Source organism: Neopelma chrysocephalum, unplaced genomic scaffold (genome assembly GCF_003984885.1).
Source record: "Neopelma chrysocephalum unplaced genomic scaffold, ASM398488v2 Primary Assembly neopelma1_127, whole genome shotgun sequence".
NCBI lineage: Eukaryota > Metazoa > Chordata > Aves > Passeriformes > Pipridae > Neopelma > Neopelma chrysocephalum.
Window position 1 is genome coordinate 743,620 of NW_020897789.1, and position 144,179 is coordinate 887,798.

The window sequence follows — 144,179 nt, forward strand, 5'->3', positions numbered from 1 at the left end:
ACCTTGTAAAACATCCTCGGGGAGAGAGGACTTGGCATTCTCCTTCAGGAGGAGAACAGGATTTCAATGCTGTATATTTTGTATAGCCAGACAGGACATAAGAAAAATATTTAATGTTTACACTTAATGTGAAAAAGTAGAAATGTGAATCTTGCCTCTGGTAAACGGAAGCTCTTAACAGAATAAATTTCCCAGGCACAGGCAGAGTTCATATTTGCCTTTTGAGTTTTGTTGGGGAGTGAGGTAGATTGAAATAATCACTGAAGAATGACTACATGTTTGCAGAAAAGAGGATTTCCCTTCAGCCACTTCAAGAAGAGCAGCAGGTCTATGCCTACTGTAGCTGGAATTTGTGCTATATAAGCCAAAGACACCCTTAGTAACACCTCTGCTCACACAGGGCTTTGCAGTGAGATTTTTCTGCTCATACCTACACAGCCCAGCCACAAGTACTGCACTTACATGGTTCTGTTCATACACAACATAGTGGATATTAAATTCATTTTTTTTAATTCCCACAAACCCATTAGAAATATCTGACAGAAAATGCCTGTGTGAAAAAGGGCTGTGACATTCCAGGGATATGAGGAAACCGGCCCTGACCTTTCCCTTCGCGTTGGTCGATCAAGGTGAAAAGCAGCTCCATTTATATCAGATCAGATATAAATAGATATAAACAGATACCAGCTGTATGTTACCCTATGGAGCTTCTATGCTAAAAGACCAGTTAACTTGGCCAAATTTCTGAAGTTGGCCTGACACCAGCTTCTGTTCACCTTTGGATTTATTTATCTGTCTTGGAGGAGAGAATAAAGGTCCCTCACAACATGATGACTACTATCATGGCTTGGTGGTGGATCTTTAGCTTCTAATCACTGGAGGGGGCTCTATCTATCTCTGTGGTAGATATATGGATCTGACAAAAAGGGTTTTTTCTTTTTAGTGTATATTTTTTTTCCAGATCAGCAAGTAGAACTGGCAAAATGTTTATGTCAGAGTTCGTATTTGTAGAAAACTGCATGTGTGGGCTGACCAGAGCTGTTCATGAAATTACAGCCATTTCATACATCCATTTCTGAAAATATTTAAAAAAATTCACTTATGCCCTCTTCTTTATGTTTGAAACATCTATCACTTACTTCATCATGGAAACCCTTCTAAATTAAACTGTCCTCATTTCTGCTCTTAGGAATTGCTGTTGTGGATATTTTGCTGACATCCAGCAGAGCTACACTTAGGAGTGACTGCAGAGCTGTGTGTAATTTTGTCTCTAGTAGCTCGGCACTATCATGTTCTCTCCTGCCTCTGTCCCTCTGCTCTTTCCAAACCTGTAATCACATTCTCTTGATTTTCAGCTCTGTGTGCCTGGAACTATCCTTCTGATCTCGTATGCAGGCACCCTCTCTCTTCCTTTGAGTTCCTTGCTGAAACATTTTTTCAGACAATTATTTCTACCCTTTATTTATAATCAGTGATCTCTCCTGAACTGTTGCCTCTTGTCTTGTCTTGTTTTTATCTCACATCAGATTATAAGATCTTTGAGTAAGGGAATATGTCTTGCTATATCTTTGTAAAACACTTTATAAACTTACAGTGACAGCCACGATAATTCATGGTGTATTTCCACTCACATCAAGGAATCCCTGCTTACTGATTCTGGGCAGCACACGCTCCCATGGGCTAGTGAATTCAGGTTTATCCAGGCACTAGACTATCCAGATAATTAGAATTTGCTATTGTGATGATCAGGAGTGGTGTGACTCCTCCTTGCATTAATTCACCGACGTTCCTCCTGACCTGAATCCGTCTGTCAGCGGCACTGATTCAGCAGGGCGGTGCTGGGGGAAGAAGACAAGAGGAAAGAGAGGAGGCTACTGCCTCTGCATGGTTGTTAAACTTGCCTTTTCTTTCCTTTTTTTTTTCCTGCTTTTTCATTGTGCTTGAAAAATAATTCCTGTCAGATGTTAAGAAAGGCAGGGTTGAGGAGCTCTTGCCTTCCACCTCCAGCTCCGTGGCGAGAGAGCTGCATGGGAGCAACCAAAACTTCCTCCTAAGGCATCATTTCCTTTAGGAAAATGCAGAAAGGCCAATTGTTCTCTGGGAATGAAAAGTTGAAGAGATATCCTGCTGTACAATTTTAATGGCTGTATATGCTGCTTGTTTTATGCTATTTATCAGAAATTCCAGCCTCATGTAAAGACATTTCAGTGCCTTGCCAGAGTGTATTCAAGTCACAGTTGCACTACAGTTCCAAAGAGGGAGGCTAATAAATTACAATAAAACATTATATTGTACCTCCAAGTTGTCAGTGACTGAATGTTTAAATTGTACTAACTAGCAAGTGATATTTTTCTTGGTGGAAAACAATGGAATTTTTCTTCCCAGTATTGCAGTTAGAGGTTTATAGCAAATCATGGGATACATTCAGTACTATAAATATAATCTGCTAGTAATACATATTACAGTCCTCATTAAACTTTTAAGAATAGCTGCAATATTTGCTGGGGAAACAGCTCTCTCCCCTCTACCAGTTTCATCTTATATCCATCAGCAGAAAACGGAGCTGACTCTCTTCATAAAATGAATTTACTCCTTCCCCTCTCCCTCCCTTGTCACCATTCTTTTTTTGCTATTCAGAAATGGAGATGGGTCACTAATTTAAGAAACTCTGCATGTATTACTGATTTCCAAAAGGCTTTCTAAAGTGCAATAGAGACAAGGGTACCTTCTGAGCCACATTTGGCCCAATAGAAACTCATATTAAGTATTTCCTTGCAAACCCATTAGTAGTGATTTGCAATAGTCCAATTTAGAGGTCACTTAAGCATGAAAACAGTGTACAAGAAAATGTATAATGAAACAATATCAGTAATAGCATATTTAAATGAACAATATCAGTAATAGCATTTTTTAAATGTTTCATTAAGTCTGAATTGTTATATTGTAGTACTGCTGTGAAATAGCTGCTACTTTCTCTAAGATTTCTTTTATATCCATATTACTGAGGCACAGAAACCAAAAGATGATAAAAGTCAAAATATTTTTATTAATCATGTGGTTTTGAACATTTGTATACTGGATGAGTTGTTTTATATGTCTTTATATAGTCCATAATCCTAGATTAGATCCAATTAATATAAATTCAGTGTCTTTTTTATGGAGGCAGTGTGAGACTGAACATTTTGTAGTCTTGCATATTAAACTAAAACAATTAAAATACTTCTTTATTGCTTTCAGAAAACTATTATCCCAGCAACATAGATTTTCAGTGTCCTGATTTGAAGGCATGAAATAAACAAAAATATCCCATTATAATGTATCTATTAATTTTTTTTCTTGCTAAGCAAAGCTGTCCAATTTACTGGGGCTGTGCTTTCAATGTTGCTTGTTGCAATGTTGATCATCTCCAGGTCAGTCACTCCCTGGAGAAAACTTGGCAGTGGGACATGGTGAAGACACATGTGGTGGTTAAAGTGAGTATTGATTTGGGACAGTTCTTCCAAACTCATTACATGGAGGCTTCAGTTTTTTCCAACCTCTCTTTAGCTGAAGTAAGCTAGTAAGACAACACTTAAGCCCACAGTTAAAACCAAAATATGGCCTAGGTGGCACTCCCTCTTTTACAGCAATACCCAAGTTAGCAATTAGCTGGATTTAATAGTTGAACAGCATAAATTGATCTAATTCCATTTATACAATATAGCTAGGGATGATTCTACCAGTTGAGAATCTGGTCTAGTATGTTTTTCATTCTGCAAATACAATCATAGGGTTATTCAAGAACACTATAGCACTGAGACCTGGTTTAAAACTATGAGGGTGGTTGGTTTTGTTTTTTGGGTTTTTTCCCTTTTCTCCAGCAAAATGCAGTGCAACAAAACCCCTGAAAACCGATTTGGCTTTTGGAAGCAGCAGTTTTTAATCTGGGAGCTTCTGAAAACTGGAGTGGTTTTGGCTGAAAGCTGCTTCAAAGGAAGAAAACTGTCCAAAGCTCTGGACTACATATGTTTCCATTTTTATCTTATAAGTAATAAATGCAGGGTAGCTGGGAAGATGTGCACTCTCAGAACGAATAGAGAGGCTGAACCTTGTCCTGGCTACCTGGACTGGCTCCAGCCCCACAACAATGTTTGTGTGGGTCCTCACCAGCTGAGTTCCCAGCTGAGGTCAGCGCTGGCTCCTGCAGTTCTGTCCTCACTCCATCATGAGGTGACACAGCTTTATAAAGAGAACAGAAACCTACACGAAGTAATGGAGATTTTACTATCTCACCTAATAAAAATACGTGTCACAGCATTGTCAGTTTACCCTTTGCTGGCTCCAGATTCCACATCATCAGATCAATTTTGCTTTCAGCTTCCAGGACAGAGTAATCTCATAAGCACTGTCTCGACTGCACGGCAAGTGCATGCTGAGCTTTCTTGTCTTCTGATCATCTATTGCAGGCAATCAATCAATTCAATCTGCCTGAATTGCTCTGATTTTGTTTAGGTCTGGAGCTCTGCCTTTCCTTCCCGAGGGAACCATGGGGATGAAATGCCAGGAGGTTTGTGTGTGAAGTCACAATGTTCCTGCTCAGGCTTTAGTCTCACCAGTTAGAGATAACTGTAGTGGATCTTTGCTTCTTATGTAGTCAATTAAGCTATAAAATACTAGCATGAAAAAGAAATAATTAAATCAACTGATGCCTATCAATATACATTTCAACAGTCATTTCAGATTGTAAGACTCATTTTGCCCTTTTATCAATATTTGTGTGAAATATGAGCTCTTTAGAGGGTCTAAATCAAACAAAAGGATCACCCACCCAGTGCCTTCGATTTTTAAAGAATTAACTTTTATGATTATGTGGCTGAAATGTAAAGATAAAAAACATTCATATGGATATTTCTTGTGGTTTTTAGCCCACAAAATTGTCTGGCATGGGAGAAAAAAAAGTATCAAACAATATAGCTTTTTGGAGCTGTTTGCTTCATCTTTTATCGTGCACCTCTGACAAGCAAGGTTAAAAAAAGCAATACTGAAACTGTAAAACATCTCTGCTCTTATTCACACCTAATTATACTATCTGTTCATTGTACTCAGTACCTCAAAGGACCATGGATATTATTGGTCATTTTTCATCACCTCATTGACAGTGCCGTGGCATTGCTGCAGAAAATTCAACCTTCAGGTTATACCTCCTGAAATTGTGTGCTGGTTAGAATCAGTCTAATGGACCTGTTTATGACACAATAATTCCTTTCCATTTGGGCTACATCTGCTCGACTTATCAAATATTTTTTGAGGACTTAGTGCTTTATGTGGTTTAGTCCCCAGGAGCAGAAGCACAGAACAGCACTGCCAACTGAAGATTACTGTAGGGAGATACTAAAAAAATAGGATGTTTTTCTCTTCTGAGGGTGAAAGGAAATAATGTCAGTGACAGGCTGGAAGAGGATGGATATATTTGTAAACTGTGACAATAAAAGTTAACACTGTGGCAGGAATAAATCAAGCATTCAAGCAGCAACTCTGGCAAATACACACTCTAGCAGTGCTGCACCAGAAGAGTGCACTTCATATGGCAATATCCAGCACCAAATCTAGAGAGAGGCTAAAGATCCTTTTGTTCCACCTGTCTGTGTAAGACTAAGGCATAATATTTATTGCTTGTATTGAACTGCTTCTACACACCTCCAGTAGGAAACTTCCCAATCCCCTTTTTTAAATAATAGATTGTCTAAAGAGGCACAACAGAGGTCGAAGGCACGATATGAATTCGGATACTTCAGAAAGGGATAAATCAAGTTAATATTTTAAGGGAAGCTGGCACAAAATAAGTGCCACAGGCTGTAACTAAAATAAACCTTGGGGGTTTTCTAGATTATTTGGGGTTTTGTATCCAGAAATTTTGTCTGGGCGAAGTTTGCAGATTTTGTGCAATTTTCTAAGATTTCAGAGCACCTGGCCCGGCCGCTCCCAGGGCAGAAATCCCAGACGTGTTTCCAGGGACTCCGTGCGGCACAGCTCTGTGGCAAGTCTGCAAGTTCAGCGAGCAAGCATCATATTTTTGTGTACATGCTGCACAGATGGTTCTGCCTCTCTCTGCTCAGCCTGACGGAGCCTGAGAGCTCCAGGCCGGGCGCGCATGCCCAGCCCATCTGTGCCGAGCATCCCGAGCGCAGCCGACGCTTTCCAGGAACATTGGGCTCAATATTCCTACACGTGCACAGCACAAGGGCACGTCTCTGTTAGGAAAATCCTGTACAGAAAGATGCTTTGAGTATATCTGAGTGAGGTAATGAGTTTTACTAGAAGTTGGAGGCAGAGGAATGAAGTGCAAGTCTTGGTCCACCATGATCACCACACAAACACACAGTTTTCTAACACAACTTCTGACAGGCTGATTCCCTAGGTCAGAATGGATTTAATCTTTTCCTCCCTTACATCAGACCTTTCCCTAATCATTTTTATGGCTCCCGCTCTGCTACTGCACAGTTACGAAATCCTATTTGTTTCTTTCTTCTTCTTTGGCACCTGCCATGCTTCGATCTGGTTCCTCCTGAGAGGCCTCCATGGGTGTCCTTACAAAGGACCTTACAAAGCCTTTGTAGCTTGGCTGAGACTTCACACTCAAGGCCCTTCACCTCAAAATGCTTGATCGGACCAAACAGCAATGAGGCAACACTTGCTAGATATGTATGTCCTGCCACTAATGATGGGGGGTAGCTATTATGTGGAGGGTCCTCTGTCTGATGCCCTTGATACATATATGGCAGGAGTCATTTTCACTGCCAGCTTATCTTTACAGTGTCAGACTTTCAGCTTTAATAGGCTCATTAATCATCTGTGTCACTCACTTTCCCTTCCTTCCCTGAAGCTGCTCAGCAAAAGTTCTGCTGCTGTATTTTGCCAGTGCCTCTGTGTTTTGACAAGGGAATGCAAATGCCACTGTCTGGCGGCCGCTGAACCAGGGAAAGGTTTAATTGGGTTCAATAAGCATCGCAGTCTTGGGATGCTTATGAGGAGCAGTAACGTGTTTGCCTCAAAGATGGACCCAGGGGAGAGCAGGGTCTGTTTATCATCTGAACTCCCCCGTTCTGAACATGCAGTGCTGGATCAGGCCTTGTCTTGGCCTGTCTGCTGGGGATATTTCACCCTGAGCACCTTTCATTTCCCTCTGAGTCAGCTGCCTGCACTATTTCATCCCACTTTGACTAGACTCATATATGGTAGGGTCTGACTCTCTCAAGATTGATGTTCATAGATTTCTACCTTTAATTTTCATTCCTGTCTTCACATTTGACCTAATAAAAATATATTTACTGGTTCTCAGTTTTCTTTTCACATTTGTAATCAATCATACTTGATGTATTACTTAATCCTGAGTTTAGTATTACTGACTCATTTTGTGGTGGAGCCATATACTAATAGTCTTATGTTAGAGCAGAAATCGAATCAGCAATGTTAACATTTCCAGTTTACCTCAATCAACATTTTTAGGAGATTTTAAGAATACCAATACTTTTACCCCCCTGTTGAACTATTTTAATCTCATTTATCTTGTTTTATACTCTAGCTATTTAAAGTTCCCCTCTTTGATTTTTTGTTGGTTAATATTCTACTGCATCTTTATTTTTTAATGTGTGTCTTAAACAACTGATGAAGAATAAAAACTACCTTTTAAGCTTCACATTCACCTTCTTAGTTCTCCTCCTAATCCTTCTTCCTAATTCTTAAGGATAAAGCCTCAAAATAAAGAGAATATTACATTGAAAAATACTCCACTAGAAATAATTGATCAATTTTACAGCATCAGGTCTCTTGAATTAGTGCCCACAGTTACTGAAATCTGAGTGAGGACTGAAGATCCTTAAAGTTAGGTCTTGCAGTATTTTTTTGTTATCATTTGAATTTTCGTTACTGATCCCAAGACTGGAGTACAGATTTAAATACCTCAGTTCACAACCATATCTTCACATAGGACACAGGGTGACAGAAAACTTTGGGTGCTATCCAAGACAGCCAGAACAAACTTCAGATACCCACAGGAACCTACAGGATAACTCCGAACACAGAGAGTCTGTTAAAGGCTTTAGGGAGGCGCCTAATCTATGTAGGATCCGGAGCCCAGAAACTGCTCCTGAACAAAAATGCCTGTATCTCTTTCCTTCCCTGTATTCCTCCTCCCTTCCCAGAGATATAATAGCAGGAGGAACCTTCCCACACACTTAGTTGCAAAGGCAGCCAGATAAACATAGTGCTTCCCCAAGAGAGGTCACTCGGGGTCCTGCTCTTAGAAGAGTGTCCCAGCTACCAACTAAGGCTGCTCAGGGTAGTGACAGCCTGTAAAAATACATATCTGAATAGTAAATACTTCAAAATGCAGCAGCTTAAGGACAAAGGAAACGAATATTTGAGTGTATATCACAGCTTTTAGGGCATTTCTTTAGAAAACAGAAATCCCCGTTAAATTTCTAGTTAGGGCTAAAGGCTCAAATGAACTGGTGAAGAGAACCAGAGCAACCAAAATCAATCCCAAGTAGCTCTTCGATCCTTGTACCAAACAAAGATCTGGGTCTTGCAAGTTCTGAGTTTAAGCTCTGATTGCAGTAAGATCAGCAGGAAAAAAAACCCAAACCCTATCTTAGCTAATTGATCTGTTCTAACCAGACAACCAGGTAATAAGCCTTTGGAAAACAACACCAATCTACTCCACTTGGTCTTGAGAGAAGAGCTGAGTTCTGTGCTATATCAGCTCATTCATCTTCCACAGGATTTTTAATTCATACCTTCTAAAGATGTCATTTGGTTCTGTCAAAAACATCCTAAACTCACTGCATTTTGAGTGGGTTGAAGTTTCTGCTGAAGCTGATGAATTTTTAAGCAATGCTCACTGTCTCTACATGCATTCAAATAAGTGTTAGTAGCAGTGTAAAACTGAAGTGTCAAACACTTCTAAGCAGTGAATGCTTCATTTCAGCCATAAATATATGTTTTCAAAGGTCATTAACTTTCCTATTGTAATAGATTAGGCAGTTTTTCCCATACTCTGTCAGCTGGCAGCATCTTTTTAATCTCTGTGGGGCACCGAAGTCCTCATAGGGATTTAAGGAACTACTGAAGGACCAGGGTGGTCCACAGGCACCTCAATCTTTAGTCCAGGATTTCCATGCTTATTTTAAAACAAGAGCTTTGCCACCATGACATGGAAGAGCTGTGAACTGCTCTTTCTTGGTGTTCTCCAATTTTCAAACACTTAAAAACTTCCTTCCCATTCATCTTTCTTTTCATGACTGTTGACAGGTTTGAGAACTATCACTTTTCGTAAAAGTTGAAAGATAAGTGAGTTTGTTCAGTGCCCAGAAGTCATCTCACTGTGGATGTGGGTTTGATGAGGAAACGTGTGACAACAGAGGCCCAGGGATAAACAAGACCCCCAAACAAGAATGATAAATTTCCACAGATCTGTTAAAGAAAACAGAATAACACACAAACAACACCATGTTGATAATGGGCATTTGTAATAAACATGAGTTATAATGGCCTTGGTTCCACGCACAAGAAAGCAAATATAAAGTAAAAGTTAATTAAAAAAAAAAAATAGAAAAGGATAATTAAAAACAAACCAGTCAGATCCAGTTTGTTCTCATCAGCCTTCAGTCTTTTCCCAAACCACCAATAATTCAAGGATTCCTTGGGAAGAGCTGGGAGAATTCAAGACAAATTCCCTCTCCTAATGCCTTCCACTGTGTTCAGAAAGAATTGGGACCCTTAAAATGTACAGTTCACAGAATGTATTTTTCACTACTGAGAAAATTTAGAGGCATGAGAGAAAGACACAGTGACTGTCCAATGCACAGCTAAGAAAGGAAAAAACTAGACAGGGGAAAAAATTCCAGATTGGGTCACGTTTTGAATCATTGTTAAAGAGCTGGCAAAAGAGCAGCAGGAAGAATAAGATGAATATCTACTAGAACGTGTTCTAATAAATATTCTTTTGATTTATTTTTTAATTCAAGCTCAGTCTTTTACAGCTGCATGAACTATTTTGTTTGACTGAGCTTGACATGGCCTCTGTGGTTAATGATGCATATTTTCATCAAAGGTGTGTCTTAATGTGTGCTGTGATCGAAAGAATTGAGAAAGTTGCTTTATGTTTTCTCAAATTCTTAAGCAGGAGGGATGTGAGCTTCCCCTAAGTGACTCCAAATTCATTCCAAAAGTTTTACAAGCCATTGACAGTAGCTAATAAATATCTGCCATGGTGGGAATGTAACACCTGGCCAGCTTTTTACTCCAAAAGGCCCTATACCATATAAATATCTTCAGGGAGGGGTGGTAAGATTGTGCAGCATCAAGATGGAATAATTCACCTTATTTAGTTACACTGACAGTAGAAAGTTAAGTTGAAATGAAAGCTGGTGTCTGAACATTGTCAGGACAAACTTAAAAGACCCAGCAGATGTTGGTGTCAGGGTAAATTTCTGGTAAATTAAGACCAAGAGTAGCTGGAACTTGGTATAGCAAAAAAAAAACCCTCCCTTTTTTTATGGTAATTTGAATTCCAAATGAAATGGCTAGTAAGGCAAGTAGCATACCAGTTTCCCATTCTGAAATGGCAAATATTTAGTTTTCCGTTAAAGGCAGTGTTTAAATTATTTTTTTAAAAAGAAAATAGAGGTATTCTTTCAACTGCCCATTCCTGTTAAGCTCCTCCCCTGAAAAGCAGAGCTGTGGTGCTAATCAGATAATCCTGAGGAATAACTGGAGCAATGTGTCAGCCATGAGAGGAAATAAAATGAACAGCTGCAATTGGATTATGCATTCTTCTCATTATCCAGATTCAAATGCCTGATGAACACTGTGTGTGCAATGAAAGGAATGTCAATGTTGCATATAAAGTAGCAAATCAAAGTGTCTGCAATTCAGATAATGCTAGACTGTGCCTCGAGGCACAGCCCCGAGCAAGGGGTGCTCAGGAAGTTGCCTCGTTCCTCCAGAAGCCCGGGGAGCCCTCCTGCCTCCAAGCCACGCTCCCCCCAGGCCGGCACTGCTCCTCTCCTGCTCCGGGGAAGGGAATAAATGATTGCAGCTGACATCCCTCTTCATGCCTGGCCAGCTCTTCTGATCATTAGTAAGCAGTGGTGTGGAGCCAATTCTATGCCCATTCTCTGCCAATTCCTTCGCAGGGGGAAATATCTGGGAAGCGGAGCCGGAGTGTTGCACCACTGCTGAATCCAAGCTCGGGCAGGCATTAGCCAGTGGAGGAGAAACTCTGCCTGACTGGATAAGGGAATAATATCTAGAGTAGCTGATAGTAGAGGGCATGTCATTGCCATCTGAATTGCCATTTGTATCTCAGAGCTACAGATCTCCGTGAGGTGAGGCAGTAACAGGATAGCGCTTCTGCCTGGGATTTGTATGAGAATATTCTAATTTATGTCCCCAGATTATCATCTGTGTGTCAATGTGGCTAATCCAGACATCTGAGAAGGATTTTACCCAATGTGCCTTCCCTTAGGGTGCAGCTCTGAACTTGGATCTCTTGGTGCTTGACAGAGAGATATCATTACAATATTCTTATCATTGAGAAGATTATTGATGAGTATTTACTAGGACTCAAAACCACTCCTGAGAAAGGAACAAATTCTGTTCTTACATTAGGAGTAAAGGCAAGCTGCTGTTGTTGCAAAACTCAATTTTATTTCTGTTAAAAAATTAATTCAAAAAACCTCAGCAATGACAATGGATAAGGATTAAACCCTCTTTGCTCTGCTTTATTAGTTTAATATAGAGAAAGAATGCATGTGCCATAAAGCAACTTTCTGCTATGGTAGCATGTAGCTTCTATCACTGCTTCTATCTACCTGAATATACTGTCACATATAGAAACAAATAGCTGTTTTCTCTCTTTTAATCTGCAGGTGAGTGCTGAAGCTTCAGAAGTGTTTTGAAACTGGAAGTAGTACACACTAATATACTGCAGCCAACAGAAGTCTTTTATATTAGAAGACACAAGGTGAGAGTCTAACAATGTGTGCACAGAGAAAAACAAATGCCCTAAATATTAAGACATAAAAATTAAGTAACATTAACTGGCCTTACCACAACAGCATCTCAGACTTTTGCACATGCACATGGTGCACAAGCTCATTAGGTCTCATGAAAAATGTCATCTAGTTAGCAAAAATCTCCTTCTCCTTCAGGACAAGTCAGGAAAGTGACCTCACATTGTGAGCAAGGAATAAATAGATATTTCCTAATAAATGCAGCTGTTTTCTATTGTGAGATAATAAGAGAATTTGGGGTAATTACCAACCCTTACTGGCACATATTTATGAAATTGAAGGCTACACCCCCATCAGTTTGCTTATTGTTAATTTCTATTGGTCATCTTTCGAGAAATAGTAAATTCATGCATTTTCTTTATATATTTCAGTGGAAGAACTGCCAGATTTTCTGGAATTGAGACTATAACATGTGCTCCCACGCCCCATGGAAGCCAGCTGAAGCGGAGCTCTTTTTATGAAACACTGTACTTCTGCTCAACCTTGTTTACTATTTTCTGACACTCAGTAGAAAAAGGCAGCCAGCCTGGAAATACCTCTTTGTTGTTTGTCTGTAAAATGGTGCCATTGGATCTTTTATATTCTTCTCAATATGCAGATCAATATACAGATAATGCTGTCTGGTTTGGGCTGGGTTTTAGATCCAACATAAACAGCTTAAAACTTTGCTGCCAAGTGGCTCGTTACTGTAGAGAAACAACATGCAGGAGCAGGAAACCACTCTGAGAATGGTGTAGTCTGACTAATAAGTGAATGTTTAAGAATACATCTTTTACAGAGTTTGCTCTTGCTAAAATGTACAGTACTTCTTTGGTTTAATTCTTTTCCTTATTGAATGATGCCCAAATCTTCCAGCTACAGACATAAATCACTGCAGTCAGCAGTCTTGAGCCTGTCTCGATTTTTTGGACTGATTAAATATTTGGCAGCTTAAGTTAACAGTGAAGAACCTGTGCTGGATTAGAGCTTAGTATCAGACACGTGGACATGGTCAGGGAGAAGTTTCTCCACAGGATGAAAGGAGAAAAACCTTTGTGTACTGGTGCTGGTTGTAATCCTGATGTACTTAGGAAGCAACAGAAGTGAATAAACTTTCAAAACTTGCAGAGAAATATCCACATGCAAAAAGAATTCTCTTTATGAGGCCCAAGAGACTTGCTTTTATGGGTAAGCATTCGCTAAGCAAATTGCCAGCTACTTTATACAGGTGCACAGAGCAGCCACATAAAGGAAGGGAATTGTTTTATGGAAGCCAAAGAGAGATGCTGAAATCATGCCAAACAAGGAAGGGGCAACCCCATCCAGCAGACTAAGCAAGTGATGCTATGGATCCATAAGCAAGTAACTAAGCCACCCACACTGCAGCAGTCTGCCAAGAAGACAGATGGTGCTGCTTGTGAAATATCTTCAGACGTTCCTCATAGTTTACAGCATATATTTTATGGTGGAAATAAATGGGAAAAAAAAAGTAGTCTTTTATTCCTTACACTTTATTGGCTACAAATGTTACGTTATGTCCTTTTAAATCAGCCTACAGAAGGATCTGCTCTTAATTAAAGTCTTTAAATAATTGGTAGATTTTAGCTTGCCTGTGGAGGTTTGATCTCCATACTCGCAATTCAATCACAAAGGCTCAATCCACATTCAGTTTAGTTCATTGTTTGTGTAGGCAAATGCCCAATTAGGAACCCTCCATACCTTTTGGGCCTGCTTAGGCTGAAAATAGCTGTGCTAAATAAAAACACTTTTACAAAAACTGGGGGGTTTTAAACTGCATTAATGGTGTTTGACATCCTGCCTCTAAAAGGTGATATTCTGGCATTTATATTATAGATTTCACTGGAACCTGTGTTTGCCTTCACAGTTTGGGGATAATAGTAAGTAGGGCAGTGGGTTCTGCAGATCACTTTGAAGATTTAGAATATTATCTCAACTGTAATGAACTGAGTTTCTCTACTACCAATTGCTTGTGCTGTGCATTTATTTTTAAAATAATTTAGTTTAAATATCAGGTCACTGGCATCCATGTGGCTAAGTTTTATAAGCACAAAAGAAAATATGTGACTCTTTTATATTATCTGGTTGGGTTTTTTTCCAAGAAAATGTAATACTTGTCAAGTATACAATTACCAAGTGTTCAATACAAAAGAGGATTTCACGCAGACAGGCTCTCAGCTTCAACAGAAGTGCTCGCTTTGTTTACAAGACAATCAGTAGAAACTTAAAGGAACCCCCAACCCAACAAGCACCAAAAGGCAGGTGAAACATTGCTCATGTCCTGCCTCCCAGCCTGGATGCAAGGGATGTCCACACTTCTGTGCACGGAGGGCAGGCACTGGGCTGGGATCAGGATGCAGGGCAGCAGCTGGGTCAATCCCGTGGGAATACAGGGTAACCCACAGCTCAGTTGAGGACTCCACCACCGGGACACACAAAGGGCTGTGCTGGAGCTCTCTCAGCACAGCCCAGTTTCTGTAGGTGATGTGAAGGACTGGTCAGACCTGACGATAAATCATTACTGATCCAAAATGCTTTCAAATTGTTTTCCTTGTTTTCATTCACATTTTTTCACATTATAATCTCTTCCCATCTCTCCTTTTGTCAGCACTGAATTCAAGTCATTAGTAGCATTCAGCAGAGGAAAAAAGGGCATGTGGCTCATCACTTAACTTCATCTTGGCACTATCATTATATACGAGTTATTTTGTTTTAGGAACCCATATCATCACAATCACACTCATTTTTCCACCAAAGTGAGGTATGCAGGTAGCTACTATTTTTCAACCTCTGTGCACTAAACCTTTGTGTACTGTGTACTAAAGTAATAGGTTTTAATCTCATAATCACTGATGAACAGTCTGAAAGCTTTATATCAATAGACTTTGATGAAAAAATATGTATATAGAGAAAGATACTCTTATTTCAGGGCTTTTTGTTCCTATTAGTTTTTAGATCAGCTCAGAATCTCCCACATCCCCCATACTGAACAGTTATGGATATATTTAAGTGTTGAAAACTGACATTTGAAAGTTCAGCTTAGTCAGTTTTTAAGCCATCCAAGGAACATCATTTGCTCTGGTTCCCATTTTGGGGAGGCTGTAGTTTTTTCTAAACAATCCTTTTTCTTTTTCCTTTTTTTTTAAGGCATTGTAATTTAAAAACCAACAGTACCATATTATTCTACTGTATGTTTATGGGAAGATTGACATGAGATGAGCTCTGTGACACAATCTCCTTTTGTGTTTCCATCCCTCTGGAGCCCACTGAAGTCCTGTCCCAGGGAGCCTCCAGCGACCAGCCACCACAGCCCCTGTCCAGCACAAGGGTGTCCTGGCCTTCCTCCCCAGACATTCTTTACTCCCACTTCGTCTGAGCAATCAGAGTTCAAAAATAAGATAAATCAAATGAATTAAAATACAGTCATCCAGCAAGTATTTTTAAAGGACAAGTCCCCAGGCCCAATTTCTATTTAATGGTTCTTTAGCCTGTCTCCCCAGAGCTCACGGAACCATCCAGCTGTTTCCAGTCCCCAGCTACCACGGGAACCTTTTTCTTTGTCCTCTTTTCCAGCAGGCAGCTGAGCTAAACTCTCACCAGGCTTGATGCCTGTAGCAAGACAGGGTTAATTGGTCCTCGTTAACCTGCTCTGAGCCCACGTGGCATTTGGAGGACTCTGTCTCCATGGGCCTTTATCTGCCTCACCACCAAAAAGTCTGGGAAAGTTTCACCTTTACAAATCTCCTGGCAGTGCCTGCATCTCCCCTGCCACAGTCAGCCAGCCATAAAAGTGCTAATCAGGTGTTACAACATGACTCATTAGAATATTGGGCGCTGGTTTTATCTAATTCCAAGGGGTGGAGATGCTGGAGGCTCAGGAATCATATCGAGCCCCTGCTTAATAATTTCTTTTCGTGGAAGACATGTATTAGGAAGCACTTCCTCTGCTGGGATATAAATCCACTGTCCTGAGCACTTGTGGGCATCCACTCTGTTATTTCACTTTCAGAAGAGAAAGTATTCAAACCACAAGGCAGATTTCAACTTACTTTCACTCTCTCCCCTCCCACTGAGATTCAGTCAGTTATATCTTCTATATCCTTGTATATCTTCTTTTCTAAAGAGCATATGGAACTTTATCCACCAGCATGTGCATGATCCTACTTTGTTTGCCATGTGCTTCAGTTTAAACTAGCCTTGAAAAATCCCTTACTTTAGGTGCAGTGATTAGGACTGTGTATAAGCCCTGCCAAATAGTGTAACACAAAGGCAGGGTCCCTCTCTCCCTGTGCAGGGTCACAAATGTGCACCCAGGGACTGATACAATTTGCCCCCGGGAATTCTTCAAGATGTTAACTAACATTTAAGCTAATTAATTCAGACATTATAGCTTGGAAAAAATCAAATATTCCTTATTGCAGAAGAGTGGATCTTGGAGCTGTAGAGGTTGGGAAACCCAAATAATGTTGTATCTTTAAATGGTACTGGAAAGAGCAAATTGACAGCCTGAACTTGTCCCTTCATCTGCAGAAAGAGATATGAAAGATTCCCTGTGATCTGACTGACACCAGAGCCAGCATAAAAGGACACCAAGTCATTTTTCAAGGTAGGAACAAATCAGCTGTGTTCTGCTTATATTTATTACCTCCCTGCCCATATCCAGGCCTTCTCAGAACTGGCCTTGCTTTTGCTCTCTATTGCCAGGGCCATTTGCTCACAGATGTTCTCCCTCACATTTTAGGTCCTTTCTCCCACTTCCTTAGAAAAATTATTGGTTAATTACTGCCCAAATTACTGTATTGATTTCAGCAACTGTCTAAACAAAAACCCAACAAGCAGCCTCAGGAACACGGAATCTCCTCAATGCCCTGATTGTCCAGACAGTATTTCCTCAGCCTTTTGTCTTCTGACAGTCTTGATGAAATTGTTCCCTCTGATTTATTTGGAGGTATGAGTGATATCACCTGTTTTCAGGGCAGCTTCTACAAGGTAAGATACAGGAAGCTTCTCCCAGTAATAATCACTCTGATGTCACATCCCTTTATTCAAATTCAAAACAATAAATTCAGGAAAAGGCTGTTAAATGTAGACCCTACCAAGGGCTGCATTCTCATGTCTGCTGTGCCTTCATAAATCCATGGCAGAACTGGCAGGAAGAATAGACAGTGAACCTTCTTCTCAGAGCAGTGAGAACCACACAAAAATCTGCAAAAGAAATGAGGCTTATTAAAGATTTAAAGAAGTAAAAAATACTCTTTATATCCTAAAAGGCCAAATGCTGTTTCCATGAAGAATCTTAGTTAATTTTCACATAAACCAGCCCCAAATCTTTAAAAGTAGGGAAGGAATATCTGTTTCAGCAGACACACACTTTCAGTAGACTACTTCTCTCTGTCTCAGAGATATAACTTTTATTTTGCCAAAGTCTCGTAGCACATGGTGAGAAAAAATAATTTTACCTTTCAATTTCAGTCACAGAGCATTATAACTGTGTCTTGAGATAATTTTGAAACATCATGTCTTTTTTTCAGGCCTTTGGTAACACAAGTTGCAAAGATTCGGATTTGGAATTTATTTTATTATATTTTGTAATTATGCAAATGAGGTGGCACATCAGCATTAATCACACTAAATGAAGCTATCTGTTTCAGTTTGAAATACTGAATAATTATTCATTAACAATGACGGGCGAAGAAGCTTAAATCAAATAAACTTGCACTTTAGAGAAGCAGCTTGCGAAAATATTCTTTGGGAGGGCTGATTTTATTTATTTTGGGGAAGTGTGTAGGCACAAATATTTAAAAGCAGATATTATTGGTGAGAAGTAATAATGTCTTTCAAATGCGTTCATATTTAAAAATCCAGTGTCTGGAGTTATGAAGAGGAAGCTAAAGTGTAAATATCACTTATTTTCTTTATATTTTAAAAAAGCAGATGAATTGGCATCTGTCTCCTTTCCTAGTAAATGAGTTACTTCTAATTAATTCATCTGTGAAGGAAATCTCCAAACAAGCATTCTGCAAAGCAGACATGCCACAAAAGGAGGTTGCTCCTGCGAGTGCAGCTCTCAGTGTATGGCAGGCTCAGAGCTGCACTCTCTCAGCACACAGCTCATCAGGTCACTGGGATCTGAGGCACTCGCTGTGCCAGCTTTGGTTTGTGTGTCTTTCTCAAAATGAACTCTGTGGCTCAGTTCAAATGGTTCAGCAGCAAATTGATCCCTCCAAGTTCACACGAACCCAAACTCCTGGAAGAATTTCCTTCTTTCCTTAGACCCTGTGCCTTCTTCATTAACTTTGATATAGGCTCCCTGCCTCACTTCTGCTGTTTCTTGTGCTTATCTTTTTACAGGGTAGTCAGCAGCTTCACCCTTTTAGCAGGCTTATCCAAGCTTACACTGTAAAAGCTGTTCTCATCCCCAACTAGGAAGAATCGCTCTGGATCAAAGGTGAGGAACGATGCAGTCAACTTCCACTGGCCAGTCAAGCTCAGGGAGCTGGGAACTACTGCTGCTATGGGGATGTGGACCTGGTCTGGGCTAAAAATCCTTGCAAGTCTCCTCCAGTCAACATGTATTTTACGCTGACAAATGAAGGGGGGTTTGGCACTAAGGCTCCTAAACGCTCTCTTGTTCCCTGAATAAGGAACATTTTCATTTCCCTATTCCCTGAATAGGGAAATTAAAGGGTGGATACAAGGAAAAGGAACTTCCCCCAGAGGGTGGTTGGGCACTGACCAGGCTCCCCAGGGCAGTGGGCACAGCCCCAAGGCTGCCAGAGCTCCAGGAGGGTTTGGACAATGTTCTCAGGGACAGGGTGGGATTGTTGGGGTGTCTGTACAGGTCCAGGAGTTGGACTGGATGATCCTTGGGGGTCCCTTCCAACTCAGGATATTCTACTATTCTATGAATAAAACAAGCTGCATCAGCAGTGGGATGGGGTTCCTTTGCCTTTATAGGTAATTTTCTTCAGGGAGTAGTTCCCTGTTTTGCCAGGTTGGGAAGCACTTTCCATAAGAGTTACAGGTCCAACAAAAGGAACCTTTTGTAGTCACTAAAAAAAGATAAGACCATCCCAAATCAGGTTCATCTCATTCAAACACCGATGTCTAGTTCTGGAGTGAGTGAATTCCTCTCTGGAATGCCACTGCCTCTCCCCAGACAGAAGGGCACAGACGTCTAATTTTGGATAGACATGTTAAGTCAGCTCAGCCAATTACTCTTCAGGTACTGTGAGAGGCACAGCCATGCTCACACCCTTCTGAGTGTGCCACCCTCCCTGGACAAACCTCAGCAGGCTGCTCCACGTGCCCCTCAGCACTGCAGACACAGAGCTCCGACATGAGCCGGGTTTAGACCCAGATCAAAAGCCCTCTGAGATTTAAGCAGCTGCTTTGACTTGCCACTCAAATGGAGAAGAGGAGATGGGCTTAAACTGCTCTGAACAGGGAAGCAGCAAGAAGCACCACGGGCTTTGTGCTGTGCACCAGAGCAGCTCTTCTCTGGCACATTGTTCCTCTGGCGTTTTCCAGGCGCAGTTGGAGCAGCCGGAGGAAACTTTCACACCCTGTTATTCCACACCTGTGTCACAAACTGTGGGTCAGGGCCAAGTTCTCCCACATGCTGTACAGACAGCCACAAAAGGTATCACTAACCAGCCTGGAGCCTGGGGATCCTGCCAGGGAAATGAGGGAATGTCAGTGGCTGAGAAACAATGGAGGATGAAAGCTGCGGGCCAAAGGAAGCACCAGAGCTGAGAAATGATCAGAGTCCGAGATACAAACATCCTGTGAACTCTGTTTCTCTTCTAATCATCTGGCTTGTTTTTTTCTCTTCTCCCTCAGCCCACATTAATGTTTCCTTGTGGACAGGACTCTTTCTGGTTTATTTTTCTGGGTTTGTTTTTGTTTGGGGTTTCTTTTATTATTTGCAACTCTGTTTCCTGCTTGCAGACTTTGGGAACTCAACCCATTTATCTTTGCTAAATGATTCAAGACCCTACAGGATCCAACTTCAGTTATTTGACTTCTATTTTAATACTGGAAATAAATGTTATTAAATAATAAATTTGATTGTCTTCTTAGAAGTGTTTGTCTCCTCGAGTCTAATGTTAATTTCTTGTTTTCTTAAATCTTTCTTGCTAATAATATGACATGTATCATGGGAAATTGCTCACTAAACCAGAAGCAGATTTAATAAAAATGTTTCCACACTCTCAACACCAACTGCTTTAAATCTATGCAAGCAAAAATTAAGAGCCATCATTCAGACTTGTGTTTTCAAACACATAAGGGAGTTTTCTTCAAAAAGTTTCCTGATTTTAAACATACACAGACTGTATTTTTCTGTTTCACTACTTGGGTTTCAGAAGTAATAGAATTTTGATACAGCTAAGTTAGTACAAGGATTACAAAAACATTTTCAGTGGTAAGACAAGGGGTTTACTTCTGGTGTGTTGTGAAAAAAATGGGATCAATAAAAGCCTTTACAATGCATTACTGGGAAGAAAAAATAATTTGTGTAGAAGTTACAGTGAGCTTAAGACTAATGGTCATAACTGTAAATTATATTGAAAAACAGATAAAATTAAATAAAGACTTGCAAAGTATAAATTTGCTGCTGGCAATCTGAAAAGGATTTTCTTGTTACTCACCCATGGGATTTGGGGTTCTATCAAGGAAGCTTTCCTACTTGTCATACATCATTTCAAAGAGACATATATAGCCTGGAAACTGCTTTAAGGCAGCTGCAAGCAAGTGTCACTTTGAGTTAAATGCATTATTAAACTGTTGGGAAATTTCACATCATGGGTCATTTATCTATGCTAAATGGGTCAAAAGCCTCTACACATGCCTAGATAAATGAGAGAGAAGAGCAAAATTCTCCCTTGGGAAGTAATACGTTGACAAGCTCTTAGAGTTCATGTTGTTATTTTTAGTAGATAAGAGGAAAAACTACTTGCTAAGTATATACCAATTCATAAAACCGGGTGCCAAACGCTCACAAGGAAAGGTTACCAGACATCCCCATATTTTGGTGCTGCTTTGTGCAAGACGTCAGAAAAATGAAGTGTAATATGCTTGGGGTCTCTGCCTTTGATAGCTGGTTATAAGGTCTCTAAAGGTGCCCACTGAATAATGTTTATATATCAAAGGATCCCAGAAAGGTTTGTTTTGGGAGGGACCTTATAAAGGCCATCCAGTTCCACCCCCTCCCATGGGCAGGGACACCTTGCACTAGCCCAGGTTGCTCAGAGCTCCATGGAAGCTCCCTGGTTTGGGTGCTTGGAGTGTTCACTTTGATCAGGGCTTGCAGGTACTGAAAAGAGAGCGAGGCAAACTTTCTAAAACTTCAGTGTGTTGCTAATATGTGATTTAATTTAGTCACAGAAAGGCCTTTGGTTTAGCAAACCCTGCCCCTGGCATCTTGCTGGGCGTTCCCAGACACCGTGATATGCATCATCAAACAAATTGGAAGCCAACCTGGTAGTCAGTTTTAGGAAATTAGCAGCAATGTAAATCCACATGAGAGGAGAAGTGAGCTAGAAGCAGTTCTTCACAGTGCATTGGCATTCTTTCATGTTGAAAGATTATATTTTCCATTTCCTTGCACATTTGCCCATCAAGCAGACCAGTCAGAAAAATAGTTGAGCAAACAATTGCAAAGGGAGGGTCGTGCTTTTGATTGGAAGCAATTCCACTTTCTCGGTAGCTGATAGAGGGGAAAAAAATATTTGGTGTTGGTATCAGTTGATAGCTCTGAGCCAGCTGGGTTTACATGGAGCTCAGCATGTGCTCCTGGCTCAGAGATGGAGAGCACAGCCCCCTCTTCTGCCAGGAGACCTCTGCAGATGGAGGTGTCAGAAAAGTCTCCTTCTCAGCCAGATTATGGGATCATTTATTAAACACATTCTAGATGTTGGGGAAGGATTCTTCATTTTAACACATGAAGCTGATTTTGACAACTGCTGATGTTGATGACTAGATCTTTAAGTAGCCAATACAGGAATTTTTTAAAAAAGCTTTCATTTTCCGTGAAGAAAAGTTTTCTTGTTTCGAAGTTTAGTTGATTTATGGGTTAAAACCATTGAAAAAATTAAAAGGCTGACAAACATAAAGGACTTGTGTGTAGCCAAAATTGTTACTTCTTTTAGTTGATGCAACATGTAAAAAGGGATCTTAGCCTCCCAAAAGGCACTGAGAATTTCAGCTTTTACTGATCAATATTGACTCAGAACAAAGATGAACTTATGTTACTGCACTGCTCACCTAGAAAATGTTCAGTCCATAGCATATATTGTAACTGTAAAAATCAAGTGCAATTTAAAGTTACATCAGTGTAAGTTTTCTCTTTAACTATTTTTCGTATTTAGAATTTTTAAAATTCTTTTCATACAAGACAGAATTATTAAAATTTCAGTACATTAAAAAACTGATGAATCAAAGAAAGCAAAATGTAGTAAGATGTTTGGCTGATGAACCAAGCAAGGCAATGCTGATCTGCTGAAGCCAGCTGACACTGCTGGCATTATCCCAAAATGTACAAACACATAGCCTGACCTATCAGTGCTTTTTATTAAGATGTCACCGAGAACAAAATTAAAACATCTCATTAAAAATTTTCTCAGACACAAAATTAATGTATATATCAAAGTCATGACACAGGTTCTCAATTAATTAATTAACCTACTTTAAAGTACAAAATCTCTGTGCTCAGGTATTCTGTCTATTGAAAGTTTCTCACGTGGTCCCCAGCTATCCTGATAGCTTTTAAGCTAAATTGTCTTAATACTTTAAGGATAACTTATATCACCATTAATTCCTTACTTTACTCCTCTTTATAAATTTACCATGATGAGATTAGAAACAGATATCATAAAACAGCTTCATATATCAGAAAATATTCCTGATGGTGTTCATCATGCAATGTGAATACGGTTTCTTTGCAGAGAATTTAGCCATTTTTGTTTGTGTATGATGTTTGTTGTCATAACCTACATCAGGCCATTTGCAGTATCAACAGTGGCTCTAAATTAAATAAGCCACATTTACTTAATTTGCTCCATAATAACAATATTACATTGTTTTAGCCAAACGTCGATGTCAAACTGAACAGAAATAAGAGGAAAGCAGTAATTAGTCTAGGTTAAAATATATCCTCAAAGGATATTAAATATGCAAGAGCTCATCCATGAAAATTAGACTGCAAGAGGTTACACCATGTATTGGCTTATTTTGTTACATATCAAATTATCTCTCATGAATAAATATATCTAATAATGTTTAACTCTATAATTTAATAGTGCCCTATTAAAAATACTTTCTGAATCAACCAAGCTGTGTATTTGATTTTCTATGATTATCAGATTTTAAGTACACAATAATTAAATGTGCAATTTGTACTGACTTCTGCAAGCACATTTAGAAAGACTGCCCTTCTATCCCTTTAGTGGTTAACTTCAATAAATATGAATACCAGGACAAGATACTTCAGCTGGAAAATATTATATGTTAAAAATCACGACAAGATGTGAATTTTCCTAACAGAAGAGAATAAAAATTTTTGTGTATTTAAAGCAAAAGAAACAATCCCTCGACTATGAAAGGTGTGTTTGATGTGCTTTACAACATGAGCACTGCTGTGTTGCCTTTCCCACACATTCCACAGGTTTCCTAAAGGACTTGAAACCACCTCTCACGTGGTGTAAAATCCTCACCTTGCTCGTCATTAGGCAGTGACACAATTTCCCTGTCAAACAGCTCTGACCTTGACTGACCCTCCAAACCCTCTCAGAGTCCCCTGCAGCTGAAGCTGAGGTAACCCCAGTGCCATTTGCTGCCACAGAACACCCAGGGATGCTCTGAAAAATGAACCTGGTTAACACGTGTTGAGGAGAACAAGTGAGTTACAAGTGCCCCTGTGCAGCATTAACCCAGAACCATCCCTGTTTCCTTAGAGGAGCAAGGATTGCAAGGACTGTTCAAGTTGCCATGGTGAACTCTACTCAAACACCGGATCTCTTGCTCCCCTTTTTTCCCCAAGAGGATGAAGATTTCACAGAGTTCCCTTTTTCAGTGGTCCCTGCCCAGCACCAAGCCCAAACCACTGAATGATGCTGGGCTGAACAGAGATTTGGTGCTATTTGCTAATTCTAAAAACTCATGAAGATAAATTAATCTCCTTCCTACCATGTTCCCTCCACCTCAAGAAATGAAGATGAAGAGTGGAGCAATCAGCTAATTAACCCTCTTCTCCAGGCACAAAGAGCTGCATTACAATGTGACATTGCTCTGCCCTTTTCTTTTCGAGATGTTTTCATGGCCTATCAGAGTCTGCTCTATGAAAAGACCCTCTGCATCTGCTCTTGCAACCTGCTAATTACAATACTGTAATTAAACGCACACAGAAGCAATTACCTTCATATATCACTGTGTCTGACAAGCAGAGAGCAACTTCCAGTTGCAACACGCTCAGCCTTCCCCTCAGAAAGGTGATGATTTGGGTTTGGCTCACCTGGTTTGACTCATGCCTGAGGATACTGAAAATACTAAATGTTGTCTGACCTGCAGTTCCATGAAAAACCTGAGCACACATCCATGCACACAGACAGGCCCAGGGCTCCAGGAGCAGGTGGTGAAGCCCAAGTGAAGTTACTGGATTTGAATGGTTCATAGAGGCCAAAGAGACTCCAGTGTTGTGGTTGCCCCATTTTGTCTTTGAAACAACTTGGTTGTTTCCCAACTGCTGTTGCTGGTTCCTGAGTCTCTGAAAAGATTCGAAGTTACAACAATATCCTGGGTTTTCCCTGATGTTGTTTGGTTCTTCATCCCTTTTGTGGTTTCGGCATTACCAACATCCTTTTCTCTATAACAACAACAGAGCTTAGTTGTGGGGGTTTTTTTTCTAGTAGCACTTCAGCCTCAAGGAGAGCAGAGTTTAAGATTTTATTTTGCTTGGTAAGGAACAAATAAATAGATTTTTTGAATGATTCAGACTTTGCTGTTTGCTCTACAGTACACTTTGAGCCTGCGGCTGAGCTACACTTGGTTGAGCTCCACACCCAGGGTACTCAAACCTGTGCTCAGCTGTGGGATACAGAGAAAGTTCTGCAAATCACGGGCTGGCACAGTAAGAAACCACACAGAAAAAGGCCAGACAGTGAGGGGAAAAGCACCTGACCATTGCCAGCAGGTCTCTGTAGGAAAGCAAGGGGCACTGAAGAAAAAGCAAAGGACTTGACAGTCCCTCCAGACACTATCCCACTCTGCTTCTCTATTCTGCCCTGATGGTGTCACATCATTATCCAAGGGGAGAAGAAGAAAAAGAGCTGCTGTAAAATGTCAGTGCTTTTGAATTATAGACAAAATGCAGACACATCAAAATGTATTTTCCTTTTCTATACCTTTTCTTAAATGAAATATAATGGTCAGCTCTAGGCTAGGTGCTGCCACGGGTTGCCAATGGGAAGTGAGAAACAACAGCAACAAATCCATCTTTCTTCCTGAAGTACTGCTTGCAGCATGAGGCAGCACTAATCAAAGACAAATCACAAAGGTTTGGAATTCTTCTGTTCAGGACTAATACCTAGGGGCAAGGTGGAGAACAGAACTGTTTGATACTGAGCAGCCATACTCCCTACACACTTTACCACCCAATTTAATGAAAGCTCAGAAGGTTTATTCTGAGAGAAATTAGAACTAGTATTAAATCATAGCAAACCCTGTTATTTGATGGCAATTCTGTAGCTGCATAGAAGAGCTGGGAGAGTTTATACCCAGTACTACCCATTTGCATAAAAAGGTGATTTTTTTCCCCATTGCTGAAACAAAGAGTTACACCTGTGAGTAAGTGTCTACAGGACCCATGAGGCTAAGAACAAAATAAGAGGAAACAAACAGCAGGGATACCCTAAGAATGGAACAGCCTGTGCACAGCCTTTCTTTGAAGTATAATTACAGCCCCACTGAAGCATGACTGGAGCCTCACGTATTTGCAACCACTGTAATCAGTGTAATCATGCTGCCATTTCATTTCCCCTCACACATTCTGTTAAGGCATTAGGACTGCTGTGGAGACTGCTGGAATGATACAGTTAATACTGTCCATTTATTTCACTCATGCTGATAAATTGTGTTGTTATTCTGCTGTATTCATACTTCTTTTCTATGACTTTAAGGCTAAATCAGCCCATTTCGTAGCAGCACAAGAATGTTGTTTGTAAAATAAGAATAGAAGGTGAAACTGGATTTTGTTAGATTTTTTAAAGTCTTTTCACAGGACCTTTCATAGCTGATGTTAATTAGCAGTATTGGGACCAAATAATAATAACAGATAACTCCTCCTTGTAAAATTATTCCTTCCAGTTGTTATTATTTAGTCACAGTGAAGGGAATGGAGAAAAGGAAACAGAAAAAGACACCATGAAGCATAATCTCACTGCCATTTTACCCTTTCCTGAGTTCCCTGCTTACAGTTTTCTTTCTTTAAGCAGATGCATTAGCAAAATAAAATAATAAATGGGAATTGCCTTGAAGGTATAGAAGGTAATTAAAATAATATACATAGCTAGGTGAAGCGAGAGTAGGTGAAAGTAATGGGCAAGGTGTAACATCTGCTCCAGCACACAAAGCCCTTGGAAAGAAGACACAAACTGACTTAGAATAGATTATGTTGCTTATTTTTCTAACTAATTATAACCCTCCTTTCTTTCAGATGGTCCTTCAATACAGTTTGCACAAACAATGGCCTGAAGTAAAATCACACTGGAGAAAAGGCAGCGCCTGCTGTCAAAGGTTCTGGTGTCATTGTTGCTTTTCATTTACTTATCTTAACTATTTTTGAATGTTGTATTTGCCTAATTTTCAAGGAAATATTTTCTGTGGTTCCTCCTGTATCAGATCATTTAAAAAAGGTCATGGAGAATGGTAGAGTGAATGTTTAATGACAATTCTGCACCTTGACATCTATCTAGGAATTTAAACAACTATTTAATAATCAGACTCATAAGAATGAAATCTATATAACAATTAAAATAATAATGCTTTTCTAATCACTTAAGCACCTGGAGTATGTATCAAGGTAATCACAGTCATTTTGAATTTATATGCTATGCATATCCTTGTAAGCATTTTAAAAGAAAGTGGTGCAGAAGACACAGGTGCCTAAATTAATAAACATTAGAAAATCAGCAAGAGATTTAACTACACTGGTTATTGGTTTCAATTATTAAATAATTAGTTTGAACATCTATGTACACCTGGTCCCAAATCCTGGGATTCAATTACCTCGAATGGCTCTGGGCTGCTATTTGATCACTTAATACTAAATCTGCAAAGTGCTGGGCATTAGGAAGAATAGCTGGTGGAAGACATGGAGATTTCCCAGAAGTTTTGTGAAAAAGTTCACTATTCAGAACATTTTAGTTTGCAGAGTCAAGTCTATAATTAATAATGGAAAAAGCTTTATTAAGGTTTTTTTTTTTTAAAGTTAACTAAGGAAACAGGTGGCAGACAAAAGACTGAACCAGAGCATTTCAGTGTTCTCACAAAGAACTGTGTATTTTACCAGGATGGGTACATTTAATAGAATAATTTAAGAAATGTCACGTGCTCCTCCGACTTTCCCACCCTTTTTACTCTATATTCTGAGCAGCCCAAGTGCCCTGTCTTGTTCAGCTTCAAGAGCACTGAATTTATCTTTTACTCCAGCTCCAATAGCTGCCTTCTGAGAATTTCTATGCAATAGAAAATTCAGAAAAGCTTTATTGGAATTAAAGTCCTCCAAGAGGCTCTTAAGCAATGCACCCAGCCTCTAGTTATGTATCTTGAATTCTCTTACTCATTTAAGCAACACACTGAAACGGTTTGATATAAAATTTCAGATTAAAGAAAGCATTTCATTAAAAGTTTTAGGAAAAGTTTCTCATTAAATGTCAATGTGTTTTGCCTGATGTTCATAACGTGTAACCATTTTCCTGTAGAAATTGAGGATTGAAAAAAATACTCCTATAAGACCCTCTTTTAATGGCTCCAGTAGGATAAATAGGAAGTAAATAAATCTAGTCTTAGGAGGAATACAGTATATCACTTATTTTTTCAGAAAGACATTAAATAGCCAAATGCCATTTCTGCATACATCCCTAAATAATGAATATAATTCCAACAGAAGTTGTAACAGGTCAGAGCATGTTTTTCCTTTCCAGTTTTTGAGCATTCATTGATTGCAAAACCCTGTAATTTCACTAGCAAAATACAGAGCAAGCAAGAGCTGCCTAAAAGCTCACTCAAATACTCTACAGAACTGTAAATTTTATCTGCAGCACTAAATGATTTCAGCTAGGAGAGTCTACAAGCATGGCTGAGCCTCTTTGTCACAATAAATATGGCACTGAAAAACTCATCAGAGACTGTCATTGGTACTTACTGCGAGTTTTCAGCTTTCCACAGATCTCCAGCCCTTGGCCTTGGGATGTCCCAGGTCAGTCACCCAAGCACAGCCAACCTACTTTGTAACCTGCTGATTTATACAAACACCCAAGGAATTACTGGGGTCATTTTATACCAAAATAACATTACTCCTACTTCCCAGCATCACTGCTCATTTAATGCAGAATAATTGTCCAGGCAGCCATCCTCTACAGGCACATATTGGGATCACAGTGCCCATAAAAGTGAGATTTCTCGGATCTGTCTGGGAATTAATTAGGACAATGAAGGTGATGGGGTATTTTCTGCAGGCAGTAGACACTGGTTTTGCTAAACCCCAGACTTGTCCTTTACAAGTAGAATTAAGGTGTTGGGGTTTTTAAAATGCATTCTTTGGAATGTCCTTTGGGACAACCTTTTTTGTTGGAGGTCACCCATGTGCAGAGATAGGCCTTGGTGAGGAGGTGTTTGCTGCCAGACTGAGAATCACACAGTGGCATGAAACGTCCATTAAAATTAGGTCAGACTCCATTCAAGTTGTATTTTCTTCCTCTGAAGTTTATTCCAAGTTCTCAAAAGCCACTTGTTGTTTTGATAAGAATGGAAGAGGAAGGGGTAAGGACTGGTTAACCCCAATGTCTTCACGGGGTTAATCTGATGCTGTAGCAACCCCCCTCCTTTGAGGCTGACACCAGAAACCCCAAGCTGATCTGGTTTTATACAGAACTCTACACCAATCTAATTAAAATGTGTATGAGGAGATGCCAGAGAAAACCCAAGACTTAATATTTTAATGTGGAAAATGTGATATAAAGATTAAATGTTGTTAAGGTCAAGATGAAATACAACTACAATCTAGTGCTGAACCTTTTTTATTCATGACATTTTCATTTCGCAGGTTATTTCTTTTATTCCTGTTCTTTTTGATCCTTTGAATTTAGGATACAACATCATCTTATGAGATATCCCACTTAAAGGGCTTCTTCTGTAGTTATAATCATCCCAAAGATACTTGGATAAATGACTCCATCTCTTAAAATGCTTTGAGATACAATAACTCTCTCAGAATAGGCGACCATAACTAAATATCTGTCAGCTACGCTGACTACATGCCATAAATTTCGTATCAAACCTTGATTATCTGCAAAGACTTAAGGGAACAAACTGGAATCCTGTCTGTTTTCATGTGGAAATCCTATAAGGGAATCTGAACACCATGAAAGTTTACAGTATGTGCAAATTCAGATGGCCAGAGTCAAATACCAAGATAAGGGTGTAAGAAGTAAATTGATTCATTCTTGGGGGTTACAGGTTTGGTTAATGTAGTCCTGTCTCTGCTGGGATTAATAAGCGAGGTCACTTCTTTTTTTTCCCATCTTCTATCACAAATTGACTTGCTGTTTTGGTTTGCTACATCAGCAGAATCAAATACAAACCAATTTTCTCAGTACAAGGGGGGGTGTACTAGCCAGAGAGTGGGGGTGGTATATTAGCATTCTCCCCTATCACCTCTCTCCAGTACTTTCCTGAATGAGATTTTGCCTCCTCCATTTCCAGAGCACCCTTCTCATGCCAGGTTAGCACTGAGAGTGAGGAAAAGCGAGGAGCTTCAGGATTTCCCCGTGTTGATTTTGCTCCACCTGCCTCGAGCTGCACCTTAGGTATAAGAAAGGCAGATGTGACATGAGAGCTGTTATGGTAAATGCTGGACACTGCTGGAGGAGTGGGTGATGTCTGTGTGTCACAACGTGCCCTAGAGGTAACAGGCTGGGAAAGCTGCATCTAAAGCCAGCCATGACTCCTTCAGTAGTAGGTTGCTGGCAGCATCCGCTGGCAGAAAGTGAAAGATGCAGAAAGGGAACAGCAGTCCCTCTTCTTTATATACAGTCCTGTTGGATGTTTGAGGTTTCTGATAGATTCAGGGGAAGAGTAAAAGTGTGGGAATCTGTGGTGCTTCCTATGACTAAAATAAACTCTCTGTGTGTCTCTGCACTTGTGAAATGAGGGTAGTGGCCCCGACACTTTGAACTTTCACGTCAAAGAAACAGCGAGCATTGGCCAGAAAAGCAGGGAATCTGCGAGTAACTAGAATAAAACAAAAGGATCAGGGATGGCTCGTCACCCCATCATGGGGAAAGTCACCTCACCAGGACAAAAATTCTTTTTGGTGGGAGAGAGCAGTAACAGTGGGCATTTATATCACTGGGAGCTCTTGTGTAGCTGCTGACAACAACGTCCTCAGAAGGATTCCCTGCCTTTGAAGTGCCTGCCTCTCCTGCACAGCAGACAGCTTGCTTTCTGACTGCTGTCTTGCCTGTCTGCTCCCCTACGTGCTGCTCTGCTCAAACACCCTGTGTCATTGCAGTCACTCTCAGCACCTGGCTGCAGGACTGAATCAAAGTGTTGTGAAGGCAGCACATCAATTTGGGTTTGTGCCATGGTAATAGTTACCTGACGCTTGAGTGGGATAGTTTCAAAGGCACTTTTTCTTCCTTTTCCCTATTTCTCTGTGCCCAGATCACTGCTGGAGCTGCCTTCCCCTTAAACACTGCGTGCTCACCTTTTGTCACTGTCTAAAAGAGGAAAACCTCTGCTCTTGTCAAAAGGGTAAACTGAAACAGTCACTTGTGTGGCTGAGGAATTGCATCAGTGCTCCATCAGCACTTCCCAGCTGCCCACAGCCCCTCTCCCAGCCGGGCCAGGCACAGCCAGCGGTGACACCCTGCACACCCACCCGGGCCATCACCCTGCAGAGGGCAAGCTCACCTCCCAGCTGTCACAATCCAGAAGAAACAAATAAAGGCGAACACAAATAATCAAAAAATCCATTTTTGAATAGGTTTTGAGCCATTAGTACTTACAGAATCACCCTAAATAAAGAAAAAAAATGGATTATATGACGGTCGATTTCATGCTGCTGCACAGAGAGTTGTTTTCATAGAATAGAATGGTTAGGGTTGGAAGGGACCTTGAGGATCATGTAGTTCTTTCTCCCTTTCTCTTTCCAGTAGCTAGTTACAGGGGTGCACACCTGAGAATGGAAATCTGCACGTTCTCACAGTCCGTGATATCTGCATGGAGAATACACAGAACTCACAAGTGCAGCTGTGCAGGTTTGCCCGCAAGTTAATAAGATTTTAGTAAATTCAGAAGGCTGGAATGTCCCCAAATACAAGCCAAATTAATTCATATTTAAAAAGATTTCTGGCTACAATAACAGGAGTAAATGCCACATAAACCCCAGTCCTGCTCCCATCAGAGACAACGGGAATTAAGCCACTAACTTCAAAGAGCAGGGCTCTCCCTGTAGAGTGTATTTCATGCTTCTGCAGTCTTGGCTAGATTAGTGCAAATTAAACATTGGGTTAAGTTGCCAGAACCCATAAGCACTCCATTAGGCTCTGGAGGATTTGGCTAATTTTAGTCAAATACTTACCTATTTCACAGAACACATGCAAAATCCATCCATGGGCTAAGCCCTCTGAGCTCCAGAGAATGCCACTAATGAATTTGGCCTTCCAGCTCTGCTGTCTCTGCATTTATGCAGCTCTTGAAATGCATTGCAGGCTTATGCACCTTATCAAATCTTAAGAAACAACTCTTTTATACCAGAGCACACACAATAATTTAATAAGAGTTGTAAACAAGTGGCTTTCACGAGCGCTAAAGGATCTAATCATCAAATCACATTCTGAGTGCACACAAGGCTTTCCCTGCCTGCAGGGCCATCATGGATAGGGCTGCTGCAGCCTCCTTCCAGAGCTGCTCACTGTCCTATATCTTGTGAGCGGCAAACTGCCCCAGGGAGCTACAAGCTACATTTTTCAATCATCTCTGCTTTATGTTAAATATACTTACAAGCAGCCAAGTAGCCTCCCCAGAGGATCTTACTACGACAGAGGGATGTTAACAATATACTTCTGACTTTTTTCTTTCTTTTTTTTTTTCAAATATGCTTCAGTTATAGCCATCCCTGAATAATCTCCTAATTAGTGAGGAGGCCTTGAGTTTAGACTCATGGACTGCAGAGATAAAGACCTGAGGTGTCTTTTCCAAGCTCCATGCTGTAGGATTTTAGGGCCAGCATGGACAAAGCCTTGCCTGATTTTCAAGCCTCATTTCTTCCCTGGCTGAGCCCAGGGAATCCCATCACTGCTGCGTGCCTCGGTTCCCATCTATCCAAGATGGACCTGTACCTGCAGTAAAATGTTCTGACATCTGATGAGAAGCACTAGAGGAGCTCATTGCCATGTGTTTGTACCGTGGCTGGAACCACTGCCTTTGTAATCCCTGTCAGGGGTTTTGGGCGTTAACACAAACATCATACTAATTAGTCATTTTTTAACTTATGAATCAGGCATTTACTAGAAGGATATGGGTAATAAGTGCAAAAAATAACACAACAACACCCTCTGGGAAGGTAGAAAAGGTCAGGTACAGTGCTGCTCTTTGCTGGAGTAACACACAGAATTTGTATGTGGGAACTTGACCACTCAAGCAGCTAATTGCCAGTGGGAAGCCTTGCTGTACACATCTTCTGAGGTACTTTAATTATGCAAACACACCTTGTTGTCACACAGATATAAATAATGTTTCAGGCTCATGTTTGTTTGAAGTAAGTGCTGTGGGGATTATGTGGGGTATTTTTCATTACAATTCCCCTTTGGGGAGAATACCATGTAATAAACAACACAGCACATCAGCATAGGGGTTTTTTTGCAGTTGGGTTCCCCCCCCTCTCGCTGATATTATTTAAAAAAGCTTCTGGCTCTGTTTCTGACTCTTCTTGCAGAATTGGGTACTTCAGCAAATTGCTCAGTTGACAAAAGGGAAAAAAATTGTTGCTTCAAAACAAACAATTATGATGACTTTGAAGCATAACATGGAATGTCTCATTGATTTTGTCCCAGAGGACTGGTGTAAAGAATGAATAACCAAAGATGCAATGAAGCATGTAATATTAGTGCATGCACCATTACTTGTGCAGCATTGTTTTAAATCCATTTGCCCACCTTTGCCCTCTGTGATCACCTGCTATCAACTGGGGAAACACACACGAGTAATCTAAATACTTGATTGCTTGTAAGAGAAGAAATTTCTTCCTATTCAAAGATAAAGTGGCTGAGCAGTGGCAGGAAAATGTACTATTCCTTTCCCACAGTCTTTAAGTGGAGCATTAGAGACAGAGATTGTAATTTCAACCTGTGGTGCTTGGATTCCTGGCCACTAGAATTCAGCATTTGTTTTCTCCTGGAGAATAAACTTTACATTTAAACTCTGATTACACCGTAGAACTGGTGTAATCAGAAGAAGCATTTTTCCCTTTTCTGCTCTCTATATTCATGATGTTAAGTGCACTCTGATGGGACATTGTGCAAAAGGCACTGGCAAAGCCCAGTTCTGGAGACAGCCACACACTCGGGAGCTTTTTTTTCACACAACCCAGCACTCAAGAACCAAGATTTTTGAGTGTTAAAGCCAGAAAAGGGAGCAGTAAATGATCAATTGTAGCAAATGTTCTGCAGTCATTTCTTCAAACACAAGTGATGCAGTATTTTGTCTCTGGGCTGAAATATCAATTCCCTATTAGGCGAGAAAAACCTCAGTACAGCTGTTCTGCTACCTTTGGATACGGCTCTTCTCTAGCAGATCAACTTATCTTCAGCCAAGGTATTTGCTTTTCTGGTGCAGAATCTGTGTCCTCTAAGCTTCCTTTCAGCTAGGCAAATTTAAATTGCTTTAAAAATGACATTAGTCAGATGGTTAAAAATAGCTGAAAAAAATCAAACAGGTGCTGTCAGTCTGAAAGTTTGATTCCTAACAGATTCGGAGCTGAAATTCTGTTAATCATATTTATCTCTCTAGATACGTCTGAAATCAGTTTCCACCACTGAAGTGGAACAGATAATTTATTGTCATGGGTTTCTTAGCATCTTTTCAGTGCTCAAATAATTCTACACGTATTTCCACTCAGCTTCACTGGTTTGGGATTATCTCCCCACTGTGAGACAAACCTCAGTCTTTTGGATGTAGTGATCAGATCCATTTTTAAAGAAAGATTCTGTTGAGAAACTGCAGCTATTCCTTTACTCCAAAGATTCAGCCACGCTGTGCCATCACCCCTGCCAGACACTGTGGGAAACAGTATTTTTGTATTACAACACATACAAATGTAACAGAGCCAAGACCATCCTATTAGGGAATCCACCTTCTATGGGATTTCATTGCCCAAATACTTTGGAAGATTTCAGCTTCTGCGTTTTTATGTTTCTGGATTCCTAGTTGCTCTCTACAACTACATTAACTGTGCAGGGAAAATAACCATTTACTGGGGGAGTGACTTGACAATTCTGTTTTCAGGGTTGCAGACTGACAGCAGATGGATCTATCCAGCTCTGCTGGGCAGCAGGGCTCAGCAGTGAGCTAAATTAGCCCACAACATGTTATTCTACCCAGACTATCCAACAATCAAAGCAGCTTGTGTAAGGCTAACACACACAGTTACATAGAGCACTCAAAGGAGAAAGATAAAATATCAGCATGTTTTCCTTCTTGGGTTGATTATTCCTCCAATATTCCAGGTTCTGCTCTATGGAAATTAAAATACAGCACCTCATTCCATGCCCAAATCTACCTGTCCTCACCTCCACAGGTTTACTTTAGCTTCTATAATGAATAAGAATGAAAAAGAAGTAATAAATAAGACCGTGGAGCTCGGGAATATGCAAGAGTGATATTCAAAATAACTGTAATAAGTATTTGTAAAAATGTAATAAGTCAAGTGTATAAATGGAGGGAATTAAATGCCATGGTAAATTTACATAAAACAATGTTTAAAGCAGAAAGTGGAATAAATATAATATAGATAAGTAGTAATCCTCTCCCTACTTAACTAGGCCATTAATAACAATTTTCAAGGACAGACTGCAAAATACCTTTAAAAATGGAAGGTCATATTCAAGACTAGAAGGGACTGATCTGGGAAAAGCAAAGAGCTGGGCCTGTTCTTGCCTCCAGCTCTTCATTCTACATGCAATGGTTCCTTCTGGAAGCCTACTTTTCCTAGCAGTCACTATATCCTGAGACATAATGGTGATACTCATTTACTCTGGTCTTTTTTTCTTACAGCATTTTCAAGTTGTTTTTTTTTTTAAACATTCACTGTGGAACAGCATAAAATATTTGACCGTTGTTTTTTTTTCTAGGAATGGAGCAGAAAAGGCTTTAGAAATAGAAAGAAAATAAGCTATTCAGTTTGGTCCTTTGAAATTAAGCCACTTGCAATTCATAAAGAAGCTATTGGAGATGACATTCCTGACATTTTTTTCCTTGTATAAAGCTGCAAAGATAGCTGCTTTACAAAGACAATCATTCCTAAGAGTGTGAGCATTATTAGGTTTTCTCTGCTGATCTTCAAGGTGTAAATGACAGGTAACTTAAATACCCTGCCAAGTGCAAAATTTCTTTGCAAAACATCTCAAAAATACGTTTTCCTGTTTAACATAAGACTTCACAATCCATATTATGTCTAATCCTCTAATGTGTATTCTTCTGTTTTCTCTATACCTGCAGGATTTCTTGTGAGCAGTGCACATGGCTTTAAGTATTAAAAAAAGTAAATGGTGTCTTGAATAGCAGAATTAAATTCAGAAGCATCCTGCACTGATAGGAAATCACCTCTAAAATATATTCCTGCAGGCAGTTGTTCTGCTAATTCCCAGGTACAGGCAAATATCAATCTAATCCCAAAAGTAACAACTGTCAGTAGAGAGAGTTGTCTGTGACCCATATCGTGTCTCTGTAACTCTGACAAGATAGGAGAAGAGTTCTCCAGCAGGGAACAGAATCATGCTCCTGTTTTCTGACATTCTCTTTGATTTTTTTCCTGCCAGCCTCGTTGATCAGTAGGTGAGTATTAACATAAACCACCCAGCAGAAGCAGGTTCAGAATCTGAACTCTGTGAAGAGAGATGGGGGAGAGGGAGTGGGTCAGGTCAACTTTAATGTGTTTTTTTTTTCTCATGGGAAATCTCTTCAGGCATAAAGGATGACTCCATGTTCTCTCCTTGTATAACACTGGCCCCAGTGACAGATTGCAGGCAACACCAAACACGCATTTACCAAACAAGCCCTTTGCCACTGCTCTAATCTGGGGTGGATTGCAGTGCTCTGATAGGGGTAGGGCAAACAGTAAGAACAACCACCTGGTACTTCCATCTTGGCTAAGCAGCCTTTGGATCAGCTTCCCAGAGCAAACAACACAAGGCTGGAGGGTCCTAAGATGCCGTCACAAGGATATAATCTGAATATATGATTTTTTTTAGGCAGCTGAGGTATCCCAAATCGGAAGAATTAGCCATTTTGAGCCTCTGAAAGCAGAGAATTCCAGATAAAATCTGTCTGAATCTGAATTTCAGATCTGAATCTGTCTGAAAGGAAAAAATCTTCCCAGATGAAAACAAGATGAAGCAGAAGGGAATTCCACACCCTCTAACTTCATGCACCTCACACTGCAGCCAGCAAAGACTCCAGAAGAAGCTGTGTTGGAAGCTCAGCTACATCAGTCAGGCAACCTCAGAAACCTACCTGGCACCTGCAGCCCAAGCTGAGCTGTGTAAACCTGCCTCTTGTCCCCACTGTGCCTACAGAACAGAGCCCAGGCATCCGCTTTGGGAGCAAATCCCTGAAAGTTTCCTGAGCTCTTTGAAGTTCCCCAGCCAGATGCGAGTTCAAACAGAGTCAAGCACTGAATGATATCGTCTCATTTTGGATGTAAGTATGAGGTGAGATTGAATCTTGCACGTGGTGACACCTTTAATCAGGGCAGGAGCTGTGCCTGTGGGCTGCAGCACTGATGGCACAGCGGGTCAGCAGCACTGGGCCCTGGGCAGGGGTCTGGGGTGTTTTTAGAGAAACTGCTCGATCCAGGATTTCTTATTATTTTCCAGTGCTTCACTCGATGAAATGTACTGATTTACAAGGAGGTTTAGGACTTGAGGGAGAGAAATCAATAGCTTTTTAGTGAATGCTAAGTGCTGTGTGTGACAATTCCGAATACAAAAGAGCCCCATGCTGTCCAGCTCTCACAGCCAGGGCGAGAGGAGCAGGGCTCAGTGCCTGGAAGGGGGAGGAATGGATGGCAGATTTCCACTTCCCCAGTCCTTCGACCTAGTGGTTGGACTGGGTGATTGTGACCTCTGGAGCACAGAGAGGCTGGAGAAGTCACAGCTTTATTTAGGTCTGACATGTATGTTCTTAGGACTACCCAGGCAGGCTCAGTGAGCATTACTGAGCCACACACAGTACATCAGGACACACACAATCAGCCTGAAGCTTCTGGGAAGGAGTTTATTGCACAGCACAGCCAGGTTGTGTGCAAAGTGGGATTTTTGAGATGCATCAGATTTAGTGCGTGCACATGAATAGGCTGTTGCAGCCTGGCTGCACAGTTGTACAGTTTCTAGACAAAAATGAGGGTTTCTGCAGCCATACTGCATATTTCAATTTGCACTGGGTCGGTCTGATGCTCTTCTGAAGTATATGACCTGCTTTGCAAGTACTTCATGCTATATATATACAAAATTCTTAGTAGTCCAACACACTTTGGACTAAGTGAATCAGACCGTAGATTAGATTTATGAATGAGTTGTAGAAATGCTCTACCAAATGCCTGCTATGAATACAATGCAGGTCTGTATAAAAACAGTTTTGTTTGGTTCAAAAGGGCTAAATCCTCCTTATATACACAGAATTCACAGTCCCAGAGGAATAAAGGAAGGAAACAAACTCTGGTTTTCACTACCTGGGTGCAGAGATATTAATTAAAATAGATCAATTTAATTAACAAGAGCCACATCTTTCTTAGGAGAATTTGAGAAGCATTCCCAAGCAGTTTGCAATTCACTGAAAACATGCTCAGCAAATAAAAAAAATTATATTGCAGTGATAGATATTAAAAAGGGAAAAATAGCTTGTTATAAAAAAGAGAATTATTTGCACTTAAGACCATCTGTTTCTTGTGCTCGTGTAATTTAGATTAAAGTAATTTATTTCTGTCTACTAATTAGGACTATTTATTACTGACTTCATACAATTTGGAATTACAATTCTTACAATACTTATTTTAATACGGTATCAGCACAAATAAAGGATGACTCTTGAGAATCTCTGGAAAACAGTGAAAAGCATCAAATTCTAATGAAAGTGGTGGCAGATATCATGCTTGGGAGAAACTCTCTGCAAGCTGTGGAATCAGACTGTGTCAGCTGAATTCTTGTTTCTCAGAAAGTTGCCAAGCACAGTGCACTGGGGAGAGCTAATCCAGCAATCCCAACTGGGAGATCAGCTGAACAGGAAACCTGAAAAGTCTTGTAAAGTTTGTTCTAAAAGTAATAATGAGTATAGAAATATTTATCCCTAAAATCTACATAGAAATTAGTAATTCAGCTAAAAATTGTGTCAAAGTGAAAAAGATGCTCAAATATTCACCAAGTTTCAGGACAGAGCAATAATAGACAAGGGTTTCTTTGTGGTTGCTTTCAGACCCACAACATCTTAAGTGTGGAAAGCAGAGAGGAAGACAAATACTTAACTGCCATAAATCTTTTTAGCAGCATTAGAGGTGTTTGAGCTCTGTTTGTGCTGGGGTGCTTCCCATAGTTGTCACATGCTAATGGATGGATAAAAGTCACGTGAGGAGTCTTGATACAGGGTGGAAGTGATATCAGCAGATGGAGGTACACAAACAGAACAGTTATAAAATATTCTTTGGCCTTTAAAGTAATTTTTCCCAACTCCTTCTGATTCCTGATGCCCAACAAAAAAGGTATCCAGGCTCACTGAGGAATGCACACCAAGGGAAACCAAGAATTAAGACACAGTTTTCAAAGTAGAGCATGAACCCTGGTCTGAGGAAAATAGAGAACTTAATAATAACATTAATTGAGCTGAGATAAAGAAAAGTATCACAAAAAATACATTTAAACAAAATATTTATGAACCTAAGTGTTACTATATTACTATGCATTACATCCTGTGACCAGTACTAACTGTCTGGTCTTCAAAGGAGGATCAATTTTCCTAATATCTGTTAGGTTTTAGGTGAAGAAAAATCTTTAAGCTTTTAAAAAAATAAGTAAAGGAGCAGTAAGTAATGCAGATTAGAATATTTTTTGTCAATACATGTGTTTCGAAAAATTCTAGTTCTGTTAATTGGGCTTATTTCCATATGGGACTTAAATGAGCCATTTACTATTGGCAATATGTCATTAACATCATCCTAATCATTCTCATCTAATTCCCTAAGAACTTTTTCCTCCGGAGTAATTGCAAGTCTCATTCCACCAAGTGGAAATACTGAATCAGGATAGACTGTTACCCTACAGCCCTTCAAATAACTCTTGCATCGTTTCTTTTTTAATTAGGCTTAACTTGAACAAATATCCCTGTTTATAGAAATGCATGTACACAACCTCTGCAAATTACTAAACAAGATGCTTATTAGAAGCACAATTACCATTATTAAAATAAACAGCTATTTTCTGTGGTGTCCTTCAAAGAGAGAGCTGAGGGCATTTGCCACCAATTCTTTTAGATAGTTAAAAGAATTTTTAACTAGTTTTTTATCTCAAATATAACTTGCAATCTTCAGCTATTAATCCCAGTGCTGAAGAGCATCACTCTGCAAGGTAAGCAGTGAACAGAAAAATGCATTTTGGTCGGATGGCAAGTGTGTGAAAGCTCTGTGGTGGCTGTTACCCAGTGTTCTTTATCACTGGGAGAGTAAAGATCCATAACTGGCCATGCAGAGTGGACATCAGCATTTACAAATGCATGATAATACCACAGGAATTCAGGGAGTAAGGAGCAGAGTGGGTTAGATTAGGATCTGGAGAAAATCTCAGAGAAGCCCCAAGGAAAATTTAGATCTGAAAGCTGTCTTGGTGAGGGACCCTTCAGAAAGTGTAACAACATCAGGCAGGGGAAGCAGAGCACTCAGATTTCACACATTAGCACTTCATATGCATCTTATTTACCTTGTGCTGAGCGTGGTTTCAGGATCCCTGAAGAAACCAAGGCATTTCAGATTTGTGGCTGTAGCAATCCCCAGAACAGGTGTCATGAAACACTCACCAAAAATGATCTTCCTAATACAAAACTTGTATTGTATTAGGAATAATGCACATGTTGATTCACACTAACTCCAAACGTGCCCCCACTGAGCAGTGCAGGCATGGTGGGGGGCTGGCAGTGCAGGGCTTCCTGCAGAACTGGGGTCTTCTGCTGCAAAGCATGAGCCAGGTGCTCCCTGTTAGCAAATTAGTAGGGAAAAGTGTAAGATTTTATGGCAAAAACCCCATTCCTAACCATAGGTAAGGACCCACTAATGTGAAAAGCATTCTCGTACAGTTCCACGTGGTGCTGCCAAGGTTACCTGAGAACTATGTTAGAATCATTTAGTGTAATTTAAGTCAACAACTAATAGGAAGAGCTCCCAAGCATTTACTCAAGCACACTTCCAACCAATCTACACATGGAGGACCTTTCTGATTCAAGCAGTGAGCAGGTTACTTTGTAGATGAGGTACAATACCAAAAATCAGGTGATGAGCTTCACTAAGAGTCCCACGTGCCTCTAAAGAGCTTTTCATTGTAGTGACTGGTTCCCCCCCCATCAAAGGTGGCTGGAGCTCTGATCATAAGACAACCTTCCTTCATTGTAACCCAGAGATTCAGCTTGAACTTTGTGTGTGTAAATCATGAAAATGAGCACGTGAGCTTTCTGACTGCAGGTTGACCTGGTCTCCACACTGAATTTCTCCAAAACACTTCCTAACTGTAAAATTAGCAATCCCTTCTGTCCTGACATCCTGTTCAACATCTGTTCTCAAGTCTGGACAGAGGCTGCCAAATCCCAGTTTGTTTGCTTTAGGGCTGTTTTTGTCTAGTCTCTTCACAAAGAATGAATAACCTTCACTCAACTGCTTCAGCTGGGAAACATGTGCCAGAGACCCCTTTGATTTCACAGTATACTTGAAAATTTCCACTTTATGGATAAGAGTCCTTGAATTCATAACAATCTTATTGCCTTAGGAAGATCTTGTTCTGCCATGGTTTTGACCATTAGACAAGTCCTGTTACCGGAGAAGATGGATTTTCCAGGCAGTTGCTTTCTGAGGGGCAGAGACAGCACCCTTGTGGTTAACTTGAGTGACTTGGCACTTGTTCCATAACAAGAATGTTGAGGGGTTTTTTTAAATTCCTATGGTTGGATAATTCCATTTGATATTGACTTCTTTTATCGTGACAAAGTGAATATCAGTTTCCCGTTCCCTCCCAATAGCCACTCACACTTTTATCATAGACATCATTGTGTTCTTGTGTCCATGTGTTTTTTCTGTGCTGAAATTATTCATCTATTTCATCTCTCCTAGGATATGTGGCATTCAGTGCTTTGTCACCCATCTCTGTACCTGGAGTACTATTTTAGCCTTCCTGAGATGGGTAAACAAAGTGTTTTGAAGGTGGAAACAGACCTTTCCTCCTAATCAACCAGAGGGTGCTTTTTTCTTAACCAAACACTTGTAAAGGTAGAATAGAAGTCAATCTGGCCATTTCATTTCACTGCATTCAAAGGGAGGGATTTGATCAACATTTTGAAAACGTGTTTCCTAAGCTTTGAGAAATCTGCTAAGAACCCTTGAACTGCATTACCTTCAGAAAAGCCAGCATTTCACAGGATCAGGCTGTAAAACCTTATCTACATCCAGTTCCAATGACCCTTTTATTACACTGCCTTTAGATTTAGAAGAAAACAAAATAGAACCCTGGAGAGTTAATATTTTCAAAACCAGCCCTAGTTGAAGACAATCAGTGCAGCTTTTGATAAAAGTGATCAAAGGACTATTCTTGACAGCTTGGAAACATGAAATGCTATTACTTGCCCTCTTTTAGTTTTGCTCTTTCTTCTCAGAAGACCAGTGTTTGTTTTGCATAGTACCAAACATTATTCCTGTGGTGTTTAACTTTTGCACGAGCCCTCCTTTCATTACACCAGAGTAAAAGCAGTGTGAGATTAGCAAGAGGTTCTTTGTCTTCTGCTGCAGTAAAACCCTTTTTTGTAATTTATCTTTCTTTTCTTTCACTTTCTTTTACCTCTTGGCCACAATTTACACATCAGCGTCTTCCGCTATTGTCTTCATATTGGATGAGAATCCTCTTAAAATATTCCCACAGAGCTGCTATTTCTCCTCTTTTCATTACTTAAAATTGAAAGTGTTTAAGATAATGTATTTGGCATCAGACTTACAAAGAAAGTTAAAAAAAAATAGAAACTGTAAAAAAGGCAGGGGGTGAATTGCTGTGATCATCTCAAGGACAGTTTGTGTGGGGGCACCAAGGCCAGGGGATGAGGGCAAATGATCCCTTTTAAATCATGGTACTAATCAAGGGATATAGAAGTCCCCACAGACAAGTAACTAAGAGCAACTTAAAACTGCTTTCCTTTAGGCTTAGTACAAAAGCTGCAGGACATGTGTCTCAACTCCCTGCCCTCTCACAGGAGAGGATTTGTCATTTGGCCATTTAACCCTGCAGAAAGGCCCACAGGATTTTAATCTCTCTTTCATAATCTCTAATTAGTCCCCTCTCTCAGCACCTCCACAGTTCTCTCTCATGCCATTTGAAATCAGGACTCTTTGCAGATACTGGCACAGAGACCAAACCAAGCATTCAGTTGGTAGCAGTCCACAGGCAGTGTAAAAAGCTTTTTGGGCACAGTTTCTGCTCTCTTACACTGGTAAAAAACTACAGGAAGTCTGAAGATCTCAGTGTCAAACCTTCCTCCATACTCAAGGATGCTGAGGCTGTAAAGCACAATGCAGCTCTTGTAACTCCTGTAAACCAAAAGCTGACATAACTAATACAGAAATGCTTAACTGGGAGACCACCTAAGAGAGATAATTTCTAGTCTATCAGATCCTTATATTAGTTATTGCCCTCAGTTTAGTTTAGAATTGCTTTTTAAGCTTCTCTATTTAAGCTAGTAGCTTTAAAATGCAAGTCTCTGCATTCTCAATTCACTGCTTCTTATTGAGCATTTGGGGCATAAAAAAGCAGCATTATTTCTTCATTTTAGTTTAGAATAGGGAGCAAAAATACCTTACAGATTCTCCAAAGATATTTACAGTGAGGACCTGAAAAAGCCACAAAGATCTTTCTGCTCCTCAGTTTCCCCATTCATATAAGGGAGTTGAAAGACTTACCCACCTGGGTTACTGTGCATGAACCAGCTGGTGTTTGGTGTTTGGTTTCAAGAGGAGAAATATTTTCCAAATGCCAAACATAATCATTCATGAACATCAATTCCCTGGGCAACACATCTGTGGAAGCTCTTTAGGTAACACCCTGCCTCTGAACACATTTACAGAGGGCCTGACTGGGCACATTTCCTATCCAAATGCTGTTTATTTGTTTGGTTTTGGCAAGTAGCTGCTCCTGCTCACACCCCAAAGGGATGCAAGTCACAGTTCTGACTGACTGGGGGAAAGCCATCAGTGTCAGGGGCATTCCTGAAAAAAAACATCTTCCTTTTCACAGGAAAAGGGCAGGTCTACCTAGGAGGCAGTGTATTCTCCCCAGAGCCAAGGACGTGGATAACTGTGCAACACTTCATTTTCATTTTTCATTTCCATTTTTCTTAAGAACCAAACCAAAAGAAAAAAAAAAAGAATCTTCCAGCGTTTTTAAATGATTGATTTTTTTTTCTATTGGAACTGGCATTTTTCGTTAAAAATGTTTTTTGCAGCACCGTATCTTTCAATTGGAAAGCTTTCCACATGAAAAATCTCAGGCAACTAAAACAGAACAAATGCTGCACCGGTACCTTTCCTGTGAGATGCAGGGTGATTTCATAAGCCATACAGAGAGCTTGTTTTTCTAACAGGGTGTTCACTTATATATAATGTTCATGATTAAGTTGTGTGCTTGAGCACGTCCCTCTTTCAGCATGTAAGGATGTGTGGGGTCACTCCCTGTGCATAATGCCCAAAGAAACAACATGTTTAGGGAGAAACAAGGAAGGAGCTCTTTTTGTCCCCTGTCAGGAATATCCAAAAAGGGCCATTACAAATTAGGATTGAGCTTAGAGTTGGGTTTAATCCTGCTCAGGTATCTTTTGAACATTTGTGACATCCGAAAAATATGATCCAAGGAAGGTGCTTCAGACCCAAAAAGGACTCGAATTCATAAAAATGGCAGTAGGTCCAGGTTCTGTGCCCATATGCTGGAAAACCATGCAGCATAGCAGGGCATCAGGGAACTTCTCTGATTCCAAGTTAAAAAAAAAAAAAAGAAAAAAAAGAAAGGATCTTTTAGACCATTTCTACAACTTCCTTGCCACCAAGTCTGTGGAGTCACTGAAGAGCTTCCCACTGACACTGGTGGGACCTCAACCCGAGTCTGAAGGTTATTCCTTTTCAAGAGGGTTGTCATTTCAAGGCAATTAATTTCCAAAATGAATGGATTTAGGTGTAATTCCCTCCCACTTGGAACAGAATGATCCTATAGACCTATGTGGTTTTATTTCCTACCAGAATCACCAAAATGGATTAGACTCTATTTGCCTTCTACTGTACATGGCATTTGAACAAATCCCATCTAAATTCCTTTCTTGCTTTAATAGTGGGTTTGGCAATTGGATTTATAGGCTATCTCCATTCTGGCATTTAAAGTCTCTTAGTATGAAAAACAATAAAATAAAACTCCTTAGGAACGAATCTTTCATCCTTCCTTCCTTCCTTCTTCTTTACCATTCAATAAACTTAATGACATAATGCAGAAATGTATATCCAAAAAGTAACATTTCATTCTGCAGCAACTAAATAAAACACAGGGAGTGAGAAAGCAATTTAATTACATGGAAGTCAACATACTTCTAATGCCGTGCTTAAAAACTAGCGCTGTCTTCATTTTTCATGCACATATTTATCCATACTGTAGGCTACACATTACTGTAATTATTCTGTTTACTACAAACACTGCCTATACATCACATTGTATTCTCTGATGACGAAGCTTAGGAAGCAAGGACTTAAATTTACCTGCTACAATTTTAAAGGAGGCTCCAGATCCTTTCAATGTATCTTTACGACCAAGGAACAAATAGCTGCTCCATTTTTTATCCCACCCACCCACATCCTCCCAACATTATCTCTGTCTTTCCAGCTGTCAGCCTCACTCCAAACTCTTCAAGTGCAGCAGTCTCTTGCTGGAGTAAAAAAACCCACCCTCCTCTCCAGCTTCCCAAGGGTTTCTGCCCTTTACCATGAGCTTTCTTCGTGCTTGCTCCTCTTGCCCTTCCTTCAACCCCCATGATTTAGAAGTCTGTTTCTCAGTGGAAGTGCCATTTTCATGTAATCATTGGTTTAATCCCTTTAAGAGTCTGCAATCTCTTCACTGGATAGGTATTGAACATCTCTGTGAAAAAGTCAGATTTTCAGATCCACTTTCCCTCTCTAATCTATAGCTGTTAAAGACATTCTCTGCTTGGCTTTTCAGCCCCGTGCTTTTCTCAGACCAGGAATTGATGGAGGTGGCCTCTTCTATTTTCTACTTCTCCTGAGCATTGACTTTTCGTGATAAGGCCAGCTCTCATCACTAAACCAGGAGGTTGCATAGTCCTGTCACCCAGTAAAGCCTAATCCTCCCCTTTTTGTGCAGACTATTGGATTTTTAGCTGATTTAAACCTGCACAGTTCCATCGAAGGTGAGTCCCTGCTCTGGAGAGGTGCTTGCTTCACTGCTGTCAGGAGGAGTTTGAGTGGACAGGGCTTGGGGGGAAAATAGTATAGAGATCCATCTTTTAGATGTTTTAGTAACCAGGAAAAGTATTCAGTTGCTGAAATGCCTGAGACGGGAAAAGGTGTGTTGAGACTGACTTTCACAGGTCATTTTTGTTTCAACTATGTTAATTTGTTTTGGACTTACTTTCAGTGAACACCCCGAGTGCATGAGCTTTATTGGTACTAATAAAATGTGATATCAAGCTACAATATTCACATTCCCCCAAAAAAACCCTGGGCTGCACATCTGATCACAGTCTGTACAACACTAAATGATTTGTTAAATCACCAGTCTACAAGCAGAACTTGAACCCTGTGCTTAATGTAATCAGAACCACACTGTCCAATTGTACTGACATTTAATTCTGTCCTAAAATATCAGGACTATGTATTTCTTTTGTATTTATATGGAACATCTGCACAATATGATACAGTAAATAGAAGCAGAACCTCACAAGGCAACACTATTTGAATTTACCAGAAAAATTCCTTTGTGGAGAGTGACCAGTGCAGTTTTGTGCCAGGAGGGCTGCAATGGCTCTCTGAAGTATTAGAATTATAGTTAGACCAAGACTAATCTGTCTGATAACAGCCACTTGATATATTGGCCCAGTCATTTCATAAAAGTTTTGCAAGTCTAGGAAAATTTGAGGGGGGTTCCCTGCACTCTTCCATTTTTAAATGACCTTAATCAAGTTGCTTTAGTTCCAATAACCCTCAAGTTCCTCCTCTGTTTAGTGGTAGTGAGAACCCAGTGAATCTCAGGAGCCATCTAATGCCCCATAAGAACCTGCTTGCCAGTGATGTCTTTGTTCACTGTCACAAATTCAAAAACTTTATGAAAGTTACTCCCAATGCAGATCCTTGAGACTAAAGTCAGGTTAGAAGGATGTAGTTAATCAATCCTTCATAGATCCAGTTTTGGATACTCACAACAAGCTATTTATAGAGAGCAAAGCACAAAAGATGATGAAAAAGACACTGGCATGTCCATAGGGTGCTCACAGAGATTTCAAGCAAAATAGAGGGGAAAGTGATTATGCCAATGACTTATTTGACAGCTAATTTTGGTTCAATGCCTCTCATAAATCATAAAGATTTTGCTGGATAATTTTTCTAAGGAGAATGAACTACTGGCATGACATAGTCTTTCCAACACATTTGCTAATACTCTTCTCTGTCAAACTGTGAAGTTAAGTGTTTTCATTGTTGAGCTAAAGAGGCTTAACATTAAAAACTTATGGAAATGGCTTTAATACTGAGATTTACTTCTAGAATACTTTTGAAATGCAATATCCCCAGGTACTTTACAAAAAAGCTAGACTCCATTTTCAATAACTTTTGCTGAGTTTTTATCTGTATTCATCCTCCAGAATGTGCCATTATAAATAATTAATCAATCAGCATCTGCTATGCTCACAGAACACTTATATCTCAAAATTGACTGTTGGCCTGATTCTGCACTTCTGAAGTGGCTGAGGACTTTGCTTCTGTCAGAAGAGGATAAAGCACAGAGCATCAATCCCCACCACAGCCTTTGGGTCTGCAGGTACATTAGCAGTCTGACCCAAGCCAATGGAATCACTCTGCTGGCTGGTACCTCAATGAAAATGTCAGTTTAAAAGTTGCATTTTTAAATTGTGTTTACTATTTGCAGAAGTACAAATATAGGTTTTTATTTATATATAAATAAAGGAAAGGGTCAGGGAGTATTTCAGATTAGTCTCAGTTTGAGACCTCATGTTATAACCTCAAGCTGTCCTTCCTCTGTCTTGGCCACACAGAGGGCAAAACAATGTTTTCCACATGGCACTGCAGGTCCTGTCGTTCCTAGGGGTGGCATCCCTCTACTCAACCCTTTGTTGAGGGCCATAATACTTGGATGAACACTAACCACTCATCTGCTTTGCCCTGACTCCTTTGCCATTGATGGACTGCAGCTGAAGTTAAAAAAGCACAATTATCAAACTACCACGAGCCAGTGAACGCCAATAAAATGTCCTGTATCAAATCTTCCCTCTTGCCTGTCTGCCTCAGTTGCTTTTTCAGCCTCATACATTCTTTTAGACATTCTGTCTACACTGTGAGTGAAGTTAAACATCCTCTAAAACACAGATGGTTTTTACAGTCTGTTGTAGGGGAAAAAAGGAAAAAAAAAAAGGGGGAAATCCAGCAGAAATGCTGAATTAGCTGATACAGTAGAAAACAGCAGTGCCCTTGGACAGATTAGCTACCCTGGACATGTATAGGCCAGAAAAACAGTCGTGTTTACGTTACTTTATCTTCAAAGTGTCTGTATCTGCTGGTGTAACAGTGTACATGGTAGTGCCTAAACCAATCTTGAAAGAGTTTTCTACAAAGATAACCAAACATGATAAACATGAGAGTGGCCAGCAGCTATCTTCTCGTCTTATTACTGTTTTACCCACAGTTATGCAGTTTTCTTTAATTAGGTTTTGTCACCTTTACTCCCATCATACTTAGGCAAATGTTTTTTTACCTGGCTTTGCAGAGTTCACATTATTTCCTTTCAGGAAAACCCTCGCAGTGCATTGACCTTATTATCAGATGTACTGCATAGTGGGGAGTCAAAAGCCATAGGATTCTTAGATTTTGAAATTCATAGATTCTTAAATTCATAGCGTTCCTCAATGCAGAGTATGGAAGTGGAAGTCTAAGATTTTGAGTGGATATTTTTTTCAGACTGAAGATGCTGCGGCTGATTTAACATAAATAAGAAGAAACAAAGATTCCTTCTTTAAATCCTTATGTAATACAGCCAAGTTTGGGAAACTAAAGCCACAGCTCTCATGCAGTTCTTTCTCTCTCACTTTGTCACCTGCCCAAACCTTTTTCTGGGTTACATTATGAACTAATACTTAGCTTGATTCACATTCTCTTTTATCACCGTTTAATCTTGCCACTTCTCCACTGTTCATTTTTGTCCAAAAACCTCTCTTTGACGGCCAACACAAGGAATCTTGTGTTTTAAATGGTTCCACTTTCAAAAAACCCTGCTCCTTTCATCACTTACTCAGCAACAGCTAATACACAAATTTGGAATTTATATGGGCAAGAGCTTTGGAACTAAGACTGCTGCAAAGGCATTGCACATTTCTTCTCGTTATGCCCCTCATTTTGCTAGTTAGTCACATATTTAATGGCAGCAGGGATCTCTTCAGAACTGGCTTTGCTTATTTTGCTTTGTGCAAGATACTGCATGATCATTATTCAGGGTTGTAAATAATTCCTAATTACATCTCAAGGGGTCCATTTTGCCTACCTAATTCCTAAAGAAACGACTCTCTTCTGTTTATACAAGCTTGGGCCATATATTTAAGCTGTAGTGGTACAAATGTTTACCTGTGCAGGAACATCTCATAGGGGGACTGCTCCCATTTCTGCATAGCTCACCTGCACAAGAATACAAGGAATGAAGGTATGGGTTTGAGGGTTTCTATCCTTTACCAAGAAAAGGAGCTTAAAAATGATTTTGCCTTCAGCACATAATGCTCACAATGAAGAACATGTGGTTAATGAACAAAAAAGCCTTTTACTTTTTCCCTTTAACTCAGGCTGTCAGTATTTTCATGTTTATTTGCCAGATGCATCCCAGCTGCTAATTAAGCTTGAACAAATTAAGGTGAATTGAATCTTGCCTGAGCATCTGCTGTTCTCCTATTAGTATGGCAGGCAATGAAAGGAAGATGATGCTCCATCTTTAAAAAGGCCATTTATACTTAAAATTACTTCTTACGATACACTAATATAGAATGTTTTTTCATGAAGTGTACATAACAATAAAATGTGCTGTGGAATATGCCAGTGAGATGACCTGGGTTATAATTCTACCAGTTTTCTTGGTAGATTCTCATAATACACAAAATTAAGACTAAGGTTTTAAATTATATTTAGAGGTGAAGAAAGAGCCAGGTATCAAACAATCCACAAGCTGAGTGGCTTGAACAGGAGTGATGAAGGTGTAGCTTCAATTTCTCTTTGGTTTTGGCAAATCTAGCAAATAAAATATACAAGGAAGTGCCAGGCACTGTTCTGTGGGGCTTCTTTCCTAGAGAAAGGAAATGGCATTTGTGTCAAAACTGTCCCCTGTGTAGACCTTAAAATGGGAGGTAAAACAAGATGCTTGATGAGTTCTGCCTGTGCCAAACACACAGGTACTGCTTAAAGAGCTCGAGAGTCTTGGTTCCTGTAAAACTGCAGTTAATATGGTATTAAAAAAAAGAAAAAACACAATATTAAAAATAGTTATGAAAGGGAAGCAAAAAGTAAGTCATTTTGATCCTGGAGACACTTTTAGGTTATTTTAGATGCAAAGAAAATCTCTTCATAAAAGAAATATAAAAATGATTAAAACTCTGTGCCTTGAGAAGGTGCAGAGTTTGCTTTTACACAATTTGCAGCAAGTCTTTAAAGTGATAAAATCTTGCATATTAGATGTGCATCCCTTAGGGCTTTCATTTCATTTTTATACTGAAAAAAGGCTAATACAAGTTCATAGTAATCAAAAATTGTGATAATTGCCACTACAAAATTTCTCTGTAAAAAAGTTGGGGCTGTCTTACAGAAAAGTCAGTGAGAATTCGTCAGAGTTAATAAATTTACTCATTGCACAAGAGACAGTTGGAAAGTGAAGTTTGTGAATGTAAATGTGTAGAATTTGGAAGCACAGGTAAGCATGATACGTGTAAGTTCAGTAAATAGTGGATTGTGGCAATTAAAACTAAGGATGCACAACAGTAAAGCTGCTGAAAGGATGTTTTTTGCTCCTTGCTGTCCAAGGGGAATATACTGTTGAAGGAAAATCTAACAGACTTTATATCCCATAATGAATGTTCTTTTGCTTAACACCAAATGAAAGAGCCACAGAACCGTTTCCTGTCTAAAGATGATTAAGTGTTAATGCCCATTGAGCTAAAGAACAAAACAAGAGATATTGATCCAAAAGTGGACAAATGTGGTTTTATTCAGCCCACCTGAATTTTGGCAGTTCCTAATGGTAAACTCAGCACCATGAGAAGGGGAGTTAATGATGGGGCTCTGGAGATCTTAATGATGCTTGGTTTGCTCTAAGCATTACCTGAAACACATTTATGTACTTGGATAAATTAATCTTCATCACTAAATTCTGTCTAAGCAAAATAAGCCAGGGAAATGGCTTTAATATGCACAACGAGGGAGTCTTAAATATGGGCTGCAGGTCTTAAATATATAATCTGTACTTGAATAAAATCTGACTATTCCATCACATCAGAATCCTCCATTTTTTCCAGCAGACAAAAACCAGTAAAAAGCTGATTGTTTTCCCTCTTCCACGAGGGTATTCTGACTTGAAATAAGCATGGAAAGGAATATCAAGTGGAATCTCAACCCTTCTTTTTGAGTCAAGGTTCATGAACTCTTTTTCATAATTTATTTTAAAAGTTTATCCAGAGTGAATCTGATCCTTTCTAACTATGCCATGCAAAATTCCCTAAGGAGCCTTCTGGATCCTTTCTTGGGACTATTTGTGTCGAACCACCCAAATGACACCCATGACAAATGACACCCATGACAAATGACAAGAGCAGCAAGACACCAGTGTGACAAACAGGAGACAAAGGAGAGTACAGAATCTGGAGGACTAGCTGCAAATGAGCAACACAGAATGCATTTTGGATGTTAAATTTCAAATTTTAAGCTATTCATTAATTCATGAATAATTCATAATTCACACTTAATAACTATGATGAATAATAATTACACATAAAATGGAAAGTGCAGGAAAAGAGATAACAATTGATATTGAAGAGATAACAATTGATATTGAAGAGATAACAATTGATATTGAGTTGATGAGAGATAAGAAATATTCAATGTCTTCCCTATTGAACAGGTAATGTCTAAATTAAAACTTTTTTATGGCTTTCTCAAAAACAAAGCACATTTTCTACTAACACTTCAACGTTTTAATAAGACATAGATTCTTCATACCTGCCTTCTTCATGGACCAGTCCTGCTTAAAAGGAGGCATTTGTGAAATCAAAGCTAGAAAAGAAAGAATTTATATTCACAACAGAATAAAAGACATTGTTATTGTAGAAGCTTTATTGTCAGATGAAAGAAAGAAGATAGGACAGTGTAGGAGAGGAAAAGCCTTGTGCAGTTAAAGTTATATATATGGAATGATATCAAGGCAAAGATACCTGGAAGAGCTGCACAATGGAGTTCTACAGAGAAATCTGCATGAGACTTCAGTAAGTGAAGGATGGTTTGTCATACTCCTTTTCAGAGTAATACAATACAAGAGGGGATGTCTCAGCCTCCTGCCAAGGTAAAGCCAGACTAAAGCCGTGCCTAACTTGCCTAACTTGTTTTAAAAGTCTGCAGGAATGCAGGTTTTGCCACCTCAACCCATTCCTGTGCTTAACCACCCTTCTCATAAGTCTAACTAAAATTTTACTCTTTGTAGAAATTTGAGTGTTTTCTTATTTGTCTGCCATAACCACAGAGAATAGTTTAGAGTGATCTGTCGAGAGCATTTGGAAAGGAGACTTCACAGGAAGTCCAGCTGAGACAGATTAATTACACTTGGGGGAAAAAAAATCCTAGAAAATTACTGTGTGTTAGAAAAATTATGGCAAAAGTAAAAACTGGTAACTCCAGGGAATTAATTTAGTAATGGGGACCTCAGCCAGACTGAGGGATTTGCCTGCTATTCTGGATCACAGGTAAAGATGGGATCTTTGGAGCTACCAGCATCTCTTGGATGCCTTCAGGTCGAGCTCTGAGCCTCAGAGAGGAGGTCTGGGCATGACAGCAATCCATATAAATGTCAAAGTGGCAATTATTGTCCAACACTTTCTAGAGATATCATAACACACACAAGAAGGGGCAAAATGTAGAACTAAAGAATTAAAGAATTACAGCTGCTAATTTAAGCAGGACAAACTTTAGAATAATATGTGAAGTGTTGAAAGAAATGGAACAGGATACAGAGAGAGATGGAGATGAGGAAGGCAGAAAATGGAAGTGTTCACAGATAATTTAATTTATCCCCAAGAGGCATACATGTCATCTCAGGAAAAAGTATATAAAAGATTAGGTATGACATCCTAGAAAGACTGCAGGTAGAGATAAAAAGGGCAGCCAATATGGATGACATGCAGAAGGTAACCCTGGGAAAGAAGCAAACCCTTGACATATGCTGTCCCCTCTATCACTTACATAAGGCTCGTGGCCCCTCTGGCTTTTCCTGTAACTATTCATTTCAAAATAAAGATATTATTCTTTACTATTATTTCTCAATTGCCTCATTTGTGTCTTAGTCTTAAATTCTCTGTCAGTTTTGATAATATGCATTTAACAGTTCAAGCCTTGTGTCTGGCTGGTTTACTTTTTTATTTTGCCTGGGTTTTACTGTTCTACAAAATAAGCAAGCAAATGAAATAAGTAATGTGAAGTAAGGTAAAGTTGAGACCAGCACTAACTTGTAGGAACAAAATCATATTTATTCTACCTTTTTTTTCATCCCAGTGACAATGTGTGTTTCAGTAATCGCAGATGAAGGAGATCCAGGTCTTTACACGTTCAGTGCCTGAGTCTGTGACTGATCCACTCGTGATTGTGGAGCTGCTACTTACAGTCACCTGGAAAACGGGAAAATAATGTCTCTTAGCATATTTTGAGGTATGTTAAAAAATTTTGTAAAGCATTTTGATATCTTTGATGAAGGATGACATATCAAGGTGACTAATTACTCTTAAATACCATCGCTGAGTCCAAGACTCCAAGCAGCTCCCTGTTCACATCCGTCAGATTCAGCGATGGGATTTGGTTGTGTCCTCTTCTTTGTTAACTCCAGGGGAATCTACTTGGCACTCCCACTGCCCCTGTGCAGCAGACCCTTGTCACAGCCCCTGCACCCCTTGTGGCAGCTGCCCTGGCCAGGCTGGGACTCCTTTGGCCAGCCCTGCTCGTGCTACCGAGTGAAACATGAGCGGGGACCTCCCAGACTTCCTCCCAGAGCCATCCCAGAGAGCTCAGCTGTCAAACACTGTCAGTGCTGGAGCTGTCAAACCTTGCTGGACAAAAGGCATAGAAGGCAACCAAAGAGGAAAGGGAATCTCTTCACTGGTTCTCCTTCCAGTTTGTCCTGCCAGGTTGGAGCTGGGGATGGGTAAGGGCAGGAAGAAGTAGCTACATCTTTCCTTCCTCTCATACACTGGGTCTCACAACTGCTATTTCATTTAGTTTACCTGGGAATTCTCTTTTCCTTTGCTTTCCTAAAGGATAAGTAAATGTTGTGTTTGTTTTGCCTTGAAATTGGCCTAAAGTGTAGTCAAAGTTGTGGTTTAGTCTAGGAAATACGTCCGTGGCTAAACTAAAATACCCATAAACTTAAAAAAACCATGACCACCATTGCCAAGGATGTCTTCATAGTGGTTTAATTATATCTGATAAAGGAATTCTTTTCAATGCTCATCTGTGCTGCACAAGTTCAAAGAGGTACCTCCCAATCAGGTATTTCCCAAACTGATGCTGGTTTGCATTGAATATGAAATAAATTTTAAAATGTCTGCTCAGATAGAAGTGTCAGTGATGAGAAAGGTATTGGTTTGAAACCCAACTCCCATAGGCCCTGCAGTAATAGATATTCTAATGTTTATCCACTTTCTGCTTTTAAATATGTGGATTTTGCAGGTGAGTGAAAAAACAAAGGAAGCATAGCATTCATGGAGCAATTTACTTATGTGGATTTGCAGAATAAATTGTTAATTGAGGTCTCTACTAATAAGTTAGTCAAAAAATGAAGATCCATGAGTGTTTTGTTATTTAACTAATAGTAAAAACATCTTGGAAAACAATTAGGTAGTCACATCCAAATCACGTAAGCAGTTATTTTTGTTTTACCATTCAGTAACTAAAATGGTATTGATTTCTATACTACCAAAGAACTGTAAGCCAATAACAAACAAAAATATATATGAGCATGAATAGGCATTTTATTTAGACATGAGAAGTTTTTATTTCATTTTTTTTCTGGTTAAATTTCAGTGTATCTGTGAATATGTCAGGATGACAGAATCTCATTTAAAAACTGTGAAGACAGCTGACAGAAAGTGCATTAAAAATTAGATTTTGAATTCGAAGAATGAAAGCTTTAAATCACTACAGGCATGTCTGTAGGACAAGATTGATACCAGATGCTATTTAGTACATGTTATTAACAAACCATTCAAGCCTTGAAGGGACCTTGTCACTACATAACTTCTGTCTATGTAAATAAGATTGAAGCAAGGATTTATATTGCCAGCGATATCGAGCATCCCGTACATCAAAGAAACAGGACAGAAAGTATTGCTCAAGCTAAAGAAAGTACTAGAGAATACTAAAACCTGTGACTTTCTCCTGACTTTGCTTGCACACATAAATCACTCGGCAGTGCCACACAAAATCTGCCTCATGGAAGCACTGGCTGCCAGAGCAAGAACAAACACCTACAGTTGTCTCTGTGCTGAGGGAAAAGTGTTGCATTAACCAAATGTTGTTGGATTGTTACAAAGCAGGCATTAATGCAAACTAAGTTTTAAACTGAAAACAGATCCATTAGAAAGCCTTTCTTTTCTGTCTCCCTCTTTCAAAGGTCTCCTGTTCTTGTTATGCATTCACTAATAATTGTGGTATCACTCAGTGCTCCAAGGAATATTGTCATGGCAGTCTGAACAGCTCAACTCTGCTCTTCCCTGAACTTCTGCTCCACCACCTCCACTGACATTTGGACACTCTTGCCTTTTCCTGTGGCCTTCCTAATTTTCCAAAACCAGTTCCCCCTTGCTTTTCACCCTATTACATGCACACTTATGCACGAGTCTCTTCAAAGGCATTGCCCGTGTTACCAAAGGACAATAACATCTGATACCAATTCTACAAATATTTTCTCAGGCTCAAAAGTTTCAGTACTGAAGAAACCACTGGGAGATCACTCTGACCTTCTTTCTCAACCCTTCTGGTTGAACTAAAAAGGTTTTCAGAAACATCCAGTCTGGATTTTAAGACTTAGTGAAAGCGAACACATCTTATCTCTACAAAAATTTCTGAAAACATAGTTATGCACAATACTGATGGTTTTCCCTTTGTTTTCTTGGTTTGATTTGTCTGAAATAAAATTTTAAGCACTAAATAAATAGCTATTTGCTATAATATCTTGAGAAATCCTGATCACCACGAGTTTTAAAAGTAGAATTTTTATGGGTAGTATTTGATCTTTAAAGTCTTATGTGATTTTTTTTTTTGTCTGTGATACTGTTTTCTTTGTGCTGACCTACATCCCTGACAACTACAGTAAAATACCTGAGCTGCAATCCCACTTGATGAAATGGCAGCTGGCAGGTCATTCTCTGTATGAGAAAACTTTGGAACTTACTTTTCTAGAAAAAAAATTATATTTATCTCCTATCAGTGCCAGGATCCCTTACTGGGGTTGTTTGTATTCCATAAGTAAAACAGCATCAGGAAAATGATGTGTTTTGGAGCCCATGAAACTGATGGAAACCTCTAAAAACAGATATTCCAACTCCAGGCTTGGAGCAACCTGGGCTAGTGGAAGGTGTCCCTGCCTGTGACAGGGGGTGGAAAGAAATGAACTTTAAGGTCCCTCCCAATCCAAACCATTCTGTGTTTCTGTGATTCTTCTGCTGGAGGGATGAGAAGAAAGTCTGCAAACAGATCCTCACTAAGGTTCACTCCTCCAAGCTCCTCATGCTTTTTGACAAGGTTGTCTGGCCTACATTACTTTTTTTGGAAATATTCCACAGTTATCTGTGTCTCCACATGACAAATAAGGGACTGTTCCTTCACTGAAACTTAAAGCTGCCAGAAACTCTGCTTGCTATCAAAGAGATGACTCCAGCCCAAGGACTTTACCTTAACATGATGCCTAAAAACTGGATCTGGTGCAATTCCATCATGTCTCCCTTTTAAAATTATTGTTCTTATTTTATTTTACCCTCCTACTGATCTGTCAGTTTGGAATTACAATGTTACTGGATTTACACATATTATTGAAATACAGTGATTTATTCAATGCTGTGTTAGAAAGGGTGTCAAAACACAGGAAACTAACTTTCCCCTGTAGATGTGGATATATACATGATGTGTCTTTCTCTTAAATCACCTTCTCTTTGTAAGTCTATTCATTGTTAGATCATCCCCTTACGTGAATATTACAGTCTCATCCCAGGCTTCACTGAAATCTGTATAAATGCCCTTGATTTGAACAACACACAGCAGGTTTAAATTCCGCAATAAATTTCAAATGGCAGAATTAGCACTTCAAGTTCTTGTGAGTGACTGAGATTGCAAAGAGCAGCTGTGTTTGATCTAGTCAGCCCACAGGCCATATTCTGAGACTGTTGGTAACTGCGTGGGGGAAGGAGAGGATACTCCTGTTTGTTTTCCAAGCACTGAAAATAATTTAGCTTCATTTTACTACAGATGGAGAGATTTGGTTTGATGTTTAGGACTGTCATAAAATGAAGATGACCTTTCTAGGAGAGCTGATGCTATAAAACCTTAACCCCCGAGTGCTCATGCAGCAGTGCTTCCCTGGTTATGGGTGTATGGGTGGTTTGAAAAAGCTTTTCCAGCTGCTGGCGAGGCCAGTGGGCTGGTGCTGCAGCCAGGTGTGGGCAGATTGCAGATTCATTCCCACCTCATTGGCATTCCCCACGTGGCACTGCTGCCTTGAGACAACACAACAGCCTGAACTTTTTCTCCTCGTCACAGGAGGTGAGCCTTGTCCCGGGTAATTCACACACTGCCTGTTACTGCTGGAGCATGAAGTGGCTCCTGTACACCGCTGGCTTAATGAAAACCTGACAATTTGTAGCGTTTCCTGGCCCTCTGATCAGATGCCCTGCCTAGTTGAATTACTGCTGCAACAAACAATGAATTTAAAGCATCAACTTAAAGCTTACGAGCTTAAATTGCCTGCCATGATTCATGCAAAAATTAGAATCAATGAAATGAAAACATATAAACCCAGACCTCCTCCCTTCACTGACTGTTATTAAGCAGAGATTTACAACCAAAGCCCAGTCATGTTAAGGTTGGATGCACTTCTCAACTAACAAATATTTCAGCCATTAAATGATATACTTTACAACATATTGAAAGATTGCTCTAATATGCTGGTAATATATATTTCACCGAAATAGAATAAATTCCTTTTTTGACAGAAGCAGTAAATTCTAACCTGATGAAATGGAAGTTTGAGCTTTGAATACTGTGGTCTCCCATTTATTGATGTCAGGCTGCTTGATAAGACAGTATAGTTATTATTATTTTCTATAAAACAATGAGAACTTCATTGCTTCTGAAACTTTCCAAACAAAGTTGACTCTAAATTATGTAACATCAACTTGAAATTGGCACACAGCCTTTTCTATATGATAGGGGACAATTAAATCAGAGATAATGGAAGGAATAAAATAATCCAAGCACAAATCACTAGAGAAATTACTGAAGAAATGTAGCATACCAAAACAGGTGAGAATGAGCAAATAAATATTATAACTTCAATTAAAAAATAGAGTATTTAATGAACTGGAAAGGGATGTGGGAATTAACATTGGCTGATATTTTTCAAACCACTGAATTAAATCCATAATATCAGTTTGTGTTGCCATATTTTAATGTCTGTGGTTGCCTGGAAGTCATCTTCTAGGAAACAACAGTAAAAAAAGAGATATATTTTTCAGTATGATTAAAGCAGTGCTATTTACTGCCACCAGAATCTAATTGGAACTATTTTGTGCAGCCACACACATCAGAAGGAACACTTATGCTTTTAGAACAACATTGGTTAAAAATCCTGCTGGTGTTGGGAGCAGAGCTGTTACACTCTGGACTTTGCACATGGGGAGGGACAGACAGACTTGGAGAAGTTCACAGGTTTCTCCAGCAATGTTGCAGCTCCAAAAGGAGGTGTTGGAAAGAGGTGCCAAAGAGCCCATCTGAACCTGGGAGGGGCTGTGCACAAACCTGCTCTTCCAGGAGCTGCTGCAGTGGGGATCAGAGTAGCTTTCTGAGCTGCCAGCTCTTTCCTTGATATTACTTCAACAACAAGAAATGTCTTTGCATCTAAACAAAAAACATCCGCAGGAACATTTGACTGGCAAAGGGATTTTGACTCCACAGCAAACTGATAGAAAATATGCACTGATGATTCACTCACAGGTGGAGAAGAGTGTTTGTTTTGTCTCATTTATTCAGATTGCTAAAATATTCCCTGGGTGCACATACAATGCACTGGGTGCCTTTTCCAATGCTTAAAGAGAAAGCACAGAGCAATACAGCATAAATGACTGTACCTCTCCTCTTCAGGGTACCACTGAACAATGTTAATTTCCCCCCCTTGGGAACAATAATACTGAGCCCAGTGGAGACAAATAGCAAACTCTGGGAGTTGTTGGATTCCATAAACTCCATATTTCAAATACATTCTGTAGTTAGTATTTTGTAGCTCTATTTGATGCTTTTCTTTGAAAGACACAAATTCACTCTCTTTCTGAGGGTTTCACACACTAATGGAATAGCCATAAAACAATTTTTTCAGTGTCTCCATATATTGTGCATCACTGAAAATCTGAAGTTTTCTTTTCCTGATTTTTGAGTGTCTCCCAGACCTTACTGACTGATCTTGACTGTTCAGTCTGCAGGAGCAATTAGCACTGATTTAATAACATGATGGAATGCAGTCTGTGGGGAATGAGGATTTTTGGTATTATTTGAATGCCACTTCCTCTTCTATAAGACACCTGATACATACAAAGAGAACAAACTACTCAAAAAGAAAATAAGACCATTCAAGAAGAGATCATTCAGAATCTTGTTTGCCCTGCTTGCGTTTTTTAGAAAAAAAAAAACCAAAAAATTCATCACCTCTCACCAGGGACAGCCTTTGTAACACACCAGTTTTCCTTAGATTAATGTTAGATTAATACTGATCATCAAGCCTGGAAAATATGTATTGCCTGCACATTCAACACACTTCTCTTTTTACTGATAAGTACTTTTTCCAGCTCTTTTTTTTTCCTTTTAAGACTTGCTTGCTGAACTCAAACAATGTATTCTTGTGCTGCATTTTTTGTATTTTGTTTGTCTTGGAAAAAAAACCAACCAAACAACAAACCAGCAGTTGAGTACAACTTAAATATTCACTTTCCAAAGCTTGACCAAATTACATTGTACATTCAATTTCTTCTACCTTCCAGAAAAAGTGAATGGAATGTGCTGTGTTGTAAGAGGAATAATTGTATTCAGTATTTTCCTGTTACCAAACCACCAGCTTGTTAATTAGAAAATGATGGAATCATATGGACTGGAGCAACATAGAGAAGTTCAACTATTTGTACATGACCTGGTCTGGAATTAAAACTGCAGCAGGGGAAAAGAAGCCAGAGGGGAAGAACATAGTTCACAATTACTTTTTTATATTATATTTAAAATTGGAAAAGCCCCCTGACACTAAGGGTTGGGTTTTTTTTATTTTGGAGGATGGAAATTAATTTGTTTCATTTTTTTTAATTCATTATTGATAGCAAACCTACAGAATGGGTTTTGGGAGCCCTGACATCTTTGAATGAACAGCGTGACATGGGTGTCCAAACTGAATTCCAGCTCCTGGGATAGGAACAGAGCTGAAATCTCACCACCTGTCCAAAAATGCTGCGTAGTTAAAAAGATATATTAAAGAGTGTTCTGCTCTGGATGTGCCTCCCCACCTTAGGCACTTTTTTGACCCCTATTTCTGTACTATCAAAGCACCTCCCAGTCTTGTGGCTTTATCTTGACAACCCCCTGTGAGGGTTCACTATTATCTCTGCACTCACGCTGGCACTTTATGTTTCAAGGAAGTACAAAATCAAACTGATTCAAATGTAATAGTTTCCCTTTGGCCTTGGAGGCCCAAGGCAGCTCTTTCTAAACATGGTTTCAATCATGTTCCGCAGATTAAATGAATTATTCAGGTCTGTAAATCTACATTTTGCAGAAGATTCTGCTCAGCTTGAAGATCAAGTTATAAAAAGTCATCATTTCTCTAAACTGCCTCTTAATGGTAGTTTTGATTAAAAAATCATGTAGGAAGTATACAGCTTTTTAAATACATGGTAGTTTTACAATGAGTAAAACTGGTTTTCTTATGTTTTTTGGGGAAAAAAGCATCACCACTTCAAAGAAGAATTTGTAATTATAATTGAAGGGGGGGGCAAGCTTGTACATCTGATGGTAAAAAGGAGATTACAGGTAGGATTGGCTATTCCCAGTTTTTCATATCTCTTTTATGGATTCATTTTATCCAGAGTTTGAACACAAATTACATGCAGTGCTTGATAAACTTGAAAAGAATACAATATTGTGGGACAGAAAAGAGAGAAGAGCAGAGCAGAGGAGAGAAATGATTAAAGGGTTAAATTCCAGTCAGTGATATTTACTTGCTGCAGTTTTGTTTTCCAAATAAACCATTGCTTACAGTTTACCTTTTCATTGTGCTGGATGCAAAGGGAAGAAAGTAAGAAGAATTTACCTTGGGATCCAAGATGGGAATATTTGGAGACAGCAATTCTTTCAAAAGGCACTGGATTAGACAAAGGAGATGCCTTTTTTGGGTTTTTTTTCCATCAAAGGTAATGCAGTTTCAGTGGAGTAAACCATTAACCGAGGTGTAAAATAACAGAGCAGCTGAAAAACAAATCAGCTGGAAATTTAAACTCTTCAATATTAGCAGTGGTTGCTGTTTTATCCTTTACAGGCTGAAGATTGATGAGCATTTTTCTCAGGGGAAATGCTGACTTTGGCTGTCTCTCATGATCTTATGAATGGACTCCTGGCCCCATGTTGTGTCCTCAGCTGAGCTGGGACAACTGTTTTGGGACTGAACAGACAATGGGATCAGGGAGGTGACAAGGTCAATAATATTAATTATTATTATTATAATTATTATTACAGGTCTCCATTTCCTTTGACTATTCAGTCTGAAACTCCTCGTGTGCACTCAAAACCAGGGTTTAATGAACAAAGGGAGGAAAGACACCCAAAGGGGTGGCTGGATTTGCTTGGAGAGGGCCCTCCAAAAGCATATGTGACGCAAGGAAGGAAGGAAGGACACCCTCCCACCATGGGAGCCTGCCCAGAGACCGAGTCCTGGGAGCACCAGCACCTCTGAGAGTCTGTCACTGCAAAGAGAATCTACCAGTGGGCACATTTTTCAGCCAGAAATGTTAAGTATTTCCTAACCTGGCCCATCACCATCTGTGGGGGCTGCTGCTTGAATCTCAAGGATGGCATCACATTTAATTGTGCACCGTGGCCTCTGTTTTGATAAACAGCTTCCAAGGAGTGGCTCAATCCCCAGTTTTCCTGCAGCAATCAGCTGGCTGGTGGGTTCAGCAATCACTTTAAGCAGCTTGATTTGGAAGGATCTTTTAACTGACAACAAACCTACCAGCTCACAGTTTTATTTGCTGTTCAGTGTTTAGTGGTTGGTAGGAAAAAACATAAACATTTAATCAACATTTTTTAATTTTAAAAGCTTTTTTTAAGGATAGCTCTGATTTGAAGTCCTACTAAATAGAGACTGATGGAGTAATTCTTTACCTGCAAAACTTGGGACGGGGCATGACCCAGGCAGCACCAGGCAAGCACTTCTTCCTATGATTTCTTACTGCACAGGGAGAGTCAGAACTGCTTATTGTCCGAAGTGTCTTCTCTTGCAATGCAGTTTGTCACTTCCTATTTCTCTGTGTTTTACCTAAAAAATGCCCCAAGATATAGTTTTTCCATGAACAAGTTTAGTTTGAATATATCAGTAGAAAAAACACCAAGCAAACTAATATTAGCCTGTTTCTTCCTGCTCTGTTTATGTTGTTACCGTTTATCCCGAGAGGCAGTGAAAGTGTTTGTTTCAAATTATAGTCACAAATGTGACTCCTTTTTAGGCAGTGACTTTGTTATTAACCTGTCAATCCTGATTATCATTAAGCAAACTATTCATTTCATGTGTTTGTTGCTGCTCGTGTCCTCCATCCCTCGTCCCCGAAGGAACTGGGAACTGCTGCTGCTCCCCGAGTGGAGATGGGAAAGTTCTGAAATGAGAGGCCATCCAACAATTGACTCTAATTGTCAAATTAATTATTCTGGATGTCACACAAATATTAGGATTCAGGAACATTTTCATAAACATGCAGTAGTTATCTGAGCCCTCCTGAAGAACATGGGCAAAGCCCAGTGCTTTATTCACCCAGTGATTCATGTCAGTCCTCTGGCACTTTGTTAGTTCTGTTTCTTCAAAAATTAAAACAGCTCTACTCTGTTCTTATTATTGAAACCTTTGTATTGGAGTCCGAGGGACACCACGTTTGGGATCCTTTTCATTACTGCACTACAAAGTAATAACACGGCATGTTTGAGGGACCTCCTTTTTTTTTAATTCTTTCTCTGTTTAGTTTTTAAAAAGCTATTTTTGCTCTAGTAATAGTGACAATTAAAATAAAGAAAAAATAACAAAACATAGAAAATTTATCCACTCGAATAAAACTGAAAATTGGAAACACTTCTTTTAAGGATACAGATTTTTAAAGAAGTTTGCTACATTGTTCCCCACATGGCTGTAAGACAAGGTTATTAACAAGTGCTGGTTCAGATGAGATGTTTTGCACCCAACTGCTTACAATCAGTTAGTTGACTATGAAACTGCCCAATTTCTGTGTGTAATCAAAGTAACTGTGTACACATTTGGCATGTAATTACGTTTCTAAATTGATTAAAATCCAGCCCTGAAACGATTGCGAGCGAAGGCTTGGCTCCGATGATTAGTTCTTAAAACTTCTTTCACAAGCTTGAGCAAATAACACATTTGCCAAAAAATGCTGCCAACTGTGAAAGTTAATTATGATAAATGTAACACAGTTCTCTCATCACCAATGTACAGAGAAAGGCTTTTGCCTCCTCTGACTTTATTGTCCATCAAGACAAAGATGGCGCTTCAGGATTTCTTTCCCTTTAACAAGGACAGATATGCCATGAGTGACAGTTAAATTTGTTGGAGGTATTAAATTGCTAATGCTAATGCATTTTACAATCTTCTGAACTGATTTAATATATTAGACTGTCACTCAAAGTCTTAATAAACAATTCCACACTCTTAGTTTAAAATCATCCTGTCAGACCTGGAGGTTTCCTCAATTGGCCTCCATTGTTAATATGATAGTAGTTTACAAACAAATGGCTTTTTTCTTCATAGGTTGTATCATATGAGGCTTTAATGGGTGTCTCTCATGTTTCTCTTTTTTATTTATTATGAAACAGCTGTGCCAGAGATTAATGGTGTGGATTTGTGCTTTAAAGCACCTGTGCCTGTATCTTGACTTCTCTCTCTCTTGCAGATAATCTCTCACTTATTCATATTTGAATAGATATTTCTTCTCATTTTAAGGTATTGAAAAACCCAGCCTTGTGCAACTTAATACACTTTTGAAGAATGATTTCATTATGTTTATTCTAATATGTGTAATTCCTCCATGGAGTAAAGGAATCTTTTGCTTCAGAGACTCATCAGAAGCTCAACAAGTATCGAAGTTTCATGTTTGCAAATGTGAAAAACAGAGGTACTCATTACAGCTAATAGACTTTGAGAGGAAAGTCATTAAAAATAAAATATTTTCTCAAATTTTATAGAAAATAAAATAAGAGAAATGAGGAATTCTTTTTGCTGAAGTTCAATTATGAAGAAAACAACCTGGATATTTTGATTTTGAGGCTCTCAAATATAGAAGCAGTAGTAGCATCAAAGGGCTTAGATTATTGTTTGGATAAGCATCCAGATTTTGATACTTTAGTTGTCTGAGTGTTCAATCAATATATCAGAATGCTGTCAAAGAAAAACTTGTAGAGAATTCTACCTTAAACTGGTATTAATAAAACCTCCTTATGTTTTGTTTGTTTTTCCTTATCTGTATGATGATGGTAGATTCCTTCTGTGAATAGATGCATAAATTATTTGTAGTAGGATCTAAAATCACTGTAACAAATACAAATTGTTCTGACAGCTCATTCCATAATGTGCTGCTACTCATTTAAGAAACCTTCATCTCCAACCCTCACAATTTTCATTATAGACTTTCTTAACTTAGTTATCCTGAGAGTATTCCCTCAGGCAGATATCTCTGTTTTCACAGCCAGCTTTCAGGATTAGGATGAAGGCTGTGAGTGGATCATAGAAGAAACAAGAGCAGTCAAGACCAGCAAGTTTAAGACTAATGAGACATCAATCAGTCAGCCACCTGAGGATGTGTGTTTTCATCTTATGGACATGATAAAACCTTTTTTGCTTATGCATAAAAATAATTCAAATGTTCAAATGTGAAATGACCTGGTAATTACCAGGTCATTCATGCAGAGGAGTAAAACTATGATATTTAAACTGAGTTTCTTCCTGGCCTAGGATCCTTAAGTTTGCCCTACATCTGTCCCTCATCCTGCCTTGCAAGGCTTCTGGCACAGTCAGAAAGCAGCTCATCTTAATTTAGTGAATTGCTGCTCAGTACCAAAGTTAAACATTCCCTTTATATTATTGTTCACTTGTTTACAAATCCAGCAAAAGAAATAATAAAAATATTACACAGCAGAAAAAAGTAAGGGTATCAGAGTGGTTCAGTATTTTGTTGTGACAATTCTACATCACGGTATGTGCAGTACAATATTCCTAATTTTTGTCTAATTTTCCCAATAAAAACATTGTAATGATAAAAAAATATCATCCCTTCTAGAAACCCCGAGGTTTTTTTCCATCTTCAGATCATCATGGCTGTAATCTATATGAAATATTTGGATCCCTAAATCAATGGACATTGAATATTGAGGGCTGGCTCTTCAAGCTTATATTAGAGACTCAGCATCACTGGAGCTGCATCAGATTTTACAAACTGAGGATCTGTTTTCCTGACTGTCTGTGTATCTTTCTAATTGTACATTGAGTATGTTTCTCTACAAAATGAACTGAAAACTTAAATCTAGATTCTTAGAAAAATATGAGCATGACACAGCTGGCCTTTTCCATAACAGTGCAAATATCAGATAAATAAAATACTCTTTAAAGGTTCTAATTTGTTTTTTCTTTCTTACATTAACATTTCTCAACCTGTCATTCCAACTTTTGAGTTGTCACATCTGGCTGAATCAGTCACATCATTTTATATTAAATTTATAAAACACAACACAGCATTACTGATGTTACTAGACAAGTTGTTTTTGTAAGTCTTGTGATTTTGGAAGTTGGTGGGATTTTTAGGAAGTGCACCAGTCCATGGATATCACATAATTATAAAAATTTCCAGTTTTTTTTCAAATGTATAATATAAGCAGTAAAGATTCTGACACCTGGTATGTGGGAAATTCTGTGATCCTGGATGCAGGAATAGGTGGTTTGGACAAGCAGAGCAGTCATTCATATTTGTTGATCACCCAATACATGAAGGAATATATTTTTATTTAATGTTTGGATAGTTTTAATCCAGCCTATTTGCTCCAGAGGAGGATTTAAGGTCTTAGTTTCTGCTGGATAAAGCATCCTTCACTTCCTGCCTTTCCAGGAGTCGGTAAGATTTGCTTTGAAAGACTGGCCTGGTTTAGCTAGGACTGACTTTTGCCTTTACCACTTAGTTTCAGAGACCTGAAGTGTTGTGATTTTATCCCTGTCTGTCATCCCTGTGATCAGATCCAGTGCACAAAGATCAGTTCTTCCCCCAGACCTGCTTCACTGACAGTTCCTAAGCCTTGGCAGGAAGTGTGAGAGATCTTACATGCTGTAGAGATCAAGATAATTATATGTTAAAAGATGAAATGCCATAAATGTACTTCAGAAAACTCATGAACTTTCATGCCAGAGTGTGTTTTTGATGAAATAGGTATTTGTCTAATGAACATTATTCAAGGAGCAGTTACAGAAAAGATAGTGACAGGCACAAATGTAAGAAATGGGCAGAAGCTGGCTGAGACAGAATAGGAAAATTTAATCAAGATAATACCTCTCTGTTTTTTAATGCTGGTTTCCATTGTCCTGGTTCCCATTTCCTTCATTTCAGCATTACAAACCGACTGAATTCTGATTTTAAAAAGAAGATGCCAAGTATTTCTCCTGTTAGATTTGCAATTCTATGAACTCCACACAGTGTCTGCAGCAATAAAAGATAACAATTATGAACGGGGATCATTTTCATTACCCGGCTGAGCTCGCAGAGATTCCAAGCTGTGGCAGCACTGACCTGCCATGAGTGTGGGGCATGGGAGAAGCTGCTGGAAAGGAGCTCCCCAAACAATTGGTTTGTTGAGACAGGAGCTGTAAGAGCTTTTTCTACCGCCTCATTCCTTGTGGGAACCATTCCACAGCCACTCTCTGTGTAGAGACCCCACAGAAATCCTTTAGTAAGAGCATCATTGGGCCCTGGTGCCCACTTGGACATGTTTATTTTCACTATCATATTTACTCTCTGTCCTGGAGGTGTCAGTCCTACGTGGCTCTAAACCTGCAGTGCCACAGCAATAATTTATATTTCCTTTTGAAATGATCATTTAGTCATTATTTCCTCCCTTCTGTGTATGTTTTTAGGGAGTAGCTCTGCACATTCCAGAGCAGAATGCAAAGTCAGTGCTTTTGTAGAGCATTTAGAACCTCTGATACTTGCAAACCTGTATGAAGTGGTAAAGATTAGATTCTCCTTTCAGAATTTGCAGGCAGTTAAAAATAAGAAACACAGATTTTTATACAAAATCTATTGCTAAATTTACTAGAAATTATGGTTGGCAGTTCAGTAGGCTTTTCTGGTTTTAAACATGACAACTTTTATCTTGTTTTTTTTCCTTTAAAGCGAGTGGATACTAAAAATTACATATAGCAGTTCTTCATATGCATTCTGCGTGAAAATTTAAAATATAGTTTTGAAAATGTCACTACTGAGTGTTAAAGGGAAGGGATTTATCCCATCTCTCTCTTTCACCGCAGAATAACTCATATATTATTATTATTATTATTTTTGATTGAATCAGTGGTTAATGAGAAATATTTGCAGACAGCGCACAGCAAATCAATATCTTTGTTTCTCCTGCTAATCTTCACTCTACAGATAATCAGCCTTCAGAGGACTGAGAATTTGAGACTGTTAGAAGATAAGGGTGAAGCTCTGACAGCTCATTCGTTTCCTCATGCAAAAATATGTTAGGTCCTTTTCTTTTGCATGTGAAATATGAAAGGGATATATCATCAACATGTGATAAATAGAGAGGTTTTTAAGAGTTGCATCTGAAATACTTGACATTCAGCACAGTTTTTGAAAATGATAAAATCATAATTGTAAAAAAGACCTGCAGTCTTGCCAATCAGATCCTTGCTGTTATGTGCACCCTGGCACATATATCTTACTGTCCCCCTGCAGAAGGAGGAATGAGCATAAAGAAAAGAGCAATTTTCCTGCCGTAAATTGGAAAGTCTGCCAACCAGCTAAGTGATCTACCATCAATCAGTGTTAAATTCTCCTTAGCTGCAGAAAACTCAAGAACTAACTATTACTGAGAGATTTCACACAGTGACTAATGGTATATGACAAACACATTTAAAATCTGCATAGACCAGCATCAGTTTAAAATATAACATGAATAATAAACAATCCTAAAGATACCCCCGTGTGCAAAATAAGACATAATCTGCTCAGACACATATTGTACATAGGAGATTACCATTCTGGAAGTGCATTCAATATCAATTCAGAACAAAGTCAAGTACAGAGTATGACTTTATTTGCAATAGCATCTTTCATACAACACATGCTGTAATGTTGCAAGACTGTACAGCAAGATGGGTAGGTTATAGCAGGAAGGGAAGCTGACAGCTGAATAAAACAGTGGGCTGAATGTACAAATATCTTACTCACACGAGGAGCCTCATCAGGTAATATTGAAATCTTAAGGTGAGGAAGGTCTTCTCCTCCACCCTGTCACTACTGAAGCCACAACTAATGCTTGTGTTCCAGATGGCAAGTGTTCACATGAATGTGAGACAGTGCTGTTGTTTGCATACTAAGCTGGCCATGTCTCAGTGCAAAGATTCCACTCATGGCTGTTTAGCTTTCCGATAAAAAGATATTCTTTAGTTGCATAATATGGAAAAATATTAATAAGAAAGGGATATATTAGCCATTAAAAGCCGCCTGCACTTCTAGCTGAAGAATAGTGCATAAAAAGAGACATTTGCCCCAGATTTGCATTTTTGAGCAATTAGACCTTTTAATTTATTTCCTTTCCGGATTTATATTTTTCATTTAGAACATGAAGTCCATCATTTTGACAACGGCCTTTTTCAACCATTCTATGGTGGTTTTCTTTCTTTTCTTTTCTTTTTTCTTTTCTCTTTTTTTCTTTTCTTTTCTTCTTTTTTCTCTTCTCTTCTCTTCTCTTCTCTTCTCTTTCTCTTCTCTTCTCTTTTTTCTAGAACATTTTGGCCCAGAACTCAGAGGGAGTACTGTTTTTTATTTTATTGGGATTGAGGTCTGTATGTTGGGCTTGGACAAACTATGCAGGAGTCATAACAATTTAGGGCAAAGGTGTCTTTCCTTTGAATTGACACATACTCTGAAAGAAATAGAAGCTGGTTAAGCCAAAGCACCCAGGGCAAAGTGTGCTGTCCTGAGAATACAAAAGGCTCTAACAACGAGCAAAGTGAGATGGAGAACCCTGAATAAACCTAATCACACCAAATAGCTTCAGGCTGAAGTACAGCTCCTCCAGTCCCAACAGGAATAAAAGAACCAAGAGGGAATTATAACCAAATAGTTTAAATGTGGTTAGGTACAAAGTTTGTAAGTTATGGTGTGATCTCTGAAATATTAGTCTGGCAGTATGTCTCCTCATCCATCTTTTTGCCTTTCTAAATGTAGGTATTCACAGCTAGTTTGCTTAAAAACTTTAAATGCTCAGATTATCCACCTGTGAATTGTGACTTTCTGAATTTTTCAGGGATGAGTTTAACTAATTTATTCTTCTCTGAGCTCAGATGTCTCATATTTACATGGTATAAAGTGCTATATGTGCTAAAGAGAGAACTGTACAGACACAAGTTGGGAAATCTGTTCCAATAAAAATCACAAATAATACAATAAACAGAGAAATACCTTGTCCTCTATGAACAAAGCACACTGTTCCTCGACCTTAATTCTACAAGAGCACACAGCCTACACAGAGTACTCAGACAGCAGAGACCAGGTCAGTCAGAGCAAACCAGAACACTTAAATAATCATCCCATTAGCTGAATTATAGTAATGACTCAGTGATTTGACCCTATTAGAGAGCATCATTTCCACTCACAGAATTGCTAAAAAGAAAACAGAACCTGGACAAAAAGGATTTGGGGCCATTCTGACTAACTCTGTGCAAGTATGTGCCCATTTGGGATGGGGGGAAGACACAAGGAGAAGGCAGCTTGAAAATGACATTGTCAGAAAAGATTCCAGGTCTCCTAAATGCCATTAAAAACCTGCCTGTGTTATTCCAGCACCTCGAGGAACTGCTCTGAAGGTTATGGAACTTCTTGTAGGGAAAGTAGGTGCAAGTACAGAAAAAACTTAGCCAAAATCCATTTATGATAGCACACAAACTCAGTGCTGAAAGTGTATCAGATAAATTGTATTTCCAATTATTGACTTTTCCCAAAGAAAAAAAAAAGAATATTTTTAAAACCTTACAGTAAAGTGAAAGTGTGAGTTTAGCAAGAGATGAACAGGCAGAAGGATATTTGCCATCTCTCCTTTGTGCTCTCTAGTGTTAGCAAAAGCCTCTGATGTATTATCATCATATTATCTTCCATTGTTTTTAATAGGGTTTTTTATGAGTAAGGAATTTATGGCTGTATGCAAATATTCTGGGAAGCTAGCAGCAAAAGAAAGTGCTATTTACACTGAAATTCATGTACTGACTAAAAAGCATTAACAATAGCAATTAACAACACTGGAGATTGTGCTGTTTCCATCTGTATTTTGCAATATACAGCAAATGATAGTCACTCAGCAATACATTAATTTGCTAATGTTCTTCAGTTAAAACATAGAAGTTCTATTTGTTTTAAAGCATTTCTATCAAAGTAGTCCAAATCCCCAAATCCTGTCTGCTAAACAATTAGAAATCGTTAAGAATATGAGAATTCACTCCCAGTCCCAGGGAAGATGTTACTTCCCCAGGAGGAGTTCCAAAAACCACCCAAGAGAGGCATTTTGGATTCTCTGTTTTTACAGATGGGATAGAAAGGAGCATTTTTTTTATATCAAGGCCAGCAGTAGATTCAGGAGTTCCTCTCTTGTGCTGTCCAGATGTACAAACAGGACCCACTGCCTGGGTACCACCTTTTTTTTGTAGGACAGAGGGAGAAAGAGAGAGAAAGGGGTGATGATGGAAAGAGAGAAACAGAGCTAGAGAGAGGAGCTGCACCTCTCATCCTCCTTTCTCTATAAATACAAGATGGAGGTGTGTGGAGGAAGGTCTTATATGTCTTTTCTCTCCAGCTCAAAAAAATACACTCATCAGCTGCACACATTTTTCAACAACAGTGAAACCCTGCACTCCAGAATTTCTAGGGAGAAAAATCACTTTGTACAAACATATTTTCTTATTTTCAAATCGTCAATCCTGAGGAAAGTTTCTGCAATTCTAAAGAACAATCAGAGTAATCTATAAATCTGTGAGAATTATGGCATCTCTCTCTCTCCAACACTTTATGTACCTGGTTTCATCTCTACCCACAGAGCAGTATCCAGGTGGATAATAGTGTCTTCATATCCTTTCCCAAGTGACCTGCAGACACCATTAGCCTAAATGGGATTAGTCACTGGAGCTGTGCACACTTGTTTTTAGCAGGTGCAGCCCCAGCAGAAGCACTTATCAATAAAAAGAGCCTGTTGAAGAGAACGAGGCTGGATCTGGAAGTTTTGAAGAAGATCATAAGGACATATGGTATCTGAATTTCTGAATATGCCAGAGACAGACTGGCATAAGGACACATATCAAAACCAGGAAAAAGCCTCTGTGAAGAACACACAGTTTCATGTTCATTTTTATAATACACTGCAAGTGTTTACACAGAAGCCTCTCATCCACGAAAGTGAAGTTTATTACTATCAATCACAGAAACAGCAAACAAAAATGCTGAGATTTTATGTACAGTGCTTCAGTCTGAGGGTTTTACCACTTCTGTAGGCAGCAGTAGTTATTTCACTGGCAAATGGTGTCATTGGGAATATGTTGATCATTTGGCTATGTCATAACAGTCATAAAATATCAGCATCCCAGCTGAGAAAAAGCCAGAAAAACACCATGGGGCAAATCTTCTTTTGCAGGTAGTTAAACATTTATGTTGGGGTACCATTTGCCACCTTTTGTGTGGAGCAGGACAATCATCCATGAACGAAGTTACTGTTCATGCAAACTCCAGCTATCAGGAAGAACAGATTTTATTGAACAGATTTTACTTGCCCAGTACTTTTTCCAGGTCAAGAAGGTACTATAGACACAATTTTACTTTGTGTTTTTTGGATGAATTTGAAAAAAATCTAAAAAAAAATCTTATATTGCTGTCTTGCTAAAATAAATTGCAAAGGACAGCAGTTCCCCAAACCTCTCCTGTGATGAGTGAAGAAAGAGAGACACCAGAAAGCAGTGGAACTACCTCAGGCCTGAATTATGCTTTGAAGATGTCTGGCTCTTTGTGTACAAGAAGAGTCCTTAGTGAAACATCCCTGGTAGGTATAGAAGGTTGGGATTAATCTAGAACTTTGTTCTTGAAACGACTTCACGAACAAGGTCTCACAGAAATCCCAGGATGTGAGTTGATATGACAGCTGGTGTCACATTAGTCTGGGGTTTAAAGCACTACCTGCAAGTGAAAATGCTGGATTAAAGGCATTCCTTTAAAGGAACAGTAGGCACAAGTAGCTGTGATGACAGCTTATATCAGAAGGCACTAATCATGGGGCTGCAGGGTAATATGCACTCTTGTTCTGTTTCTCTGTGGCTTACAGAGTATTTAATTATTCTATGCAAAGTGAAATAGCTTCAGCAGAATGGAGAGTAAGATGAAAATCAATCCTGTAAGTCCTTAATGGTAGGGTAGGTTCAAATGTTGTCAAGCAGAGGAAGAAACTGAAATTAGAACTGCTAGAAATGGATCAATTATCTGATCAGCTCAATTAGGTGGGAGCTATGCAGAGCTCCCCTACTTTTCTGAAAACACTTACAGGATCACTTCAAAGAAGGGGACATCTCTTTTCTTTAGGAATTCAGATAGGTCCTGCCTTTCCTTTTAACTGTGGGGAAATGTGTTGGATATGATCCACACAAGTTTGCAAACATGAAACACGAAGAAGTGCCACCCAGTGTCCAAACAATTCACATCTCTAACAGACTTAGTTATCTCTGAGGGCAATGCTTGGGCTGCCAAATGTTTGCTAAGCACCAATGCATTTCCAGCTTGTGCTGCAGAGCTGTGCATGGCAGTGTTTGGCTCTGCAGGGGATGATCCCTCTTTCAAAATGAAGTTACGTTTTGTGTTTGCCACAAGCAGGTGGGGACTGCTTGGTGGTGTATCTACAAAAACCACTAACAGCATATTCAGTGCTCTCTTGATCATCAGATATTACCACACAGATATGGAATGGAGAAGAGCAGACGTCTCTGAGCTGCCAGCAGGATCTCTAGCTAGGCTGGCTGTTCTCCTGGTCCCCCCTCACAGTTCTGAGAGGTGCCTGCTGGCGCTGCTGGGGAGGTATCTCCTTCCCAATTCGTCTGACAGGTGGTTAGCTATTAACATGAATAAAAGTTGTGACCTGTCTGCCACTTTCAATAACTCAAGTGCTATATCCCCAATCTGTCATGTCCTTGGCAGCCCTTTTGTTTATTAGGAAATGCATTATTCATTAGGAAAATTTGTTAGAAAAATGTGCCTTAATTTTCATCATTTTAACTGTAATCCACTATTATGCCTTTAATGGCATTTTCCTTTGCTGCAGCCTGGCTGTTTCAAGACCTAGTTGGTGACTTGGCTGCTACACCAGCACATGGCAGCACGAGGGAGGAGGGCACTTTGTCACTGGTGTGAGCAGGTTCTTCAAGACGTCCAGAGATAAAACATGTTGTACAACTAACTCCTTTCACGGTGGTGAGTAGAAAAGGGGAGGAGACAAGTAACTGTACACTACAGCCAAATTAATCCTGTCTATTTAAACCTGAAGGAAAAATAATACCTTTGGGAGTTTAGAGATACACTGTGAGTCACACACAGGTCTTTGCTCAGGCTGCTTATTCACTGCTCCTTACTCAAAATGGTGCCTTCTGCCTTCTTCCACCCTCCACTGCAAAGACTGATTTATTTCTGACAGGGAATATAGACTTCCAGGGTTTCACACAACCAAAAAGACCCTGTGTTTTTATACTCTATTTGCTATATAAAATTTAGTCTTAGAATTTTGAAAGACTTAATAAAGGCACTGGTTGTTACAACAGCAGCAGCCCTTGAAGCAGATTCTGACCCTTTGTCCTTTCTCAAACCAATAAAAGGTCCTAAAGAAATATACTGAGCACAGAACAGGTTTTCATGAATTAGCATTGGGGCAGCCATACTATCCTCATGCTAGCTTGGAAATTTCTAATGTAAATTGCATTGCAATGCTTATAACACCTGTTATTATGGCAGGATTTATCCAGGTTAATAAAACAGGAAAGTCCCTAATAAGATATCATAATATAATGCTGAAAAAGGAAATTACCATTATAAAATTTCATCAAATGGACATGATAGAAATTAGGAAGCAACTCTTACCTACTGGAGGTAGGAGGATAAACAAGGGTATGTATGCAAGAGAGATCCTGCTGGGTGTGGGATCAGACGAGGTGGAACAGCCTGGTGGCTAAAGTTATTTCCACCAAAGTTTTCTTCCCACCCAGTTATCCATCTTCCATGCAGCTTGGATCACATTATTTTAACCTCAAAGTTCACCCTTTGGATTGATAAGTCTGGCTACCTGGGGGTTTTGGAAGGGGAGTAATTTGTTGTAACCATCTTCCAGACAGTTTTTGAAATAGTCTTTTATACAGGTGAACTCTGTACACTGGACATTTTTCACTCCTGTGCTGTCCATTTGTTTGCTCCCGTGTTCCAAGCTCTGTGTGGCTTTGCAAAGAGTGTTAGAGACTAATGGCAAAACTCCTTGGTAATTACTGCAAAAACTCCCACGTCTGAAGTCACGTTAGGCACAGAAAACTTGTGTGACATGAGTCAAATTAAAGGGTAAATCTGCCGGATTTAACTGGGGGGCTATTTTTTTCTGCAGGCTTTGCTGTGCCTTTAGCTGAATTCTGGAGGACAGAATTTCCAGTGGCTGTGCAAACTGTCACACTGAGAAAGATCATCTGTTGCACTCCAGTCTTCAGCTCCACAGAATAGCAGCCCATTTTTCATGATTGCAGCTTTGTGTTGGCTGCACCAGGGAGATGTTCCTCTGGCGCATTATTCAGGAAGATGTTACTGGACAGGTGCTTAAAGAATTTTGAGGTTAAATTCAGAGTTAAAGGGAGAGAGAGAGAGGCAGAAACTTTTTCATATGAGTTGTATAAAGAACCCGAAATCTCATTTGACATGAGATGAATGGAAAAAGAAGAAAGTTAAAAGGATGTAGGATAGAAATGCAGTCTTCAAGTATTGTTCCTGCTCTGCTTAAGCGCTGTAAATGCATGTCAATTGTCAATTAACCTTGCCTGTTTAAATACAGAGATGGGCAGCTGACTCTCCTTTAATTTCTGCTTTTTTTTTCCTAGTTCAATTTCAGAAGCTGATTTTCAATGTATGAACATAATGGGAACTACATCAGGACAAACCAAAGGTCTTCCTAACCCAGTATCCCATCTCCAGCAGCAGCTGACACAGAGCAGGCACACAGCAAAGCTTGCCCAGATATTTTTCAGCCTCCAATGATTTTAACTCAGAAGTGTCCTGTGACAGGGGTCCACTGCATTTAATAAACTTGCATAAATTTTTCTTCCACATTTTTTTACCTGTTGCCTTTAACATCCATTTAAATGTTTAGTTTTCTTTGGATGCTGCAATTTCCCACCCTGTGCAGTGACTGGGACAGTTTTCTGGCAAGGAGAAAGCAAGAGCATGGCTTCAACCTCACTGTTATTTGGGAGCAGAGAATCTGCAAAGAATTACTGCAGCTATTTCTGCAGGGGGGAAGAAGCTACACCTTTTCCCCAAGTCAGACCTGGCTACCTTTTAAGAAATGAGCCTTTAACAGAGGGACAAAAGAAGACAACAGCGGAAAGGTGACTGTATTTGCTATGAAACCAAAGATCAGGTTACAGGTATAGAGCAAACAAAGAATTATTAAACACCAAAAACACGTGAAGGAAATTGCTTCAAAAGTTACCAGATGGCAACAGCTGTAACTTACTTTTCAGCAGTCCTGCCAAGAGCTGAACTGAAGGCAACACGGTGCAATATCATTTGTAGAAAAACACGAAACCAGAGAATTCCTGCCATAATTGTTCCATGATTCAGCAATTCACCCAGCTAAGTGCTCCCAGTCACACATAAACTCCAATAAATCTGAGCAGAGATTCACACACATGCCATATGTTAGGATGGATGCAGAACCCCAAGGATCTCTGGAAAGCTCACAACGCCTATGCAGAATTCAAGGAGGAAAAGAGTGAATACAAATGTGCAATATCTGTTTTTAAGAGGCAGGGCGTGGGGAGCAGGTTTTTTAAGTTCACAATTAACTTGCAGCAAGCAAATGCATCCCTCTTCTTCTTCCCCAGGATTGCCATAAAGTCAGTGGAGCAGCTGCCTCGTCCCTGGGCAGAGACAAAACAGGAAACTTTGAAAACCAGACAGGTTAATCCTTCAGGTTTGTGTAACCAATACCTGGGGGCCAACAGAGCACTCAGGGGACCACTTTCCTCTCAACACACAGTGCTCTGCACTTGCTCGTGGTGCAGCTCTCAGAACCTGGGGCCAAACTCAAATCTGAGTTACACTTTGGGAAATTAGAATTCACCACTTTGGGCTCCTTTAAATCACTCTATTTAGTGGCATCCTTACTGTTTAGTACCTGCTTGGATTCAGACACTAGATGAGTTTTAGCTGAAGAGCTATTAATTCACACCTTTGTTCACACATAAAGGTTGATATAAGCCTTTGTGCATTTATGTACAAGATAAAGCAGTTGAAAAGTGTTCAGAATGTGCATGAAACTGCAGAGAGGGATAGCAGATGATTTTAAATTCCTTCTTAATAATTACAATTAAGCATACAACTATATTATGATATACATTGTATTATTTCCCTGTTTTTCTCTTCCTCAGTTTTTTACAAAAGCTTAAGGGGATAATTGTTCTTCAGTGCATGTATTAAATGTTACCAGCAGTTTGTTTTTGAGACTATTCATTCCCTACAGAGTCTTCAACACCAGATTTTTTTAAAAGCAATATAAAATAATTATAAATTCCCCATGTAATTGAGTTCATTATAGCAATATTCTCAGCTGAGCTAGTCCACTGTTAGCCATCTTGCTTTTCATGTTTCAGGCTCTAAATTTTGTTTAAATTCTTTTTTGAGGGAAGGGGCAGCTTCTTTTCTCTCAGAGCACGTCATGGAATAAAAGATGAAGAAAGCAAATTCATCATTAGCAACTGGTTTCAGAGGAAACATTTTAACTGCAAACCTCTGATGGTGATTCACACCTTCATATACTAAGTGTAACTCTGCTAAAAAACAGTTTTATTTTTTTAATTCTCCTTTTCTCATCCCTTTACAAGTGGCTGTGAGGCTCCCAGAGGATGTTGACCAACAACTTGAAAATCACTGCTGGTCCAAACCCCTGTTCTTGTTTTTTGGACTCCTCACTACTTTCCCTATTTTTTCCAAGACCCAAGCTCTGGTTGCATCCTTAATTTCACTGACAACAGGGAAAAGGAATATTCATTGCTCTCTTTGAAGAACCAGCATTTTTAAAGCTCTGTTGGAAATGCAACAACTTTCTTTTATTGATTACTAAACCCAGCTACCAAATAAATACAGGGAAGAACATCCTGAATTAAACATTGCCAACCATGCAAGCCTCTCAGCAGGAATTTTAGCAAAGACACACACAGTGAAGCCCAGGAAAGTGAGAGGTGCTATATAATGAGGACACTCTCAGTGGCCTTCAGATTGCAAGGTAAGACATTGGACTCTTGGCTATTTAGAAGCAATTAACCTTTTTTTGTGAATACTGTGGTTGGTGTGACCTGTTCTTGCCGTGTTTCACACAGCTCTGAGGGGCACAGAGGATGGGCAGTGACCTGTCTTTAACAGTATGTGGTCTCTAATACAACCTCTGAAAATATTATGCATTACCCTTTGTCCATATTTTTCTTTTGTGAGAAATGGAAATGCAGATAAACACGAGACAGGGTCTGTAACCACCACAAGAGCACCAGGGCAGGGTCAGGAAAGGGAGTCAGCCTGCTGGGGCCACATCTCTGCCTCATTTAAATAAAGCAGCTGATCCCTCCAGCTTTTATGACCTGACGATATTCAGAATCTGCCAAACCAAAAAGAGGGAAATAATCCAAACTGGAAACAAAAGGCTAGATACAATCAGGCACCAAAGCTCTGATTTTTACCAAAAACCACCTCTTAAGTAATGCTCTAGACATAATCTAACTGCCACTCATCAATCTACTGCTTTTTTGAATTCCCTACCCATAGAGAATCATGTGAGATGGGGGAAAAAAAAAGCAACATAGAGAAATAAAATCTGGGCTTTCATTCAAAGAGCTGCAGTTTAGGCAAACCACTGGCCAAAGACATGATTTAATTCTGACATTGTCATCCTGCCAGAAAGAAAGAGAAGCTAAAGGGCATAATATGGAGCCAGAGATTACCACTAAACTGACATTTCCTTGAATTAAGATGGATTAAATTTTTAATCAGAAGAACTATTATTGCAGTAGAACTGATAGAAAATATAACTCTCAATTTAGGCAGAGATTCCAGAATAATGGGACTGCTTGAACCAAATCTCAAGTGCAGGATTGAAACCACATTTGTGGAAATTTAGGCCATTTATGAAAACATCAGTTGATATTCTGATATATAATATATATAAGTAATATATCACTTCCTTTATCTACTAACCACTACCTTGTCACCCTGCCCATTTTCAATCAGAGGTGGAGTACTTGTCAGGAATCAAAATTTTTTTTATTATCTGTATCTCTGAAAACAAAAGAAAATGAAGGAATATTTCTACCTCAAAAGACCCTAAAAGACAGGAGAAAAATGGCATTTGTGGGCATCATTAAGCAAAAACATTTTGCCATCAGTGCTGAACAGGCCATCACTGACACAACATCAATCTGTCCTTCTGCCTGTCGAAGAACAGTCACAGTGATCAGGGCACAAATAAATTCACTTTATCTGCATGTTCAGAGAGTTGTCTGGGTACAAGTTCTAAGATAAATGCAGTTTATAGTGTTCCAGGTACACAGAGCAGTGTTATGGAATGTTGCAGGCTGAAGGACTATTAGACCAGAAGATGTGAAGCATCTTGCTTCCTTCAAAGTGAAAGTTCCTCTTGACAACAGATACCCATTAACTTACTTTCAAGAGGAAAGTTCACTGAAGGCTGAGTTCTCTGGGTCAGATTTAAAATTGGATGTGGAACTGACGCACCTAAACGTAAAATTCTAAGCCAGGAGTTTTTCTTCCTGCTGCTCCCTGATCCTGGAAGTGCCTGATTTCTCCAGGTGAATCTGCTCTAAACTTTCATTCCCTTCTTTGAATGCCCAGAACTGCTGTGATTTGAGTTCTGCACCTAAATCCCACATCAAATCACAAAACCAGGCTTTTTGCTTTGGCAAACTCACACAGGTGAGTCAAAATTCAGAAGCACCTCTAGAAACACTCAAAAAAGCCAACAGTGACTATTTTCTTCTGAAATGTGGTGACACATATGGCACAGCCACGTTTTCATGGATGAGGGCACCACCACTCTGGAGATCCTAGGGGCAAAACAAAATGCCAAATAAAATGCTTCAAGCAGCTGAGATGACAGTGACATTCTAAAAAAAAAATAATCAAGATGGCTTGTCATAATCAGAAAAAAAAATTAGTTTTTAGATTTTTATGGTTGAATAGTTGAAAGGATTTTATTCAAAATAACTGAAACTAAAATGTTTCTCTTTACATATATATGTATATATATATATATATAAATCCTACAGGGAATATGGTATTTCAATAACCTGGAATAAAATGCCTCAGAATGTCTCTTTTGCAAACAATATGATTTATGTTTAGAAGTTATTCAAAAATAAAACCGGATTTTCAGTACTGACTCAATACTGAGTTGGGTTTTTTTTTCCTACCATTCTCATTATCTGGTCCTAAAAGAATGATAGAAACGTTGTAGCTGTGAGAAGTGCCTTTAATTTATATTAGTGGGAAGAGTTTACTACAGCAAATATGATTTGAGTGTCTCAGACACTTTTAATGATCAGCTGTTTAGCTCAGAAGATTGACTGTGGCTGCAGGAGATTGCTCCAGCTCAACATTAATACCTCCTTCCTCTGCTCCTTCCCTGAATTCTCCACACACCCATCCATCTTTCACTTGCAGGGGAGCCTTATACTAATTACACTTCTCAGAGCATTAAGAAGATAGAGATGGATTTATCGAGTGAACAGGCTCCAGGAAGAAATGCTTGGGAATGTCTCAAACTTGTCGATTTTTTTCCAGTTATTAAGAGTGTGGGATCAATTTGTTTCTCAGAATGTTAGTGAGGGTTAGAATTATCCAAAATATTTTATAGGATGTTGCAATGTCGTTGTCATCCTCTTAAAAAAAAAAAGGCAAAAAAAAATTTAATAGAGCAAAAATGGTTTTTAAAAGGTAAATTAAAAATTTCAAAACATAAATTAAAAATTGTGATGATAAAAAGGATGAAAAAACAATATCATAATAAACTTATTGTAACAAGACTGACTGCCTTCAGCAAAGCACAAATGCAGCTAAAATGGAATTTTCCCATCTTAATTATACAGATTTAGAGCTTGATTTATTTCTTATGCCCACTGAACAGAGAAGCACCACTGATTTATCTACCACTCTGCCCCTGTTTGTAATACTTGCACCACAGTATCTAAGTCCCATAAGCTTCCTAAAAAATCCTGATAAGGAGACATCTTTATAAAAATTAAGTTATCATTCTCTTGGAAAATAAGCAACTTTTGTGATAGTGCTCTTTAAAACCTATTATATCACAAGTATGGGAATTATTTTATCCCTTGCGGGAAAATTATCCTCAGAAGTAGAACAATACCTTGAAAACTGTCTGACTATTTGACATTTCTCTTTTTTTTTAACTTCAAAGCAGCCAAGTTTGGCACTGTTTGTGCTATAAACCTTAACACTCAGGCCATGGAGCTGAGGTGACCAGAAAAGAGGATTCTGCCAAATATGTGAAATAAAAAAGATACTTTAAATGAAAAGTCTTGGTCCCTTCTACAAAAGCAAAGCAAATCCAGTTACAAACACATATGTAATTAAATACCTGTATGTATATAAATAGTTATATCTGAGTATCTGAACAGCAATCCCTCTGCTTGGGTATTGATCAGTTCACCTGAGGTTTAATAGGGAAAGGGAAATGGAAAAGAAAAAAAAAGCTTCTACATTTACTAAGGTATTTGCAAACATCTTCCCAACACATCAGAAATATAAAGTTAATTCAGAGGTATTCAAAATCCAGTTTAATCTCTTTGAATCAGTTCATATTATTTGTTGTTTTATTGCCTAAAGTTGAATGTGTCACTTGTGTACTATTTACAGTCACCAGAAACTTGTCATATTTAGAAATATTAAAGTGTCCCGGAGCACATCTCTAATTGAATATTCTTTCTGATACTCATGAATGATTAATGGGAGGCCCCCAGCCACTTATTGCTGAATTGTAGATTTCTAGGAGAACAAGTGGTTATGTTATCTTTATTTACACGATCAGGTTTTGTGTGGCAATTAAAATTTGATCTGAGAAATGGTCATTCTTTGGAGACAGGGACCAGCAACAGAATGGTCAGTGGCCTGTCTGGGCAGCAAAATCACTAAAAGCACGCAAAAGCAAACCTGAATGCTGTTAAAAGGTGTATTTTACACTCCCAACATAACACAGCTATGATATAGCAAGCTGAAAATGCTGGAAAATTTGAGGGAACCTTTGGTAACAAGACATCACCTGGAGACTAAGGAAAGGTACCAAGATTAAAATATGGTGTATCCTGTGTATATTTTGGCACCTCATTTCATCTCTGCCTTGTCCTCCCTTTGGGAGGGACAGCTGGTGTGACCTTCAGGTTTCCTCATCACTTGCACTGGGCTCATTCTGCTGACAAAATATGGGCTTTCTCAGTGGAGATTTCATACAGAAATGACTCACAGTTAAATGTCACAGATAAAATGTTCTCTCGCCATTTTCTAGCACAACACAAACATGGAAACCCTGTGGCTGGCACAGATCTTCCTGGACCGCAATATCTGTGTTTTTCTTCCTTGCACTTTTATATCCTCATTTATAAGCTGCTGAGAAGGATGGTGCAGAAGGCAGCAGAGAGTCAGATCTTATGTACTCTGGACTCTGTAATTCACAACTTCATGTGTTCTTCAAAGGACGAGTGTTTTGTACTCCTGCTCCTGTACTCAGGTAGGACATTTGTACCCTTTCTGTCACCCCTTTCTGCAAAATATATCAAAGCAAGACTCTCCTGTAGAAGGAATGATTAAAAAAGGACCTGTAGGATGGGAATACTGAGATGTGCACACAGAATGATTCTGATATCATAGAATCCCAGAATGGTTTGAGTTGGAAGGGACCTTAAAGACCATCCAGTCCCACCCCCTGCCGTGGGCAGGGACACCTTCCACTAGCCCAGGTGGCTCCAAGCCTCATCCAACCTGGCCTTGGAAACTTCCAGGGATCCAGGGGCAGCCACAGCTTCTCTGGGCAACCTGTGCCAGGGCCTCCCCACCCTCACAGGGAACAATTCCATCCCAATATCCCGTCTAACCCTGCTCTCTGTCAGTTTGAAGCCATTCCCCCTTGTCCTGTCACTCCAGACCCTTGTAAATAGTCTCTCTCCAACTTCACTTTAGAAATTAAAGAAAGTGAAAGGTTTGCTGCATTTTAAGAATTCATAGAGAGACTCCAGAAATCTTAATAACAGACATCATTTTGGGAATTCAAAAATGCCAGCCCTTACAAATAGTTTGCCACTGAACCTAATTCCTTTTGGTTTACACCTTTCAGGTTCTCCTCAAGTACTTTAAAATGTTCCTGGTTACTTTTCTTGAGCTCATAATAAATGGGAAAGAAAGGACACAGATACTGACTTTCTAAGAACATTTTCCCTCTGTAAATGCATTACTGAGGTTATCAAATAAATGTTTAAACTTATGCTCTTTCTCTTCAGAATTTTACTCAAGTCCTGGAAAGGAATTACTGTTTATGAACATCATTAAATGTGTGGAAAAAAAATTGAGACTTTTCCGTTTGGCGAAGCCAAAAATAACACCACTGTTAAGAGCCTTAAGGAGGGTAAGCAGCCCTCAAGCCTCACAGCATTAAGATTTTAGGGAGCAATATGCATTTGACTGCAATGTATTTACAAAAACGTATAGCCATCTGCATTTGGTTTGTATAAATATCTCTGAACTCAAACTTTTCATTTCACTGTGGAAATACCACAAAATGCAGTGGGTTTGTTTTGCTTTTTGGGTTTTGGGTTGGTTTTCTTGTTTTGGTTTGGGGTTTTTTTGTTAGATTTTTTGGTTTTAGTTTGTTGTTCTTGTTTTTTTCTGAATTCTGGTACTTTCCATACTCTACAAGTCCAAGTCCAAGGTGACATTGACTGCAACTGCATGGTAAGCAATGCTTTTTGCTGACAGAATAGGTGAAAGAAGTTTAGTTTTTCATTTATGGCATTTTAAAATTCTCTAGTAAATTGCTGATTAAAAAATTAGAGTAAAAAAAAGCTGGGGAACCATCAAGGGCTGACAGTAAATTCCTGATAACGCTGAGGAAGAAGTCTGTTCCTTGTAAGATGAGCTCAAACATCCTATATTCCTACACTTTTCCCATCCCCTTAACAAAGTACAGCAGGTAAGTCTAGAATTATAATTCCATAAGCAATCCTGTTATTTTTTAGCCTGAAAAGCATTTAATCAAATCTAATTTCAACAATATTAGATATGTGTGGTAGCAAATTCTGAAAATTAATCTCCTCTCAAGATGCATTCTGCTCAGAGGTGTCAGATTAAAAAATGCTCTGCTAAAGTATTTGAAAATCTTTTAATTTAGATGTGTATTTGTTCCATTTCCCTGTTTTTGATCTAGGCTAGAATTGTTACATAAATACAATAAAATCTGCTCTTCATCTTGTTATGATCAGGGAACGTGTGTGTGTAAGAGAGACACAGAGAGAATGGTCTTGATCCCCTTAGGCTAAAGTACACACTGCGGCCCTAACATTTATTAGGCCTTTATAATGTACTTTGCTGGATTTATTATCTCCACCTCCATCTACTTCTGCTTGAAGAGAACAGTCCTAAAATTGCCCTTAAAAGAAGACAATCATGATTCTTAAAATAGAGCATCCTTTCACAGCAAATCAAAAGTGGAGAACAATAGTGAGGGGGCTGTCTTTCCAACCTTGCTGTGTGAAGTTTTCCTGCTGGAAGCTTTAAATGAAATAAAAATCAGCCTTTACAATGAGCCTTTGCAGATAATAGCCTTGGACAAGAACTTTGTTGGTTTGCCTCCTTTTAACTTCTCTCTTACTAGGCTAAATGAAGAAATAGCCTGATTGAGGGAGAACTAACTTTATCCAGGTTACAAGGCAGAGAACCACATCTGACAGCCACAGCAGAAGAAGGAAGTGACACAGAGCCTGAATTATTTTCTCAGCTCTCCATGTGGTCTCCTCTGGCTGAAGTGAATGTGTCCCTTTCTGGCACTCCTGTATAACTGAGCTGACTGGCAGGGAAAGAAGTGTGGGGCACTTTGGAACTTACTTATTGTCATCACTGGGTTTTGTCCTCCAAGATTTCTCAGGGCTTAGCTGCTGATTCCCAAATTCAGTAATGAAGTGGTGAACAAAAGATCTCAGACTCTCTGAAGGAAGAAAAAAATAGCTACTCAGATGGAAGTCTATTATTTACATCCCTGGGAATGTCAATCTAACAATAGTTCTCCTCTGGAAAATGAAGTAAAAAAATATTATTCAAAGTAATTTTGGTTTTATGAATGAAATTTATAAGAAATAATGGATTTTCTAGAGGCTCATTCTACATCCACTATCACTCTCTCTAACGCTGAAAGAAATAAAGTAACTAAGTGTCCACTCTTGGAAATGCTGGACTTCAAATGGTTTGCCCTGAAGCTTCTTAAAATTTACATGTGTATTCTGAAAACCGTCTCAGAATAATTCTCTTGGTGACATGGTATGAATCAGAAAGACCTGTGTCGAAATCAGAGGGTAAATATGCTTCTAATGTTGTGCTATTTCCACATTATTATCTTCATTTGATTTATCTTCAATACATGTGACAGAAAATCTGACTGAAAGATTAGTTGTGTTTCTTTCCTGCATTTTCCTCACACACAGCCACCCAAAAAAGTGTTATCCAGTTCTCTGCAGGAAAGTTGCATACAGTCCAAAATCTAACAGCAAGTAAAGATTCACAGATCCCGGTTTTAGCCAGGAAATCTGCATTTCCATATCCAGTGCATTGGGTAGGTCATGCTGTCCTACATGACCTCGATTTTCTGTTTGTACTACCCGGCCAGTGACCACAGTCTGTGGTCCTGATGTTGGATCTGTGTGTAGTCTCACTGTCCATGCATCCAGAGAGTCAACACATTGGGAGTTCAGAAACACAAAGAACCTCCTAAGACACCTCTCACATTATCACATCCCATTTCTCATCACCATCAAGTGAACCTTCAAACTAGTTTGAAAACCTCCACAGGCCCTGCCTCTTCTAACAGAGGAGCTTTCTCTGGAATTCCAGCTCAGAGTTACTCATGGCCAGTGCAAACACACAGTAGTCTGTGCATTAGGCAGCTCTTTTCATGCTGCTCATCCCTCCCATGGATGCTGCTCACCCATGAACTAACACATGATGTTGTAGAACATCATCTTTTGATTAACAAAGGCAAACAAACTAAGGTCTTTAAGTATCAGGGGAGTGGAGGGGCCACGACTGTCACAGAATCTTCACTTGCCACAGCCCATCAGAAAAATCAAAGGCTAGACTGTTATTAAAGCTGGCTTGGAACTGGCAATTTTGTTGACTTAGCAAAAGATTCAAGAGGTGAACTGACCTTTGAAGTCGAGCCTGTTCCTCTCTCCCTGAGCTGAGCAGCTAAAGAGTCAACAAAGAACGAGAGGAAAGGCCCAAGAGGTGAGGAAATGAGCAGAGGTGTCACATGCACACTGGTGGCCACATAAAACAAGTGCTTTTCTCTAAGGCACGGTCAAGTTCCAGCAGTAAAGTAGTGGAGGGGCTGCAAACCAGTATCCTAACACTTCCATGATATTATTCAGGAAAACTGGTGCATTTTTAGGCAGAAACACATTTGGAAGGAGTAACTGCCATTGAGCCTAGACTTGCATATTGAAAATATATGAGGGTCCTCTGGAGAGTTCTGAGAGCTCTGCACAACAAGACTAAATGACATCTGGAGGCCCCACAAGCTGGTTTCTAGTGATTCAAATGCTGGCAAACTATTCCCCTTAGAATTAGCAGCAGAAGCTCTAGAATTTACAGTCATTTTCCTTTCAGGCTACAGACAAATTGAAAATCTGAAAACTCTTTTCTTCTCTCAAGAATTACTCCTCAGAAATTCAAATGTCTTAGCAGAGGGTGAGACTAACAGCAGGATGGGATCTATACCCGTGTGTGACATTCCTGGTGAAAAATTCAGAGATAGGAAAAGAAAAGGTAACAATGGAGAGTGGGATTCAGACATTTAAGGGATGAGTATAGGGACAGAAATCCTGGCTGTGCACAGGAGCCAATATAAATTTAATCATCAATTCCAAAGGCCATGGCTTTTATCCAGTGTCTGTATCCCACCTAATTCCCAGATAAACACTCAGAGGGAATCAAATGCTTCATAAACCTCAAAACCTGTCTCAGAACAGGAAATTCATTTGGAAGAAGCGTGTCTTGGTGCAGAGTGGCAGATGTGGCAGAAGAATGTTTTGTTAGCACAGGAAATTTCTAGAGCTTTACTACTTCTCTTCTCTACAGCACATATCTTTTGGTTCAATATAATGACCAAATTTGCATCCAAACAAGTTTGCATATTCTTGAATTTTCCATTTTGTCTCCAGTGTTACCGCATTCCACTGAGGTCTCATCTTGCACTGTGACACATTTATTACCAGATGATAATTGAAAAATAGAAGAAATGGCTTGGAGAGTAAATGAAAGAGAGGCAGATAATTTTAGGATTCAATTTTCTCTGCATTTTTTACTGGTAGGCATAGCATAATCCTGCAATAGAATCCAATCAGAAGTTCTCTTCTGCACTTGTCACATTTCAGTGAGCTAACAGTGGCATGTCAAAACAGCTACAAATCAGGAGGACTTGTTTTTGCTGGAATTAACAATAGGACAACCAAAATTATGAAGAACAAATATAAAGAGAATGCAAAAAAATAATTGTTAAACAAGTAAAGGATTTCAATTATGCTTATTGCCACCTTAATTTGCTTTCCTTCCTGTGTAGCAAAACTCTTAATATCATATTATAGACTATTAATTCAACTGCTGTAATGAAATTAAATAGATTTCTATAATTTGTATGTTGGCAGAAAACAGTAGCATTAATATTGCCTGTCATTTGGCAAAGAGATAATAAAGACCAAATCTAGTTAAGGAAACTCAATAAAATCTTTATATGGTAACAATGAGCTATGTGAGCAAGACACTGTTTGGATGGACCAGGGTGAACTCAGAGGAGCAGGGTACAGACAAGCAGAAACCCCACAATGTGTAGTGGGGTTGTCCTACAATTCCCCAAAGACAACAGGTGAGAAAATCTATTTGCTCATTTCTTTGACAGTGAATTTCACAGCAAGCTCCATTTCACTACCTCTTCATTAAGATTTTGAAAGAAGTTTGCCTTAACTCTGCCTGCTACAGCAGAATGATGTGTGCTCTGAGATGTGCAGCCCTGGAGGACAGGAGACCCTCAGCAGAGATTTACCTGGGCCAGCCTGGGCTGCTCTGTGAGCTCAAGGGTGCTCAGAATAAGTCAAACAGTGTGCAAGGGCTCTCTAGAACCCTCTGCACCACAAAACAGAACTGTGGGATGGTACACTAAGCCTGTCCTTCCCCTTCTCTGCTCTGCTCTCAGCGTGTCCTTGCTCTGTTCTAGTCCTCTGTGTGCTCCTTCTACCAATCAAACCAGAACAAATAGAGCCGCTGCAAAATTCCCTCTACTTGTTGGAGAGAGTCCAGAGGAGGCACCAAGATGATCAGAGGGATGGGGCAGCTCTGCTGGGAGGAAAGGTTCAGAGAACTGGGATTGTTCAGCCTGGAGAAGAGAAGCTTTGGGGTGACCTGATTGTGACCTTACAGTGTCTGAAGAGGCTTGTAAGAAATATGGAGAGACACTATTTCCAAGGGCCTGGAGTGACAGGACAGGGGGGAATGGCTTGTCAGAGGGCAGAGTTAGATGGAATATTGGGAAGAAATTCCTCCCTGTGAGGGTGGTGAAGCCCTGGCACAGGTTGCCCAGAGAAGCTGTGGCTGCCCCTGGATCCCTGGAAGTGTCCAAGGCCAGGTTGGACGGGGCTTGGAGCAACCTGGGACAGTGGAAGGTGTCCCTGCCCATGGCAGGGGGTGGCACTGGATGAGTTTCGATGTTCCTTCCAACCCAGGCCATTCTCTGATTACTGATTTTTGTATTTCACTGTGCATATCCACTTCACATATGGACTCAAGGTACAGGCACTTTGATCATGGGATTTTGTGGCTTAGAAATGCAAAAATATTATCATTTCAAGGAAGAAAAGGTCATCATTTAGAAATCCAGTTTGGGCTGCTTGCCAACTATGTCTCATCCCAGAGTTCCCAAGGCTCATCTATTCTTCATTTGCTTTGCCTATAATTCTACCTATGATCTCTCTTGTAAACATTTAGGAGCAGACATTTCAGAAGCTTCATATTTTCTTTAACAAATGGTTTATATCATCTTTGTGAAGAGTGCTACATAACGATGCAACATCATACATTAATATTTAAAACTGAATGAAATAACACCTCAACAAGGATAATTTTTTCTCAGTTTGCTAGCTGTCTTAAATTTATTTGTGAAATGAATTAAAACAAGGAAACCATAGAGATAAAGTTTCCTTGCATTTTTATGAATAGACAGCAAATTCATTTTTAGAAGAAATATTTGCATAAATGTCATTTTTTTTCCTTCTGAAAGGGCACCTGTTTCCACAAATTATAATCTGAAGCTCATTAGATGATTAGATGTTCTGGAAATATGATTTATAGGCCAGATCTCCCAATCAAGAGAGAAAAACAACACTGTATGAAATATATTCTTGAACAAAATTCAGCCGAATTGTAAAACACAGAAATTGAATATTCCGTAATTGCTGTTACAAGCAAACACCACTTTCAAAGGCAGCATTGCAGAAGCAGTGAACAGAAATAAATTCAACAAATGGCAGCAAATGCAAATTGAGAACTGCGGGAGGTTTGGAGTTCACATCCTGCACCAGGCTATGACAAGTTGTGCATCAGAGAGCCTGTGGTACCGTGGTGCTGGAGCTGCCTTACTTTGCATTTGCTTTGGGACCACAGGGATTGTGCACAGTAAGGAATAATACTGTAAGGAATGATTCAAGTGCTGTAGGAGATATTCCCATGGCCAGCTGAGCCAAACCCAGACCTTGCCTTGTAGCTCTGGCTGTTCCTGTGCTTTCCCTCTGCTGAGCTGGCAGAAACATGGAGCTTTTTTCCTGTGGTCACACCTGTGTTTGCTTTCACTCCGTGTCCAAAAGGAGGGGCACACTCGTGCTCTGCCTTCTGTCACCTCCTAATTCCATCACATCTCGTTTTCTTGTTCTCCTGTCACAGCTCCCCCTGTTCAAGGACCTTTCCTGTGAAGGGTCTGACACTGTTTGCAGAGGTGCTGAGAGCACTTACAGTGATGGACACTTATTTTCAGAATGCAGACCTTCCAGAAATTTCTCGTCACCTTGTCACTCTTAACCCACTCCCCTCAACCATTTGGATTTTTTTCCCCTCTGATTATTTTTTAACACCAATTTCTCTTTTCATTTCCCTGAGGTTCCAGCAGGATCACTAAACCACAATTTACAGTTTCTGCAAACCCGAGGTACTTTCCTCCACTCTCACTCAGTTGCTTTGGGATTTGCAACTTATTGCCTCCTTTTTTATTTCCTTACAAAAAGCAATGTGTCCCTCAGATGATGGCCTACATAAACCAGATTTTTATAGACCTGGGGTCAGCATACAGCTTTTTAGAAGGCATCCAAATTTGGCTTGGAAACTGAATACTTGTATGCTTGATTTTTTTGAAAAAAAAGAAAAAAGAAATCAGTCCTTATTTTGAAAAGAAAATCAGCTCAAATCAACAATTAGAGCCTAAGAAGTTTAGACAGCTTTGTGCCAAAAAAAAAGAAAAAATAAATTAAAAGTCTCATCTAACTTCTTTGCTTTTTAAAAACTGAGCAAAGATCCTTTAAGGAAGTTGACAAGATCTGCATGGATTGGAGAGTATCAAAGTCTGTAATATATTTTTATACTGTTGCTGCCCTTATCTATGCAATTGTAAATTCCAGAAGTCTCAGCTACAGTCCCTGCCATGGTACAAACCAATGGGACCTTTGTTTGTAGGGACAGCCCCTGTCCCTTTGAAGCCACAATCTCACTGAATAAACCAGGTAAATCACAGGAAGGGACACCCAGCATTAGGGTGATGAAATGGCTCGTGCAATATCAGGCAACACTCCAGTGGCAGAATCAAGGAAAAAAACTGAGCTTACCTGAGTCCCACCTGGGTCAGTGCCCTGTTGGGTGGACAATCCCACCCTCACACTTTGTCCAGCCCCTCTGGATTCACCACTGCTTCACACACAGCTGGAATACACAGGGAGACTGCAACTTCCATGTTCACTCCTCCGTGATATAACTGAAAATAAAGTAGGTCCCTTACCTTAACATCATGTTTAATGAGAGCTACACTTTAATAGGTCTGATATTAAGTGCCAAATGACAGCAATAAGATGTGACAAATGTATTTTGAGTCTGAGAGACAAGACTGTTCTATATGTCACCTGCATTACTGTTATGCACAAGGATGCAAATACTTGCTGACACGAGGTAACACATGGGTGATACTTAGTAAAATCATGTCAAGGTAAATTTGATTAAGTGAGAGTGACAAAACCTGATTTATGGATTCCATTGACACAGTATTTCTTTCCTGGCAGTGGCAATAATATTATTTATTTCTGTCAAATATAACTTTCCACATCTACCACATTTTGACTCTTGTATTAAATGGGTTCCATTATAATATTATTTATATGACATCAGTACCAAGAAGGCCAAGTTAGGTCTTCTCTGTGAGATGAATAGTAAAATACTCCTGCCAAGAATTGTTTATTGCTGAAATAGTCAAGTCAGGCGAAGGGAGGTTAAAACAAATGGATTTTCATGTTCTACAGTCAAAGACACACTGACATCTTCATGCATGATTTCTTCATCTTCTCAAGTAACTCTGGAGGACTTTTTCATCATGACTGACATGCAAGGTTCAATCTGTAGCTGGTCTTGCTCTCTTTATTTTCCCACTCTTTGTATCAGCACTGATTTATCTCTCCTGCAGCCTCCTGATATTTCCTCCACACACTGTGGCACAGCCTGGCACTAATGATGCCCAGCCTGGCAAAAACACAGCTGGGCATGTTTTCCTATTACCAAACAAACCTGCTTCCAGACTCTGTTCCACTATACAGTTTTTAATGAGACCAAGCCACGTTGTAATGTATTTTATGTTTAAAATTACAAGCATGGGGAATAAATAATCAGTACTGAACAGGATCTGGAACACAGTGATAGAAGATTTCCACGTGGAGGGGACTCTGGAGGTCTCTAATCCTTCCACTCAAAGCAGGGCCAACGAGGTCATGTTGCTCAGGTCATTGTACAGCCAAGTTCTGAATATCTCCAAGGAAAAATATTCCTCTCTGAACCCCTGCTCTTACAGTTTGAACCTATGACAGAAATCATAGTTTTGACCCATATTTGACTACCCTCATGATGATAAAATTTTGCCTTGTATAACTGGACTGTTCTGTACTACAGCTTGTGCCCACTGTTTGTGAATCAGGGGAAGGGGAAAAGAAAACTGGAATGTCAGTTTTATTCCATAGGGAGACTATATCACATAACTCCACCTGGAAAACACAGACATAGGGCTAAAGAACATTGTATCAGTTGAAAAGATGAAACAGATTTCAAAGTTCTAGCAAAAAAAAAGAGGACCTGGAGTTAAAGAAGAGGAAAGTAAAGGGGATTGCGTGCCTCGCTTTGCTGTGACAACACTGAGATAGTTAAAAATAAGAAGCTCCATCGTTTGCCAAAAAATCTTACAGCCAGATTTGTTTCATGCAGCAATAATATTAATAAAAATCTATTTTAACCCTTTCTATATGGCATAGGGTGAACTAGTCATTTGTGTAGAAAGAATCATAGAATCATACAGTGATTGAATCATTTGGGTTGGAAAAGACCCCTGAGATCATCAAGTCCAAATTTTAACCCCACACTGCCACATGCACCACTAAACCACATCTGCACCACTTTTAAACATCTCCAGGGAAGGGGACTCCACCACTGCCCTGGGCAGACTGGGTCAATACCTGACCACCCTTTTAGTGAAGGAATTTTCCCAAGGATCCAACCTAAACCTCCCCTGGCACAGCTTAAAGCTGTTCCCTCTCCTCCTGTCCCTTGTTCCCTGAGAGCAGAACCTGACCCCTCTCCAGCTCCCCCCTCCTGTCAGGGAGTTGCAGAGAGTGAGAAGGTCCCTCCTGAGCCTCCTTTTCTCCAGGCTGAGCCCCCCCCCAGCTCCCTCAGCTGCTCCTGCTGCTCCAGCCCCTTCCCAGCTCCCTTCCCTGGACACGCTCCAGCCCCTCAATGTCCTTCTTGTCATGAGGGGCCCAAAACTGAACCCAGCCCTCAAGGTGCCCCAGCAGTGCCAGCACAGGGACAGTCCTTGCCCTGGTCCTGCTGCCACACTATTGCTGGTACAGCCCAGGTGCCCTTGGCCTTCTTGCCCCCCTGGGCACACCTGGGCTCACATTCAGCTGCTGTGAACCAACACCCCCACAGCCTTTTCCAGCTTTCCAGCCCCTCTACCCAGCCTGGAGCTGCAGGGGGTTGTGGTGACCCAAGGGCAGGACCCAACAGTTGGATATGTTGAACCTCACCCCGTTGGGCTCAGCCCATGGATCCAGCCTGTGCAGATCCCTCTGCAGAGCCTGTAGAGACGAGGCACAGGTAATCAAGTAAAAGAGTACCTAATTAGCCAAGTTCATTAAGGAGGAGAGGAAACTGAGAGATGAATAAATGCTGCTACAGCTCTGTCTAGTACCTTATTCCTGGGGATAAATAATGTAAGTAGGTTAGTTCAGTTCAGGCTGTTAACATAAGAGCTGACATTCTTGAGCTGGTGCACACCCTCAGATGAGGAGGAGTTCTTTCACTTGGATGGAAGTCGATAGTAGAGAACAGACCAGAATGTTCAGATGTTCCCTCCATCCAGACCATGTTCTAAAGAGTGACTTGCTGAAGAGGAGTAACTGCAGTTCACCACTCCAGCAACTCTACTGGCTTTCAGAGTGTGTGGTGGGACTCAGGAGTAATCACTAGCAAGAACCTCCAGAACAAAATTACAAAAATTACATGCCTTGTATGTTCCTGTGACACCCTGTGAGTGCCACACACGGAGTAAAGAGGAGCAGTAAATCTGTCCCATCACATTCATTGGAGACCTTTGCCCTTTTAAAATAATGGATTTGGCAGGAAAGGCTGGCCACTGCTGCTTCACTTGCTATCAATATATTCTTAATAGAAATGACTAAATCAGCAGCTGAGCCCATCCCTACCACCACAGAGAACTGTGCAACACACCACCAATGAAAACCTGCTGTAAAAAATTTGGCAATACAGATTGTAAATAGGAGGTTTAGTGGCAGCTGTCAGATTACCTCTGTTGTAAAGTTGCTCCTTTAAATTTACAGCACTGCAATCACAAAAACTGTAATTAAAAGCCATGGAAATTACTGTTTGCATTACTAATGCAACAGCAATTTCAAAACAATGTATCAATATGGAGCAACAAAGAAATTGTCTGTTTTCAAAACGGAGAAGAGATTTTGTTCTATGATACATGTGTGTTTCCCAGCATGATTTTTCTTTTAATGACGCCTCATAGCAAAATAGTCCACTCTACTTACTGATCATGTTAAGCTGTTGCCATGGAAATATGAAGACCCTACTATACTCAGATGTTAACTCTTAAAGCACAGCTTTGCACTTTCTTTAATAGCAATTTTCGTTTAAAAAGAGGGCTCTTGGCAATGCAGAATTCGTTTATTTTCCAGCTGTCTCGCACAATAGCTTTGTAAGGAAGACAATGATTAGGGCTTGTTCCAGGGGTGTTGCAAAGAGCAGAACAGCCAGCCACACAAAAATATCCCCCCACATCATTTCCCTATGAATAGAGGATTATGACAAAAGTGACAAACAGCTCCACAGACAATGTAAGGAGTACTTCATTAGCCAAGTTCATTAAGGAGAAGAGGAAATTGAGAGATGACTGAATATTGCTACGGTTTCATTTAACACCTTATTCCTAGGGGTAAAAAATGATTATATTTTCTCCTTTTCCCTCCACTTCTACAGTTTCTTTTCGAAACAAAGATCAAAGACATAAGGAAACAACCATCTTAAAACCATTTCTTGTATTGTTTCTCTTGATCTTTTTCTTTTTTTCTTTAAGAGATTTTTGGTCATCAGGGCATTGAAACAAGAGCAGTGAATTCGAGAACTGGGTGCAGATCAGCTGTAAATGGCTGCCTTCAGTTTAGGGAAATCAGATACAACCTGGCTGTGATTCCAGCCACATCTGCTCCTGCCATACTGCTGGCTACAGAGGTTGTGCAGCTCTGGCCCCGCTGACTGACACAGCTAAGAAACATATTTGGTGATGAGTCAACATGGCAAGGGATTTTGGATGGTAGCTAAAGAAATTCCAACATTCAGACAACTTTTTTATTTAAATGGCCAAAAATGACACAGTACTTTTATTTTTCCTGTAGCTTTCTTATATCCAGATGAGTATTTCTGAAGAAATAATTCTCATGCACATGAATGCAACTAAAATGAGTTGCAGGGAAGTTAATTCCAGATGTCCAGTTACAGTCAGCTGGAGAACCATCTGACTCTCAAACACAGCCCTGTGAAGGCACAGCAAATGCATTCTGTTCTTGGTAAGATGTCCTGATCTATATAGGTAATATCATTATTATGAACAATGCTTCAGCAGGCATTTTTCTAAGCATTGTCAACATAAGAAAAATAGCCTTGCATTCCTGGCACCTTTAATCATTTTTAACACTTTTGTTTGCCTGTGGTTCTTTCTTGCCTTACAAAAAGCAAACACAATGCTCATATTACTTCATTTAAACTTGCACTAACCAAAAACCCAGGTAATTCTGAAAAACATGTGTCAGCTTTCTGATTTATAATAGTGAATTACATGCTTACTGTATGTAACAGGTATAAATCAACACAGTAGGCCTCTTGATGCTCAGATAACTTGTTTTACAATCTTTATCTTCCTGAAGCTAAAGAAGTTGATTTAGATGGCTCTAAAAGCTTAAATGAAATACAGCTTATGTGTGTAGTTTCTAATAACATACATCAAATCTTTATACATGGTAAGAAGACTAAATCTTGAGTCTACACCTTTTTCCTGTGATAAATGCATTGCATTTCTCTTCATCGGTGACAGACTGCAAGCCAGACCTCTTGCTTCCTGCAAAGAACCTCAAGTACTTGTGATTTGGTGTTGGATATCCCTAAAAAACAGCAATATAGAGTAGGGTTGGCAACTGCAGTGTGCCTTCACTATGATTGATGCCATCAATAGCCCAAACACAGCACTGGGGGCCAGGAACCCTCCTGTGCACTGTAAACCTGTATTTGTCACTAATTCTCTTTGAAGACAGAGGCAGGTGATGTGTGTGTCCTCACAGCCCCCTGAGGAAGGGAAGGGTCGATTACCTTGCACAAGTGCATAGATGTTTTGATGACTAAATAATTGCCTCAATAAATGTCAAGTATCCTTAGAACACATCCCTACCCAGTGTATATCAGCTGAAGATGACAAGCTTTAAAGTCACTCCCTGAGGAGACATCTAAATATGTCAGGGACTGTTGGCCCCATGCAAGCCCAGTGGAAAATGTGGTGACTGCTATTTTTTAAATTATTTTTATCAGATATTTATATCACCTAGTTTATTCCTTTACAGTGTTTGAGATGTATCTTCCTTCCTCTCTCCAAGACAAAAGAATGTTCTTGCTTCCATTAAAGGTGAGTGACAGAAGCCCAGAAAGGCTGAATTACCTGTGCAGTCGTTATGAAGTCTCGCAAATCAGGGGCAGGAACTTAGATATTTAAAAATTAGTCCAATTTATCAATCAATTCTTAAATGTCATTCCTTTCCTGTGCTGTCATCTCCCGAAACTATCACAGAAGCACTTGACAAATATAGGAAGGCTACCACAGGAAGGATGAGACTGCATTTTAACATCCATCTTTACATCCAACTGATATCCACTGGAGCCGAGGATCAGAGCAGTAATAGGAGCTGGAAGATGCAGTTAAGTTTTTCAGCTGCTTTGCAACATTGTCAAAATTTGGCTCCTTAAATATGACTGTGAAAAAACCTGATTTTTGCACTGTGAACTTTCATGATCACTGAAAAATAAATCCAAATCGTCTCACAGGTCACTAAATAGAATCTTAGATTTATCTAAAAGTCCCATACCACTAAGATTTTATTTGAGCCTTCACCCCAGGGATGCCCAGCCCAGCTCTGCAGTGAATGACCAGGTGTTTGGCAACGTCTGCATCTCCTGCTTGACCCAGGAGGGCTCTCTCCCTTTCCTCTCACTGGGACAAATGCCAAAATCAGGATGTAGCTGGGCAAAGACACACAGTCCCTCAGCTGCAGCCTCTGGAAACTCTGGAGCCCTCGTGGCAGAGTCAACAGGTCATCCCAGGAATCAACTCCACGGGACACTTGTGGCTTCAACAACAGGGGTGATCCATGGCTCCCACCTGGGCTGCAGGAGGGACCAGCAGAAGTAGTGAGGGACAACAATCAAGGGGTGATAAGAAGAAGGGATGATGATATTCAGGCCACCCCTCAGTGAAATGTGTGTCATTTTCACTCAAAAAGTTCCCAGTAAAAGCAGAAACTTAATTGCTTAACAAAAGGCCAAAATTATGATCTCAACTAAAAAATTGGGAATGTTATTCATCAAAACGTGGTGTCCTTAAAATGTCATTAAAACAACAGGATCCCACATAATAACCGTAATATTTGATTCTGTCTGGGAGAAATAATAAAAAAATAAGGATTTTTATCAGACTCCTGTACTATCTTACAAAAAGGGTTATTTATCACAGAGGATCCCCTAACGTTCCAGTAGAAGTCATTGAAAATTCAGTGTGTATGAACAAGAAGATAACATAAATCCTTTTAAATATATTTAATTAACAAAAAAATAACCTACCCAAAAATCTCATTTTGAAAATAAACCCTGCAGGAACTCCAGCATACAAATCAATTACTACATATATTCCTTAAGAGTTAGTCTAGATGCCAAGTGAAAATCAATGTGATTATTTGACTTTATTATAGGACAACACCAGCTTTATGAAAGTGTTTGTCTTGTGTTCAACTGAAATTTTGATATTATTTGTACTTTCAGACTCAAAAGAGACAAACCAAATATATTTGAATAGGATCCCATCGCAAAAATTAAACCAAAACTCAATGTAAATAAATGAAATTAAAGATACATAGTGTCACGTAATCCCAGAATAATGCAGGTAGGAAAGGAAGGGACCTCAGGTACTGCAAATGAAAACTCACAGCATTATTTTCTCCCTGCATGACTGAAAAATGAACAATATTTATGTGAAAAAGTGTGAGAATTTCCCAGAATGAATAGGTAGCACATTTCCAAATTTTACCTGCTCATGTACAGCTCTCACTCCACCAGTGTTTATTTTGACTTAAATGTCCTTTGGGTCAACTTTTTCAGAAGCAGAAAATACAGATATCGTGATATAAGGACAAGACTTTGCATAATATTGGAGTACAGAGGTAAAACATTTTCATTTAAATTTTCAGCATAAATGCAGGTCTCTCAAGTTGAAGGTCTGGAGAGATATTTAGGACATTTTATTTTAGGGAGAAGATGTAGACTATATTTCTAAGGAATATTAAAATTGAGGATTTTGTGGAAAGGATATAATTAAGCACACTAGCAGTAAGATAATGTGGAGTGAAAAGCAGAAGGGTTCATATATCTGCGGGATTTTTCAACAAAGAAAAATATATTCCAAGTGTAATGCGAGTGACTGATGCAGACATGCCTTTATCCTCACCTGCACTTATCAGCTGCCAACATTTCAAATTGCATTGCTCTCACTGGAGTGAAGCTTCCCCTGTTCTTATACTGACTGGAGCTTATCTGCAGCACCAGGACACAATGGGTCTGCTTGAAAGATGCAGATCCTCCTTTAGCACTTCTTAATTCTGTTGGATTTAAGTCAAACCCTTAGGGTGAGCACCTGTTTTTAACAGGCTCATGAAGGATGAAACACCCCTTTAGCATCAGCAGAAAGGTGCAAAAGGCTGAATTTCCAAGTGGCTTTTGGGGAGAATTGACCATAGCGGGTAACTTCTGAGTGGAGGGGGAATGTGCTCTGCACATTTCAGGACTCAGTGCAATCTTCAGGCTCCCAACACCTCAGGCAAAAGTGAAGGGTAAATGAGCTCCTGAGCAGCTTCCCCTTCAGCAGGAGATCCACTCCAAAGCCCTCACCCATTAAACACCCTTCCAGGTCAGGAGAGCAAGGAACTGGTTAAGAACCAGCCCCCTGTTGCCTGAGCTGTACTTTACTGGGATTCTGCTTTTCGTTTTTCACGCTGTGATTATTGAGAGGCCGTGTGAGATGGCAGTGCCTCTGCTTAAAATCCAGCCACTTTTTGTGATGTCCAGGCTGCAGCCTGCAGGCAGGTCCACAGGGGTCATAAGTGGCAGAAGCACTCATCCTATCCCAAAGAGCTGAGTTCCCTGGGAAAGGCACCAGGTACTGTCTGTCTTTTGTACTTGGAGGCAGAGGAAGCACTTTGAATATGTAGCTTGGGCTCAGGATTTCATAGCCAGTTCACACAGAGCTTCCAAAGTACAGCAGGGCTTAGTTTGTTCATCATTCCCTCATCTCCTTGGCATCTGGAAAACACAAATCCAGGCAATGTGTCTCTGGCACTGACCTCAGTTTAAGTGTACCTGGGGTAAATTTCCCAGAGCTGATATCATACGCCAGCAAGCAATACTTATGTTGTGTAGTTGCTCCACAGAGAGGTAGTGGCTGTGCTTTGACACCCTGGATAAAAGAATTTCCACAATTGCAAATCAGAATTATTTAAAGATATAAAATACAGTGGAATTCACTGTTTTAATTCAGGCATACAGGCTTTTCTCTGCTTGCTCTCTACAGCACTCCAGCTAGAACTGTATAACACTGGAACTGAAGGCAGCACTTAATCACAGGAACACAGCAAATCTGCCTCAAACAACAGGAGTAATTGCCCATTTCATATGGCAAACCCATAATGGGTACAATGGCCCACCTTCTTCCCTCCTTTTAACTTGGGTAAGAACTGTACCTGCAGAATGAACAGGCATTTCCCATGTATTTGCCTTTTTGCCCTAATTTGATTGATGTAATGCATCCTTCTCTTTCCTCCTGTTGCAGTAAAATGTTGCAAGAATACATCAAGGCTGATGCACTCTCAGTCAATCAGAGCAGATTTCTGCATAAAACTTCCCTGACAATACCTTGTTTGTCCTCTCTGCAAACTTGCAGTGTTGGAAATGTCAGCACAGGCAATCAAAGTTTAATTATTCACTCAATTTATTAGGATGAAATTCAGGTTAGTGCAGAGGATCTGCACAAGACTCCCTGTGCCATTTCAGCACATCACAAGGGAGGCTGCTCAGGTAGGAGTGGATTTGACCAGGTAAACCTGCCCAGTCCAGAGGTTTTCTGGACAAAAGAAGCTACAATTGTTTTGCCTGCATTTCTAATGGCTAAAGACTATTTATTCTAAAACAGATGATCCAGTGCCTGAAATGGGGCATCACTGACCATGAGGACTGTACCAGAAACCTCCATGTAAAAAGCTCACGCTACTGGGAACTCAGACTGCTGACAGAAAATATCTATCCCTGCCTCAAAAATAACCTTCCTGCCCTCAAAGATATTCTTTTTCCTTCCACAATCTCTTAAAAGCAACTTCCATTACCTCTTCCTCACTGCCAAACTTCAGTCAGACTTGATTTCCCAACACTAATGAGGATATCTTGATTTCAACAACAGCAGCAAAAAAACTCTGAGATTTTGATAAAAACAGACAAGTTTCTTCTCCTGAGGTTCCCACCAATCTCTAGCTGGTCTTTTGGAGAGCTCCTCTTTCCTTACAGCTGATTTTTGGCAGCTTGCTCTGTTATCCTCTCGATAGTGCTGCAGAGTGGACTGAGGGCCTGTTACCAATCTGCTAAAAATAGAAATATTTCCCAAGTCATGCTGCTCTCAAAAACGTCTGACAGATAACGTAGCAGTGGGTTGAGCACTGTTTGTATGACTTCAGCCCTGATGGCCATTTTATTTCATGCATCTGAAACTGTTGCATTTCTGTGAAAGTCAGTGGAATTACACCAGCATCAAACCAGTGCAATGGAGTGGTGAACTACAGTTAAATTCAATATGTAGGAGATGGAGAGTGACTACAACAACTCCTAACACTCTTGTAAGACCATCTGAACACCATTTATTATTCCTCCGACTTTGTCATCTCCCCTCAGATACATTTGCCATGATATTCCCCAAAGATAATGACCAACTGTTACAGGATTAGATTCTACAAAAACATTGTGGTAGGAACAGAGAAAGCCTCTGTGTGACCCAGCAGATCAGCTGGGATAGATCAGCTCATTGGATGGAGCAAGCAGAGGGTTCTACCACGATGCACAGAGGTTTCACCTTGGTATTTAATGAATCTACACTCATTCACATAAATTTGGTACCTTTCACACTTGAATAGCAAAATAACCTTGTTATAGCAAAGTTGACTATCTATAAAACATACAAGAGGTGTTTCAATTAGAACTGATCAGCAGTGCCCCTCAGTAATCTCTAACTCTGACTTCATGTGCTGCAATGGTTGCAGTATAAGGGCAATGGGAAAGGCAGTAAAAATAACTCTTAGATTTCAAATGACATGTGCTGCAGGTAATAGATCATCACAGCTGAAAAAATGTTTTGAAATTAAATATATTTCATGATTGACCTTTTATTGTCACAAATGGCTTTGCTTTGATTCTGTGTTGTATAAGTATTTCATATGTCATTGGTCTTTCCCACATAGTATCTGTAGATTTTTTTGTTCTATTATGGAGTTTTCCCGTGTGGTTGTATACAACAATAATTATTTTTTGGCAAGTGATAACATTAAAGCAAAGAACTAAGAAGTGGTTTAGACCTATCCCCAGCAACTCTGCAAAAATTCTTGGCTATTCGTACAATAGCAGGCATGTTTTGTTTGAGTACTGAACCCAAAGCAAGACATAATAGAAACAATTTCTGGTCTTGATCCTGTTTGTCCACATCAGAGTGGATTTCAATTTAACATGCTAAAAAGGAAGCATGTAGTATGTTCAGCTTAGAAACACATGCACACATAAACAAGGAGATGCAGTTTCTTGTGTGCCCAGTAGCTGGTGGAGCTGGTATTACCTTGGTGAATTTGTGAAAATCATTAAGGACTAAATCTGAAAAATACCCACTAAATCTTACTCTCTCTCTTGGAAGTTTGAAACATTCAACACTCTGACAGCCTAACTTATGTGGTCCTGATAATTAAGAGTTAAAGGTCTCAAGCTGAGCATCAGAAATAACAAAACTTAACTTGAAGCAGGTACTTGAAACGTACCTGTTGCCCTCCTGGATTCATTAGACCTTTAAGTGAGGGGTATGAAAATTGCACCAAGGCTTCCTGCACAAGTCTTCAGAACATTCCAGGACATTTCTAGCTGTAAACAACAAACTCATACAATGTAATTTTACTGGCACACCAGGGTGCCTTGTATCCTTTCCTGATGATATTGCTCCTTGCCTTTAAAAATAAACAGAAAACAAATATAAAAGTGTTGAATAAACATGAAAACAAAGATTAATTTTAGGATTCTCTGACTTTCTGTCAAAACTGTATTCACATGTATTCAAATATCATCTGATAAATAACTTAACTGGAAATTAACAACAACAAAAACCAAAAGGAATGGGGAAAATAAAGATACCTGGAAAGATTTCAGCAAAGATCTAACTCTTGGAGTGTTTCCAAGCAGCAGCCTTGATTTTGATTAATATTATAATACAGCCTGCTAAAACAGCACCTCATAAATATCCATGAAGCGGTTTATTAGAGATGGTTGTAAATACTTAAAATCTTGTCTTGCAACACATCAGATTTCAGGAAAAAAAAGACAGTTGAGAACATCAAAAGGTGAAAATAAGAAGAATTCTTAGAAGATGGTTTTTTCCTCTTAAATATTACAATATATTGGTCCAAAAAAACCATTATCCTGGAGAGTGGAAACACTATTGGAAAATGTGTGGGTTGCACAAATAGCGGAAATTTTGAGAGAGAGAGAGGCTGCTGGGGACAAAGAAAACCAGAAAAATATGAGCTGGAGAATGCATGAAAATTACTCTTACTACAGCCTTCTATTTTCTTATTTCAAAACCAAAACAAAATAACTACTTGCAAGAAAATGAAGTTGGTATGCACATAAGAAGAGGGTGGAAACCAGAGAGCTGAGAAAGGAACCAGTGAAATATTGGGGCATAAGCAATTTCCTTTTGCAATCCCTTAATCTTGTAAGTCTGTTTTTACACACAGCACCTTGCAATTGTAGAGTAAAACAACCTTAATTTAAGCTCTGTTATGTCTGAAGTATTAGTCATCTATCCTCCAAGTTCTTGTCTTGCATCAAGTGTTGATGTGTTCGTAGTCAAGGCTGTTCCAGGTAGCACTTTTGCTGTTTTCCAACATTCTCCTTCCTTTACAACAGATTTTGGCTCACAAAGTTTGTAAGGCAGAAAACTGAGGGTGGGGAGCAACAGGAAGGAGAACAACGGTCTGAAATGTGGCACTAATGTGGTGTCACAGTCATATCATCCTTTGAGGGTTTGAGATCATTGATCTGCTTGATTCTTCATCCTCCCTGGGCAGGATCTCAACAGGGATGCTCAGGATAGAGGAAACGAGCTCTGAGCACAGACTGAAACATCTGTCTTGAGGGAATTGTTATAAATGGGAAATGGAACAAGCCATGACTGACCATAGACAAGCTCCTACAGGAAGGGCAAGATGTGATTGCTGTTCAAGGTCAGCTCCTGTCCGAGCTGCTCCCTGTGGATGGGCTGGAGTCACAGTGCACATTCAGCGGTGTCAGCCCAGCAGTTTGCTTTCAATTCCCACTCCCTTTGCTGTGATAAGAATTTCACATGTAACCAGCCCAGTGCTGCAAGTCCCCTGTTTTCCTGACTCTGTGTGGCAGATCCAGGCCCCCAGACAGTGCCTGGTTCTCCCTGCCTGCAGCCACGATACATGGGAACATGATTTGACATGAGGGGGTGCGTTCATCTCCCTGAATCCACACTGGGGCTGCACATGCCCCTGGGAAGGAGTGAAATAAAAGAACGCTAGAGGAAAATGATAGCGTGCTTACTCTGCCTTCCTTCTCACTTTCCAGTTTAGCAAGTCCTTGTGAAACCATTTGTCATATGTTACCAACTCCCGGTGCTGCCAGGGCAGAGCTGCTGTTATGAAGGAAAGATTGCACAAAGAAGGATGCTTTCTCCTCACACAGAAAGTTCTGACTTGGAAACAGTGCCAATTTTGATCATGGCATTGCAGCTCAGAAGGCAGATGCTATCACTCTTCACTCTGTGCTATGTGCTGCACAGCACACTCCCATCTCCCTTCCTCCGTGCGAACCTGGAGCAGTTTGGAAGACTTTTTTTCTGCTTCGTTGTCATTTAGAACATGTTTGTGTCCAACATTCAGCCTTAAAGGCAAAAGGCACAGGTTTAAAAGGTAGTCTTCTGCAAAATAAGAATTGTGGTGAGAGTTAGGATGCAGGTCAGTCATAGAAAGCAAAAGGCTAAATACAGATAACAGACAACAGGAAGATGAAACAAAGAGATGGAAAGGAATAGCACATACTACCACAGGAACAATTTATTATTTTTTAGAAATATTATAAACTCTAACAACATTCTCATTGCAGGGTCATCACTGGGATCAATGATGCTTCTGGAAGTGACTTTATGCCCCCTAAATTGCTGAAATCAGTGTTAGACACAGCCTTTTTGTGAAAGCACTAGTGAGTCATAGTGTAGTTGGCTGGAACCTATTTTTGTGCCTCAACATCATACACACCTTAGATCCAACTATAAACTTTATCTTTGACTTTTAAACCTTGAGTCTTCAGGCTCAGAGGTACTCACCCACCTTCTTAGAAATCCAGAACTCCTCATTTCTGGTCACTGGGCAGCACCTTGGCAGTGCTTTCTCTCATAGTACAAATGATCACAAACTGAAAGAACATTATTTACTTGCTTTCAGATTCTATGGGTACAAATAGATTAATGAACTATCTACAGTATGATTCCCCATATGACAATAATAAATACCTCTGTAATTAACTAATTAATTATGTGTCATAATTACACTGTTTTTCATAAATGGCATAGTAACCATTTGAGAGTGTTGAAATACGTTTGCTTCCCCCTGCTCTGCCCTTTTTTTTAATGCTACACTTTTTCCATTCAGATAAAAATGTAAGTATTTTTCCAACTTGTCAAATTTCAGGCTACTCCATTTCCAGGTGAAATCTCCTTCAATACTAATAAAAATCCCTCAGGGAGATGAGCAGTAACTGAACACACCAGCTAAAGAGAAAAGATGCACTACAAAACTGTGCTTGCTCGGTGTGGATGTGCAAGGAAATCATATGCTGCTCTCCTGCTTCCCCACAAATGTTATTTCCTATTGAATTGTATGATGCAGCTCTTCTCCCACCCTACTCTCTTCCCCCAGGAGTAATCACTCATTTTCAGCAGTACAGCTCCTTTGATTGAGGTATTTTTTTCCTGCTCATCACTGAGTGTGCTTCCTATAAGCTGGTAGACTCTCCCTCTGTTAAAAAGGGAAAATAAGGAAGAGGTAATTTCTTACCTGGGTAGATGACACACATTTCTAACAGAATATTTAATATAGAAACACAACATGAACTATCATTTATTGCAGAAGGAAATCCCAGAAGAATAAATTCTAAGTAACCACAACAACCTTTTTTAAAAAAATTAAAGGACCAAAACTACAGAAATGATACTACAAGCTCTTTATGGTCCCAATCCTACATATGCCACCAAAACCTAATACATGTCATTTCACTGAACCCAAAAGATTTAAATTTTCAGAGATGTAACCAGAGCTGGTAAAAACTGTATTTTGGCAAGCTCAGGAGCTCTGTGATAGTCTGAACATTTCATTGAAAAATTACTTTGAAAATACTGGGGTTGTAAAGAGCCAACACCTGTAAAAGTCCAGCCACTTATTCAACTTTAAAAAAAAAAGAATTTAACTAAATCCTTAAAACACTAAAGTTTGACAGTTCTGTCCTGGGAAACAGAAGCCCATTATAGCTTATCCTTAAGGTCAAGAAATTCAGACTCTGAGGTAGCAAGTCAGGAAATGGTTTCTAAAGCTGAGTCTCCTTGGGGAATTGTTCTGCTACCAGCTACTTCCCATCGGACTCGGAGATTGCAAATTCAAGCCTCTCATTCATAAACCTGTGATACAACTACATATAAAAAGAGAGAATTTTTCTCCAGCAGCTCCTATGAGTCAGAAACACAGTATTTTTTAAAAAATGTCAATGCTACTTTAAGATAATTGGTGAGATATGAAATAGAGATGAACAATTTCAAGATACACACCACAAAAGTGCTATAGAAGCTCCAGTTTAGCTCTTGGCACATGGCTTGAGAGGCATTCATGGCTCTGTGCTGGGAACCTTCAACAATGTGAGGGGTTTTTCTTATCCCTATCTCTTAAAATTAGGACTTAATAAGGTCCTGTTCCAATGTTACACAGCCAGGTTTACTTCCTGGAGCATAGGTAGGAAGATCTGAGACTTTCTATGGTAAAACACACAGGACTGGATATGACTAATGAAGTAATATTTAGCTAAAAGCCACTCAAACCTTAAAACGTTTTCACCATCCACAAATACGTCTCATTCACAGCTTTACAAGACTGTGGGATATTTATTTAGCTATTGCTCAGTATAATAACCAAATAATGGTCTGTTGTGATGGAAATCAGCTCCTAAATCCATTGTGCTTTGTGTGTGGTTGCACAGGAAGCCCAGCCAAGGGCAGGATGTTCACCTATGCTGTGGTTTGTGTACCTACATAAGGCTCTGTGAGAGTGTCCAAGTATCCATTATTTATACAACATTACTCTACTTTTTAGTGGTCAAAAAGTTTCTGTGTTTTTATTTCACCTAAATGAGGAATTTACATCTTTTAAAATCATTAAAGAGAATCATTTGCAGACATTTTAAATACAAATTCTTATATTTAAGATAAATCCACATCCAGGAGATTCTGTCTGAAATTTGTGCCAAGTATTTGAATATAAAGACTGTAACACTGTAAGGTTTATTATATAAATGAGAAGTCTTAATAGTTTTAGTCTCTATGAGCAGTTATATAGCCTGCCCTTTATAACACACAACCTCCTGTGTTCTGGCAGTTTTGCAGGAGGTACATCTAAAACCCAACATCCTTTCCCTTACTTAAAGCAAAGTAAAACTGCTCCCAACTAGAGAACTCTGTCTTGAAGAACAGAGAAGGGCAAGAGTCCTCCCTGCCACGTAGGACAGTTTGCTAGAAGCAGGATTAAAACCTTTTAATCAGGTTTAGATTGTCCCAGCCTGGTCAGGTCAGTAATGGCAATATCTTCAGAGGGAGATCAAGCAAGGAGATAAATTTTCAGCACAATAACTATATGTCCTGCAGATACAACAAGAACTTCGCTTTCACATGTGGTTGATTAATATTTATTTCAAGGAATTAAAATTAGAACTGGAATAAGAGTTGACAATACGTCCTCTTTTCCTAAGAAAATATATTCAAGGCGAGAGTTTTGGACATGGCAGCTGATTCCTCGGGATGTGAGGGAACCTTTCAGGAAAGCATCTTTACTGGAGAACAGAAACAACTCGGCAAATCTTGGTATAGGAGGAGTTAACTGGGGCTTTTAGAGCATTGTAATCTAACAGACTGTTAAACAGTGAGAGGGAATTAAGTGACCTGAAAATGGCATAACTAATTGCAGAGTCTTGAAAAAATAACGGTAACGTGGAGGTTCATGAAATGTGTATGAACTGTATCACATATTCATGCCCTATTACTGTGAATTCTGAAGTGTCTTACTGTTCAAGATAATAGGCCTTGATTCAATTCAGTCTGATGTAGGATGAATTTCATGTGCTAATTAGTAAAGCATTTCTTAATGATTAGGAAAAAGTAGATAACATCTGATTGAAAACCTAACTGTCAGAGATAAAACAACGATACAACTCGGGGTGGAAGGAATGCCAGTCAGGCTGAATTCAGGTGTCTTAATTATGATAATTAATGATTGTATTCCCTATATAAATGAACTCAACCAACATGAAAAGCATATTGTAATTAAAGTGCTTTTGAAAAGCAACATTTAAACAAATGCCATTGGTAATATTAATTACTTTTCTCATTTTCCATTTCACATTTGATTGCATTGGTTCACTAAGGAGCTAATAAGGGAAGACTTTGAACTACTACAGTTCCTACTGAAGTAAGAACTTATCTCTCTGCAGACAGAGGGCTCAAAAGACACTGCACCTTTATCACTGTACATAATCAGTGATCTTTCTCACATAATGAAAATATACTCTCCATTATCAAATTACTACATCATGTTTTCCACCCCCAGTATTCTGTATTAATGGATTTTCTCTCAGACAAAAGCCAAACTACATGTGAATGTGGCTTTGGAGACCCCAGAAGAAACAGCAGCTTAAAGAAAATGCTTTTTGGGGCTAGATCTGTTCAGGGAATGGAATTTGTTTCCTAAAAGAGATCAGAGTTTTGTTTTCTTTTTTTAACTATTAAATTGTTTGCACTGAAATGAAACAAGTTTGTTTGTGATTTGGTCTTGGTTTGGGTTTTTTTGGTTTTTTTTTTTCCCTAAAGAACCAACACCTTCCCAGAGAAAGCTTGATTTCATTCACAGTAATGGAAGAGGTCTTTAGAAAAACCCAACATCCATTTCTGTTTTGGGTGCCCCAGGCTTGTTTGTCATCAGCTCTGTGACAATACCTACTTGTCCACAGGATTCTTGCTGCTCTGAAACATAGGGTGCATTTAGACATCCCTGTATGATGTTTATACTGACCTTACCATGTAGACACCCTGCCAAATCTGCACAGGAAAACATATATGCACATATCAAAATTGTATTTTTGGTAAGGTGGGTAAGAGGTATATCAACATGATCTTGTCATCTGCACTTGCTATACTGGAAAAAATGCTTTGTAACAGGACTTCTCAAAGAAGTAGAAAGTCAGTGTACCAAGAGTAATTTAGCCTGATAATAATATGGTAGGCACAGAATATCTCCCCTGGAAGCCAATCCTGTACTGATTACAATTCTAAGTAGGAGATAAAACATAAGTTAGCAAAAGTTTCACAGCTGCAAACCAAAGTGACAAAATAGAAGAACAAAGAGATCAGTGATAATGGGAAAAATCCTGGCCTCAGTAGGGTCAAGAGCAAACTCCCATTGATTTTAATGATGCTTGATATTTCTAATTCATCACCTTTGAAGTGACAAATATACAAACACCAGTCAGTACAGAGAAGTGGCCTGCAAAATCACACCTCCACAAATGTGGGGGGTTTGCTGTGTGTAGTCAGCCACCCGAGAAATTTGCCAGCAGGCTTTGAATGTATACTTTGAAGTGATTCAATTCTATTAAAGTGTAGCTTTGCTCATTTCATATTTTTGAGCTTCTTAAAAAAGCCATCTGTAGTTATTCTTCCAGTCAGAATAACCATTTGCAGTAATGGAAAAATGAATTATCTAGGGAGAGCCTGGAAATGTCACTGTTATGGATAAATACTGTGTGTTCCTTCTCCCTTCCTCTTCTCTCTACTGCCCTTTGCCATTCTCTTTTTTGAAACCTGCTTCAGTGGCTGGATCTCACCTTGTTTTCACTCTAATACTGAGCCACAAGAACCCCATGAGCTGATACTACCAGCAAGAGTAGCCCAACAGAGTTTAGACTCGTGGATGTAACTGCTGGCTCTGCATTAACCTGTATGGTTTTATAAAAGAAAGACTTCAAGGAGCAGTGTATTCTCCAACATGAAGAGACAGCTTGAAAAGTCCCATTTTGCCTATCAAGGTCTCTGTTTCTCATTACTCAAACTCCCATGCAACTTCTCCTGTGCTCATCTGGACAGTTTGCATCCCCACAGGTACCCACAGTACTGTTTCTAACTCACCCTCCCCTACTTTTCCAGCACAATGGATGAAAATTCAACTCCATTAATAGCTAGGGTACCACTCCTGCCAACTTCCACAAGGCTGAAGTTGTGCTTAACAGGCACAAGCAGAGTATGAGTCTTTCCTGGAACTACTTGTGCTGTGATTTCAGGTAAAGGATTCGCAGAGCTTTTAGATCTGAGGAACTCCAAGCACTTATTTACCTTCTGGCCACAAGCCTGGGCTCTGACAAACAAGCAGCACAGCATTGTGTGGGACAGGGTGGCCACCACAAGAAATGCTCACTTGGTGTTCAGAGGTGTCTGAGACCAGGACTCCACAGCACCATGTTGTTGTCATGAACCATATGTGCTTCTCACTCCCACAGATCCTTCTATAACTTATCACTGGAGTGGTTAAAACCAAACCAAACCAAACACAAATGTACACACTGGTTGGAAGTGAATCCTTTCAGAGAAATTTGCTTTCTATGTAGGAATTTTTTTTCACTTGCTTCTTTAATTCAGTTTTTCTTTCCTTTTTTTTTTTTCTGTTCTCAAGATTCATTTGTGCTGAGAGTTATACAGAGATTCAAATGAAGACAATTAAGGTCAAACTGAAGTTACTCACAGCACCCCGGAGCAGGTTGTGAACTCCTAAATGAGACACTTTTAACCATGACCTGAGGCCACAGCGTCGTCCCAGCTGCCTTCACTGCAGGGAACACCTTTCCTCACCTCTGTTTTGAGGAGGCTTTTATATTTAGCATGAATATAACAAAAGTTTTACATGAGGACACTGCACAGCTCATAACAAAGGGGCAGACAAGAAAATATATCTAACAAAGATTCATTTTCACTTTTAGCTCTATGCCTTTGAAACAATCTTCTCCCTCCTCTCCAAGCAGGCTGCTGTTGCCCACACATTGAGTGCTCACTGAGGGTTATTAGCATTCCCTGTTTGCAGCCTGTATCCCATTTGTATGGTACAAACTATTGTCAGTCTATTTCCTAATCCAATGGTTACCAATTAAATACCACCAGAGACTCAACATTTAATCAACCTTTGCCTTTTTTTTCATAAATCCTATAAAATAATTTAAGTTCATCGAGGATTTGAATTTTAGAAGTGCTTCAATGCCTGCAAAAGCACAAATGCCAATCTTACTGTTCACACCAACTTCCAGAGCTCAAAACAATTGAAAAGACAATTAATCATGCTGGATGCATTGAAAAGAAAAAAAAAAAGAAACTGGAGGAGCTTTTGCAGGCTATTATCTTGATTTACAGATTTAGCATGCTCTGCCTTTGAAAGTGGAGTGTTCTCTGCCCTTTCCTCTACCCTTGTCCAAGGTGAATCATTTTGAGAAGCGAGCAGATCCAAGGAGAGCAAAGAATCTGAACTCTGGTGCTCTGGTGTGCAATCAAGACTACCTCTGTATATCCCTTTTCCGTGTTATTATATGAACACCGAGATAAATCTCTGGAATTTTTTGACTTGTAAAACAGAAGGGGTACAAGAAGATGCTTGCATGAGTTACACACAGTGACTAATAGCAGTATGCACACACCTTCTGGAAGGTGGCACTAAGGCACAGCACTGAGCAGTGTTTGGCTCTCACCATGACCATTGCACCTCTTGAAACCACACAGTTTATAATAACATTTTAACTCTTTCAGATTGGACCCCTTCGAAGCAATCAGTTCCACTCCCATCTGAGCACCCATTTCAGGTGTGACTGTCCTTGAGCAGCACTCCGTGCCCTCCATCCCCAGTGCCCCTGGAAGCCCACACTGCCTGGCTGTGACCCCGTGAGCAGCTCCCTGCCCCGTGGCACGTGTCCATCTCCGGCAGCAGAAGGTTTCGAGCTGAGCTGCTGGAGCCAACCCTGCTCAGAGCACAGCCAGGCCCCGTGTCTGAGGCCCCATCTGTTGTTGTGGCAGCTCAAGTCTGGGCTCTTTCAGAGGGAGCCACGAGGGTGGCTTGGCACGTACAGGAGGGTGCCATGGTAACAGACTGGGTGCACAGAGCCTGGTCTAGCACCCACACGGTCAGATGCAAATTTGGGTCCCTGCAGACGGTCAGGGTGGACACAAGATCCTTCCTACCCTGCAGGCACATCCTGGGGTCTTGCTGAAGGTCATGTTTCAGCACAGCTTTTCCTTCACAGAGAGGCAGTGATTTGACACTGAGGGGTAACAGCCTTCCTGTGAGAGGTTTCAGCTGAGCACTCTCCCTGAACATGATCTTATTGAAGGATTACTTCATGAGCTTCGATGACTTGCCTGTACAAAACCAGACTTTTTTATGCTACACTGTTAAAAGATGATTTGTGTATTTAGGAGATGTATGCATTCATTGAAAGTCATTCTAGGCAGAGTGGAGAACTGACTGAAATGGATTTACATACCTAGCAAACCTTTTTTAAAAAACCCACACTTCTGAGAATATGAAATAATCTCTCTTTTTTGTGTATTTCACTCCAATAATAAAAGAGTCACAACCCCTCTAAATAGAAATCAAAGATATATGGGCATGCAACTTCAAAAATAAATAAGCCTGAAGGATTATAGAATACATGCTCCTAAGGAGATCTTCTCTACTTATAATATCTTATTTTCCAAGGCCAATATAAGATTAGTTGCTGACTGGCACACAAAGAAAACACAGAATGAAATTACAGTGATAAACTTTATGTCATTTCTGAGGTGATATCTTCATTGTAATGAAGACCTTGTTTTAAACCAGCCATGGCAGAATGACTATTATGTGCTAGAAGATCTACCTGAGCAGCCTGTGGGATCCTACATTAAAAAAAAAACAAAGCTTAATATTTTAAAACTAAAACATGGTCACTTCTTTTTCTAATTACTGTTGTGAATGTCTTAAAGATACCAAATTCAACTGCACAGCAAATCTTCTCAAGATGATATTTAGAATGTCAGAAGATGCACTCAGAAAGATAACTCGGACTTAACAAGCCCTATCAATCATCTCCTAACAGCTGAAAACCCAGGTGATATCACAAAGTTATGAAGAAGCTAACAAAGGTTTGGATTTCATTTGGCTTGCAAGCCTATTCCCTTTTATTAATTTAAGAGATGTCTTCCTGTTCGAAAACATTTTTGCATACAAACTTAGGTATGATCCTAGACTATATAAGAGCATCTCTTTAAAAATCCTGTCACTTGAAGTTGTGCAGGAATTTAATGACGAGGACTTCTCTGATCCCCAGAGTGTCCCCTGCAACTTTGGAGTGGGATTTTCCTTTATTTTTTTTTTTTTAACACTGTGATTTTACTTGCCATAGAAATGTTTTCAACTACTATGTTTTATAATTAAAAAATGTGTTTATGTACCCCTATCCTCCCACTATAGCCTCTGATAATGGAACATGGGAGTGGAAAATGGCCCATCCACCACTTCAATTGCAGGGAATGGGAGAGCAGGGCTGAGCAGCACAGCGAGAGGGATATTGCTTTGGTGTTTATGTTTGCAATCTAAGGCCCTGATCCTGCACACGTTTAGGCAGTTGAGCAATTTTACACAAGTGAATAATCTGATTTAGTTCAAAGGGAATACTCCCATATGTTAAATGTCTCACCTGCTGCGGTGGTTTAACCCCAGCTGACAACTGAGCACCAGAGTCACAACCACCCCCCTGCTGTGGGGTGGGGAGGGGAGCTGGGAAAGAGGCAAAAATTGAGGGTTGAGACAAGAACAGTTTAAGAATTGAAATAAAATAAAATATAATCATCATTACAATAAAATATAAAATAATCATTTTAATGGGAAGGGAGAAAACAAACAACAACAACAACAAAGAGAGAGAAATAAAACCCAAGAAAGGCAAAAAATGCACAATACAGCTGCTCACCACCCCCTCACTGAGGGTCTGGAACATCCCTGTGGCCAGTCCGGGTCAGCTGTCCTGGCTGTGATTCCTCTTGGATTCATGTGCCCCTCCTTGCTGGCAGAACGTGGGAAAGAGGGAAGTCCTTGACATGGGGTGAGCACCACTCACAACAGCCAAACCCTCGGTGTGTTATCAACATTATTCTCTTACTAAAGCAAAACCACACCAATGTGGCAGCTACCAGGAAGAAAATGAAGTCTCTCCCAAGCCAAACCAGGACACCTGGCTGCATGTTCCTAAGCTGGAGTCCCACATTGCTCCCAGGCTGTCGCTTTCCGAGGAGGGAACTTCAGTGCATGAAATCACCGTTCTTTCATTTTCTCTTAATTGTTGCCAAAGGAACAGTATCACATTCCCTGATCTACCTTTATGAAATACAAGAATTTGCATTGCTAGAGTGCACATGAAGCTAAATTGAAAAGGGTAGCTGGGCTTAAACTTCGGGAGAATGAAACAGGGCTTGAAAGCAAAATAAAACAGTTAGGATACAGCAAAAATATTTTTTGTTACACAGAGCAAACATTCTGCTCACAAGGACTTTGATCATACCTAAAGGTAGTGTAAGCGTGGGAGGTGGTTTATATTTCATTAAAAAGTGACACTGAATATGTAGGTTTCAACAGCAAAATCTCTCCTGTTATTTACTATTTTTGCCATCTATTAATGTTTATATATGCCATCACAGAACTGTGATTCCATGGGAACTTCCATAGCAAAAACTCCATAAGCAGATAACAGACAAAAACTTTACCACAATTAGCCAATATTAAGGGAAGGCATAAGATTTCTGACTGTATTCAAAAGGCAGAGGAACATTTGCTTTCTAGATTCCCTCTTATAATTACCTCTGAATTCTTGATGGTAATACTTGGATGAGTTAAATACTTCAAGGAGAATGCTGCAGAAATACAGTACAGATCCTCCTGTCTCTAATATTCATAAAAAAGCCCACACAATACTGGATTTGAAATTTTAATATGCTGCTGTTCTTTCAACAAGAATCAGTTTTCCCTCTTCTGAGAGTATCAATGTGCTCTGATGTGACCAAAACTAAATCACCACCATTTAGGTGTTTCCCTTTTAAAACACAACAGTGAGATTTTTTCCTTCTGCTGCAGTTTACATTCTCTGCACTGTGGCAACAACTCCACTTATTAGCTGCAGTCTCTCAGACACAAGGAACCCTCTTTAATGCTCTCAACATTTTGTCCAAAGAACATCAGAGTTGGTACTCTGGCCAGACATCACTGAGAAAACTACTGGTCAAATGAAATGGCACCAAGAAACCCCACATCTCCTTGCAGCTCCAGTGGCATGAAACAGGAGTGAACCTTGTGCATTAAACAGAATTACCTTTGCCAGAGATGGGGCTAAGCAAAGAAAAACCATATACTATCACAGGGAATAATTAAATATGGCTAAATAAATATTGAACAAAAGATTTTGAAATCAAGGCCAGTGTAAAAAAATCTTAATGTTGATCAAAATGACAAATATTTTGAAAATACTTGTGTTTTCTTTTGAGTGGATGTAATTGATAAGTAAAAGCCAGAGTGATTCCGGGTGGAAGGTGTTGTTCCAAGAACATCAATATGCCTTATATGAATATGTTTTGGCTAGAGGACTGGTCCTCCATCCTGACATTTAGCCTATAAAGCAATTTTGTCCCAGTACACACTTCAATAACCATTTACCTCTGTGCCAACTGGATATAGAATCATAGAATTGTTTAGGTTGGAAAAGACCTTTCAGATCATTGAGTCCAACCATTCCCCAGCACTGCCAAGGCCACCACTAACCCACATCCCCAAGTGCCACATCCACACGTCTTGTGAATCCCTCCAGGGATGGGGACTCTGCCACTGCCCTGGGCAGCTGTGCCAGGTTGGGCAGCCCTTGCAGTGAAGAAATTTTCCCAAGTATCCAATCTAAAGATCTCCTGACTCAACCTGAGGACAGTTCCTTTTGTCCTGTGGCTGGTTACCTGCGAGCAGAGCCCGACCCCCCCGGCTCCTCCCTCCTGTCAGGGGATTGCAGAGCCAGAAGGTCCCCCCTGAGCCTCCTTTCTCCAGGCTGAGCCCCCCCAGCTCCCTCAGCTGCTCCTGCTGCTCCAGCCCCTTCCCCAGCTCCGTTGTCTTTGGGAGCTGGGTTACCCAAGGGCAACAGAAACACTGCTGTACAAAACACTGTCCTAACAATTTCATAATAACTTAAACCCAGTTTGTGTGAGCACACTTGACTTCATAAAGACAGAAAAACTGGAAATGCAGATCCCAGCTGAGGAGATTATGATCAAAGCAGGATGGAAACACCTCCTGCTGCCTTTTATTAGCAACAGACATTTCCACACGGAACCCTTTGAATAATTTACTGAAAGCAAACAGATCAGCTCAGTAAAGGTCTAATTTCATACTGTGGAGAAGACACCAAGAATGTGGCCTTCAATATTGTGCAAACATCTTCTTTCACAATACATTTGTGAAATTATTTTTGCTCAAATAGAGAGTTGTGTCTGTAGAATGTTGAGACTGAGGGCTTTCTCATCACTGTCATCAGGATGTCATCCCTAATTACTGTGTGGGGCTGTTGCTTGGGAACTCCTCCCTACCCCCACCATGGGATAATATTTTCCCAGGCTATGGGAAACACAGCAGAGGGGGAAGGCCAGGAGGTCAGGATTGCTCTTTCCAGTAACAGCCCTCCAGCCAGATCAGCTTAAGCAGACCATGAAACTGGACCCTGAGGTAGACAGCTTTGAATTCTGCCAGGGGAAACTATCATATCTTTTCTCCCAAGTAATTTTTTATGTTCATAAAAATATGTTAAAAAATAATTCACTGTGTCTGCCAAAATTTCCTGAATTTAAGAGTTGATCCAGACTTTTAAAGAAGCAGTCACCTCAGACCATTAAGTTTTTAACAAAGTCTGAATATTAATTGAAAGGCTGAGTAAAAAAAAATTAAAATATATGCAATCAATTAATATTAGGGTCATAATATTCTTGTCCTCAGAAATGCTGTTCACTATCATATATCTCTCATTATTTTTTCCTTATAACACATCTATTTCTTAAGGAGAATTACACTTATTTGGGGTTGCTGTTTTTGTTAAGCCCATTGTAGCAACTTTGAAAGTAAGAGTGGTAAAACATAATACACACATGGATAGCATAAAGTTAAACAAAAATAAATGTTACTATCTCAATAATTTTGGACTTCAGTAAGTAATACAGAAAGAAAGAACTCCACGTTCTTCCTTTATTCCTTCTGTCATTCTGTCCTTCCATCCTTCCTTTCTCATTTGTTGGGCGTTATTAACAAAGTAAAAATTCAGTTCAGATAGTTCTCCCTATACTTTGAAAAATTCAGATTTGAATCCAAACTCAAACATTAGGTTCCCAGCTCAGGCCATATCACTTTATTTTGTATTATCTGGGACATATCTTCAAAAGGAAGCCTGAAATGTATGAAAGAACATTTTGGCTTTTTTTTCCTCCCCTTCATCCTCATAAAAGGGAATTTTCTACCTATCAGTAGGTTTCTTAAAGCTAGAACTATAACTAGGATAGATTCCACTGTGTTTTATATGCAACTAATTAAATACTTTTTCTAAATATACGCAAAATTGACAGATTATAATAATGATCTTCTCAAAACCAATAATCTTTCCTTTCAATGAAAGTTTTCTCCTTCCATAGGCTTTTTTCCCACCACAAAGTTCTCCCAAGTTTCTAAATCCAGCTCCTACATTTCCAGTTTACAATATGAGATGGTCACAAAAGGCATGTGAAGCCTGCAAAGAAAGAGGCCCCCATTCACATGCAGTTGTCCAGCTGCTTCATTTAGCCAACCTCTTCTTTCCACAGGGTATGTAGGTCAGAGTTCCAATGTGAATGTTTGAATTTCTAACTTATCATACACTATTTTAGTTTAAATATGAGTCCAACTTACATCAGAATTTCAAACCTTATTAAAAACTAAACCAATAAAAAGAATTGTCTCTCCCATGCTCTGTGAAGATGGATGCTCAGCACCATTTCATCCTATAGTGCTACTAAGAAATTAAGGAATATGGACAGGAAGAAACTGAAGTTCTTTCTAAAGGGGATCATGAAGCTTAATGGACTGATTTAATGTGCTCGATTACTGATTCAAATCTCAACACAACCAGCATAGGCAAGGGATTTTGAAGATCAAACACAGTTCTGGGTGCCAATCTGGAGCAGGAGAGGTAAAAAAAGATCTAGAATCTGCAACTGGTTTACTAATTGCACATATAAAGCATATGATTATTGGTCATAAGAGAGACTAGACTTAATTGTGGAGTTGCTTTGTTCCTACATTTTTCATCAGTAACACACAACTACACATTTCAAACATCCCTGAAAATTCAAGGGCTGATTCACTCCTCAGTCTCAGAAACATCTGTGATTACAAGCACATCTTGTTTGTTCTTAACCCCAGCCAGAGCAGAGCACAGGATGCAGTTATTCTTCATAGTGAAAGCACAGGAGCAAACTTCACCTGCAGGGAGACTGGTGGAAGAACAGCAACACAAAGTATGAATAATTCAATCCATATATCTTCAGTTTAAAAAAGAAATATTAAAAAAAAAAGAAAAGTCACATTTAAGAAAATATAACTACAATGCTTCAAGTTGTGGTAAGGAGCTGCTGTACTCCCTCTGTACACAGAGAGGATTAAAAATATAGAGGTAGTAATAAAAAGCCTTCACTAATGAGTTTTTTGTTGGCTGTTGCTTTGTGAGTCTGGTTTCTTCTTAAGAAGAGTCTATGTCATGTATGTCAGAAGAATTTCAGTTTCTATCATAGCCCTTAAAATCAGGTCTGATCTGGCTGAGAATTTCTCACACATGACCTCTTCTGTCTGTCAGAAAGGCTCGCTGCTCTCAGGCTAACAGAAAACTCAACTCATTCCCTAAAAGCTCATACCCAGCTCCAGGCTTCTGCTCCAGTCTGGAGTTCATTAGTTCTTAGTGTTTTTGCCTCCAGGACCATCACTTCATATCACACTGAAGACAGAAAGCCAGGAAGCTCATACCCATCTCCTTCTGCCACACAGAGAGTGAAATATTGTGGCCTTGCCTGGCACTGTGTCCTGTCCCTGTCCCTCCTTCACTGCTTCCTTCATTTCTGTTCCAATGTCTCTGGATGGACTTTTCTACTTAACATTCTTTTATCACAGGTTCACTTCTGCAAAGTTACAGCCCATGACCACCCACCATTGCTCTCCTGACTTGGCCACAATGTTTTAATAACCCCTGTTTTTAGAGGACTCCTGCCACCACAGCTGGGGGAGGAAAGAAAGTGCTTCACAAATACTTTTTTTTTTCTTTTTACCAAATGAGATTTACAGCTGCAGAGCACTTCAAAAGGCTTGAAACCCTTGCTATGATGTTCCTAGTTTGTAATGGTAAAGGGGACAGGTAACGGAACAACTGGATTGTCATGGTAGAGCCGGCTGGGAATATTCTCAGATAAAACTGGGGGGTGGTGTCTGCCTTGCTTTTCCCCTACATCTTAATTTACTTCAGCCAAAAGACACCATTACAGATGGAAATTAGGGGGAAAAAAATCACTTCCTAACAGTCTGTGAATTAGGACAGTGAATAAGGGAATGGACATGGATGTAAATGATTGCTCAAAATAAGGAATAGCAAATTCTTGAAGTTGGGTCTTCTGTGGTTCCTAAGAGTAGCCTTAACTCTAGACTATCTTAGTGCTTTTTATCATATTTCTAATTAATTGTTTAAACAGACCTGGGTTTTATCTTCAAGGAGAATAAGAACATACTTGATTTTTTAAATAAATTTTGCAGGATATAAAATATACTTCACATCAACATTATGGTGATTATCAGTACTGAACTATGCGCGTTCTAAAGGTATTAACTTCAGGTCACCTTTAGGCTCTGTGTTTTACCTTTGTCAGCAAGTACAGTGTGTGGCAATAACTGACTTCAAACACAGATGTCTTCCTTTAAAAAAAGATAATGAAGATGTTAACTGTCCCTGTGCTTTAATAACAAAACATTTGATTTCCAGAAAGTTATTTATATTGTTTCATAGTTTTGTATTTTTTTTCCAATAGAATGGTGTACCTATATTCACAGAGAGTAATAAATGACAGGTTCTTGGTTCTGGTTTTGGTCTCTTTATTTTTATTTTTACTTCTTTTATTTTACTTTTATTTTTAATATTATCACTTCTGTTGACTCTTAGCTCCACAACTGAACTTGGAATAATAGTTTGATATGGAAAACAAGAAAACAAGCTAACCTTTTTTTTGTTTCTCTTTATGCTTTCTCATTTCTCTGGGTACCAGACTGAATTATAAAACTTCTGTCTCATCACCATGTTGCTATTTCTTCCTGGAGGAAATGCTCTGAGAACATAGGAACTATGTTTTTCCTTGGAAAGCCAAGAGGTAAAATGATGTTCTTGTTGACTCTGACCTTGCATCCACATGCGGCTGAAACACTCAGCACTGTGAGAAGAATCCTGAAATCACAAGTATCAGCCTTGACTATTGAAAATATTTTTTCCTTTAACTTCAAGGAAAGAATCCCTTTTCCCACCAAAATCCTATTTTCAACTCTAAGTATGAGTACAGTGTCACAGAAGGAAGATTTTTTTGAAACTCAATGATTGACAAAAGTGATATCCTTTTAGACAGTTTATCTGAAGATGACTTTTAAAGTGGAAAACTGCTTAAAAATGCTAGAGAGTGGCTGACAAAAAGAAATAACTAGATGTGGGTGAAAATAGTGATTTTATTTCCTCTGATATATTGCTTCTTGTATGAAAACATTCCAATTTAAGAGGAAAAAAAAAGAAAAAACTTGGGGAAAAACTACCTGCGTGTTATTTCTGATTAAAAAGACTGTGCAGATTATATGTTTCTGCAGTCCTGAAGGGCAAAGGAAACCAAGAAGGAGGGATGTTCTTCAGGAAGGGAATTTTCAAGGCACTTGAGCAGACAATCCCTACGTACCAACAGATGAGCTGGTGGAGAAGACAGCTGGGCTGGGTGAACAGAGGGTCAGAAAGAGGAACTCCAGGCCTGTCAGCCTGATCTTGGAACAGAGAAAGGTCATGGAGAGACTGCCCTCAGTGTGACCACATGCAGGACAACCAGGGGATCATGCCCAGCCAACAGGGGTTCATGAAAGGCAGGTCCTGCCTGACCAACCTGATCTCCTTCTCTGACCAGGTGACCCTCTTAGGGGATGAGGGAAAGGCTGTGGATGTGTCTACCTAGACTTTCCCACAGCATTCTCCTGGAGAAACTGGCTTAGAAGGGTGTATTCTTCTCTGGGATAAAAACTGGCTGATGGTAGGGCCCAGAGTGGTAGTGAGTGGGGGCTGGGGCTGGTCACCAGTGGGGTTCCCCAGGGCTCAGTACTGGGGAGGTTCTATTTGGTATCTTTATCTGGGTGAAGGGATCAAGTCCACTCTCAGTATTATCACAGATGACACCAAGCTGGGTGGGAGTGTTGATCTGCTGGGGGGCAGGAAAGCTCTGCAGAGGGATCTGGACAGGCTGGATCCATGGGATGAGCCCAACGGGGTGAGGGTCAAGAGGGTCAAGTGTCAGGTCCTGCCCTTGGGTCACCACAACCCCCTGCAGCTCCAGGCTGGGGCAGAGGGGCTGGAAAGCTGGAAAAGGATGTGGGGCTGCTGGTCAACAGTGACTGAACATGAGCTGGGTGTGCCCAGGGGGACAAGAGAGCCAATAGCACCTGGTCTGTATCAGGAATAGTGTGGCAGCAGGACCAGGGCAGTGGTTGTCCTCCTGTGCTGGCACTGGTGAGGCCACATCTCAGATCCTGGGGTCAGTTCTGGGCCCCTCATGACAAGAAGGACATTGAGGGGCTGGAGCACGTCCAGGGAAGGGAACGGAGCTGGGAAGGGGCTGGAGCAGCAGGAGCAGCTGAGGGAGCTGGGGGGGCTCAGCCTGGAGAAAAGGAGGCTCAGGGGGGACCTTCTGGCTCTGCAACCCCCTGACAGAAGGGGGGAGCAGGGGAGGGTTTCGGGCTCTGCTCCCAGGGAACAAGGGACAGGGCAAGAGGAACTGTTCTTAGGTTGTGCCAGGAGATCTTTAGATTGGATACTTGGGAAAATTTCTTCACTGCAAGGGCTGCCCAACCTGGCACAGCTGCCCAGGGCAGTGGCAGAGTCCCCATCCCTGGAGGGATTCACAAGACACGTGGATGTGGCACTTGGGGACGTGGGTTAGTGGTGGCCTTGGCAGTGCTGGGGAATGGTTGGACTCGATGATCTGAAAGGTCTTTTCCAACCGAAATGATTAATGACTCTCTTTCCTGTTTGACAGCATGCCCAGGATTCTTTATATTAATATTCACAGCCCAGGACCGAGGTTTTACCCACGTCCAGTGGAACTTCCAGCTGTCAGTGTTTCCAACACTGGTCCCTGTTTGGATCACCTGCTTCTGAGCAGGTTCCGGACGAGTTCTCCTCTCCCTGCAGTTACATGCAATCAGAACAGCTTCTTAGTGCATGTCACATTTTCAAATCAAAAGGAAATTATTCTGTGTCAGAAATAAATCCTAGCAGAGGGAGGCTGGCAATAATTTAGGAAAGCAAAAATGCAGACAAAATTCCAAGGAATGCAGGCTCTGTTTTCGTTATAGAATATCAGAATACTGGGATGATGTGTAAACACCTTACCAGACTGGCATCAAAGGAGAAATACTGCTGAGATTCCTGCTTTTCCTTGTGTTTAGGGGCCATGGAAGAGCATAGCTGGGACTGGAAGCAATGCAGCACAGCACCAATAGTGCTGAGGCTGCCTTTCCTCATCCTCCCAATCTGCCTCCTGGGCCTTAGTAATCCATGATCCCTGGTGCAATTACACCTGATAAGTTTGCCCTGCTTATTTATATCTTTGATCTTTCTATAAACAGTCTCTGGACATTTGTTCATGCTGAGCAGTACTTTGATCCGTGAATAAAATCACTCAAAATTACTAGTGCAGCAAGGTAGGGCTCAACATTTATAAAAGTAAAATCTTGACATAAACTGTTTTCACAAACTTGTTTTCCTTTGGGACAGCAGTCATGCCTTGTTTGCTGTTTTCCTGGCAAGTTGTTTTCAGTTAGAACAGAATTGGAATGGTAATTGTAATGAAACAAAAGGAGGGGAAGAACAACATGGTTCATTTTCCAAGTAAAAATATCACAGACAAGTGATGAAATAATTTTGTGCAGAATCACTCCCCTCTTATTTATTTATCTTATCATTTTCTTTAAAGACACTTGGTGTGGGGCTAATTTAATCTGAAAAGAATCATATCCTGCAAATAATTTCCAATAAATTGTGTGTTACTGAGTATAGGTTAAGCAAGACCATTCAACCTGCATATACTGTAAACCATGGTCTAAAATACTATAATGTGATTCAGAACACCGGAGATCTTTTCAGTATCTTCTGTTGCCACGATCCTTTTCTTTTGAATCCCCTTAAGAATATTCACACAATGAAAAGGAGATGTTTTTAAACTTCTGGATACAGTTTCTGAAGAGACATCCCATTTTACAGAATGTGAGACATAGCTGTGTAAATGCATACCTTATTCTGCAATAAGTGTAACGGAGTCCAGAAGGAACTTGTGCACATTGTACAACAAGATGTTTTAAATCTCAATCTTTACCTAAAAGGAATAAATCACTTTCAACAAAAGTGATATAAATGTAAATGTTATTGAGGAAATGCCAAAAGTTAGTGGGAAGGCTCTATTAAATGATTTTTTTTAAATTATCTTATAGTGATGACACACTTGTTCACAAGTTATTTTGCTAATAGTGAGTTAGCCACAAAAGTTATTAGCTATGAGTGTTTATTTCACTTTATACTAAGATACTAAGATATTGTCTCATATTTGCTCAAGAATTGTTTTTCTTAAACAAATTTTGCAACTTGAAGATGACCAGAAGTTACTGTCATTTACATTCTAAACACAGAATGGTGTCAGATGAATTGGTTCCTGATTCTTCATTTCCAAATCATTTGATTATGCTTCTACTTATCACAAATTTCCTTTAAATGAAACTGATGCAAGTGGAAGTGTTCCTGAGAAGTTTTTCTGTAACTACTTATAACAGACTTTTAACAATAGTATGAGTATATAAATGTGGTTTGGAGTGAATGGATTATTGGGTAAGAAATAGCACCAAATTTCAATATACATTGTATATTTGGATTATTTGCTCACGCTATATATTTCCAGTGACTTGGTACAGCACTGAAGTTCTAGCATTAAAATTAACATTAAAAAATTTGGTTATATATTCAGATTTTTCTTATCATAGATCTCACATACACTGTCTGTGTTCTGATGAGTGTCTACCTAAAACTTCCAAGCATTTGGTTCATTTGAAAATCAGGATTAGGAACCATTCTAACAGACACATTTTCCCCATCACACTGAAGAATTTACACATTTCATGTAGGAAGTACAGATTTGAGATTGAACTAATGATCACCACCATCCTTGCAGGCCTTAAAATCTAGGAACAGATGGAAAGGGTGTTACATACAGGTTAACCTTCTGTCTACTTTGGAATTTGAATTTCACTTTGCCATTCCTAAAGGTCTCTTTGGTCTCTCACATTCAAAGTTTTGCTCATCTTGTGCTATGAACAAATTTTCCTTCATTCAAAATTATCTTCAATCTTTGAAGTTTTTTATAAAATTTTAAAATTCAATCTTGTTTCTACCTACCCAGTAATTTCTGACAGACAGCTAACCCTTTAGACCTCATGGAAAATGTTATATTATTTCATCTTTAAAGTCAAACAAGTAAGTTGCACGTGGGTATTACAAGTATTCCTACAATGCAGGAAAATATTGAGACATTATTAAACATAAAGAAATAGCAAAGTGTTTGAGCCTTCTGAATTCTTTGCCATTTTCAAAATGTCTCATTCAAAGTTTAAGACATATAGGAATTTAGATGTAGTCAAATATATTTTAATCACATCAATCAAATGAAAATATGATGAAATTACTGCATATCCCAAAGAAATGTTTTATATTAATGTCATAACAATGGTTTGCTGAATGAATATATGAAGGAGCTGCCACTTGAACCACAGCAGTACTGGAAGTTTGAGAATCAAATAGCTAAGAATAACACTGCTCCATTTTCAACATACTAAAAGCTTTTTACTCAGTGGGAAACTAAGTTATTAGAAAGGGCAGTCTAAAAATGTACTGCTAGGAGATTTGGGAGTAGTAGTCCTTGAAGTGAAGATTTAGTATTGTAGATTTTACAATTTATCCATTTTTGGTGGTTGTGATGTATGAGTCACAGGGGTAATAAACTTCAAATAGGTTGAAGTAAAGTTAAGTACTTCCCAGTATCTTCTATTAATTATCTGTGGAATAGAAGAAAAGAAATTAATGCAGAGACATAAGCTCATCTTGGAACAAAAGGGGAATACATTCTTATTGTGGTGATTTTACTGAGTCTTTTTTGGAAAAGGCTGAGTGATCACGAAATATTTAACATCTATAGATTACTTTAAAAATTTCATTTTCTATCATTTTTTAATTTAAATGAGGCATGTGATAAAAAATGGAGGACAGCAGACTAAGAATACTATAAACAGAATTATTGAAGGTGTTGTGTTCTTCCCTGTGCAAAAGCTGCAGGACAGTCCTGTGCAGGTTTTACCTGCTGCTGTTGTTTCAATACTATTTCATGCTCTTTGTTCTTTTAACCACAGAGTCCTTGTGAGAAGACTGTAAAGTGAGAGGAAATTTGTCACGTATATGATGGCTCTGTGATTTAGCAGGGAGCTGATGTGCCATTGCTCAAGGGAATCTCTGAGCCTTTCCCTTGGCTGTTCCAAAGCTGGTTGACCAAAATGATCTGTGTTTATAGTTTGATAGAGTAAGAAAGGGGAAAACAAACCCTCCATTCTCCACACATTCCAATACCCTTCCTAACTCTTAAAGACTGATTTCCTCACTTCCTGATGATTTGGCATTCTGAAGGCTGACAGTATGAGTGGAAGATTCTTTCCTTAAAGAAGGGAAGAGTTTTCTATGTGCACAGTGCAAGCAACAGACTACAAACTCAAGGGACTAACTGCTGGTTTCAGGTGACTTTGGTAGATAGAATCAAAACTATATTCAAGATCACAGCCCTTTAATACCTTCAAATGCCATATCCATCTTTAGATTAACTGACAGAAAACAGAAAATGCACTTAATTCTCTTTTTAAAAGTATGGTGCTTCTTTGCACAAGTGTTACCTGTGAGTATTTCAGGTCAGCTCAAACTTTGGCATTGTAACTTTTTATTCTTCAACTCATCAGCATAGCTAAAACCTCCAGACCTGTGTCCCTTTGATCATTTCAGATTTGGACACTGTCCAACACATTAATTTTCATCTGAAGTTTACAGCTTCTTGGCAACAATAACACTGTTTGCTTCTGCCTTGTAGGAACACCAAGAACTGGTGATAAACTGTGCTGGGTTTGCGTGGCAAGGTTTTGGGTACTGGGGGCTACAGGGGTACCAGCAAGTTTTAATATTTTCTTTCCTTTTAAAGAATAAAATCCTTTGCTCTTTACTCCAGCATGAGGATCTTGCATTGGGATCCTCATGTCATTGTCCTTCAGTGTCAAAATCAATGCACTTGGAAAGCAAACATATGAAGGGAAGTTGACATCATTATCTTTTCCCACCTGTAAGGAAAACACTGACCACAACATTGTTTGTGCAACTAAAAAATGTCTCTGATGAATAGCAATTGTCAGAAAAAAATAATCATTATTTGCAGTTCCATGCGCATTCTCTGTATTTTAAGCTCTGCAGTATCCACACCTGCCAGGAAATGAACCCAGTAGTTCTTAATCTTTTTAGTGAAGGCACAGACGTTTCTTTAACTAGATCCTACAATGAATGTTAGATTGACTGGCCAATGTAGAAATGTCCAATTCTAAGGTCTGAAAAAAAATTGCTCTTGACATTTCCCCCACCAACCTGAAAGTCAATCTGAAGCCTCAGGTGCACGTGGGCAGGTTAACACCCTCCATACTTCAGGCTCAGCTCAGTGCTCAGACTAGTTCTCACTCATGTTAAATTTCCTAGATCAGTCTTCCACATCCCAGCTAATTATCAACATCATCTCTCCAGATAATCTTGTCAGAGGATGACTGTGTCAGCAGATAATCTTTTTAGGGGATAATCTTACCAGAGGATCATCTTGTCTCAAGATAATTGCATTACAAGGCTCAAGAGCATCAGTTCCTCCCAAGAATATGGTAAATTTTCAGAAGCAGCAATATATAGTCATAAGTTTAACAGACATATTAAACTATATGATATGAGTCAGCAGAGCAGTGGAAATCAATGTAGAGCACTCCTGTCTCTACAAAATATCCTACACAAAAATGTTTATGAAAGAGGACTCTAATGAACAGCAATTTTGATAGTACAGTATATTACAGTTAAAGAGTCCTTAGTTCTCTCATTGCAGATTTTAATACTTTGTAATAAAAGCTTCTCCTAGGTGAGATTCCACAGACATTATTTTGCACTAACAATTTCTGTGAGTTAATATTGCACAGGACTACAATAAATTATAAGCCTCACAGCACTGTTCTTAGGTAAGACTAGAGAATCCCTCATTTTTAGGGGTGGGTTAAGACTCAGCCAGTGCATCACTAATCACTAACATTAAAAAATTTCCATAAATACTGCAGCCCTTTCAGGTGTTGAAAAAGATCTAGTAATTTTCAATGCCTTTATCAGTCTGTGAAACTGTTACAGATAATGAAATAGTAGTAGTAATGGAATTAGAATTTAGGAATTCTGATCCTTAAACCCTGTCCATTTGCACATACCCCAAAGCACAGAGCCAAAAACCATATTCAAACCTTCCTTTTTCTAGACAAAAGCTAGTTAACTCAGCGTTCTTTCTGATTCTGGACCTGTTGCTGCTCTTTTCACTACACATCTCACTGACTTGTGTCCATTCAGTTATCAAGGATTACTTCAAAAAACATTGAGGATAGCTTTTTTTCTCTAGTTGAAAATGTGTCTCTATGTGAATAATAGGTAATTTCTGGACAAGTGCAGCAAAATTAGAAATTACAGCATTCATTTATACCAAAACAAAATGGTCCTACTCAAAAGCTACGTCCTCAGGGTACACAACATTCCTTCTGCAGGAACCACCCAAATCAATGAGGATTATGACAGCACTCTGGTAATCCTACACGTTTGATGAGATATTGTTATTCTGGTCAGTGTTAGTTCCCTCACACCAGGCAGCAATGTCAGGAACGTGTTGCACTCTGTTCACCTCCACACCAGCTCTGAGCCCAGCTTTTAATGGTTTTCCTGGTTTCCCAGCTTTATTTAGCAACACTTTACATCAGCTGCACTTCCCTTACAATTTATTTTTATGGGTGGTTAGAAAAACAGTCTTATCCTTCTTGTTTTAACCAGTTTACTGTTTCCTGACTTTTATTTCAGCCAGGCAGCAGCAGCCATGTCATGGTGTGCCTTTACTAATTGATGCTCTCTGTTTCTACCCCAGCCTTCACCTGTGCCATGCCAGCTGCCTACTTTCAATTTATTTGGAGATATGCTTTATTCTTTTTCCTCCTGACCTCCATGACCCTATTTGTGCTACTGCAAAAAGAAGGAAGATTGTCTAACATCCATGAATCACCTCAATTGATATTTCCAGGGCATATACACTGTTTAGAACCTCAGCCTTCACGGTTCACTACGTGTTTCCTCTGTATCTCTCCTTCATAGAGAAAACATGACTTTACTACATTACCAATTTTCATAACTGATGTAATTTATTGTCTTGTATTACATAGAAGACTTCTGTATAATATTATAAATTTTTATCAAAACTTCCAAACTTTATTCTGAGTAATAGTCTGCCCCAAGTGCCATTTAAAATTAATCTGGGAAGAAAAATAGTGCCATCTGCATCTATAAACAACTGTAATCACAAACATCAACGGCACTAATGAAAATCTGAAAGTCAGAATATTTAAATATCCTTTGCACTTATTGGGAAACCTTGGAAAACCACCATCCTCAAAGTAGGGTTGGCATGTTTTAGCTATTGAATGAACAGGATTACATTCTTGGTTTAGAAATAAACCCTGAAGAAGAAAACATGGAACTCCTATCTGAGACAGAAAAACAATTTAAGATTGGGATGCATTTTCACAGTGGGTTGGAACTGTTCTGATGCAGACAACTCTCTGAAGAGGTGGTCTTCTTCCTCTTCCACTCCTAGTAATCATCCTACCCAGATGATTGCAATGACTTTATTCAGACTTTTTTTTGAGCCTATGTATCCTACAATCATGTAATTTTTAGATCTGTTTCCAAAGTGGAGGCAGGAAGCCATGATTAGTTCCTAGAGGAAAGATTGCCTCTGTAAGATCAGTTCAAGAAATACATGAAACCACACCCTTATTTTTCATTCTTTTTGCTTCAGATTAAAATCTGGGGAGCAGGTTTTGCTTTTTACGAAACTTCCTCCATAAAATATCGGTCTCTAATTAAATGCAATGACAGTCACATAATTACATGACTGTCCTACAGTGTTTTTAATATGAGTTCATTTAGTCTACATTTCCCTACTGAAATTTTGCATTACCAATTGACTGTTTCTATGCATGATCAGCTGCTGTTAACCAGACTTCCTTTCATGCATCGATAATTTATCAATAATGTTAACATACCTATTTAAAGACACTTGGAATGTATTTCTGTGCCGGGGGAGAGAGGGATGGAGGTGTCTGGGACAAAAGTTACTAAGTATTGATATATATGAGCAAATACTTTTCTTTTTAATGAGTTTGAGCTTTTAGTAATCTCAGAAAGGAGAAAACCTGTGCCAAACCACTGCCTCTGAAGAATCCTGAAGATCGGAAATATAACCCTCTCTCAACTTACATTAACTGCAACTGGATTTTAGGATGCCCCAGTACCCTGCAAATCAAAAATTATGAAAACTTAGATTTTCTGGTTAAAAAGAAAAACTTTCTAACAAGTCTTTTCTCCATCTTTCATATCACAGTCCCCAAAACCCTGTAGATCTGCAGAAAATTCCTGTAATACACACTGACCCCAAAATTGCAGTCTTTGGGGCCATCTTCTTATTTTGTCATGTTCCCTTTCAGACAGAATAGGTTTCCACAGGTATCTTGTCCCTATTGTTATGCAACAGTTCTTCTTTTCCAATTGCCAAATTCCACTGTATACTTCTATGTGTACATTAGAGTACAGGTGATTCCTAAAGTTATTCCTACTAGAAACAGAAGGCAGCATCACGAGAGTCTTAATAGGCCAATAGCAATGAAAAATTGTATTTACAGGAAACAAAACATGCTCTGAATTTCAGTTCAACCTTTTGTGTGTTGTTCATCAATGTAAACAGCTGAAAATGCTTCTGGTGAGAACAAATATTTTCAAAGGAAAGAAAAATAAAAGAGTTTCTTCTGGCATCAAGTATGGCCTGAGTGTTTTCAAATTATATCCCTTTATGTATGGAAACAGGAGTTCTGAAACAGTATTTGTTTACTGGCAAATATAATGTTAATAATTTCCTACATCTTTACTGTCTTTTCCAAGCATACTTTATTAGCTTTTATGCATGTTAACCGATTTAAATGAGAAGTTGTGAAATGTAGACTGGGAAATATTATAATTAAAAGTTTGTTATGACAACTCTGACACACTGAAAACTTGAAGAATTAAGATGTTAAAAATCATAGCACTTGGAGCTATTTAGCAAAACTTTCAAGATCGACAACTCTGCTTTACAAAATCTTTAAGTGTTTATTAACTTAAGTAGATTTCATAGACTTCTTTGATCACATTTTTTTTTACAATACAGCTATTGCAAAGCATGCATCCTAATTGTTTATTTACACAATATTAATATTCAGGCAGAAGGATCATGGAAGCACAGTTAATTAAATACAAATTAATGTGGTGGAATATTTAATTATCTATTCTACACCTCACAACTAATGATTATGTAAATGCCTTGCATTTAATCTTGTTCCCAGGAAATTAACTTAATGGCCTTCAACAAATGAACATTTTGTATGCATTGCAGGACACTTTATCTAAATTTTAACAGCATGGTATTAGTTTCAGATAATAACACGATTACACAATTTAAAATGTAAATGTATACAACACTTTTGTTTCCTTGATTTTACTTCAGAATTCAGAGTGGAATATAAGAGAATTTATAGGATTGCAGCTCTGAGGCTCAGTGGGGTAGGTTTTGGCCAACATCTATTTCTCCAGTTTTGCTTTCAGCACATTGTCAGGGCTCTCTGTCAGTCAAACACCCAGTCTGTGCCTGGAGGGAAGAACTGGCTCCCCCAGCTACAGACCAGGAACCAGAAGGATACAACAGATACAGGAAAATATCTCATTGTACTACAGAGCTCCTGTTAAATTGCCCAAACCCCAGTCCAATAATGAATATTGAAAGTTAGCCATAGCAGAGACTTTGCTCTCTTGATTGCAGAAAAAGCCTGTACCTTTCTGTAAAAAAAAAGTATCTCTATGTCTGATTCTGGTAGACAGTTAAAGCAGTATTTACATAGAAAATCTTCCTTGGAAAAAAAAAACTTTAATAGTGACACGTAGAAAATGTAACAGTGCAAGGCTGTCCTTCCATCCTCCAGGTTTTTTTCACTTTTAGAGATATTAGGACCTCCTACATGCTTTAACCTTGGATTCCAGAACACTTTGGAGTGATCTCAAAAGGAGATTATGTAATTACAAGAAGTATCCTTAACTTTCACTAAAGCACATACGAGATATAGTGCCTGGGAAAAAAGGTCTCTTGCTACTAACCATGTAATTAATATGCTCTCCAATCCAGGATTAATCTAGAAGAGCTTCTCAGACTGAGAAGAGAGAGGGTTATTAGGGTCTTATGCACAGCCTAAAAAGGGACTGGTGATTATGACTTATTGGTCTGTAGGCCTGGGCATGCCTGTGCAGACTGTCAAACACTACCTATTCCTGTTCCTTCTGCTTTTGCAGAACCCTTACAGCTGGAGAAAGTCTTATTCAGAGTCGGTGGAAGCCAATGGGAAATGATCAGAAGTCAAACCAAAGGAATAACAATGAGATCTCATGGTGTATTTTATAGCTTCAGAGCATTTTACCTATTTTACAAAGGCAACACAACACTAAGTTGGACAGCCAGGTAAATTTTACCCAAGTGAGGGTAATTGGTGCTTAGAAAAAAAATGAGAAACTATTCAAAGAATAGTGAAAAGTATAAAATGAAAGTTTTCAAAATTTATGTCATTTTGATTATATTTAAATTAAGTGTTGCCTTTGTGAAATATGGAAGAGCAAGAAGGCTTAAGAAGATACAATCTCTGTTTCATTTATAAAGAATGAGAGGAAAAGAAATCCCTAGCTCTGACCAGGTACACTCATATGAATTATACATTTGCTTATCCATAGTGCTGCACTTGCTAATCATCACTGTAATTGCACTCAGGAAAATGGTAATGGAAATTTCACAGAAAAAAAATCTTTGAGTCATTTACCCACCCTGAATTCAAGGGGAATAGATATAACTTTTAAGATATTCAGCTAAAAAAACATCCAGCACTAGGAGGCTCCATTTTACAGAAGAAATTCTACCCAAAAGTCTGGGTTTTAATGGATTTCTAACCTGGGATTTATAAGCAAAGGAAATAAAAAAGGAAAAGGAAAGAACTGCACTTACCTACTAGTATAAGCTATATAATATATATTCAATTAGATAGCCCAAAACAGATCCTTTGAACACACTTTGTATCTAAACTCTTGGATGCTCATGGTATCATTCCCATTATTAAAGCACAGTACATGTTGAAGCATTTTGTGGTTTAGATTCATAAGAGGAACATATTAATTGTCATTCACTCATCACAGCTGTCATCCAGAAATCAGTTGAATAATCACAGAGAAGTGCAGCTGTAAAAGTGAGCTGATCAAATTAAAATTAATTAGTTGACATCCTGTTCTTTGTTTTGTGTGATCTTTTACAGCCATTTTCTGCAGGGTTATATTCATGTCTCTCAAACAGTTTTTTTGCCTCTGCAAAGGCAATGAATGATGTTACCCTTGGTATGGAAAGTTCAGAATATGACATGGGTTCTCTTGTATCTCCCATTCATCCTGCTGCTTCCTGCCAATTGATCCAGCTCTCCCTGAGTGAAAATCCTTCGGTTTATGTTTCCTTTCTTGTTGCTTATGGATCTGTTTGTCCATTATTAACATGTAGTTTATTCTTTTTTTGGGGTGAGAAAGAGGTTAACCAGGGGTGTAAACCTGCAAGGAGATGGGAAATTCTTGGAGGAGCTTGGCAGTCAGTGGAAGCTGATTACACTCAGTAACACTCCACACCTTCTTGGATCAGTTGTCAGCTGAGAAGGAAAGTGGATGACAAAGAGTGGAAATAGTTATTTTTGCATATTATTTCAAAAGGCCCAATTCAGCTCTCATTTAAGTCAATGGGAGATTTTCCACTGAGTTTAGTGGAAAACTCTTAACATTTTACACCATTGAGGATTATGCCAATTGAACATCTACCTGGACAAACCTACCAAAACCAGTCCAGTGAGGATTCCAAAAACTACCCTGTAGTTTAGTCCCCTTACAGCACCCATCTCCACCAGGGAGTGTGTTCCTCACACACTCATCAGGAGAGCAGGTCCTACTGAGCTCAGAATTGGAAACAAATGAGATGATCTAAAATTGGAAGTATTTTAATGGTCTTCTGTATAAAATGAGAAGTTCTCCCACTGGCGTATGATATCAGAAACTTTTATCATGTGTAGAAACCAAAAATACAATGAAAGAATATATACCTCCATACTCTATTAAATACTTGTTAAACTACAGTTGAATCACAATTCCCCATTTGAAGAGGCTTTAGAAACTTTCCATACCTCTATTAGACTAATGTATTCTTCAGAACACCACCCATTTATGTGGAACATTCCACTCCCTTTTCCTTTTTCCTTCATCTCCGCTGTCTTCCCCTTAAAACAAGTCTTGATCTCCTTTCCCAGACCTTCATTTCTTGATCTCCTCTCCCAGACCTTCACTCTGCCCTTCTTTTTTATATTTATTCAGTGGAAGAAAAAAAAAGAGAACTAAGAAAGTAGTGGCTGCTATAAAGTTTTTTGGGAAGGTATGTGGAGAAGGAGTTCTCAGGGTAGAATGTAGGGGAGGGCCAGTAAAGGGATTAATTAAGACTCTGCAGCCCCTTTCCTGCTTCCAGGCTCCCTCTGAATCAAGATGACTGTTTGCATTAACACATTCAGGAGAAATTAATTTCCTCTAACTAAAAGGACACAGGAGAGCAATGCAGTTCCCATCATATGTGGTTATCTTTGACATCTCAGACTAAATGATCCAGCTGCTTTCAGCTAAGTCAGCTCAGGGCTGCCTTGGACATCACATCAGAACTCCCACTGTGGCATCCACACCAAGACACACTAATAGCTCTGCCTTGAGGTCGAGTGGGCACTTGTCTTTTGCTGAGTGACACAGGTTTATATTCTGCTCTCCCTCCTGCTTACACCATTCTTACAGTCTGGGCTCTCTTTTCCTGGCATCAAGCATCTTTAGAAACCAGATTAAATAGGGTTTAGCCCAGAATCACCAACATCACTTCTTCAAATAGTTCAGCTTCACAGTCATAAAATAGCAACTACTCCTTGGATTATGGCAGCATATTCTTGAGCCCATGTAATCTTAAAACATACATTGCAGGGCTCATTTTCAATGACTGTCAGGCACCTGTTTATATTTATGTGGTGTGTTGATATTTCAGATGTCCTGCAAAGACTTTCACATTGATTTGGACAGAACAGTTCAAAATTTAAAAAACTTAGTGTGTGAAAAATCATTACAGCATGTCCCCACTGCTATTTGCAGAGAGGAGGCAAATATGATTCTCTACCACCCCTAGACTTGTACATCTTTGTGAATAAAATGAAACACAGACTATTTAAAAGCGTTCAGCTTTTGTGTCAATCCAGTCCTGTTGGAAACATTGGTAAACACCAAGAGTTTTTAAAAGCAGCAGAATTAGGTCAGTGCTGAGGACCTTTGCAGGTCTCTGTTAAATCAGCAGCTCAGCCTCTGTGGAGTCAAAGAACCATGGCATCAAATTTCAAAACTGATGGCTTTTCTACCCTTTGTGGCTTTTTTTCCTGTTTAGGAAAAAGTTGCATAAAGAAATGACTGCTGAAGTGGAGAAAAACAGTTGAATATTTGTACACTTTTTCTGCTACTAGGTTTTCTCTATACATTTCTTTATTAGTTGAGAAACAATTGTAATACTTGAGCAGTCAGTGAGTTCACTTTATTAACAGTTCAAATATAATATGAAGCCAATATATTTAACATTAGTTACTAACCTTCTACAAATTTAAGCTGTATTTTGCTCACTTAATTAGGTAAACCGCATGGTTTTTCTTTTACTGGTTTCTCTTTTTAATATGAGAGCAATAAAAGCACCATAGGGTGCATTGTATTTTTAAAAATGTGTTAGAATTTATATTTTTCTATGAATTGTAAATTGTTTAGAAATTTTTTCACCTTTACTATTCTTATGATTCACAATAAAATATGTGATCCCTAATGCAACCTTTTTAAAAAGTGACTGCACCCACCCTGTAACTAATTAATTATGAACATAATCTGTTCTAGTGACAGTTATTTTTTAACAAAGCTTTATAATGCAAATCATGGCATTTACATTTCTATTCAAGAGATGTCTACATTTAAACTCTCACACAGGATATTGCCTAAGAATCAATCCACTATTTTCTCTCTTTTTTTTTTTCCACCTTCTACTCTTTCCTTTGCAGTTCTCGTTTTCTCTTGAAATGGAACAAAACATTGCTAATTTGGCTCGAGCCTTTCTCCTCTTCTTGGTATTTTCCTCTCTCTCCTTGCAGACTGAGTGGATCAAGCTATTGAATGTAAAGCCAGAGAGCATTTCACTATACATGAAATGAAGGAAGATCATGCTGGGACAGTCACCTTCAACATCATGCATTCAGTCTAAATTTACAGTAATAGACTCATACTCGGAGGACACTTGCTGTGTTTGTTTGCAAACTAGTATGCAGTACTTACAAGTCTGTGGTTTTATTGACATATTCCTTTCCTTTCCTGTGGTTTTTAATTGAAACCCCCACTGCTCAGCCGAGCTCCTGGAAGTCAGAGAACAGAAGTTTTGCGTTTAGTTTAGCATTTAGACAAGATGAACGCATGCAGCAGAGTTCTGCTGGTCGATTATGAAATGCTGTTGGAGGTTTTGTTTTGATTAAGACTCGTGGTATGTGTATGGAATCAGCACTGTGAAATCAAATCATAGAATCCCAAAATCAGCTGACTTGGAAGGGACCCACAAGGATCATTGAGTCCAACTCCTGGTCTCGCACAGGACCATCCCCAGGAATGTGCTCAAGAGGATCATCCAAACCCTCCTGGAGCTCTGGCAGCCTTGGGGCTGTACCCACTGCCCTGGGGAGCCTGGGCAGTGCCCAACCAGCCTCTGGGGGAAGAACCTCTTTCAAATATCCACCCTAACCCGGCCCTGACACAACTTCAGGCCATTCCCTGGGGTCCTGTCACTGGTCACCAGAGAGAAGAGATCAGTGCCTGCCCCTCCTCTTCCTCTCAAATGAATGTTTAAGGAAATATCTTAATGTATAGAACAACATTGAAATAAATATCACTTTAATATCACTGGGTTAATTAGAAAAATATTTTCTAGAAGGTGTTTGCTTCCTGATGCCTCATATACACTACTGACTGTATATCCAACATGAGTGTTCAGCACACAGCCCTTTGAGCTGTGACTTGGCCAGCCAAGGATAATTTTTCATTCTGTTCACTCTCTGGATGAGCTGAGAGTGAGCCAAGAATAGCCCTGTATATCATAAAGAAGGTATCATTTCTTAAAAAAAATTACAGTGTTCTTCACCAGCATTGTGAAATAATTCTATTTTAGGTACTAACAGCATAAAAAAAAGCATGTGCACAACTGATGTGACAAAAACTGATAGACAAAAATCATGTAAATCTAAAACCACATTTCTAGGCCCAGGCATATTGCTTGAGTTAGAATTCTGATGACTTATACTTTTGTCTTATGGTACGAGTTAAAATCCATTAAAAGCATTTATGACCCAAGGGAATGGTATGAAGCTTTGTCAGGGAATATTTAAGTTGGATCTCAGGAAAAGGTTCTTCCCCCAGAGGCTGGTTGGGCACTGCCCAGGCTCCCCAGGGCAGTGGGCACAGCCCCAAGGCTGCCAGAGCTCAGGGAGGGTTTGGACAATGCTCTCAGGGACAGGGTGGGATTGTTGGGGTGTCTGTGCAGGGCCAGGAGCTGGAATTTCATAATTCTTCCAGCTCAGGATATGATTCTTTGATTATATCTGTACAGTTTTCACCTAACTAGAAGAGCAAGGTAACACAAATAACACCCAACTATGTCCAAAATAGGCAACTCACGTCCATCAATAATGATTTAAACCACCTGTGACTCCCGAGGGTTTTCTGCAGGTGTGGCTTGTCCTTAAAGCAGTTCCATGGCAAAAGCAGCATGTGATGAAGCAGATCTGCCAGCTGTGGGTACAGTTTCCACTGCCAAAGTAAGCCTGTTTTATTATTGTCATTCTGCAGAAGCCATGAACTGCTTCAGGTGCTGTTATACACACAGTCCTTTCTTTCTAACAAGGTCAGCCTGGATACCCTTTAGTGAATTTCTTACTGCCCTGCATAATTAACTAAACATCTCCCTGTACCTTATATGCTGACCAAAACCATCTCTTTCCACCCAGACACTACATACAGTCAGCAGACTATATGATCCCGTGCTAAAACACATCTCACTTCTTCCTATGATGAAATGAATGGATTTTCTTACTTGTATTCCAAGAAGAATTGAACCAACTTGCCTTGGATGCAGATGGGAAATAGACTCTTTCAAGAATTCCTCCTGTTGCATTAGCACCCTTCAACCAAGTAGCCAGCAGAGGCTTTGCAGCACAGAAGTTCTGCATGGAAAAAAAAAGCCAACCACCACCAGCATTTGTCAAATAAATGTCTGTTAATGAATAACATAAAAGAACCCATGCTCCTCAGCTGTAAATAAGAGAGAACAGAGAAGTGTGAAAAGAACTCTGCTAGAGAAACAATGAAATATTAATAAACTTGGGTAGGAAGCCTTGCTAGGTGAGGAATTAGACAAATACATCACTTGCTTTCTTTATCTTCCCCCAGGACCATGCCTACAAGAATTGGTATTGACCTATGAGGTAAGAAACACACACAGTAAAAACCCACAACAAACAATCCACAATATTAGAGTCCACTTCATGCCACAGACCAGTGCACAATTAAGGAGCTTACAAGGATAGTAATATGACAGTGAAAAACCTCCTATTTGTCCTGTATTAAGCCTGGAAATCACATATACCCCATCTTGATAAACCTTAATATTCCTTTCTTTCTTTTGCTCTCATACTTTTAATCATAACTGAAGAACTGACATGACCAGATATAAAAGGAAACAAAGGATTATATTAAAATTAGCAAAAGATACTCCAAATATCTAGACTTTTAACAAGTACATTGGTAAATTGCTGACTTTTTCCATATGAAGCATATTACCAAATCTATATATTTTTGCATGACTGCAGTGGTGTGCACATGCACTCTGAACCCTTGTGCTGGACCAAGCATTAAAATACCTGTGAAGCAATTATTGATTGTTTGGGTGAAAAGGAGAACTAGTCATTACAGCCTGAAGGATTAGGCTCACTGCTCACTTGTTACTGATAAATATTGAATTTTAAAAAGAGGATCGCAAAGATCACCAGGTTCTCTTAGTTTTCTACATATCAAAGCTGGAAGGTATAAAATTAGTGTTTTGTTTGAAACCAAAACTCTTTTAAACTGAAATGATAATCCACTAATTTTACCAGTGGAATGCCAGAATATTTAAGAATTTGCAAATATCCCCGTCAATGTTGCTCATTATGCAAGAAATAGACTATAAAAAAATTACTTTGCAAGACAGTGTGCAGCTCCTTTGAGGGATAAGTGGGAAACTGCTGCCAGGAGTCCATTGAAATTCCAATGTGAGAGGAACTGCCAGCTGGCTGTCCACAACAGAATAAGGCAAAAAACCTCTATTTTCTGCCTATCACTATAAGAGCAGCCATTTGGCTTAAGCCCATTCAAAATCAAATATCCAGAGGGGAGACACTTCCCATTTGTCCCTTTAAGGGTTAAGGAAGGTAAAGCAAAAGGTAAAACAACTATTGGGTTATTATTGCATGAAAGAGCTTCTTTGACTGGGGAGTAGCAGGGAGAAAAATCTCTTACTGCACTACTGTAAATAAGTGGCAGGCAGGTATGTGCTGGCCAATAGGATCTGAGAGATAGTAAATGAAATAAAATCTATTTTTCACACTCCAGTGCTGATGTTCTGGTGTATTTGCTGCATTGTTGCTTTTTTATACAGAAAAAAATTATTGTCATCTAGATACTGTCCCAATTAACCTACATCTGTTTTAAAGGCATAATTTTTCCAGTGTGTTTTTCATATAATTTCCACAATCAGACTGTAAAGGGGAATTTGGATTGTCCTCCTTCAAATGAGCTTTTAGTAGAGGAGACTGAGGGGACACCCCATAACGAAACACAACTTCCTCAGGAGGGGAAGGAACTGATCTCTGCTCTGTGTGACAGTGACAGGACCCAAAGGAACAGCTGGGCTGGGTCAGGGCAGGGTCAGGTTGGATCTCAGGCAAAGGTTCTTCCCCCAGAGGCTGGTTGGGCACTGCCCAGGCTCCCCAGGGCAGTGGGCACAGCCCCAAGGCTGCCAGAGCTCCAGGAGGGTTTGGATGATCCTCTGGGGCACAGGGGGTGACCCTTGGGGGTGGTCCTGTGCAGGGTTAAGTGTTGGACAATATCTGGGGAAATATGCTTGTTTGGCAACTTCATGGCTTCTCCTTCCTACTAACTGGGAAGGGTTTTTCATTTCCTTTCTCCTTTATCTCTTGCCATATTTAATTTTCCCCCAGAGAACCTTTCACATTTGGAGCCAATGTCTGTCACCAGCTACAGCCCACTCCAATAAATCTTTGTGCCTCCCACCCTGTCTCAACATCCTCTCTGCAGCAAGACTTGGAGGCCATACCACTGGCTCACACTGGGATGAGAGAGCCTTGGATTGAAGACTCTGCAGAGAAAAGGTGGGCAAGGGCAAGGCAGGGAAAAGGAAGAGTCCTCTCTGTCCTTCTACGCTGCTTTTGTACACAGGGCAGCAACTTTTACTTCCATATTTCAAAATATTTCACTGTCAGGGAGAGCCACCACCTTGGCTTTGAGCTTCACTGGAGATAAGGAACCTGAGCCACAGCTGTGGGTTCCTAATCCTGGGAAAATCTCATCTGTAAATGCTTTCAGCTCAAATTATGCTATGGATACAGCACTTGATGGTACCTCACTGAGGGGAAGGACACAGTGCAAACTAAGCTCTGGTCATATCCAGAATGAAGAACTTGCTGCCTTCACAGCTGGCAGAAAACTACAGTGGGAAAGAATTCCATAAACACAGGAAGATAGCTGCCTTCTGGGAAAAATGTGCAGGAAAAGGTAGAAAATATAGCCCCGGACTAGGATGATTTCCATCTTTTCAACAAAGTTTGAGCAAAGAAATTTAACTCCTGATGCCACTGCATTCATGACTCTTATATTTGGGCATTAGCTCCAGTCAATTCTTTGAAAATAAATGACAGCTGAATAAATGACTGATGATAAACTGTAAGTTTGCTCTCATTTTTTCTGTAATGATGGTCTTATCCTCTCCATTTATTTATGATAATTTAAATGCTCTACCTGCCTGCTCTATAATGCAGACTTATTATGTTGTCTCATTATTGTGGAAAAAGATACACACACACACAAAACTCCAAAATTTAAATTAAAATACAAACTAGGATAAAAATATCTATGCTGATGACCTATATTGCAGAGTATATTATTTTTCTTTCTCATTTATGGTAAAAGGATTGGAATATCTGATTTATTCCGTATTTAGAATTCAAAAGGAGGCTTATTTGCAAAGTAACAGACAAAACTTTCTTAGCTGAATCCTGAAAGATTTTTCACAATGCAACATGTGATGCTGAAGGAGGCCCTATTTCTCTCTGACCTGCACTAGCCATCCTTCATAGAGGCAAAGATCCCCCCTTCAATTATAGATCAAACTGAAGGTAGAATACAGTCACCCAGTAAAAATAAACTCCACAGTGCTCTAATACATCACATTTCATGGCTGACAAGGAACAAGTATTCTTAAAAAATTTGCATTTAAATCATCTGCCCATGATAAATGCTGTGGTTTTCGTTTATCTTGAAAGGGACACGCAGTTACCATGGTGTAAACTCCAAAATCTGAATCAAGGATTGAGTCATAAAACTGCAACAGAGGATGGATAGAGAAGTCCCTGGCTCTACTCAAATATCTCAGCTTCCATGGATTGCAGGGAACTTTATGCTGAGCCACACTCGTAGACCATTTCAACCTATGAGGCTTACAAATATAAATACAAATTGAAAAGGCAATTAGAAAGAACTCTAGTTCTTTACACCTCCCTCTTCAAATCAATCACATACTTTAGGGATGTGTGCAGGGCTGTACCTCTGTATAGTCTAATAAAAGACGTTGAAGTTTTACACTTTGATTGCCTAAGCTTTTCCTCAAGACTCGTTTTGCCGCACACCTCAGAACTGACACTGAAGTCCCAGTGCACTCTCAGATCCACTCTGGGTGTGTATCTCTGTGCTATATTCCATGCTTACCTGGAATGCTTTGTGTCCTGCACTGTCTGGAGCCAGTGAGGTTGGCATAAAGCTGGATAAACCCAGCCTGTTTCATGAAAAATTACCAATATTTCCCTTCCCAGGCAGGAGGTCACTTCAGGCCAGGGAGGCAGAAAGTTCTGCCCACCTGTGCTCTGTGTCTCCCCAGGGTTAGAGTTGTCTCAGGTATTAAGGCCAAGCTCCCTGGCCACTCCCTGGCATTTCTCTCCACACCCATTCCTGATCTCCAGGATCCTTGAACTTTTTTCCAAGACCACTTTTCCTCTTCACGAATCCTTCTTTCTGCATCAACTCTGCTTTCCAGAACCCGATCTTCCCAATTCCATAGTTCATGTGCAGAAGTACAGTGGTGCTCAACCTCCTGCTTGACAGTTCTGTGTCATGTCTCTATATTAATAAACTGCAAGATTTGGGACATGCCACTTTTCCTTAGTCCAATTGTCATTAAAATTTACAGGCAGTCCAGACAGCAAGGAGCCAGCAAGGAGCAAACTCGTGTTTGAAAGTTCCAAAGTTTAATTTAGAATACCTGTCCACATGTGCACATACTCCCAATTATCTGCCAACTGTTAGTGCTCCAAATTTAAGCTATTTTTTTGCCTACAAAATATCATTAACATATTTCCTTCCTTCCATTTGGCTTTCAAATTGCAACCTTGAGGTCAGTCTGCTTTTGGATTATTCCATCACTTTATTAGAGGAGTCAGAAATTCCCAATTCCCAATCCCAAGTTTAATAATGATTAAATTACTGATATCCCCCTAATATAATGCCATTTACTTGAAGTATTTAATACTTCACTTGTCAGATCCAACATGAATGGACTGTAGGTTCCCTGAGGGGAACGAATGGCATAATCTTGACATTGACATACCTGAGACCAAGACTGTGCCTTAAAGGTTAAAAAAATTTGGGAGGGTGCCTGATCTGTGGCTCCACTGGCAGCAGAAGCTTGTTCAAACCCCGCAGAGGCCATGCTGTGAACACAAGCTCTGTGCTGCTGGACTCCTTCAGGGAGATTGATGCTGCAGCACAGCCCCTGGACAGTTCCTTTCATGTATCCAACACCAGTTAGGACAGACCTTGTCCTAAAAGCGAGGGAACCCCCTTTCAGCTTTATGGAAGCTGTTGCACAATGATATAAACATCACCAAGTCTTGATTTTAAAATGTTAATTTATCTTCCCAAATTACCACACTCACATATGGCTCATAATTGCAGTATCATGGAGTGTCAATTGAGCAAAACAGATGTATTTTTCAAAAAACTGTGACACTGTTTGCAAAAGCACTCTATTCTCCATGGGTGCACATGCTGCTTCTACCTTCTGCTCCAGTACCTACATATTGATACTGCTCAACTAAATGCAGATTTTCTGCTTCAAGTATATACAACATTAACATTCAGGGCAGCAAATCATTCTGAGAGTGTTTAGATGTGGATAATGCTGAATAAACCAGTGAAAGCAAATGCCTGTGCATGAAGTAACAGACCAGAATTTCCTATGGAACCCACAAGAAAGCTAAACCAAGATATTCTGATGTATTAGATTATTCATAAATTAGGAAAAAAATTAATGAAGTATAAAATAGCTCCAGGTATAGTAGTTAGGAATGACAACTTTGGTAAATTAGGATCTTGTCCCATTAGGTTTTAAATTTGTGACTTCACAGGGCACTCTCTGGCTGAAATGCTGAATTGCTCTGCAACTACTCCATTGCCCTTAACGAGCTGTAATTTTGGTCACAGCGAGGT